The sequence below is a fragment of the Pongo abelii genome, chromosome 14 (genome assembly GCF_028885655.2).
Source record: "Pongo abelii isolate AG06213 chromosome 14, NHGRI_mPonAbe1-v2.0_pri, whole genome shotgun sequence".
In the NCBI taxonomy this organism is placed as follows: Eukaryota; Metazoa; Chordata; class Mammalia; order Primates; family Hominidae; genus Pongo; species Pongo abelii.
The window spans coordinates 93,708,831-93,853,009 of record NC_071999.2 but is presented as its reverse complement, the minus strand read 5'-3'; the positions used below and the strand labels follow the sequence as shown (position 1 = coordinate 93,853,009).

Genomic DNA, 144,179 nt, shown 5'->3' with positions numbered 1-144,179 from the left:
CACTGTAATATTTTATGTGATTTTAGATTAAAATAATTAATTATTTAAATTACTGGAGTAATTATTTAACTTTACTTTTAGCTTAGTTCTATGTAAATATGGGCAATGCCATAAGATAATCAACTCTTATACTTTATTATCACTTTGACTGTCTCAATCATCTACTATTTGAAATCAATCACCTAACTAAAGAATTTTTATATAGCTTTTTAAACTCTATTATTGTTAGTTTAATATAGAATAGTTTATCTTTTTGACTGGAACTCTGTTAAAAGTATCAAAACGTCATTTGATTTTCTTGTAATTACTGAGTTAATTTTCTTAAAACAACTGGTTCATCTTTTCTTTAAAAATGTCAACTATATTTTCTCAAAAGTAAATGTATATTAGACCATATTTAGTATAAACCTGTACAAATTTTAAACCATTTCCACTCAAGAATTGTAGTCTCTTTGATAAATCGGTGTTACTTTCAGTGCCTGCATTTAAGAACACTTAGTATGTCTATTAAACTACATTCTCAATTTTAAATGTAATGAATAAAAAATGAAGATATCTACCATATATGAAATAGCTATTTTCCTTATGCTTGCATAAAGAGTGATTTTTCAGTTTTCTTTTATCAAAACTCCTATTACTATTGATGTAGGTATACATTAAGTGACAAGCACATTATTTTAACAATAGATCAAAAATAATATGTTATTATATTAATGCAGTACAATGTTTTTATCAATACTTCAAAATTTTACCTTTTTTAATGGTAAGACACCACAGTATCTTACTTAAATTCTCTCAAATTTTAATAATTCACAGTCAAAAATTAAAAACCAGGTAAGAATGCAAATCACCATCAGCAAGAGAGCCAGAGAAAAACGAAACAAAATAACAACAACAAAAAAAAAGAACAAAAACAGGAGCAAGAAACACCAGGCAGAATCAGAAGATATTGAACTAATGAGATAATGAACAGAAAATAATTATATTTTAAATAAGAGGCAGATATTCATTAAAAATTTGTTGGAGAGACTGGCATGATTAAAATTTGAAATGGTATATTAATAAGTAGTAGTTATGTCTTTATTATTATTTAAAACATATTTTGACATTAGCGGATATGCTTTGAAATTTCAAAGACAAAAAAAGGATGAAAAGTGATTATGAATTCATTTTTTTTTCCTATGAAAGACTGTTATTTTCAAAGTCTTGTGTTTTGTTAACACTGATTGATAGTGTCTGATTAGAAGTAATGCCAGCAGATTATCAAATCACTGCCCTTTCTTGCTCTTTTGGAGTCATTTTCAACAATTCATTTTAACATCTTTATTATTTTATTGCTCTAAGTTTGATATACTACAGAGATGTTTTCATCTTAGTATTTGTTTGCCAAAAAGTTGATACCAAGAGAAGACATGATTCAATGCAGTTAATTTATTTATGAATACAAATGTTATTTTCAAGAATCCACTTTTATCAAATATAGTAGAAATGTTTGTATTTCCCTGTACTTGTATGTATTTGTCTTTGCACTTGTTATTCACATAATTAAGATGAAAATATAAATTATAATAAGGTATACAAATAAGGAGTTTAAACAATATCTGAGGAATTCATTAAAATACTAATTTTATATTATTTAAAATGTATAATCATAGATACCATGATTACTTAGCCTAATTAAAGTCTATAAAATACTGCTATATATATATGTGCATATATACATATCTGTAAATATTTTAAATGCATGACTGCAAAAGAGTAAAAACTATGCAGAGACAAAATAGTAAATGAGATTATTGAGATGTAGACTAGTACTAAAACTGCATTTTGTCTGAAAGGTACATGTCCATAATGGGTGAGCCTGAGCTTAGTTTTGAAAAATACATGATAAGCGGTAATTAACAAATAAGTTAGAAGTTTAAGAAAAGACCCCAATACAAAACTAGCACACCAAAAGTAAAGCAGTATAAAGGAGAAAAATAAATAAAACAATTTTCTTATTTTCTTAGATTTGGTGGTAAGTGGGTAGGGGAAAGAAGGTCCTTGATAAATTGTAATAACAAGTTGATTTTCTTCACAGAGTTTATAGTTGGATTTTCTCTCTCCATGTATTTGAAAAATAAAATCAAATAAGTGGAGAGTTTAAAGTGATGTCCTCTTGGTAAAACCTTGGAAAATGACAGAGAAAAAAGGCAAATTCTGACAGGAGAACTGAAATTCTACCTAGTTCAAATATCTCAAAACTTTAATAATTCACAGTCAAAAATTAAAAACCAGGTAAGAATGCAAAGCACCATGAGCAAAAGCAAGAGAAAAACAAAACAAAACAACAACAAGAAGAACAAAAATAGGAGCAAAAATCATCAGGCAAAATTAGAAGATACTGGGCTAATGAGATAATGGACAGAAATTAATTACATTTTATATGTTTAAATAATAATATGCCTAAAAATAAAAAAAATGCACACAGTTTTTGAAGTAACAATCAGTTTTCAAAATGAACCAATTAGAACTTTCAGAACTCAATAAGTTATGAGGATATGTAGACAATATAAAAAGACTTAAAAGAACAGAGACAGAAAATGAATTACATACAAATAGTTTTTAGGCTTATAATTTCCTTATAAATAAAAAGTGCATGTCAAAAGTCAATCAAATGCTGCTTTCCATGTGCTGAGTAAAAATAACTTTCAGCCTGGAAATATAAATGAGCAAATAATATTTCAGGATTAGTAGCAATACAAACACGTTTTCAAATTTTAAGAAGTAGAATGAAGAAAAGCTGTCTAATTCACATTAATGGAAATTTTAAAAGGTATTCTTAAAGAAAAATGAAAATAAAACCAAATGAAATATCTGAGTTTATAAATATGTGGGCAATTCTAAATAAAAATTAATGGAAAATACATAGTTAAGTTTAGTTTTTGAGTAAAAGTAAGAAAACAAGAACAGCGTGTAAGTTAGGAGTGGAAAAGAAGGACATAGGAAAAAAGATTCTACTGATGATTGGGAAGAAGATAATTTCTTTTTCACTATAAATGTCATTTATTTTTTCCAGCCAACTAGACTTTCTATTACTTCCAGCTCAATGTCTACTAAAATAATAATAGCGGATATCTTCCCCTTCCCTCAGTATCAACTTGTTTGTTGTTAACTAACTTGTCTTTTAAATTGTCACATAATGAGAAAAATGTACATTTTAAAAATATTTTTACTTTAATTTTTCATATGCTTAACCTTTTAAATTTGGAGGCATAATAAACCAAATATATGTTTCTTCCTTAAATTTTAAAATCAACAAATAATTTTATAAATAATTCAAAATTTGGTGAGCATATGAAAGTACACATAAAGTTTTCTTCCCCTTACTTTCTTAATATGATGTGCAAAAACCAACCAGTTAATAATTTCTATGCCTTCATGCATGAGTGCATGTTTAAATTTTCCATCCTACTGAGAATTGTTGAATTTACCTGTGTTATAAGTATAGAATCTGTATTGCTCATCATTAAGCAGTCCTGCTTACATTCCAATATTAAAGGCATTGTCAGGTAAAAATGGCCAAAGTTATATTTTTCCTAAAAATTAATTATTATTCAAAATAATATATGATCTTAATCCTGAACCCTAGGCAAGTCTCTTTTCTGTTTAGAGTAGTGGAAATATATAATGTAGGAAATATATAATGAGACTTTAATTTCGTGTTTTTTATTAGTCACAACATTAGCAGCTGCATTTCTTCTTTACTAAAAGATCCTAGAAATAAATGCAGGTGTTCCTGAAGACAAATGCAAATGATACCAACTTCCTCATTTTTTAATCCACTGAGTGTTTAATTATGGAATGCTGTCTTTAGATTTTATTTATGTTAATAGTAATGCCTTACAAAATAGATTCAGAGCAAGAGTTAAACTTCAGAGCAGTTCATGAATTATTCTTATCATCAATCTTGTCACTGTTGACAAATGCTCCATATGTTCACAAATTCCCATGCTTTGCTTGATTTTTAATGTACATTATATCAATACTTGAATAAAATCACATGCAAAATTTAAAAAGAGGATAGTAGGCCACTATGCAATTTGGAATGTTAAATGTTATTTTACCTTTATTATTACTTGTTGCAAAATATTTATTTCTACATTTTGCTACATCTACTTACATATGTGTCTATGTCATCTACTGAAATACAATCAATTCAAGGCCAAGTTTCATGTTTTATACAGTTCTATATTTTAACAACAGTTATAGGGCAATATTTTAAGAGATGTTGCAAGGTGGTGCACAAAAAAACTTATAAATAAGAGATATACATAAAATATTCTGTATGACTGCCTCTGTTCTTCACTGTGTAATAAAGATTTCAAAGGCTTGGATACTTTGCATATTTTGATACAAAGTGACTTTAGGGAATATTTAATTCATCTCTGCCGCAATTATCTTATCTACAATAGGAATGTCAAGGGTACGGTCTATATTTGAATATGTCCTCTGAAAAATTTAGGTGTTGCCAATTTGATAGTATTAAGAGGTAAGACCTTTAAGAGGAGATTAGGCCATGAGAGTTTCTTCTTCATTAATGGGATTAGGTGTCCTTATAAAAGGGTTTCACAAGGGAGTTTGTTCTCTGTTACCCTTTTGTCATGTGAGGACACGAGAAAGCCCTCTCCAGATGCCTTGATCTTGGATTTCCCAGCCTCTAGAACTGTAGAGAATACATTTCTGTCTTTTGTAGGATACTGAGATTTATATGTTCTGGTAGAGCCACACAGATGGATTAAGACAACACCTATCTCATTTTTATCACAAGGATTACAGATTTTGTAAACAGCAAAATATAGTGCCATATATAGAAATGCTATATAAGTATCAGCTATTATTATATTAATTAATAGTAACAATATTCTTATTTTAGCACTGATAAAAATCTGAATATATGCTAAGAGACTTCTTCAATATCCCCCAAAGACAGAAGGATATATTATAGAACCAGGATAAATGACCTCATGTCAGTAACACCTAAAGAAACACTTACTATGTCTCAAACCTCTCACTCATACCCGATGCTTCCTCTCACACTAAAAGTAGGAAGAGCCTACTCTGGTAATATTGCCTCAGCTTTCCGGTTGTAACTAAATCCATCTCTCTTGGGAACTAGTTAATAAAATATCTTCATGTTCTTTTGCTATTCAAATCACCTCTTCTTCTCTTTGACTCCCTCTCCATACTCTGTTCTTTCTTTTATTCTGTAGCTTTCTATAAATTCAGAAGTAAATTAGTTAGTAGTTAGCTCTATACAACATGCTATATGGTTAAATTCAGATTTGTATTGAATCTTTTTCTCTAATCTACTGTTTATTTGGAACAATTTTGTCAGATGGACTATGAGTTTTTATATTTTTTTAATTTTATTATTCTAGGTTTTATTATTTCTGATTCTCACAAAACTTTTCCAAAAGTATGTGAGAAAGCCATGTCAAATGCAAATGACTTGCCTAGTTATAAGTAGCTAACAAATGACAAATATTAATTTTAATTATTAGTTATGAGACTCAAAACACAGTATTCTAAATGATTGACAGGATATAGGTTATAGAACAGGAGTAAAAATTTTTGCCTCAGAGCTCAACAAGTGTAACAAATCTCAATGTTTGTCATTGTAAGATTTGTAATAGGAAAAATTAAAATATGATTACAGGGATTTATAGACTCCAAAGTCACCTGTGGATAAAAATCAGAGTTTGTGAGCTAAAATAGGAAGATCTACAGCATAATTTTCATTAATCACTAACAGAAATGTATTATTTCTTACCATTATGAATATGGGCAACAAGTCAATGTAGCCTTATCTTTGTTAGCAATAGAATTCAGAAGTAATTTTACATAATACTGCAGGTTTTGCAGATATCTCAAATCATTATTTCTACTCATCACTACTTCAAAAGTATAGTTGTTTTTAAATTTGTTGGTATATCTTATTTTATCATATGAATAAGGAAACATATACTACATATACTATTCATGATGTGAGTTGGTTATTCTTACAAGTACATTTTAACATAATTTATTTTATTTTTGAACTTACATCTTATATTTTATATACTACAAAATTATTCTAAAAAGTGGTCCACAGTCTTCTCCAGACTGTCAGAGGGACTCATGGAGACAGAAATTGAAAAATCTCTGTGTTAGGGAGTGTGGTACTTGAAAACATGAATTTTAACAACTAATCCCAAACATTGGATGACTTTTTCAGAAAAAAATAGCACATGAATTTCTTCCATTTCATACGGTATAAAGAAAAACAAACATATAATTACCCTATTTATAAAATGAAAGTTTCAAATATTTAATTAATGAGATTAAAACATTAATACAGGGCTAGCATTTTAAAGTGGGCTGAAAGATCTCAAGATACCAACTAAAAGAATATATTAGGGTTTTTTTGACAATGTATTCATTAAACATTTACTATCATGGATTTCAGGTCAAAGGAGAGGTGAACTTTGGAGAATATCCGGTCATTGTAGTCATCATGATTTTTCAAATGCTGGACAGGCATAACAGATTTAACGTAAAAGCAACAGATAATAATAGATAAAAGGAAAACAACAATAATGCAAGGGAATGGGAATAAGAACAAGATGTCAATTTTCCTTTATGAAAAGAATAGAAATTTCATTGTACATATAATGTTTCTTGACCAACTTGAATAATCATTTTTTTTCAGGCTATCATAGATCCTCAAGAAAGAAGACATCACTTGCTAAAGGAAAACTTGGGTGGTGATCAGAAATTCAGTTTCCATCCTGTTCAATCTTGAGAATCTCACTGTCTACAAAACTGCTTGTCAGGAAGCAGGAGCATTTCAGAATTAGATAATAGAGAAGTTCAGTGAACTGTAATGTGCATTAAGAAATAGAGAATTTCAGTGCTACCTTCAGGGAAAATGTCCTTTGATTCCACTATGATACACTGACATTGACCTGCATTAAACATAAAATGTAATATTGATTTTTAAATGCATTTTGAAATGTATTCTACACATACTACTTATATGATAAATCTTTTATATTTTAGATAAAGATTGTGGTATTTGTACATGATAACTCCAACTGATTTTAAATTAATTCTTCAGCAAGCCATGATAATTTAATAATTTATCTAACTACATGAAATTAATTAACTCTAACATTTATAATTGTTACAGATTCATGCTCTTTAAGTCAACTCAGGCTACTTGTCCCTAATTTGACTTTAACACTAGCACCCCCCAAAAAAATCTTATTCAAGGAGACATGCCATGTGTGAAATTGCAAATAAATCTGTTAGAATAATAAAAATATTTTTTAGAGAAAAAAATCTGGTTTTACTACGTTTTTTGGTTGTTTTGCATATGATTGATTATTACAACATTTTTTAACACCTGCTAGGTTATGGGATGACATTCTACTGGAGTAATCAAAAAGGCAATACAATTTTTTGCCAACTAGTTGCTCAGATCTAATAAGGAAAGGGATAACAAATAAACCATTAAACTATGCCACAATGTATCACACACAAAGGTACATTGTGTTTTAGAAAGCTGAAACCGGATCCCTTCCTTACACCTTATACAAAAATCAATTCAAGACGGATTAAAGACTTAAACGTTAGACCTAAAACCATAAAAACCCTAGAAGAAAACCTAGGCATTACCATTCAGGGCATAGGCATGGGCAAGGACTTCATGTCTAAAACACCAAAAGCAATGGCAACAAAAGCCGAAATTGACAAATGGGATCTAATTAAACTAAAGAGCTTCCGCACAGCAAAAGAAACTACCATCAGAGTGAACAGGCAACCTACAAAATGGGAGAAAATTTTCGCAACCTACTCATCTGACAAAGGGCTAATATCCAGAATCTACAATGAACTCTAACAAATTTACAAGAAAAAAACAAACAACCCCATCAAAAAGTGGGCGAAGGACATGAACAGACACTTCTCAAAAGAAGACATTTATGCAGCCAAAAAACACATGAAAAAATGCTCACCATCACTGGCCATCAGAGAAATGCAAATCAAAACCACAATGAGATACCATCTCACACCAGTTAGAATGGCAATCATTAAAAAGTCAGGAAACAACAGGTGCTGGAGAGGATGTGGAGAAATAGGAACACTTTTACACTGTTGGTGGGACTGTAAACTAGTTCAACCCTTATGGAAGTCAGTGTGGCGATTCCTCAGGGATCTAGAACTAGAAATACCATTTGACCCAGCCATCCCATTACTGGGTATATACCCAAAGGACTATAAATCATGCTGCTATAAAGACACATGCACACGTGTGTTTATTGCGGCACTATTCACAATAGCAAAGACTTGGAACCAACCCAAATGTCCAACAATGATAGACTGGATTAAGAAAATGTGGCACATATACACCATGGAATACTATGCAGCCATAAAAAATGATGAGTTCATGTCCTTTGTAGGGACATGGATGAAATTGGAAATCATCATTCTCAGTAAACTATCGCAAGAACAAAAAACCAAACACTGCATATTCTCACTCATAGGTGGGAACTGAACAATGAGAACACATGGACACAGGAAGGAGAACATCACACTCTGGGGACTGTTGTGGGGTGGGGGGAGGGGGGAGGGATAGCATTGGGAGATATGCCTAATGCTAGATGACGAGTTGGTGGGTGCAGCGCACCAGCATGGCACATGTATACATATGTAACTAACCTGCACATAGTGCACATGTACCCTAAAACTTAAAGTATAATAATAATAATAATAATAATAATAAAATCTGGTTTTGAAAACTAAATATATACAATAAAGCACTTGGCATACTATTTAGCACCAGGCAGACAAAGAAAAAAGATAGTTGTTTCACTATTATACATTTCATTTTTGTACTATTATGATGTAAATGATCAAGTGAGAGGCCCAAAATTACAGCATTCTCAGGAAAGATCAGGAGAGCTTTCTATTAAGCTCATGAAATTATTTAGTTGATTTTTAAAGAGAAAGTAGAATCATACAGAAAAAAGAAAATGACTGCAGCAATGATTGAGGAGATGAATTCTGCTGTGCAGTATAAAATCTACTGCTAAAATTGGAAGGACATAGGAGATGGTGGTATTGGTTCTGCCTTCAAGTAACTCCAAAACAAGATATACCCTGTATATAACTATAGTAGAGAAACAAACAAGACTTATGGGATAACCGAGTATGCATTGAGCCTTCCTGACTGTTAAAAATGTCAGACTAATGATTCTAAAACTATATTCCCTGTTGTAGAAATATTACAGATAATAAAGTTTTGGTTGGTGAAAGCATTAAAAAATAGCTAAAAGGGTGTTCAAACAGCCAGATACTCCTTGACATACATATTTTAAAATATGTCAGGAAACTAAAGAAGGAATGAAGGGCAGGGGAAAAGGAAAAATAATTATTGGTATGGGAAGGAAATATCTTATTTGAGAGCTACTGAAGAGGTAGATCTCAAAAACATTCATAATCAGCTGTAGAAAGCTAACAGAGAAAGGAGGCATCTAGTTTAGTTTTTCATCAACTGTCTGTGGTAAAAGGTTTCTGACCAATATCTCTGCAATACATAATAGAAATAAATTACTAGGAAACAATATCTAAAAACTCATAGATATATAATTTAATTTTTTATTACTAGGTTCAACAGACATAAAATTACATTTTAGCACAAATAGAACAAATGCATAGGGAAAAAGAAAAATCTTACATAAATGAACACATTAATTATTGGAAGTGTGCATACCAGTGAGTAGTTGAATTTTAACTAAACTATAATTGAATAATTTAATAATAAATTAATATTTTAGTTAATTTAATAACAAAATGAGCAATTGATTATATTTTGTGATCCTAAAGTTTTATCTAATAAAAACATGGGATTAAATAGTAACTCCATATTAGATGCCTCTACACCCAATTTGAACTAACAATAATGTACAAATTTTTACACATTTTATTATGACAATTGAGACTGTTTCTTCTTTTTTAATATAACTGAGACTGGATTGATGATGGTGCTATACTAAGGGAAACATGCTGAAATTACTGGTATTGTTTTTTTCTAATTTTTAATTGCAGTAAACACGTAACATAAAAATTATCATCTTAACTTTTTTAAGTATAAAGTTAAGTGATGTTAAGGAAATTCATATCGTTTGCAACCATCACTAGCATCTATCTGCAGAAAACTTTTGATCTTGAAAAACTGAAATTCTGTACTCATTAAACAATAACTCTCCTACCCCTTGTACCCTAGCCACTGGCAACCACCATTCTAATTTCTGTCTTTTTGGTTTTGACTATTAATTGGGTATAACATGATACTCTGCTTCATTTATATAATGTAAGATGATTGAGTCAAGCTAACTAACATATATGTCATCTCAAGTACTTACCGTTTATTCCTTTTAAATGAAACATTTTAACCTTTGACCAACATTTCCCCATCTTCCCTCCCTCAACCTCTGGAAGTCATCATCTGCACTCTGTTACAGACCACATTTTCTTTTATTTATTTATCAATTATTTTTTATTTTTAAATATTTTATTTTTAATTTTTATGGGTACATAGTAGATGTATATATTTATGGGTTACATGAGATATTTTGATACAGCCATACAATGCATAATAATCACATCAGGGTAAATGGGGTATCCATCATCTCAAGCATTTGTCATTTATTTGTGTTATAATTAATTCTGACTATAGTCTTTTAGAATACCACCAGTGCAGTGGCTCATGCCTGTAATCTCAGCACTTTGGGAGGCCGAAGAAGGTGGATCATTGGAGGTCAGGAGTTTGAGACCAGCCTGGCCAACATGGTGAAAGCCTGTCTTTACTAAAAATGCAAATATTAGCCAGGCATGGTGGCTTGAGCCCAGTTACCAGACAGGCTGAGACAGGAGGATTGCTTGTACCTGGGAGGCAAAAGTTTCAGTGAGCCGAGATTGTGCCACTGCACTCCAGCCTGGGTGACAGAGTGAAACTCCACCCCAATACATTTTTTAAAAATAAAATAAAATATGTAATACATTATGTTGACTGTAATCACCGTGCTGTCCTATGAAATACTAGATTGTATCCTATCTAATTATGTTTTTATGCCCATTAACCATCCCCAATTCTTTAGCCCTGTTACCCTTCCCAGCCTCTGGTAACCATCTTAATTCTCTCTATCTGCATCACGTTTTCTTTTATTTTCACTTTTTTTTAATTCCAATTTTTATTTTAAGTTCAGGGGTACATGAGTAGGATGTGGAGGTTTGTTATATAGGTAGATGTGTGCCATGGTGGTTTGCTGCACAGATTGTCCCATCACCTAGGTATTAAATCCAGCATCCATTAGCTATTCTTCCTGATGCTCTCCCTCTTCCCACTCCACACCCTCCGACAGGCCCCAGTGTGTGTTGTTCCCTCCAATGTGTCCACATGTTCTAATCCTTCAGCTTCAAGTGAGAACGTGTGGAATTCGATTTTCTGTTCCTACATTAGTTTGCTGAGGATAATGGCATGCATATGTTCATTGCAGAACTATTCACAACAGCAAAGACATGGAATCACCCATCACATTTTCTTCATCCTTTCATCCATTGCTGGACACTTAGGTTCATTCCACAACTTGGCTATTATGATTAATTCCAAAATGAACACAGAAGTGCAGATATCTCTTTGGCATATTGATTTGAAATCCTTTGAACATGTATATACTACTTTCATTGTCTCAATGTCTAGCTTCTTGAAACCCATTTCTTTATATGTTTTATGAAGGAAGGTGAGTAATCTGATCCTTTTACTATATCTTGAGAAGAATTTAAAGTCCTTTATGATATTTTCATGTATAGAAATACAGAACTCATCATACACAGTACAGTCTTGCAAAGGTAACTGGATGGGGATAGAAGACAAAACATTTTTAAAAAATCTCAGTGAAAGATGTAAAAAAAAAGACAACTATTATATTTTTAAAATTAATTTTAACCCTTTACCAAGCACATTTCATATATATTTATCGAATACATATTATTCTGTAACTCTGTTAAAATTATATATAATTATTTCTTTTTAGTTTAATGTATTCTATATCCATATATTATCTGTATGAAGATATTTATTTGATATAATTAACATTTTAAAATTCTATTGTATTTCTTTATTTTTGACGAGAACTTCAGCAGATACTATGTATCAAGATAATCCCTTATTCCATTGTTAAAGTAGTGTTAAATTACGGAACATGTCATAACTTACTACAGAAATTATCCTTTGTTTTATTGCCATGAAGAAGCGTGTTGCTTTCCTTCCTTTGATGAAATTTCCAAAAAAAGTCTCACTGTCCAATTAGCATATTTTAAAATTGAGACCAAATTGTTTTTAATCTTGTAGACATCCTGTTTATTCCATAATTCAAATATTCTTGACAATTTTCTCATGATAAAATTCTATTTTAGTCTGCATTATCAATTATTTACAATCAACCTTCATATTTTCCTAAAAATCAGAGAACTATATTTAATAATATATATGATATTATATATAAAACATTAGCCTTTTTATTATTCACAATTTTACTGTGCTTGTAAGCATACTTTATTTCAGTTGACTTTTTTTTCCATAGAAATACTTTCTCAATGAAGGAAACATTTTGGTGATTTATATTCTGGCATAGGCTCCTTTATGTGGATAGCTATTCTATTATGTTTCTGTAATTGTAGCTGTATCATCAGATTCTATTTCAAAACAAATCTTTAACTCCAAATTATGTATGTTGACAATGTACCTTCATAGTTTGGTTCAGTACTAATGTTTGTCAGCAATTAAGCTGAAAACAGAAATCTTCTCTTTATATCACCATTATATTCAAATTGCACATATGCTAGAAGAATATCTACATTAAAAATATTTGCACATTCATCACATTATAATGAAATGTACATTACTGAGTGTATTTGTCATATAACTTAGCTAAACAATGTGCTCTCATGTTATTGGAAACCAATACTTAAGCTAACTTCTTTGCCGCATATTTACTCAACTTATATGAGCACACTCTTTGAGCCATGCTGTGATTAATGTGTTAACAGTCACACATATGCATTTGTTTCAGTCTTAGTCTTAACTTAGGACAACCACAAAATATTAAGTTTGATATGTAAAATATTGTACATTTGCTTCTACTAGCTTTTAAATACGGTTACACTTTTTTCAAAGAAATTCAGTGTTTATGATTTATGTTGTTATGCTTTTTATCTTAATGCCACTTATATAAGATTGTCATGAGAGTTTCTATTTGTTTCCACTCAAGTTGGGCACTCATATCATAGATTTGTAACAGTTTATAGAACACTGCTCATTTCTGCAATAGAATTGCTATAGTGTGACTCCAACTGTTCAAGTGTTGGTGAGGTAATCAATGACGTCAATATAACCAATGAAAGAAAATATGGGAGCAGAATATGTATGTGGAGAGTCGGCGTGGACATTTTTGTTTTTATTTTGCCTGTGAACATAGAAAGTGTCATATGCTTATGAGCATCTCAGTATAAATAAATTACAGTTGAGAGAAAAATTGGCCAGTTCCAGTTTTTAATTCAGAAAAGGAACCAGAAGACAATGTCTATATGGGGATGTTTTGAATGAAAAGCACCTAGAGAACATATACACTGGAATGTCCAGTGGCATTTAGAATTATAATCCAGGGGTTCAGAGAATTCAGAGTTTAAGGGGAAATATAAATATCCACAGAGAAATGCACAAATATAGACATGCTAGTTAATATAAAATTAAATACTGTGTTATAAATGTTGCATAACTTATACACTTGCTATCATAAAAAAAAAATGTTATCATTAGGAGAATTCCTGCACTAAGAAACACAGAGAATAGTAGTCAGAAGAAAACATGAAAAGTAGATCTGGACATTAAGAGGTACACAGAGTTACAAGTCTCAAATATTGCTAAAAAATTTATAAAACTCATACCACATGATTTAAGAATTTGTAGATTCCTGGTGTGCTGAGTGTCCCCAAGGCCACACTTAGGCTCAATAACTTGTTAGGAAGATGCATGGGTTTCAGAAAAGCTGTTGTACTCATGTTTGGAGCTTATTACTTTGAAAGGATACAGACTAACGTCAACAAGGGAAAAATAGTAATAGGACAAAACCTAAAAGAAAGCAGGGGCGAACTGCCAGGTGTCCACTCCCAGTGTAGTCCCCCAGGGATGCACAGAATTCAAAGGGCAGTGACAAGTGAGAACACATGCCAAGTATCGCTGATAAGGAAGATTACCATAGCCTTTCTATTGGAGTTTTTTTGTTGGATGTCTGTCATATTAGAACACAGCTCCCATGGGACTGACCTCAGTTACCAAGACTACAGTTCTGCCTTCCCACCTTGAAGCAAAAGCAGGTATTTTCCATTAATCCCATGGTTAGGACATTTAAAAAAGAGTGAGAGAGAGATTGGTTGTATTGGAGTAAGGGAATGAATTTCAGAGACTTGAAAACGAGAGAATCCACACTGAGGAGGCAAAGTCAAAAAGAAATAATAAGTTTAAAAGAAGGTGTGTTTTATCTTCTCTTTCTATTCTCCTTTTTTCCTTTTCCCTTGCTCCCATTTTCTTCTTGCTACATTTCTGAATAAAAGGTGGATCTGAGAAAGAGGTATTTTGTATGGGAGCCAGCAATGGGAGATTAGTTACATACAATAAGAGTAATCAAATAAGTCATAATCAATTAACTGTAAACTTATTGAGCTAAATTTCTATCAACTAAATGAATAACAAATATGGAAAGGGAGGGCATACACACACACATACGTACATGCAAAGATACATATTGTATTTGTCAGGGTTCTTTAGAGGGACATAACTAATCGGATAGATGTATATATAAAGGGGAGCTTATTAAGGAGTATTGACTCACACGATCACAAGGCGAGATCCCACAATAGGCTGTCTACAAGCTGAGGAGCAAAAAGCCAGTCTGAGTTCCAAAGCTGAAGAACTTGGAGTCCGATGTTTGAGGGCAGGAAGCATCCAACACAGGAGAAAGATGTAGGCCAGAAGACTAAACCAGTCTAGTCTCTTCACACTCTTCTGCCTGCTTTTATTTTGGCCATGCTGGCAGCTGATCAGATTGTGCCCACCCAGACTGAGGGTAGGTCTGCCTTTCCTAGTCCACTGACTCAAATGTTAATTGCCTTTGGCAACACCCTCACAGACACACCCAGGAACAATACTTTGCATCCTTCAATCCAATCAAGTTCATACTCGATATTAACCATCACACACATATATCATAGCCCTGTCCACTGAGAGGTATTGGGAGAAGTTTCAAAGGAATAGCAGTGAGCAAATTAGGCACCAAGATCCTGGTTTTTAAATTCCATTTTCTATTAAAAAAACCATCATCTCTTGGAGAAATGGCAGATTCCAGGACAGAGAAGGGAAAATATAGATGAGTTGCAAGCATCTTTTTGTGCCAGAAAGTAAGAAAATTGTCATTCATTTCCAAAGGGCAGGGGGCCACCATTGAATCTGGACCCAGGTATTGTTGCTCACTACTTGAAAGCCAAACATGAGAGGCAAGGGTTGGTGGGAAGAAAAGCAGGTTTAATCAGAAAGCCAGCAAACTGAGAAGATAGTGAATTAGTGCTCTAAAGTACCTTCTTAAAATTTAAATTTTACCATAGGATTTTAAAAGGGAAGCTTGGTATGAAAAACCTACAGGAGTAGTGCAGAGTGTGGGGTCTGTGAGTTTTGTTCCACATAACTAACTTCAGCCCAATGGTGGCAACTAATTGCTCGTGACTCCCTCTAAGTGGGAGGACTCTGTGATCTAGGTCTATGCCTGATTTGTTCCAAGATTAGCCTCTGGAATTTCTGAAGCCAGAACATAATTAGATAAGCATTCAGTGACAGAAGGGAGTGCCCAGAAAGGGAAGGAAAGAACAAGTGAGAGGGGAGGGAAAGAAGAAAAATAAAGTGAGTGACTGAAATGTACTTTTTATAACTGAGATCCCTGGTAAGAGTATGAGGGGCTTCCACTGGCCAAATCTGGAATAAGTGTATCACCAAATAATTAATATTGTTAATATATTTTAATCCATAGAGCAATATAGTAATCCTTAAATACATACTGACATAAATAAAATAAAGTCTGATGAAAAATGGAAAATGTACAAAGATTCAGTCTTTCCAGAAAACACACTTATAAATTAAAAAGAGAAAATGAGTAACTACACATTGGGAATGCCTAGCAGGCGCCAGCTTAATCAAATAATCAATTTTAACAACATCAATATTGGACAATAAAATAAAGTCATGTGCCACTTGATAAAATGGAATGAGAAGAGCATGGCATTGCTGATGATATTCCTGCCAAAAATGCATAAACCGAGCCTCATCATAAGGAAATATCAGTCAAATCCAAATTGACAGGCATTCACCAAAATAACTGGTATATAATCTTTAAAATTGTCAAGGACATGAAATCAAGGAAGGACTCAGGATTTTCTCCAGATTAAGGGAAATTAAAGAGACATGAAAATTAAATATAACATGACATAATGTACCAGATGAGTTTGCTCTAAATAATATTATTGGGATAATTTTCAAACTATGAACGAAGCATGAAAATTAGATGTTAGCAATGTATTGATTACTGTTTCCTGATTTTTATGGTTTTATTGTGACTTTGTAGGAGAATGTTCTTGTTATATATATGCACACCTATATAAAGCTTAAAAGGATATCTAATAAGGGAAAGAAAAATGAAATGGCAGTAACTTGAATGATCATGAAGTTCCAAGAAAAGTGTTATTAAGATTGAGTTTGTAAGCCTAACACATCATCTGATAAGGAGAAAAAATGAAGATACAAATATATTGAATATCTAATTGAAACAGCAAGGTGACTGATGGTATCAAATGGTATCTATAATTCCATGAGAAAGAACAGAAGCCAAGATGTCCTCAGATTCACAGGGAAAAGTGAAGAACAAAAGGTCAAGGTAAAGAAGTATCTTCCCTTACAGGCAGGATAAAAGCATTCACATCTGATGACCTGTACATCTGCAATGAATAGGAGACAATGGCAGAACATAAAATACTTGGAATTCTAAATAAATGTTTATTGAAATGAATTGATTAACAGACTTCAGTCTACAGAAGAGTGATGAAAACATTTATAATAGAGTTAACTATAGTTGAAAAGGAATGAAATAAAAGTTACACTAAAGGTTTATGTGTGTTTAGAAATCATTCATTTATATAGAAATAAAATACTACTTTATATGATTCTTTCTGATTACTCTCAGCTGCTTTAACGGAGGTTTGAACAATAATACTACCTTATATTTGCACTGTGTTTCAAATTTACAATTATTTTATTTACTTTTATGGAAATTCTTTAAGTTTCCAGTATGTAGACTTGAAACTAAAGAGATACAGTTATTATGTGATTTTCTAAGGACTTGAGATTAGTAAGTGGCTGACATGTCAACTGACTCCAAAATTTTGTGACCCTTGGTCCTCATGTTTGACACTTAATGTTAATACACTAATCTAAAAAGTGAAGGGATTGATATTGGTGAGAATGCATTTGAAATATTTGCTCTATCTGGTCTGCACTGGACTATTCACACAATACAAGGCAATCCAGGTGAAGATTAACGGAAAATGAAAATCAATCAAGGGCTTGTAGGTATGGTAAACGGAAAGAGCAGGTTTGTTGAAAAGAATGAATTACAAGAATCATGAAGATTAAGACAATTGTACAAAGAAAATATTTGTGGATTTTACCCTTTCATAACCTGTATGATCTTCTAATTTAATGATCTTTATCCATTAAACAAAAGAGTTGATCATATGCTTTATATTTCAATTGTGAGGTTGTTTACTTTAGTGAAGGAGAAAGTGCCTCCACACCAATCCGAGTAAAACAACAGCCAAAATCCTCAGAGATATTAACATGCATAGGAGTTACAGCCTGCTTTTCATCTCTCTAACTTGAAGGCTTAAACTCTTCAATGGTTTTACTGCCCAGGAGTGATGGGCTCCAGCAGGGTTAGCTTATCACTGCAAGCCACACTTGGTTACCAGACCTAACTGAAAGAAAATGTAAAATGACTTCAGGCCTTTTGATATTTCAATGCAGATTATGTAATATGTATGGAAGAATAGGAAATGCTCAACATCACACTGAATTGTAGGCTTAAGTCCACAATTCATGAGTTACATTTGATAACTCATGAATGTCTCTAGTACAATGTGAGCATAGAAATAATAAGAACTAACAATTTGGCCTGTGGAATAACAAAACAGGCTTAGACAGAATTCAGAACACATAATTTCTACAAACAATAACATTGCATTACTTTAAATATTATTTCATTTTAGTTTTACAAGTATTTTCCATTCTGATATTGCTGCCTCAATGCTAGGTAAGAGTACAGGGTAAAAGCATATTGAAATCTCTGTAAAGGTAATGATGATAAATCAAAGCTCAGTTCAGAGATATGCTTCTTTTTGTCGACTAGGAAAGTATTTCAGCCACAGAGGGCTGCTGATCTACAGGTAGAATCCCTTTAGGTAGACAACAAATCCGAGGAGACTGTTTTTGGAACTTGAGAACACAGCAAAGACACTATGTGATTGGATTTGAAGTAACCTCAATTCATCCACTTCCAAATAGAACATTGTACTTTCTTCTTACACAAGATTGTTATAACGGATGCAAAACCATGTAAAAAAGTATTTAGATGATTTCAAATAAATTCTGCTTAAAGAACAAGATGCAAAGTAAATTTTAATACTAAAAGTAGCGCATCATGAAGAATGGGGTATCCATCCCCTCAATCATTTATCCTTTGATTTACAAACAACACAATTACACCCTCTAAGTTATTTTAAAATGTGAAATTAAGTTATTATTGACTATAGTCACCCTACTGTGCTATCAAATAGTAGGTCTTATTCATTCTGTGTGTGTGTGTGTGTGTGTGTCTGCCCATTCACTATCCCTACATTCATCCAGTCTCCCGCTACGCTTCCCAGCCTCTGGTAACCATCCTTCTACTCTCTATGTCCATACGTTCAATTGTTTTGATTTTTAGATCCCACAAATATAGTGAGAACACACAATGATTCTCCTGTGCCTGGCTTATTTCACTTAACATAATGATCTCCAGTTCTACCCTTGTTGTTGCAAATGACTGTATCTCACTCTTTTTCTAAAAAATATTGACATTGCACGCCAGTTTCAAAACCTCTCAGATACTCCGTAAATATGTACACATACTATGTACACACAAAAATTAACAAAAATCCATTAAAATAATAAATACAAAGAGCATAACATTTGGGATCAATAATTTATTATGAATGATATGATTATGTTGTCTCTAAAATAATTTTATTCATATAATTTGTAACAGTAGTCATATTTTTATTTTGGATAAAATGTTAAGAAAAAAACGAGTGTCATTATTTGGTCATGCTTTAGTGCAGCTAAGGAAGTAAAGTGAAATTAAAATGTGTGTCGTCTAGTGGCCAAATAACTTATTGCCCTTTAATTATATTTGGACATGGGGAGGGGGCAAATATATATTTAACATTCCTCCTTCCTTATCCAAATGAGATGAAGGAATATAGGTACTGTCAAACAAAATTTGTAGGAGAAGGTGTTAAACATACAAGTGAGGCTTTATTCAAGACTACGGCAAATAGAGGTGAAGACAATTTCAAAAGGAGATTGAGACTGAACTCAATGCTGTTGAAACAAAAAGCAGAAAAGTTTTTAAGCACTGGCATAAGAGAGTAGAAAAGTACTGGAGGGATTTAGAGGGAGGTTAGTCAATGTGATTACAAAACTTTTGGCAAATTGGCCTGTATAAAAATTAGGCTACCCTTCCAGGAGACTGGAAGAGGGGGCACTACATTCCTTGACCTGGGACAGCCCACAGTCCATGAGAAAGGCATCCTTGAGTTATAAAAGTGGCAAGAGGCTAGGAGAAGATTTATATCTCAAATGGAAAAAGGAAGAATTGATACAATACCGAATTGACAGCTAAAAGGAATAGGACAGGGAGACTTTTTGAGGTGAGGGAATATTCTTAAAGTGACTGTGGTGATGGTTGCATACATGTGAGTATACTAAAACAATTTTAATGTATATTTTAAATGAGTGAATTTTATAGTATATGAATTAAATCTCAATAAAGCCGTTAAAACAATTCATGGATGAATATACTAACTGGCCACCAAAGGATATAGACCTTGAATTTTTGTTTCATATATTTTAAGAGTCAACAAAATTTTTTGTTGTGAATTTGTTGTTGAATTTTTTGTGTGTTAAAACAAGATGATAAACATAGCAGAAAAGTCTTTTTATGTTTTCATTTATTTTATTATATGAAAGCTTGATGAGACTGCTAGTTGTAGCATGATTTTTTAATATTTTTATGGTTTCTGTGATGAAAGAATGTGATTGTGTAATTTCCTTTTGTTTTTATTATCTTACCCACAGAAGCCATTTTACATTTCCTCTGATAAAATATTTTAGGGAATAGATGAGGAAATCTGTAGCTTTGTTTGAATTTTTCAATGGAGAAAAAAAATTTTAAATTAAAAATTATTCAAAATTGAAAATATTAATTTATTCTTAGATTTAATATTTATAAATTCAATATTCAGAAAACCAAGGATTTATTTGATAACTAGTGAACATTAGTAATGTAGAATCATTGAGAAAAAATCCCAATTGCACTCCAATTTGTGCAAGATTTCATTTCCATTTACAGATTGTAAACTTTATTATGTTTCTTTATAGAAGGTTCACTGGAAACAATTTCTAAGAAGATGCTTAGTATACAAGAATATTTTTAGGGGCTGCTCTCTGGAACAAAAGTCATTAAAGGATAAGCAAAGCAAGATTGGACAGAGGAAGAAGTTAAGCTGAAATACAGTGGACACAGAGGGTCAGCCCATCCCTCTGGCAACTCTGAAGCTGACCCTCAAAGCTGTCTCACATGGAAGCAAAGAGTCTAAGATTTTTACTCTCTCAACACCCACTCAGTGGACCTGGCTGTCCCAGGGAGTGAAACATTTCCTTGAATGAAGCAGCTCCCTTTTGCCAAGGGAAACCCGGGGAGGGCACTGTGCTGCAAACACTCAGGGTGGCCCTCCCAGAAATTGAGAAAAACAGGTGCCTCCACCCTCCCAGCAACCGAGAAAGCAGATGCCCCCACCACAAAGGGTGCATTGGGGGCTGCATTCACTACAATCTTTCAAAATAAAATGGATAAACTGAGGGAAAATATTTGATACACATATACTTAATATAACTAATTACATTAAGACATGGTGGAAGAAACATGAAAAAATGTAAAGTGTAAAAACAAAGAAAATTAAAAAATATAAAATTGTATTAAATAGAATAATAAAATATATCTTTTTTTTCATGTATCTTATGTAACCATTGAAAAATTCATTCATAGGTAACGTTAGCACACATGTTGCACGTTTGGTAATTGTGATAAAATTAACTACTATCTCTAGTAATAAGCATGCAGAATATTTTATTTTCACCATCTTAGATTGTCATAGATTTATTTTGACTTTTGACCAAAATTTGAAAAACAAATAGCTGTTCATGACTTAAAGTGATGAAACTTTCTTTAATTCTATATATCTTTAATGAATGTATAAGGTCTGTATTATTCAATAAAATTTTGTGCTATATTTATTTCTCTGACAATTTATATTTTGTTAGCTGTGTCTTCTCAACTCTGCTCTAAGACTTTTGAGGGTAAGATCATATCGTCTCTCTTTATAACTCAGAATAACAAGAATGGCACTCTGGTTCTAGATGCTAAATACATGCTGGGTGCTCAATTATCCCATCATGTTTTTGAAACCGGAGATGTTCTCTTGTTCCCCTCGCAGGGCATGTGACAGGGGTGTGGTTTCTTTCTTCAGTGCCCTGCTGCTCAAACGCCTTGGGGGAGCATGCAGAGGGACAGGTCATGGGGAGTATTTTTTCTCACCCCACGGCCTTGTCTAGGGTTGAGTGTTTACAGCTTCTGAAGCTCCAGTGGGAGTGTGTTATAGTGCACTCTTTCGGCTTTGCCTTCTCCAGGCAGCAGGCAGCTTGTGTTAAGCAGCTCAATTGGACCCTCTACCTTATACACAAGACGGGGCTTTCTGTATCCCGGGTTCTTGCCCTAATGTACCAGAAAAATCGGATCACATGTGGGCTTGGAGAATGAGTGCAAGGTTGTATTGAGTGGTGGAAGTAGCTCCCAGTGAGATGGATGGGGAGCCAGGAGGGGGATGGAAGGGGATGATGATCCTCCCCCGCAGTTGGGACGCCCAGCGGCCGCACTCTCCTCCCACTGCCCCTGCTGAATTCCACTGCCGTTGATGGTCTGCTGGTGTCTATCGATTTGCTCTTCTGCTCCTCTCAATCTTCAGCTGTTTGTTTCTGTGCTCGCTAGGGTCTCGGGATTTTATGGGCACAGAATGGGGGTGTGTGGCACGCCAAAAGGCAACTTTTGGGGCATGAAAACAGAAATGCCTCTTCTCATTTAGGTTTGTGGGTCCCTCTACAGGGACCCGGCCCTTCTCTATCCAGCACTTTCCTGCCTCCCTCCCATATCATTTTTAGAAACTTGTTTTTGAGAAATTTAAAAAATGCAGTAGAGCAAGAGGGTATAAAAATAATAAATCACTTATATCCTCATACCAGAATTGATAACTCACTATTTTATAATTTTTAAGAAAATTATGACCTCTTTTTTTTCATTAAATAGCCTATACCTACCTAAGGCAGCCATTCAAAATCTTTCAGTAAAATAATTGGAGTGCATTTCATAAATTATTATTAATTTGTTTATCTTCCTTATTATTACATTTGTGGAATTTATGGAATTGAGGGTTTGGGTTTGCCCACACATTTTGGTTAAGCCAAGCATTCATATTTATTTATATTTTTCTCTTCTCCACCTTTCTTTGTGCATTCTCCTTAAATTTGTGATGTAACGAGTGCCTTCACTAAATCTTGTGTAGCCCTCATCTAGAAACAGTTCTAGGTTTATCAGTATGGTGATGATGAGAAAATAATAAATAAATAAATAAAGTGCAGTCCTGTCAGCTGACATCTTGTATCTATTCTAGTTCCCATCAGTGAGGCTATCAAGTTGCCATGCTGAAAATAAAAATGTTGACAGAATACCAACCGACACAGTCTATCTGTGATCATGATGGAAAAAGACAATAACACGAATATTCTGTCATCAAGAATCATGAAAACAAATATGCAATGCAACCAAATAACTGATCAAGCATTCCTCTCTCCCAGCTACCCTGAATGATTACTGCATCTTCACCTGTTTGCTGACAGCATTGATTCCAAAACAGACTCCCATTTCCGTGCACTCTCCTCCAATTCACTTAATGCTCCTCTAATCTTCTAACAAGTACTTCCTGACATCTCCTTCTGAGACACACCATGGCTCCAATGGTTTGCAATTCGTTGTGTCACATCAAGAACTCAGCACAGGTTTTTTTGAATACAAATGCGTCCCAAGTAATCTGACTTTTGTTTTGTTTTGTTTTGTTTTGCATCAATGGTACTAAGGAACATCTTGGCTCTATTCTTGGTCTTAAGGTTCTGTCTGTGTTGTTCTTCTCTGTGCTAAAATATTTAGCTCCAAGAGGAATTTAGCTCCAGTATTTTTTTCATCTTTTCGTAAATTGAAGAACCATATTCCTGGTCTCTGGTTTACCACAAAAAAGTTGGATCCCATCTTAAGAGAAACATTTTAAACACATTTATTATTCTACTTTGGATCAAAAACCTAGCAAGCCTACATCTTTAGTCTGTTCACCAGTCTGGTTTATATTTTTATGGCCTTCAGATATGTGTGTCTTGTATGCAACCCTTATTAAAACTTTCTGGTTTCCTCTTTATCTATTAGTGCTATGTGTTTTGGGTAGGGAAACATTTAAATATAAGCACACTGAGCCATCTTGACCAGTGAAAAAGCTTGTCTTTAGTGTCTTATTTCCTTCAATGTTTTTTATTGTTTTATTTTTAATTTGTATTTATTTATTATTTATTTTTTGAGATGGAGTCTTGCTCTGTCGCCCAGGTTGGAGTGCAGTGGCGCGATGTCAGCTCACTGCAAGCTCCGCCTCCCGGGTTCACGCCATTCTCCTGCCTCAACCTCCCGAGTAGCTGAGTTTACAGGCGCCCGCCACCATGCCCGGCTAATTTTGTTGTATTTTTAGTAGAGACGTGGTTTCACCATGTTAGCCAGGATGGTCTCGATCTCCTGACCTCGTGATCCTCCCGCCTCAGCCTTCTAAAGTGCTGGGATTACAGGCGTGAGCCACTGTGCCCGGCCTATTGTTTTATTTTTATATTTATTTATATATATACTTTTTTGAGACAGAGTCTTGCTCTGTCGCCCAGGCTGGAGTGCAGTGGTGTGATCTCGGATCATTGCAACCTCTGACTCCTGGGTTCTAGTGTTTCTTCTGCCTCAGCCTCCCTAGTAGCTGGGACTACAGGCGCCCACCACGATGTGTGGCTAATTTTTGTATTTTTAGTAGAGGCGGGGTTTCACCACGTTGGCTAGGCTGGTCTCGAACTCCTGACCTCAAGTGAACCACCCACCTCAGGCTCCCAAAGTGCTGGAATTACAGGTGTAAGCCACAGTGCCCAGCCCCCTCAATGTTTCTAAACAAAATAAATATAACATTATTCATAAAATCAGCATCTCTTTTGACAACCAGCACAAACCTATGCCTTTATTCTATCTCCAAAGCAATTTTTCTCTTGAGTATATTGTTCTTGTCTATATTTTTCTCCTTTTCCACACTACATGTTCAATTATGTATAATATATTATTATTTGTGTTTTAAAATTACATAAATGGCTTCATTGTCTTTGTATCGTTCTGCAATATTATTTTTTTCACTTGACATGATTTCAAATCTATCTATGCATCCACAGTTTTAAGCGTTTTCTTTTAACTGCTGCATGGTGCCCTTTTTCTTTAAGGACATCATCATGAGAAAATAAACATAATGTTATTCATATCTATCTATCTATCTATCTATCTATCTATCTATCTGTCTGTCTGTCTATCTATGCAGTAAAAAACCATATCCATTTGGAAATGTTCAAAACATCCCTTTAGAGCATGGTTATTCTACAGATTTATTAGAGATACAGATTATGCATGAATTTTCCACATTTATAAGGTGTCTAAAATGCCCTTATGGAATCTATATTCTATTTTGCATACCCTATAAAGCCAGTTTTCAAAATTTTGCAAAGCTGGGTTACTTAAATCTTTTCTTTCCTATCTTGCTGATTTTAATCACTTTTCTTCATCAGAGGTGGAAACAGGTAAATAAGTTGACATATCTAATAATCTAGGAACTGAACATCTGACAAAATTCTAAATTTTATAGAAAAAGTCTGCCTCTCTTTCTATATTACAGTTCTTAGCTTGATTCTAGATCTGAAATTTATACTCAAATTCTGTAGATCTACCGTTCACCTTGTGATCTAGCAATTTTATAATGTGATGGTTCTTTCCTGAGAAAACAGAAATAATAAAGTGTAGTTAATTTACATCGTGGTTGGCGCCTGTAGTCCCAGCTACTTGGGAGGCTGAGGCAGGAGAAACACTAGGACATAAAAAAAGTATACACGTGTTACGCACACATATCTGATTAGAAAGCAAGAAAGATGCAAGGGGCAAGTTTCAGAAGACACAGTGTTTGAATAATATCTTGGATTTAGAATTGAATTTCTGAATATCAACATACAGATTAAAGAAGCTGACTACTTAATATTTAGTCGTCTTTTTTTTTTCTTGAGTTTCTCTAAAATACACTAATTGTTGGCTTTTGACATGTAAAATAATTTCCTAAAATGACCATTCTTATTTAAAATAAAAATTTCATCAGTTGTAAAAATTGGGCCAGATGCGATGGCTCATGCCTGTAATCCCAGCACCTTGGGAAGCTGAGGTAAGCAGATCACCTGAGGCCAGAAGTTCAAGACCAGCCTGGCCAACATGGTGAAACCCCATCTCTACTAAAAATACAAAAATTAGCTGTGTGTGGTGGCATGGGCCTGTAATTCCAGAAACTTGGGAGGCTTGATGCAGGAGAACTGCTTGAACCAGGGAGGCGGATGTTGCAGTGAGCTGAGATCGTGCCACTGCACTCCAGCCTGGCAAAGTGAGACTCCATTTCAAAAATAATAATAAAATAAAATAAAAAATGGCACAAATTTATAATTTTTATATGAGTAATTCTAAAAGGAAACTACAGATTTAACATAGACATCTAACAAAAAGAGAGGCCATCATAGTGAACAGTCATTTGCAGTGTCTTGTTTTTTTCTACCAGAGGCAAGAAAGTAGCCATATGAACAACAACCTGACAATCATTGACTTCAAAATATGGAATAAACACAGGACCAGAAAGTAGGCCCCTGAAAGTAATGTAGGAGACCCAAGGCAAAGTTTGACAATTCCTGTCTTCTCATATAGCTCACCAGTCTAACAATATTCCAACAGCTAGTTTTCAGTGCCAACTTTCACTTTTAACCAATTTATTATATTGGCTAACTCAGTAATTAATTATAAAGAACATCTACCTGAATTTAAAAAAAAAAAAAACCTGAGAATCTCTAATTTTAAATTGCAGTGTATAGTAGTTAATTTCTATTAATTTGATAACTGAGGAATATAGATTTATTTTTATCCTTTTGGTTTTATATTTTCTTTACTTTTGTTCTTCTTTTCGGATTTTGATAGATTTATCTGGTGTTTTCATTTCTATTATTTCACAACCTTTTGGAAACTATCTATTCTAATTTTACTTTTTTAATGATTACCATTTTATTATTAATATATGTATTATCTTTAGATTTTCTAACAACTTTAACTTCCTGCTGAATCACAATTCCTCAACTTCTGTTTTGAGCTTTAGTATTTTGTTAACATAATATTTTTAAATATTTTGTTATAATCTCATAATTATTACCTAGATCATATAGCTGTTGGAATAATTACTGTGCCTATTCTTGATTTTTGCACCTGTCTTTCTTTCCCAATCTTAGTCCATCTATTGTTTATATTGGTTTCTGTACTTTAATAATAGTGGATCTATGAGCAGTAAAAGTTTTTTGCAATTTAAGACTAAAATGTTTTTATTTCAGTCTCACTTATGAAGAAAAATATAACTTATCATAGAATTATTGGTTTGACTTTTTTGGCTTAGTATATTAAAGACATTACTTCCGTGTATTTTGCTCAGATAAGAAAACTAAGCTAATCTCATTGCCATTCTGTTGTGGCTGGTCTCACTCTTCACTCTAATGTCTTTCCTCGTTGCCCTCCCTTTTTCCTGGACTCAGTGTGTACAAGCACAAAAATGCATCTTTCTCAGTCTACATCCAGTTTTCAGATATGAGGATTTATATCTTTCTCTAAATCCAAATTGTTTTCTGACACTTCACCTGCTCAGTGAGTCACTGTTCACTGTTTTGTGAGCTCCTTGATGCTGCTTTGCTTTGTAAGCTCCTGATTTCTTACATCTTGCAACTAGTTCATTCTTTTGATCTCTTTACCTTACGTGATTCATTTTGAAACATTTCTTCAATTATATTGTCTACTTTGCAAGTTCTAACTTCAACTGTGGGCAGTTTTAAGAGTTCTTATAATTTTTTCCAATGACTATAGTTTTATTTTTTTAAATGGTCATGTTTTCTATATGTCTGTACTTATTTCATCTATATTACCTTTCTGTCCTGCTTAAACTATGGATATTTAAAAGATACTTTTACATAATTTTTTTCAGGATGCACAACTAATCTAATTTAATCAAGCATAAATTTATTTGTTTGTTGAACCTGTTGTTAATCATATCAACCTTAACTCAAGCATGGCACTGGGCTGCTTCTTGCATCTTAAAATATTTTGTGAACTCATTTTGATTTTTTTTCCCGAACAGACCAGCTCTATGGGTTGCATAAGCTCTCCATTTCGTATCTATGACTTCACTCTTTTGGGTCTCTCCAGCTGCACACAGATGTAATACTGCTTATAAGGTGAAAAACATAGCTTCTTGTCAGGCAGATGTTCTGTGTCTACCCCCATTTCTACTTTCACTAATGAGTAAAATCTAAAATCTTTCCAGATGTAAGCTTGGAACAGGAACAGTGGGAGTAGCTACTTGGTCCTAATCCACAGTTTCAGAAACCAATACCCACCCAGCTTAATGTACAGATCCTGGTTTTATTCACAGGATATGTTGAGCTCTCAATCCAAAGCAGACATTAAAGCATTGGTTCTTACTTTCCATAGGTTCTTACTTTCTATTCAGCCCTCTGTAGGTCCTCAACTTAAGGTTATTGATTTCCTCTTTATGAAGTCCATCGTGATTGCTTTTGCTTATATTATCATTATTAATGTCTGTAAATTCCTAACACATACCCTTCATGTTTATCTATATTTGGATCAGAGAAAGGATGTTTTCATTGCACCAAATATCATAATGGTAATTTTTCATTTACCTTTAAGTGTTTTTTTGTCTGTAAAACTCATTTCTTATACAAAGGATCAAGTTACTATCCTACAATTCTTATTATCTCCAAATTTAGAACAGGAATCAAAATAGTAGAAGAGTATTGTAGATGAACTACTAGGTGTATTTCATGTAAATTGTGGTACTAAAGAAAATTCTGATAAATATGTGAATAAGGAAGAAGAGAGGGGTGAGGAGTAGTAAGAAGAAAAAGAAAAAAGAGAAGAAAATGTTCCGTTTAAAAAATGCAAAAGATCTTTTTTTTCCCTCTAACAAAAACCTACATATTTTCCTCTAAGGTGAAAATGATGTTACTTTTATCCACACGTTAGCAGTACCAAGAGTCTGACACATCAAAACCTGTGTATTTCATTGCTTTGCTTATCATTAAATTGCTGGAGGAATTTGTGGCACTGTAGCTAAATACTCAAAAACTGTTCAGGGTTCCAGTCACTAAAATACATATATATATATATATATATACACACACACACCATGAGGGTCTCTTGCCAATATTTCTTTTCAAGTTATATAGGGCTAGAAAACATGAGAAAATCTGGTGTTCTTTCTTCTAGACATGATTAAGAATATTTATTTCCGTGTCAACACATGTCAATTGGTGTAACTGTGTATATTGCTATTTAGAAAGATTTGGACCTTGCTTTCAGACTAAGTGAAGACAATTACTTATTAAGGAGCACACAGTTAATACCCCAGTTATAGGATACCAGTAAAAATATGTGCGCACCTATCCCTCCTTATATTCCTAATAGCACAGTTTCAGGTTGTAATAAGAAACTCTGATTGGAAAGAGCTCTTTGAATTAGCTATCCGAGATCATTTATCTTTCCATTCCTCCTAGTATTAAGAACAATGCCTTTCCCATTGTAAACACTGTAAATATTTGATATTTATCTTTCTTATAGCATTTACTCTCATTCCATCTCTCTATTCAACCCAATATTAATGAATAGCAATTTGGAATGGCAACAAACAAAAAAATCAGATCTAGTTGTCATCATCATGCCCATGGTAAAATGCTCACTACATTGTCAGTTTAAATTAGTTCTTTTATCTCAAATCCCAATAGTACTACTTTTAAGCTCTTTTCATCCTGCATTTTTATCATTATCCAGTTCTGAGTAAACTTCATGAAATCTACTGGGATATTTGAGAAACTACTGTTCCAAAAAGTGGGTCAGTGCTCTTTTGTCTATAAGATGTTCTTATCATTTTTATACAGAGAGTTTAATTCATGGAATTTAATTATAAGTGCACATAAAAATCTGTGTTGGTCATAAAAATAATAGTAAAGATTGCCTATGACTTTTTTTCTATAGAAAACAATTCTGCTTAAGATAATTCTTTATTGTACTGTATTAAAAGTTTAGTTACTGATAACGCAAAATGAACCCAATTATAAAATTATCTCACAATTCCTTGTTCCTTATGCCAGCATTAGAGTAAAACTTGAGTTTAATGTGATTCAGAAAGTATCAGATGGCCTAAATAATATTCATTAACTTATTTTTTTTTAGTAAATTTACTGTGTACACAAGCAAGAAGGGGAAAAATGTCAGGTTACTGTACTCTGTTCTGCAAATATTTTTTTGTCAAAATACAGATTATCAGCAAATGCAAATAGGAAGATATGCAAAAACTAATACATGATTATTAATAAATTAATAAATAATAAGTGCAATGTATATTGACTACATAGTGTTATGATGTAAATGTCTGTACCCCACAAATTCATATGTTAAAATTGTAACTCCACAGGTGATGGCATTGGGGGGTGGAGTCTTTGGCAGATGATTGGTTCACAAAAGCAGAGTCCTCACAAAGGGATTAGTGCCTTTATAAAAGAGAGCAAGTTAGTCCCTTTCACTATATAAGGGCACAGCTAGAAGATAGCACTTATAAATCAGAGAGTGGGCTCTCACCAGACACTGCATTTGCCAGTACCTTGATCTTAGACTTTCCAACCTCCTGAACTGTGAGAAATAAATCTCTGTGTTTATAAGCCACCCAGTGCATAGTATTTTGATATAGCAGCCGAAAAGGACTAAGACACACATTTCTAATGTTCAGTATTTTTCAATGATAAGTCTCACTCCTTTATATGAAAGTACAAAATAACTCAGAAATCTCCTAGTGCTACCAAACTGTGTTGTTGTTGTTTTTCAGTTTAATCTGCATGGGTTAATTTTTCCATTCAGTGTAGGAACTTATTGACTCGCCAGGAATCTAAAAATTGTGTTTGTTAGCAAAAAAAGAAAGCAATTGGCAGACATTCATAATCCAGTTATTGTTTGACTTAAACACTCTAGCTGCCAACTGCAAGAGAAAGTGGAAAAGAAAGAACAGGAATGGGCTTAAAATTTATTTGTTGATTTGGTGGAAAAACACAAAATAGCCTCACTACATTAATTGCTTTTCATGTTTTCTTGCATTATACATTTTTCAGTCTTGAGGATTTTGAAATGATGGCTTGGTACAAAGTTACAATTTAAATCATGTAGCCATTTGCTGTTCTCATTTAAGAGAAACAAATTCCCTATGGATATAGAAGGGAAACAGAAGTTCTTGTAGCATCTCATTTATTTACCAGTGAAAGGAAACAAGTGGGTGACTGTACCAGAAAATCCAGAGATACTTCCCAGCTAGGAAGGACGATCAAAGAATCTGAGAGTTAAAACATCTTCTAATAAACATTCTTTTGCTAGAAAACTCTGGAACAGAGGCAACAAGTATGCATTTCCAAGAAGTCTAAAAATTATGACTACACTTTAATTTTGGAATTGTACACAGAACAGAATACAGAAAGTCCAAACATCTCATACTGTCAATGCTATTTCTTCCTATTCTTGAAGTGCAGTGACTGGACTTCCCACTGATTCTATGTGGTAACTGTAAAAAAAAACCTTATAAAGTGATTTTATTTTGTAATTTTTTGGGGGAAGAAAACTACAGGACATAGTGATCCAATGTGAGTAAAACCAACCTTTCTTTTGCAAAACATCCAATTGATCCCAGTGTATTAAAAAAAAAAAAGAAAAAAACTTAAAAACTGTCTTAATGTCTCATTCTAATGTGGCCTCATTATACAAAATCTCTTCCAAGAGCCAAATTTTTAATGGTTTTTTAGACCTTTAATGTAACCCCAGGATCAGGATCTCAAAATATCTATGTTTTTATGATCAGTGCATTCCCTAATGTGTTTTGTGTAGCACTAGATTAAGAATCAAAGTGCTTGTAAAAATGGGAATATCGTCTCATACCAGTTGAATCAGAGCTGAGCTGTAAGTGTAAAATTTGGTTTTAAAATCAAAGGGGCAGGGCCCAGTGGCTCACACCTGTAATCCTCAGGCTTTGAGAGTCCAAGGTGGCAGGATCACTTGAGGTCAGGAGCTCAACACCAGGCTGGGCAGTATAGTGAGACCCCGTCTGTACCATAAAATAAAATAAAATTAGTCAGGAGTGGTGGTGTGCACTTGTAGTCCTAGCTACTCAGGAGGCTGACACAGGACGATCGCTTGAGCATGGGAATTTGAGGTTGCAGTGAGGTAGGATTGCACTCTATACTACAACAACAGAACATGACACTGTCTCTAAAAATAAATAAATAAAATCAAAGGGACTACAAATTTGATTTTGAAAGTCCACCCACGTGAATTTTATGCATAGTGAAGTTTAAACACTAATTTTTATAAACTTAATGAGATGTACTTTCTTTACATGTCTGCTCATCAGATATCTATTATCAACCAAATACTTTACCAAACTTAAAGATAAAATTTAAAATAACAATGAAATTGTTTAAGAATTTGTACTCACTCTGAGGTCACATGGACTCAGCTCTCATTTTCAAGTCCTCTCTGTAACTCCAGGCAAGTTACTTTACCTCTTTAAGTATCAGTATAAAGTGGTTGTAAAAATTTCATAGAGAACCTGTACGAAGCACTTGGCACTAGTCGAAGTCAAGTCAGACAATAAAAAGATTAATAACATTTATTGAATACTTAATATATGCCAGGCTCTCTCTTAAGTGTTTTATACATCTTAACTCATTTAAACCTTACAGCAAAATGGTAATATGGGTGAATTTCTACCTACATATTACGGATGAGCAAACAAGGGCAATATGAGATCATTTCTTTATCCAAAATTACACTTTGTAAGTGGAAGGGCCTAAAATTAATGTTTCAGCACAAGCAATTTACTTAAGAAATGCAGGTAATCTTAGTAGTAGAGTAAGAAAATGACAGAGAAAAGCAAATTCAGTTAGTAAAGCATTCACTATAAGACGTCTAACTCTGTGGGCCACTGAAGTTTAATATCATGGGAAAAATCTGAGAATTGTGAATGCCACACCTAGGAATTATCACAGCTAGGAGACAAGGACGTTGAATTAATTTTAGAGTAATGACCAAGTCAATAGTTGAGGTAATCTTTTGTGAATTTTAATTCCTGGGCCAATCACATGTGGGGAGTATTACCTTTCATACATGAAGAAGAGTGGGAAAAAAGAGCCATCAGGTATACACATGCAGATCCTGACAGCTGGATGCAAACCGAAGCAGACAGCAAGTTCCCAGGGATGTGAGGTGGGCATAAAGTGCCTCTGTTGCAGAGGCCCAGCTGGAATTGTCTTTAACTCCAAAGCATAAACTTGTATCTACTATGGTTGATTGCTTTTCTAGATTTATCCCTGCACAAACATAGCTCTAACAGTTTCAAGATATTTCTTAACTGTTTCGCTATTGTCAGACATTTTTTTTGTAGTTAATAGGGTAAAGTTGCTTTTTAATTTATTTATTTTAGGTTCTAAATTTATTTATTTTTAGGTCCTAAATGAATCAAAATGCCTAATAAATGGGTTCTCATCTCAAGGAGAAGACCTTTTTATAAAAAATATAAGACAAGTTTTCACATTGGCCTGAAGACATAATTGAGCTGTTAAAGAATTTTATATAGAATTAGAAAACTTCACATTCTTTCTATCCTTTTATGCTCTTTAGTTGTAGTTTTAAAACAGAATTTAATGCATTCAACCTACATATATATTGAATGCATTCTATGCCATAATCTGTTCTAGATACTAGGTTTAAATGAAAAGCTATATGATAAGACTCATATTGCATAGTTAGAAATAGAAATAAAAACATTCACAAACAAAGGTAATTTCATAGAAGATTAAGTGATATGACAAATATAAATAAAGACTAAGTAAAAGGATAACTGTTGTATATGAATAGCTACTTTAGCTTTGCTGATTAAGAAAAACCTCCAGAGCAATTAACTGAAGAGAAGGAAGATGACAGGGAAGCCTTGCAAAACTCGAGGGAAATCCGGAGCTCAAGGGGATGATCAAGATAGAATTATAGAGCAATGGAAATCTAAATTTAAGTCAGGAAAGAAAGGAATTTTTAAAAAGCTTCAATTTATTGAGAAACTATTATCTGTCTGAAAGCTGACATTTTATTTGTTAATTTCTTAGCAATTTTGCATATTATGTTATATGTGCTTTCTAAATTGGAAAAATGAGTGATAAATTAAAATTGGATTAAGATCACGCACACACGCTGGTGGTAAAATCCGAGTCCAGATCTAACTTGAATTTCCTTTACTTTTTAAGCAGTCTTTAACAATGAATGAACAGAGGATTCATTTGAGGATACACTAGCTTAACACTGGAAGATTCGGAATTAATTGCTGTGGGTCTGTTTTAGGCATTTAGAATTACTGCAGGAAGTATTGTCTCCCAGTAATTCTAATTTGCAGCTGGGCAGTGGCCCATTGTCCTGCATCTTATTTTGAACAAAATAAAAGAGAATGGAGATTTGTATTCTAGTAGGCATGTTGTGTATGTCATCTCATTTAATTCTCAAGTTAATTCTGCAAAATATTACTAAAGTCACTTTAAAAAGAACATACAAGTTCAGGCTTAGAAAATTTAAGCATACAGCATACTTAATAAAAGTCATACTTACAGAACTATTGATATTAATCTAATATAGTGAATACATTAGTGCCTGTGCACTAATATAACTTTATAGGAACAACAGCATGCCAGATTTGCCTTTTGCTCTAGGTAGAAAGAAACGTGGTTTGCCAACTTCCAATCTAGGTGAATGAAAGTGGATTCCATGCCCCACTAAAAGTTTGGAAGGGGGAGATTAACTCATCAATACCTTGAATTTAGGTTGAGACATTTAAAAGTATAGTATAAGAGAAAAGAAGGAAATAGTATGACTCTCACAGATCTGAAAGCCAGCTAAAAATTATTTCAGTTCTGAATAATCTTGCTAAATTGTCAGTGATATTGCTAAAGTCCAAAACCCCAGTCTTCTAGATGACATAACTATAAATATTCTTGGTAGGAAGGTTTAAATATACAAAGTTTTAAATTACATATGTATCATGTATACATATGTATGTGGTGTCTGACAAGAAATGAAAAATAACCAGGTACATTGAAGACAAATTTTCATAATCAAAAACAGGATAGTGAATTTATAGAATAGAGTTGCTGGAAGCAGACTGTTAATTACATTTAATATGTTCAAGAAAGAAAAGTCAGGTTTGATAATTTTAGGAGATAACCAGAAAATTTAAAGACAAAAAGAAAATTTCATAAATGAAAACTAGTAAAATTCCATGGCTTTGTTTAACAGCAGATTAGATCTAGCTGTATAAAGAAAAAATGAAATGGAGTACAGATCAGGAGAAAATATTGCCCAAAGACCAAAAGGATCAAGAACATGGAAAAGAATGTTAGAAACATAGAGACTAATGTGAGAAAATGTAATTAGAATCCCAAAAGAAGAACACAGAGAGAGAATGGAGTACAATATATTAAGATGTATTGGACAAAATAAGGACTAAAGATTTAACAAAATTGAAAAAATACACAAAGTTAGAATTTCAGAATCTTGGCAAACTTTCAGCAAAACTACAAAGTAAAAGCACACTTAGGCACATCATAGGCAAAATGGCAAACCAAATACAAAAGGACATCTTAAAAGTAGTCAAAGATGGTGGGGGTGGGATGGAAATGGCATATTACTCTCAAAAGGTAACATATGAGACAGGCAGCTGATATGTCCAAACAAACACTGAATTCCAGAAGACAAATGAATAGTATTTTCAAAGTGCTGAAATTAAAAAAAAAAAAAAAAAAAAAAAAAAAACTGCTAACTTTAAAGTCTACATACAGGAAAATAACCTTTCAAAAAAGTGATATAAAGTTATTTTTTAGCAAACAAAAATTACCAAGACTTTATTATCCCAGAGCTACACCTAACCATCCCACCAAATATAAAATAAATTTCTGAATGGTGTTTTTCAGGAAAAAGGCAAAGAATCTCATTATGAAAATTCACAAATGCAGAAATAATATAAATAGCACTTACCTAAGACATTAGAATACACTTTTTTCCCAAATATTCATGGAATATTTATAGCAATTGACCAAATGTTGAACTTTAAAATAGGTCTCACTAAATTTCCAAAAAGTTAAATGGTACATTATTTTTATGTGAAATTAAATTTGAGTCAAATATAAGAAGATAATTAGAAATTATCCAAATGTCTGGAAATTAAGAAATGTACTTCTAATTGAAATAACAATGAAAATACTGAATATTTAAATTTGCAATATACAGCTAAACTGTGCTTAGAAGGAAAGCATAACTTTCTCTTCTTTTAGCTTGTAAGCTCAAGGGTACACGTGCAGGTTTGTTCTATAGGTAAACTCGTGTCACGGAGGTTTGTTGTAAAGATTATGTTATCATCTGATTATTAAGCCTAGTACTTATAGGTTATTTTTCCTGATCCTCTCCCTCCTTCTACTCTCCACTTTCAGGTAGGTCCCAGTGTCTGTTGTTCCCCTCTATGTGACTATGTGTTCTCATCATTTAGCTCCCACCTGTAAGTGAGAACATGCAGTATTTGGTTTCCTGTTCCTGCGTTAGTTTGCTAAGGTTAATGGCTTCTAGCTCCATCCATATTCCTGCAAAGGACATGATCTCATTCTTTTTTATGGCTGCATAATATTCCATGGTGTATATGCACCACATTTTCTTTATTTAATCCATCATTGATGGGCATTTGGGTTGATTCCATGTCTTTGCTATTGTGAACAGTGCTGCAGCAAACATACACATGTGTGCGTCTTTTTGATAGGATGATTTATATTCTTTTGGGTATACACCCAGAAATGGGATTGCTGGGTTGAATGGTAGATCTGATTTTAGCTCCTTGAGGAATCACCGCACTGTTTTCCACAATGGTTGAACTAATTTACATTCCTACCAACAGCACAAAAGTGCTCCTTTTTCTCCACAATCTCACCAGCATCTGTTATTTTTTGACTCTTTAATAATAGCCATTCTGACTGGTGTGAGATGGTATCTCACTGTGGTTTAGATTGAAAACATAACTTTCAAGACAAATTTAGAAAATAAAAAAGGCATCAAATTAATCATCTACATATTCATTATAGAAATTTAGAATTTAGAAAAAGAGAACATTGTACAAAATATAGAATATTATTTTTTTTTAAAGTGGAAAAAATGTGAAATAGAAAACAAATAGCAAAAATTAGCAAAGCCAACAGTGGATTGTATGAAGAAATTAACACAGTGTATGAACCCTGGACAACGTCAAGCACATAAGAGAGAAGGCACTAAAATGCAGTATCAATACAAAAAGAGCATCCTTGCAACACTCACAGACAAAAATGTGACATCAGTAAAAAGATGATAAGGTATTAGTTTTAAAATCATCCTAGTAAGTTAGAAAGTCTACATGTTTTATGCTCTAATTGCCAAAAGTGAACTAGGAAGAAACAGAGAATTGAAAACATTCACAATCATTGCATAAATAAATCATATTTAAAATTTCCAGCAAAGAAAACTTCAGGCTCATATCCAAACTCACTGATAAATTCTACCAAATATTAAAGGAAGAAATAAGATCTATCTTAGCAAAAGTCTTTTAAATAATAGTAAAGTGGAAACATTTCACAACATAGTTTGCAAGGCCAGCATAATATCCGGCCAAGGCATTACACAAAATAAAAATCAAAGATCAATGTTTCTCATGAACATAGGTACAAAAATTTAATCAAAATATTACCACAGCAAATTTAGTGTTATATAAAAAGGAATGTGTTTCACAAATAATTTTCATTTATCCTACAATTACAAGGTTATTTTAGCATTTTAAAATCTATCAACATATTAAACAATATAAAAACAACAAAAAAGTGATCCAGCTTCCGGGAAAGGCAGAGGGTGGCAGTGGGAGCAGAGTCAGGATGGTCATGTTGGAGATCATTTTCTATAAAAACTTTTGAGCTAGGAGATTTCATGAGTTTTGGACTTCCCGAACACTTCGAGCTGCTGGGAGGGTAGTGTGCCCACACAGGGCATGGGGACTCTGTGACACCTTCCTCCACAACCATGCCCTTGGTATGTCCTCTTTGGATGATCATCTGTGTCCCTCATAATGCACTGGTAAACACCAAAACCTTGTGTGAATGAGATCAAGAACACTGCATCCATATTATCCTCTAAAGTGAGACTTTCTAAAGGACAAAGGACTGTTTCCTGTGCCTCTTATTTTTTTTTTCTACTCTGCAGCTATGTCTGGGTCCTGCCACACAAGGCTCCCAGATTAGTCAGGAAGAAAGATGCAAACAAAAAGAGAAACAGCAAACTACGGAAGACATCCAAGACAACAAACAAAAATGTGGCATCAGTCAAGGCTTTAAGCCCTGGAAAATTAAAGTAATTAATTCAAGAAAGAGATGCTAAGAAAAAAAACAGAACCTAAACTATCCATGCCAGTCAGAAGCTTTCTGACAAGAGCTGGAACAGCACACATGAATTTGGATAGGACTGGGGTTTCTTTTCAGAACCCAGGGTTCTTAACCTGCAATGGGCTCATAGTGGCTCTAAGAAGAACCTTTCTTAGCAGGCGACTCTCCCAACCCCCACTGGTCATAGCCAATTTCAAGAAAGTTCCACCTTCTAAGGGTTTAGAAAAGCTACATGATGGTAATTATAACATACTCACTGACTTGGGAGTAAAGAGCTTGAAAAATGATTCAGTCCCAATGCAAGACACCCACATCCTTCTTAATATAGAGGCTCTATCTGGTGTACAAAATCTCTCTTTAATTAAAAGTAAGAGCCAAGAGACAACTTAGTCCTGGTACAAAAGCGTTAAACATTCTAAAATCAATATCCCTACCCTCAGTGGCCCTGCAGCTGATATCCTTTCTTGCCCATTGAAAAGGACATGCTGTGGTAAAGGACTATTCTCTGAAGAAACATTGAATGATACTAGTGGTTCCCCAAGACTGTTTGCTAAGAGCACCATGTGTGCTCCTTTGCCACAAAGAAAAAATGCCAAAGTTATCTCTCAAGGACACCCCAGAATTCAATTAGAAGAGTTGGGTTAATGAGTAGAATCCCTTAAGTTATCTGATTCTTACATGGATCCCATTAAAAGTGAATATGATTGCTATCCCACCTCCAGTTTTAATAAGGTTATACCTGAACTGAACCTTAGAAACTGGTTGGCTCTTGCTAGGTCTACATCTTCTACATGTCTAATAAAATTCCTTTTGGCAGGCTAAGAACAAGCAACCCTTGGTGCTAAACCAGATCATCAAGAGGCTCTCAAAGCTACTACAAATCAACAGGAAGTTTCTAATACCACCTGTGTCCTAGGACAGATCTTCAGTGCTATCTCACATCAGTGGGAACTTCATGGTAAGGCCCTGGGTAAGACCCCAGATCCATCAAGGATTCCTGGTGCTATTCCAGTCCAAGAAGAGCTCTTTGGTACTATCTTAGACCAACAAGAAACCCTTGGTATGAGTGGGGGCGTTGACACGTACTTGCCTCTCTTCCTTCCTGTTCCTCCAAATCTAAGTGCTACCCTATAATGCTCCTCCCAAACAGCCTGAGCCCTACGGCACAGTCTCATATGGGTTTGCAGTCCAGAGTGCTATATAGATTTTGCCTTTGGACTCAGGACACACTCCTCAATCATCATCAACTCCAGAGAAAAATTCATTACCTCCAGCAATGGCTATAAGCAAGGTAGAAAATGAAAAGCAAGTTCATATAAGCTTTCTGCCAGGTAACACTCGGGGTTTCATAATAGCCCCTGAGAGAAGACTCTTCCATGCTGTGCTGGGTATTGCCCAACTCTTCCAGGCAGGTCCCAGCGAATCAGAAAGAGGGAGCTCCTAGGTCAGCGTAACCAGCGTGGTTCATGTTGTCAACACTACAGTGGTGACTATGCCAGTTTGACTGGTCTGTATCTCCTCTTCTCCTTCTTAAACCACTTTCTTACCCACTTCGAAAAAAAAGGAAATGAAAGCAATATGAGGTCTGTGAACCCTACCAGCAGAAGTCCAACTTTGGTAAATGCATTAGTTGCAAGAAGAGAAAGAACAGACATCAGATCTGTAAGAAGAGGAAATGTTAGGAGCTGAAAAAGACATCATCGGTCATTGTGCCTTTGGAGGTTATAAAGGAAATCAAGAGGCCCAAGAGGGAAAAGAAGCCCAAAGTTTTAAAGGCAGATTTTGACAACAAATCAGTAAATGTCCCCAAGTCAGAATCCATGGACTACAGTAGATGGGGAAGAACAAGGATTGGAATTGAATCCACGTCCCCTTGAAATTATAACTAAAACTGAAGAAAGCATGACAGCCATTGAGGTGGAGAAGATGTAAAACAAGAAATTACATTTAACTGATCGTATCAAAGGAGATTTCAGTGCTAATGTCCCAGAAGCTGAAAAATCGAAAAACTCTGAAGTTGACAAGAGACAAACCTCCAAAATTGTTTGTACAAACTGTAAGAAATGGCACTAAACATGTACACCATTTATCAATGGAAACAAATTTGTCATTTAAAAAATTTAATATTGAAGAATTTGGCAAGACATTTTAAAACAATATTATAAATTCCTAAAAGACACCTGCAAACCACAATGATGCCATGAGCTCCGTTGCTACTAATGCAAGTTGTTATCATCTCAAAGGGAGAAGTAATGTTTTAGTCTTCCAGCAGTCTGGCTTTAACTGCAATTCCATTCCACATTCTTCACACTCCAACATAAAACTGTCATGGTAGTACACACAATGAAGTTGATAAACCACAAACTCCTGAGGTTATACCAAGTAAAGAACCAAAAGATGGATCTCAACCAAGTCTTATCCTTAATGAAAGATAAGAGATTAACACTGGAGCAAGTGGCAGCCATAGAGATCTTGACTCAGCTCTCAGAAGCCCCATCAGATAATTCCTCCTCATCAAAGTCAGAGAATGATAAAGAATCAGAGCAGAGAACAGCTAGTTATCTCTTTTTAAGCCAGAATTAAATTAATCCAAGAGTGATACCAATAAAAATATTACTCAAGGTAGAATTACTCTTGACAGTTGTTGCAAGAATTTCCATCAGTTGCCCCTATGAAATAACAAGTTGGGATATTGTAACCAGTTACTCGACAGCAGCAAAAAAAAATTGGTATAGATGACCTATCAGGTCAAGATGCAGCTCATACTCAAATTGAAGAAGATATTGCAACACAGTTGACATAACTTGCTTCAATAATTAATTTCAATTATATAAAGCCAGAGGACAAAAATGTTGAAAGTACACTGACAAGCCTTGTCGCATGTAATGTACAGCAAAAATACAATCAGGAGAAGGGTGTAATACAATAGAAACCACCTTCAAGTGTCCAAAATAATCATAGTTTATCATTAACAAAGAAAAAGAACACAACCCAGAAAAAGACAAAATCCACCTCATCAGGAGATTGATGGAAAAAGAAGCCCATGCTTGCTGTTAAAGAGCAACTCATGTACCAGAGACTGACAACATTATCTTATATCTCTCATGAGATGTTCTTATTGAAGTCAGCACCAACTCTTAGGAGTGTAAATATTGCATGTTCAGGTGGAATTACAACAGTTTCTACCAAAAGTGAAGAGGAAGTATGTTCATCCAGTGTTGAAACATCAGAGTTTTCCACAGCAAAGCGTGCACAGAGAAATTTTGGTGAATATGCCATGAATTTCTTTACTATCCCTACAAAAATCCTGATGTCTGCAACTAAAGATTCTGAACTGCCCACCTGCAACTGTCTTCATCAAGTTACACGAAAAATGAAAGGCTCATATTATATACACCTGAGGCAGAACCAGGTGTTGCTGCTGTCAGGGAAATCATGGTGAATATGTATGGTGAAAAACGAAACATAATAAGGATAGAAACAGTAATGTACACTAGTAATGAAGGAAAAAGCTCTAATAGGTGTCCAATCATTAAGTGGGTTTTAACAAGAAGCAGTGATACAGAAAAAGCTCTCTGGTCTAGCAGGGTACAGGCCACCAGTGTCCAACTGCTGTGATAGTGATGCTCATCGTGGTGTGGGATGGCAATTGCTTCCCAGTGGCTGACTGGCTGTACACAGAGCTCACCAAGAATCTAAGGTCATACAGTATGCATCCCGCCAACCGAAGATGCACCCTCCATTAAAATAGTACCTGCACATGTTAAGGAATTGATCCAGAGACATGTGGCACTTCATTCTCCTTTGGCTGTTCATGGAGTATGTACTTTAATGGCTGTAAGTTTGGTAGAGGCCCAAGCTCCAGAAGATTTAGAATTGATTCAAGCTCTCTCTTACATACCTACTATGAAAGAATTACTAAAGGACGTAATACAGAAAGACAATATATAAAACTGGAACAAATTTGTATGGAACACGAGGCCATGGAAAAAAACCTTGAAGATAACTTACAGAGTTTGGCTACACACTTAGCTCCGATTTATAAGCAACATGCTCCATTAGCTTACCAAAATCAGGTGGAACATGAAAATGTTGCACGAGAATGTTAGCTTGGCAGCAAGGATAGTTTTTCCTTCTCTGGCATCATTGCTTGCTGGGACTTCTCTGCCCAACCCCACAGAGACATTCACAACATGAATAATGGAAGCACTGTGGTTTCTACTTTAATTCAAGAAGATAACTGCTCTTTGGGTGTTATTCCTCAAGATAAGCAGCTCCATGTGCTACTTCTTTATACACTTTCAGACACAGATGAGTTTGGCTTAAGGGAGGGAATGGAAGCCAAGATCAAATCTGGGACCATTGAGGTCCCGGCACCTTGACGCAAAGAAAAAAAAAAAAGAACATGTTTCATTCAGCCTGTTCCCAAGTTCTGAGAAGAAGAGGGCTGTGAGGACGATAGACGTTCTCGCATGTAAGATGAGGGCAGTGGAGAAAAAACCCATTCCCCAAATCAAGTGGAGGAATAACTCAGCAACAATAAACCTCGGTAAGGCTTCACTGCTGCCAATCTTCGCAATTAAAACAGAGACAGTGCAACTGAAAGTAAAGGAACCCTATTTTATCTTAAAAGATTTGTGAGGCCACAACACTAAAACCTATTCCCTGATGCCATCCATTCGTCACCCAGTGAAAGAGGCCATTGCATCTCCAGGCCTCTCCTGGTCCCCGAAGACTGCTTCAGCCACCCAGCTCTATTGAAGAAGGATGCAACAGTCCCCTACAGGTTTTCAGAAAGAAGTAGCATTCCCCACTGCTCACTGCACGATGCCTTCTGGAAGACTCAGTGGTGCCAATGCAGCTGCTGCGGAACTCTCTAGAATTGCACAGCCTGGCGAAGTGGCTTCTCCCCCCACTCTGTCTCCCCCTGTGACAGAGCCCTTGGTTTCTTCTCAGCCTCCCACTGGTCTAACTGAACCACTAACTTCTCATCAGCCAAGCCAGCAGCACCCCTTCCTCAACTCTTCTCAAGACCTCACCTCTTTGATGGAAGATGATGAGCAGCATTCTGAAGCAGATGAGCCTCTATCAGACGAGTTGCTATCTGATGACCCCCTGTCACCTGCTGAAAAGAAATTATCCCACCTAGGTGAGTATTGGTCAGACAGTGAGCACATCTTTTTGGCTGCATATATTGGTTGGGTGGTCATGGCACGGCTCAGTTTTGATTCAGTGTGCCCTGTGAGAGCTTCACACAACGACTCCTGTGAGCATCTAAAGCCTAGTCAATCAATTCACCTCTCCCTTGTCTTTTACCCGCACAAAAACCTGAATAAGCCCCAACATGGTCCTGAACGAAACAAGATTAAGTTTCAGACTAAAGAAGCTAAGAATAAGAAAATGAAGGCCTCAAAGCAAAAAGACCAGGAAGCTGATGAAGGTCCTAACTGTCCTCTAAGGAAATTATTTTTACCAAGTTCCTTCTCATAAAGCATTAACATTAACCCATGACAATGTTGTCACCACGTTTCCTTATGCTCTCATATACATTGCAGTGCCCTATAACCACTGAGTCTGAAGGCATTTTCCCCCCTCTTAATGCCCTTGCTAGTGCACTGTACTTTTTCAAGGTGCTATTAAAAGAAAATCATGTGTTGTTTACTCTATTTTCTTCTAACGTATTTTCAGTCTGAGGTAAAAAAAAAAAAAATGAGGTGAGTATTCTTAACTGAGATTATATTTTGACAATTGGTAGAAGCTGCACATTTTAAGCAAAAATAAAAGTTTTATTGTTTTAAATACAAAAAAAGATAAATTATGCTTAATTCAATAGATCTAGAAAAGGTAGTTGAAAAATTCAATTTGCTTACGATTTTAAAATATAATTAGTATTCTTAGTAGACTAGCACTAATATTGAACCTCCTGAATCTAGATAGACACATTTGTAAAACTATACCTACATGATAATCATGACACATTAACTGTACTATTAAGCTAATATAAGATTTTAAATGTCTACATTGTCATTTCTCTTCCCTGAGACTATTTCAACACCTAGCCAACTGTGAAAAAAAGAACTAAGATTAGCAAAAAAAAAAAAAAAAAAAAAAAAAAAAGCAAGAAAAACAATCAAAAGACAACAAGGTATCCTACCTTTCATTCAATTGCAAGCAATTTGGAGCTGTTTATATTTCACATTTTTCCAGTAGAGTAGTCGTTATTAGTATAATTTGTAGCTAACTCTTTGGTCAAATTTTGTAGAAACACTCTGATGAATAGTAAACATTCTAAGGAAAGTGAAGAGCCCTTTCAGCTGAAAGCATTCAGCTTTGAAGGGTTAGTTAGACAAAGCTTTCAGAAAGGTTTGCTATAGCTCTTATCTGTATTTGCTTCTACAATAAATGAATCTCTGTCATTGTATAGTTTTCTTGATTTGCTGTCATTACGAATCGTTTATATAAGGCAAGTGTTTGCTCGAGGAACATTATTACTTCAATTTATAGAGAACTGATTCCTAACAACTCTGCTTCATTGAATAAAATCTTCTATCACAGAGGTTCAAGTTTAGGAGCTTTAAAACATGGTCATTTCTGCTTCCTTGTCTTGAATAAGGGTTTGAAAGTAGTGTTTTAGTCCTCTTTGCTTTGTATTCTTTCCCTTTTTTTTAATTAATCAACTTTTTTCCTTTTATTTTTAGTTGACACGTGATAATTGTACATATTTATGGGATACAAAGCATAGTGATTAAATCAGGGTAGTTAGCCTGTCCATCTCCTGGAATATTTATCATTTCTTTGTGTGGGCAGTTTTTGCAGGTGGCTGCTTGTTTCAAAACCATTAACCCTTACCTGATTTTATTTTATTATTATGCCATATTTCAAAAACAAATCTAGATTTTGGTCCATTTTGTTTGATTTTTTTATTAATAGTCTTTTAGTTGCAATACACAAAATTACAAAGGAAAATGCCATTACATTTAAAAGATATTCATAATTATGTGCCTAGTTTCCTGATATAGGACACCTTGTGATGCTTAACGAGCAAGCAAATTAGGCATCAATCAATCAGTTAAATAATTTTGAAACTAGTCCTCTATAATACACAAAGGCAATGATCTACTGATACTTCTATATTGGTTTCGGTGGCAATTGATAAAAACAGAAGCATCGATAACTGGAAAGCATTTATTTTCCTAATTTTTCTTTCTTAGTTACTCATCCTCTTTGATTAATTTTCCACATTTTGCTTTACCCATCTCCACTGCAATGTTATTTTCTATTCCTTCCATTCAGCAGGTAGTGGAAACAGAGAGAAATGAAGCCTAGGGCTGGTAATTTGAGAATTTACAGCATCACCCATTAGCCACAATTCACTGAACAAATTGGACACTTTCGTAGACTAATTAAGTAAATAAATAAAAGTTTATTTGGCTTGCTTGTAGTGTCTCTACTTTTTTTCGACATTCATGATACATTACATTAAATAATCTTCCTAACAGCATATATTTTAATTTATAAAGAATATTCTAGGATTTTTCAAATGCCAGACTTCGTTAAAAATGGAGTTCTTATGATAATTTAAGAGAGAAAATAATTACAATATGATTTATAAGAAAAAATAACTACAAGCATGCTGTGTCCCCTCTAAATCTCATCTTTAAACTTCCTTCCGGGCCAGGTGAGGTAACACATGCCTGTAATCCCAGAGCTTTGGGAGGCCAGAGTGGGTGGATCGCTTGAACCCAGGAGTCTGAGAACAGCCTCAACAACATGGCGAAACTCCACCTCTACACAAAATACAAACACTTAGCTGGGTGTAGTGGTGCACACCTGTGGTCCCAGCTACCTGGGAGACTGAAGTGGAAGGATGACCTGAGCCCTGGAAGCAGAGGCTGCAGTGAGCTTTAACGGTACCACTGCACTTCAGCCTGGGTGACAAAGTGAGAACTTGTCTCAAAAAAAAAAAAAAAAAAAAAGGAAAGAAACAAAAGAAGCTTAATTTCCAATGTGTCTGTAATGAGAGGTGGAGCCTTTAAGAAGTGATTGCTTTATGAGAGCTATGCCTCCTGAATGGATTAATCCATGGATTAATGAGTACTCATGGAAGGAGAACTGGTGGCTTTATAAGCAGAGAAAGAAAGACCTGAGCCAGCATGTTACGAAGCTCAACTCCCTTGCCATGCAATTGTCTGCACTGACTCAGGGCTCTGCTGAGAGCCTCACCAACAACAAGACCCTCCCCAGATGCGACCCCTGGACTATGGTCTTCTCAAACATGCGGTCTCTGGACCTTGGACTTAGCCCCCATAACTGTAAGAAATAAAATCTTTTTCTTTATAAATTACCCAGTTTCAAGTATTCTGTTATAAGCAACAGAAAACAGACGAATACAATGCATATTTTGTGTGTGTAGCAGTAAAATGTGTAGTTCACAGAAGAATAAACATTGCATTGGTCAACCCTGGCTTCCGGAAAACTTCAGGGCTGCTACAAGTGTATTTCTGTGTGATTTCATTTCTGTCATTTTAGAAACCAGCCCCAGTGAAAGCTATGTTGTTCAAGACCCCAGCCTGGAACTGCCCTCTGGGTTTTTATAGCTTTTAAACTAATGCAATTTGTTGACCCATCAAACCAGTTCCTTTTGGAGGTATGTAGTAGATGCTGTCAGAGATGTAAATAGGTGTCCTCCAATACCTTTTAATATTTTTGAGTATTTATTCCTCAGATGTCGATGTCTTTCATTTCTTACAGGTCTGGGTACCACACATTTCAGAGGACTAATCTTGGCTATTAGACCTGCTTTGCCTAGACAACAGCGACTGGGAGTTTATGCCTATCCCACTGTTGGGCAGCATGGCAGAACATGCAAAGATTTACTTTTACACCAGTATGAAACTCAGTTATCTTGCCTCCTATATGGACAAATGCTAAGATATAATTTATATCCCAGAGCTTCACTCCATGGTCAGGCTGAAGCTGGACTTGGCCTGAACTTGCACCCTTGCCTGAGCTATCACACTCTACCAGTTTATCTGAAAACATTTCTGTAGTAAGCCACTTGCACACTAATCCTGGTCTCATGATCTGCTGCTGCAGAACTTGACTTAAGATAGATGATAAAGAAGGCCAGTAGTCATAGCCATATAAATCCCAACACATTAAGTAAATTTTCCAAAATCATGCCACCAGTGGATGGTGGGTCAGAAAGTTGAGTCCTGATCTTCTCTTCTAAATGCAGAATATTGTAAAGCAAACAAACTATAGCTTACATATCATATGATCACATCTGGAATATAATTTCATATCTTCAAAGTGTCTTCAGAATCAATGTTTTCATCGAAAATTAGTTAAGGTCAGAGGTGATGATGATTTGAGCTGATATGTGCTATTGGGGAAAAATAAAGAAGAAAAAATCTAAGGGAGATTACGAGCACAGAGTATTGTAATAAATAGGGACATAAAGCTAAGCCTTTTGCAGAAGTGAGATTTGAGCAAAGGTTTGAAGGAGGAGAGGTGTCAGGTTATATCAGGGCAAAGAGTGTCTCAAAGAGGGAAAAGCGAGTGAAAAATTTCAATGTCTGATGTGATGTAAGACTGGCAAGGTGTCTAGTGCGGCTGTAGCAGAAACAGTGATGAGGAAAGAAGGTCAGGAAGAGAAGGTCATCTCAGATCATGTAGGACATATCCAACCACTGCTAAAATAAATTTTTACTGATTCTTGACATGCATGTGCATAATACATTTTCCACTGCATGTTCCTAAGCCTGAAATGTGTGAGAGATTGTAAAATAGAATTCAGTGTGAGACACAGATGAAAGAACAAGAACAACTGCTTCACTGAAAATTGAGTAACATTAGCCTGATAGTAAACTTTTGACTTTTGCTCTCTGTGACACAACTCCACCACGGAGACTCAAAATAATGGACTTGATGGGTAATCATGGTTCCTAAGAAATCCCAAACTACACTGGAGTAGCACAGAGCTCCAAAACAAACCAATCCTGAAATGGCAAGGAAAGGATTTGTTTCAAGTAATCTATTACTTTTCCTTTTCCTCACTGTGGCTTTCTTTTTCCTTCTTTCACTGTGGCTTTTGCCATTTAAAGTTCTACTCTTAGCCTGTGCAACATAGTGAGTCGCTGTCTCTAAAAAAAGTTAAAATAAAAAAGTTTGACTTGCCTTTCGTTAAGGAGATGGTCTTCCTTATATACACCACTGTAAAGAGTAAATCTTCAATGCATTGAACTGATCGTAAGTTATGTTCACAGTCAATCTGAAAGCACTGACCCACAGAGACTAATTCCTCTGCATTGGATCAAATTTCCTCTGTCTTTCATGGTAGAAACACTGTTTAATATAAGCAAAGCCATAGTTTTTTTTTTTTTTTTTACATTTTAACCTAGTTGGAAAGATTTGTCTTCTACTAGGAGATGAAAATCACTGAAAAGATTAATTTTAACAGTAAAATGATTTTGTCTTTGGTTCAAAAATATTCTGGCTGTTATGTAAAAATAGACATAACCAGGGCAAAGACAGACACAGCGAGACGGGTTAGGTTATAGAAGTAAACACGGTGCAGTGGATGCTGTTGGCAGTGCTGAGATTCTGCTCATTCACAGAGCTTATTGGCTGCTGATGACTCATCTGAATGCCCTCTCCAGGAACTGACTTCAGCTGACAGCTACTGCTCAGTCCCAGATAATTTGCCTCTCTTAGGAGCAAGGCATTTCTACTGACTGACGGATGGTGCTGTGTGGGGAGGGGATCTCCGAAGAGCAATTCCAGCTCCAAAGCTCTGTGAAATTGGCTGAGGCCAACATTGCAAATACATTCCAGTTCATCTCCTCCCTTGCCCAATTCTGCTTCCCAAGATTTCCCTCCATAAATATTGCTCCCAGAAACATGTCTCTCAAAATCTCCTGAAGATAATCACAGTATCTGAATATGTTTCCTGTAGAATGCCACCTAAAAGGACTTGCAAATAGGGTGCAAAGTAAAGAGAAAGACACGAGTCGAAAACTCAAGTTTCAGCCAAAAGAAAATTGAACTGAAGTCATCCCAAATAAGGTTAAGTCGGAGGTAGAACAGGTTTGAGAAAAAGACCAGAGTTTAAATTTAGGACATAAAATATTTGAGATATCTATTAAACACTCAAGTGAGTATGCCAAGTAAGCAATGGGTTATATAAATCTCGATTTAAAATAGAGTGGGATAGAGAAAGAAATGAGGCAACTCTCAGCATATTGATTATTTTAAAGATGTTTTTTGCATGGGAGAGAATATAGTCTGATTTTACATCATAGAAGGATACAGTCTCTATCAGCTTTTAGATTTTGCTGACCATTTAAATCAAATATATGTGTGCATTTTGGGGTGTAGTTAAAAATTCTATTCTCTGTTAGATGTAGAGTTCTACACATAGAATGCAAATTTATCAATCGTATCATTTATGATGCATGTCTATATAAATACATGGATATTGATATAGTTTGGCCATGTCCCCACCCAAATCTAATCTTGAATTGAAGTTCCCATAATCCCCACGTGTTGTGGGAGGGACACAGTGGGAAGTAATTGAATAATGGGGCGGTTACCCCCATGCTGTTCTCATGACAGTGAGTGAATTCTCACGAGATCTGATGGTTTTATGAGGTGCTTTCCCCCTTTGCACAGTACTTCTTTCTCCTGACATCTTGTGAAGAAGGATGTGTTTGCTTCTCCTTCTGCCATGATTGTAAGTTTCCTGAGGCCTTCCCAGCCATATGGAACTGTGAGCAAATAAACCCCTTTTCTTTATAAATCACCCAATCTTGGGTATTTCTTCACAGCAATGTGAGAATGGACTAATGTAGATACATGCATATGTTCATATATTGTGTATATATGCATGCATAATTAATACAACTTTTATACACAGCATCTCTGTGCATTATTTTAATTAACATTATTTAATCATTAAGAATTTTGCTTATTTTTTAATCTTGATTTATTTATTTTTGAGAGAGATTTGTTAAATACCATTATTGCTTTCTCTGTTTCTCTCTACAGCTCTCTCAATTGTACTTATGTATATTTTGCAAATTAGTTGTTAGAATACATTTTAAGATGAGTAAAAGACAAATAAACATTTTACCAGTGCAAAGTATTTTGTTTCTTACAATGTTTGCTTTAAATTTTATTCTGTCAAAAATAGAACACAACTGAGTTTTAATTAATATTTGCCTAATCTGTTTTTCCCCTTCTGTTTCAAAATTTCCATTCTTTTTGTTAAGTGTATCTTCTGAAAATGATATTATAATTGAATCCTGTTTTTCTAAAACTTAATTTGAAAACCTGTGAATTTTGATACTGTAGTATAGGCAGTTTCCATTTGAGTATTGCTAAAATTTAGGACTGATTTCAGGTGTTTAAAAATATTTTCTCTTTATAGTATTTTTTCTTCTTTTCTGAATTTTAATATTGATTCTTTTTTATTTAAGGGTCATATATGTTATATAGTCCATTTTTATTCTTATATTTGTTCCCTGTTCATATTTCTTAATTAAAAAATAAGAGTTGCACCTTTCCCTAATAAAATTCATATACCATATCATGGATACATACTCCTTTGATTTCTCCCCTGCTTTGATCATTGGTCTATCATAATGATTATATGTCTAACATTTTAGTTCTGGGATGATTTTTTTCATTCTCTTCTTCTGAGTCTTTCTTCGCCTTATCCTCCTCCTTTATTTTCCTCACTATGAATATTTCACTAGACAACAATAAACTTTACCTTATGTATCTATTGCAATATATTCTTAGACTGATTTCTTTTCTTATTGAATATCTCTTCCTAAAAGTGTTTAACTGGCCTGGTGTGGTGGCTCACACCTGTAATCCCAGCACTTTGGGAGGCTGAAGCAAGCGGATCAGTTGATGTCAGGAGATCCAGACCATCCTAGCTAACACGGTGAAATCCCATCTCTACTAAAAATACAAAAAAAAAAAAATTAGCCGGGCATGGTGGCACACGCCAATAATCCCAGCTACTCAGGAGGCTGAGGCAGGAGAATGGTGTGAACCTGGGAGGTGGACCTTGCAGTGACCCAAGATCATGCCACTGCACTCCAGCCTGGGCAACAGAGGGAGACTTAGTCTAAAAATAATAATAATAATAATACAAAAATTAGCTGTGTGTGGTGGTAGGCACCTGTAATCCCAGCTACTAGGGAGGCTGAGGCAGGAGAATAGCTTGAACCTGGGAGGCAGATGTTGCAGTGAGCCGAGATCGCGCCCTTGCACTCAAGCCTGGGCAACAGAGTGACACTCTGTCAAAAACAAAACGAAACAAAACAAAAAGTGTCTAACTGTGTATCTTCATCTGACAGATAAACCCTTTGGTATCATTGAGTCCTGGGAATATTTTTATTATATCCATACCTTTGAACAACAATTTGGTTGGAAATAAATCTAAGTACAAAGTTATTTTTCTTTGAAACTTATAACTATTATTCCCTTTCCAATATTGAAAATGAGAAGTCTGGTATCAATCCCCTTCTTAATTCTTTATAACTCATAGGCCTTTAAATTTTGCTTTCTGTGTGCTTTTAGCATTTTCTCTTAAGTTTTAATATTTTTCATTTCATTATTATATATTTAAATGTGGATTATTTCTATATTTAATATTTAAAATTTGTTTTTTATTTTACATTAAAATTGTTTACCTTATTATTAATTTATTTTATCTCACTATATACTATTTAAATGTTTGTATATAAAATCTTTGTCCATTTGTTCTAAGAATTCTGCTTCAGTTGGTGTAAGATGAATAGTTAACATTTCTTCAGAGTGTTTTCTATTTCTTAGATGGCTGCTTTTTTGGCACATGAGTACAAGGTTCCCTGACAGTAATTGCTACTCAATCTGGCAATCTTTTCTGGAAATGGGCTAAAGGCTAGCCCTGTAGCCAGAATCTCAGGGAAGGGAACCAATAAATCATAGAAAGATTATGTATCATTCATATTTGTGGTTCCTTACCAGGCAATTACTTGCCACTTTTTCTCCCATTTAACTATTGGGAAAAATTAGCATTGCAAAAACCTGCTTCCTCAGCTTTGAATGGGAACTTTGAACGGGAGAAATTGAGGAACAAATGCTCAAGGGCAGATCAACTGGTTCACAACCACCATTTGTCATAGATTCCCTAACCCAATGGGCATTTATGCTGTATTGGGTTCATCCCTCCCCATTATTAGAACAAGAACTGTTGCAGAAAATTTCTATGTGAAACACTAAAGTGAAGGATAGGAATAAGGTGAAATTAAATGATTCCTTTCAACCTATCATCTTACTGACACCTTCACCTTTATTCCCATCCTTGTCACCAGTTCAAGTCACTACTGAGTCTACCCAAGAGCTTCACAAAGGTTTTTGTTTCTGGCTTATTCCTGAAAAATTTGTATCTCTTTTCTATATTTTCTCTTGGATTAGTTTTAGGGGAAGCTAGCATGATGCTAGTTTGCCATCAGTACAGGACAGATATTAGAAGCATTTTATTCTTTACTTGATTCGTTAATGTCTACCCATCTTTTCTTTTGAAAATTTCATCTTCCTTAGTCCAATTCCAACTTTCTCTCATGAACTCACATATAACATTGCCTTTGCATTTACAATATTTTAAATATCTCAAACAATTTAAAAATAGAAATTATAATTAAATATTCTGATAATAAAAATGTTATAATGATAATAAGCATTCCTTTTATTCAGTAACCCAAATAATATTATTTTGTCCTATTATAATGCACTTAGCATTGTGAATAATTGACACAATTTGTAAAACAGAAACATGAGACACTCTTTGCCATTGAGAAATACATAATGTATATTATAGAAGAAATGTAATATGTAAGAGAATTATAATACATGATTATATAATTAGTAATATCCCTCCTATCTTAGTTTGGGCTGCTATAACACAAATATCATAGACTGGGTAATTTAAATAACTTTTGTTTCTCACAGTTCTGGAGTCTGGGAAGTCCAAGATCAAGGAACTGGCAGTGTCTGGTGATGACGCTCTTCCTAATTTGCAGAGTTGTCTTCTCCTTGTATCCTCACATTGTAGCGGCGGGGGATAAGAGAGGGGAAGCACTGTCCTATAGTGTTTCTTCTTATAAAGGCACACATCCCAACATGAGGGATCCATCTTCATGACCTAATCACCTCCCAAATGCCCTATCTTTAAATACCATCACACTTGCTATTAGCCTTTCAATATATGAATTTTGGGGGAACACAAACATGCAGTCCATATCACTTCCTATAAGATATTGCAATTCATCTATACACATGCTGATATGGTTTGGCCATTACCCCACCCAAATCTCATCTTGAACTGTAGCTCCCATAATTCCCACGTCTTGGGAAGGACCCAGTGGGAGGTTATTGAATCATGGGGGTGGATCTTTCCCTTGCTGTTCTCATAATAGTGAATCAGTCTCATGAGATCTTATGGTTTCATACGTGGGAGTTCCTCTGCACAAGCTCTCTTGCCTGCCACCATGTATGTGACCCCTTGCTCTTCCTATGTCTTCTGCCATAATTGTGAGGCCTCCCCAGCCATGTAGAACTGTGAGTCCATTAAACCTCTGTCCTTTATAAATTACCCAGTCTTGGGTATGTCTTCATTTGCAGTGTGAGAACAGACTAATACATGTGCCTACTATTTTCTGCCAGACTAGAGCAAGACAGGCACGTGCAAGTATTATATCTTAGTTTTTAAATAAAAATTTCTTAAATAAGAGTTGTTAAATAAGTATTCACTAAAGGAATGAAATTTCAGGATTTTAATTAAAGAAAATATCAGCTTAGACTGCAGTAAAGAAGGAAGAACATGAAAATGTCAACTTGGAGTTGTTCTTGAAAAGTCTGAAGGTTTTCAGACAAGTTGAAGTCTGAAGGTTGCCAGACAAGTCTGAAGGTTGTCAGGCAAAAAGGTTGACAAAGGTAAATTAATATATAATAATGAATATTTGACATAATGGATTCGTGGCAAATAATAGGAAAAGGACAGTGGCAAGAGTAAACCAGTGCAATTTTGAAGGAGTGATGGGAAATAAGGTTTAATTAAAAAGTTCATGTCATGCTTTAGGGACTTTAGAAGATGTCTAATAATGTGTGGCACCTATTTCTCAGACAATGTGCTAAGTGATGTTCTAAAATATTCTTTGCAATTCAGTCTACCATTCATTAACTTCATGCTTCAGATGAAGAAACTGAAGCTCAGGAAAAAAGATAAAGGAAAGAATAAAAGAGATAAAGTAAACCTGAACTTCATATATCAGAGGAAGCAATTGTGAATGACAGAGAATCACAATCTTAAGATCACACAAGAACATTTTGTAGAATTGTAAGAGTGCTTTTGTTCCAAGAGTATCCTATTTCTCTGTTGGAAAGTAAGTTGGAGAACTTTGGACTAGATCCGATAAAAAATAACGATTCATGTTTTTTTGTTAATGGAAACAATGGAAGCATAATTACAATAGTGGCTGAAAAGCATTGACAAAATAATGACATTTAAGATAACGAAAGTACTTACTACCCTGCCAGGCCCTGAGCTAAGCATATTGTATGCACTGTCAAAAAATACTTTGAGCAAGCCATTATTATACCAGTCTTACAGGTAAAGGCAAGTATTTATGGAGATTGTGTAAATTGTTGAAAGCTGCATATCTAGTAGGTAGTGAAAAATGCAGGCCTATCTTAAAGTGCATGCTTTGCCACCAAAAGTTTTTAAAAATGTAACCTATTAACACTATTTAATAAGATTGCTATGGAGTGTGAGTTTCTCTGAAGAAATACTCTGAAGGACTTTGAGGCTTAATATTGGAGATTAATGAGACAGATGAGTCACTTGGAACTAAAATTATTCTGAAGCTAATCTAGTCTTTCTTTGATGATTCAGAATGCATTTTGGGAGCTTCATTATCAACACAAATTATCGTTATACTGGTGATTCAAAATGCTGGATGATAAGAATATTCAACAAGATCATGTAACATGGGAATGATTCATTTCATGAATAGCTAACTTTATTAGATTATATAGTTACATCCAATTCAAAATGTCCTTCATGGAGTAAAAAACTAACAATTTTTACCCTACTTTAAAAGAAGAATAGAATAGATTAAAAATCTTGCCCAAAGTGGTGTTAAAAAGTTACAGAACCAAAGGTAAAATCAATAAAACTGATTTCAGAGTTATTCATTAATTACCAAAATATGTTCACCAGAATAATTGTCCTCCAGGGTGATGGTGATTATCCAGTTCAAACAGGTGGGAATTTGTTGCCCAGAGTGGTGGGGGAGGAGGGGATCTTTTATGAGTAAATTAGTTTCAATTTTGCATATGAAAAAGGTGTCCAAATCATAATTGAGAATAATATTCAGGTTTACATCTAATGCAGAATTTCACTAAGACTTCTGATGGTCATTTAGTTTTGCAAAACTTCCCACATAATATGTACACACATAGATGCTTTGAATTTCCACAAATTTTGAAAATACCATCTTGTAATCAGTGCATTATTGCTATTGTCCTGTAATTATTGCAATTATTCTATTTGCAATTGCTAAGATTATTGAAAATGACTGGCAATTTATCTCCATCATCATCTTCTCAATTTCTGTTGGATTGTCTTTAAGACTCAGTGAATGAGGGTATTTATTTGCATCAGTAGAATACCGGCTCCATGGCATTCCCATGTTCTCACTGTTCAAATATGAATTATTTGTATCTCCGTTGCCAGAATAGATGTATTAATAATCTTAAAGAAAATTCTGTAGCATTCCCCTTCACTGTTTTGAAACTCTTTATGAATTTGTGCTACTTAAATTATTCACGAAAGTGTTAAATGACTGGCTTATTTTTTAATGAATAGAACATATTAATAACAAAAATCTTGAAATAAAAGTTTATCTTTTCCGGCAATACATTGCACTAGAAACTATGAGAACCCTTGCAGTAGCAACTACTGAAAAATGTTAAGAAGACTAAATCAAACAAACGTTTGTAGCTGAGCTCCCAATTAGGTACAGGATTAACCAGAGGACACAAATGAAGAGGAAACTGAAAATGAGACTATGCATGGTCCAAACAGTTTAGTGGTTGAGGCTGAGACAGAAAGGACTACTGTGCTTAGAATTCAGGGTTTAAATGTCACTCTTGCACATAAGAAAAGGCTTTCAATTTAAACAAAGCAGAGCTGAGAAACAGTAAAATTAATGTCTCAAGAATGTACTATAATCATAATGAAAGAGTATATACACAAAAAATTCTAGACAGTAAGGAAAATAACCTGAAATGCATGTTTTCTATCTTCATCTGGATTCTGAATAAAATAAAATAATAATAATTTTTTTCTTTTTTTTGAGACGGAGTCTCGCTCTGTCGCCCAGGCTGGAGTGCAGTGGCACAATCTCTGCTCACCACAAGCTCCGCCTCCTGGGTTCACGCCATTCTCCTGTCTCAGCCTCCCGAGTAGCTGGGACTACAGGCGCCCACCACCACGCCTGGCTAATTTTTGTATTTTTAGTAGAGATGGGTTTTCACCGTGTTAGCCAGGATGGTCTCGATCTCCTGACCTCGTGATCTGCCCGCCTCAGCCTCCCAAAGTGCTGGGATTACAAGCGTGAGCCACCGTGCCCCGCCAGAATAATAATAATTAAACTTTACAATCTTTTATCAAGAATTGACCTAAGATTTGTAGTTAGAATTTAGTCTTTCTTCCTGGAACACCCAATCTAATACAAAACTTTCACCCGGTAATGGCTTTCAGAAGAATAAGATTCAAATGATTTTTATTGTAAAAGCTTTTGCAAGATCAGTATGAAAAGAAAATAATTAAGATATTAAGGTAATACTAAATAAGGGGACAGAATTTAACATGCCTATGCATAAAAAGCATCTATTAATACAGTGTAAAATGTAAATCCTCTTCAAATTAAGCTAAAAGCCACATTTAATAAGTTGCAATCAAAATAGTTTTCATGGTAGTTTTTGATGGTTTTCACATAGAAATGAAAGAACACAAGATTAAATACAGCCAAAAGTTCTTGAAGAAGGAGATGAGAAGATTTTCTCTATGATATATTCATTCTTATAATCACATTCCTCATAGTGGTGCCAGTGAAGATAAATCTATTAGTAAAATACAGTTTATAGTAGAGAAGTAGACTTATGTCTGTATGGAAATTAGATGTAATGAAGAGCTGTCTTTGCAATTTTCTATTTTCTTTTTTAAGAGACAGTGTCTCATTCTGTCACCCAGGCTGGAGTGCAGCGACATTACCTTGACACACTGCAACCTCTGCCTCCCAGGCTCAATGATCCTCTCACCTCAGCCTCCCAAGTAGCTGGGACCACAGGCCATGTAGCCTGGCCAATTTTTGTATTTTTTTGTACAAACAGGGTCTCACTATATTTCCCAGGCTGGTTGTGTCCTCCCATAATGCTGGTGTTACAAGTGTGAGCTACCTTGCCTGGACCTATAAATTTTAGAGGAAAGCAATGATTCCTCGAACAATGTGGTGAAAAGAAACCTACTTATGAAGAGGAGAAAGAGAAGTAATAGATTTCTACAATATACTCAATCCAAAAATAGATTTCTTATGCATTAAAGACTAAATGTAGAAGAAAATATATGTGATTATCTATACGGCATTGATATCAGAAATAATTTTTATATAAAGCAAAAAATAGAAAAAACATATTTGTAAAATTTGCATTAATGATATTCTTCTGTGCATCCAAATATTTTATACACATATTAAAATTCAAACTACAGACTATAAGATGTTTATAATGCATATAGTTGAGAAATACTCATAGCCAAAATATATAAAGAATTTTTTTAATTTGCATTTTAAAAATTATTTATTTATATTTTAGATTCAGGGGTACTTGTGCAGATTTGTTACATGGGTATATTGCATAATGCAAGGTATTGTGTTTCTAGTGAACCCATAACACAAACAGTGAACATAGTACTCAGTAATAAGTAATTTTTCAGTCATCACCCCCCACTCCACCATCCCCACTTTTGGAGTCCCCAGCGTCTATTGTTTTCATCTATAAGTCCACGTGTACCCATTGATTAGCTCCCTTTTATAAGTGAGAACAATCTGTATTTGATTTTCTGTTTCTGAGTTATCTCACTTAGGATATTGGCCTTCAGGTGCATCCGTGTTGCTGCAAAGGACATGATTTTATCGCAATATATATAAATAAGTTTTAAAAATAAAAACTATAAGCATAATCTGCTTTTTAAAAAATGGTGAAAGATATGGGCATGCAATTTAGAGAGGAGGAGATCTGAATGGCCAATAAAGATAGGAAAAGTGCTAAGCTGAATAGAAACTGGAGAAATTAAGGCCACAATGAGGTACATTTTCAAACATATTACACTGGCAAATTTTAAATAGTCTGACAATACTAAGTGTTGGTGATGATGTAGACCAGAGAGAACTCTCATAATTCTGTTGTTAGGAGTAGAAGCTGATACAACCACTTAAAGAGCAATTCTGCAATATGTAATAGAATACATTTTCACATTTATGAGAAGCAAATCTGGAGGATGCTGGAGGCTGGATTAATTCCCCCTTTTGATAGTTCAGTGGAGGGCCCGTTCAACTGGAAATGGCTAACCCACACAGACACAGTCAGGCTTTGGATAATGCCAGCACTCCCGGCAGGTGAGGCTTTTCATCTTGGTTTTCTGAATGCTTATACTCTATAGGGTAGTTCCTGCCCCTGGATATCTCTTGACATTCCCTTGTTACTCAGAGAAAATAGATTTTTACTCCTTTGATATTCCCTTGTTACTTAGAGAAAATAGTTTCTTATTCCCTTTAGGCAAATCTAATTGCCTCACTGATGTGGCAGAAACCTGAATTTTCATAGAGATTTTCTCCTAATCACTTGCCCACACATTTCTCCACAAGACATCTTTCTGGAACGTCTGAACAATCAAGGCCTTTATGCAATATGTAAATTGTAGTAGAGAACAGGAGAATTAAGGCAATTGTACGGATGCCCTGATGGGAAATAAAAAGAATGCAGTCATCATATCGATAACCATAAATCAGGTGTCAGAGTTTGTGTTAATCTCTTTCAAAAAACATATAAAAGTTTTTCACAGCAGATATGATTGAGGTTACCACTAGGTTAAGGTTATGCTAATTTATATCATCTGCCATTATCCATCCGGAGTTCGTGGGGCACACAAAGCAGCAATCCTGAAACTATTAAGTCTTTGGATATGTTATAACTCTTTACTATTCTACTTAGGGTATGGCTATTGCTTCTGATTAACTTGGCCAGGAGAAGTGGCCAATGGTTTGAAAGTACTCCCACTTGGTCTTTGTTATGAAAGTTTTTGTTCCATACAGTGGGAAGCCAATATAAGGTTTCTGCAAGCTGATATGTACAGTCATGCATCAGTTAACAAATGGGAATACATTCTGAGAAATGCATCATTAGGTGATTTTGTTATGCGAACAACATGGAGTATACTTACACAAACCTAAGTGGTATAGCTCTGACTACACACCTAGGCTATATGGTATAGCATGTTGCTTCTAGGCTGAAAACCTGAATTTTAACACAATGGAAAATACATGTGTATCTAAGCATAGAAATGGTACAGTAAAAATATAATTTTATAGCTTTATAGGAACACCATCCATTGTTGACTGAAATGTCGTTATGACTGTATATTCATCCCGAATATTCAGCTTAAAGCATGGAGAAAGGACAACACAGTGATACCCCAAACTTGTTTGAATTGAGATGGCCTTGGACCGGGACTTCATTTATTACCTTGCCTCCACATGACCCCACTCTAAAAGTGTACTACGATGACATTTGGGATCCCTAGTATCAGTGCCAGGTAAGATCCTCTAACCAACATTTTTTCAAATATCTATTAGTTACATTTCTCCTGATACATAATTACTTTGGTAAATTGCCATAGGTTCCATTGGAAAAGGTTCAGAAATATCTGTTATAAAACCAATGTTGGCACTGCAGGATATTTCCTCAAGAAGATCTAGTCTCCTTTTTAATGGATGATCTTATTGTCTAGGAATAATCCTAGGTACAGAAACTGGGAAAGGAATCATGATTTCCTCTTATAGCTGCCATCATGATTCTTCTCCTGAACAACTCTTTATCTGTTTGACATCTATAATCCAATCCAATATCTTTACTGGCTGCCTATCTGGCCCCTAGGAATACCATAGTTTATTAGCCACTGCTACAGATCCCTATAGGTACGGTCCTTGATTGCTGTTTCAGGCTTGCTACACATGCTGGAATTAAACCTAACTTGTTTCTGACAATGTGAGATGCTACCACTTGTCCTCTGCTTTACCAGAATATTATCATTCACATTTACACCAGTAAGCATGGGTTCATAGCTATATCTGTCAGAATACATTCTGGGCTATGGTGGCTGTCACCACCAACCTTTTTGAAGTTCCAGTACTCACTAGCATATTCCTTGTTTCCTTAGTGAAAGGAGTTTTCTGGGCCTTTTCTCTGGCCTTACATACTAAATCTATTCTATCATGCCTATATCTCTGTGCCTCTGACCTCTGTCTAAATACTCTGCCAAGGCTGTTCTAGCAGGTCCACTCATTTACTGTAAGCCATTCGATCTTCAGGATCCAAATTTCCATTTCTGGCATCCTTACCAGGAAATTAAATCCTGAGTCATGAAAGAGTCTCTTTCCATATAAATTCACTCTCCCTAATGCGGCCTTTTATTTGCATACCCCTGCTCTAATGTGTTTAAGAAGCACTCACTTGCATATCCTACTGGTTTCTTCTGGTAAATATTAGCAAAGTTCTGCAGATCCTTTGGTGAGTGATCCATTTCCTTTCATTTCTTCATTTGGGCCATGTAGAGTCAATCTTAATTATTGGTCCAGAAGCAATAAGAACAGGAGACAAGTAAAACCTGAAGATGGAAAACATCAACATACATGGTATCCTCCTCAGGGGTGGTCTTTGCATCATCTCCAGACTTTTGAGGCTACTCTAGTCAAGAAAAGTGAAGGGATTGCTTCTATCAGCCTAAGCATTTACATGAACATGTGGATTCAAGGTTTATTAGTACATTCAACCAAAAGTCCCTGTATATTCTCTCAGACTCACACTATTTTCTCATCTTTCTTATCAGGGTACTGATTTTGCCAATGTTATGGTAAAATATTGAGCCTGTTTTCAGCATATGCAGGGGAAGATGGCTCTTTTAAACAATGTGATTCAAGGTCTGGTTTTCATGGCAAAGTCTGAATTAATAATTGGATGACCTAAAACTGTCTTTTTCTTTTCCAAGACTTCCATGAGAGTAACCAAAAGCTAGCCAACTTCACAGTCTTTCTAATTACCATTGCCCCATATATTTCAACTCCTAGACATGTTGCACAAGCTAGTACTTCCATTTTAGCTATGTCCAATCCAATTAACCACAGGTGAGATTCTTAGTAATTGTGAAGTTATAGTGTACCAAGAGCTATCACATTTATTTTATACAATAATGAAATCTTCATTCCCACCTGGGAGGCAAGGAATCATTCTAGAAACCCATCTTGAAGACTTTCATTCTAGAACCACTTCTGGTAACAAATTTGGACGTAAGTATTTCAATCAGGAAATAATCAGAAGTACTATGGAGGGAAATTAATATGGTTTGGCTCTGTGTCCCCACCCAAATCTCACTTGAATTGTAACTCCCATAATCCCCACGTGTTGAGGAGGGGACCTGGTGGGAGGTGACTGGATCATGGGGGCAGATTCCCCCTGCTGTTCTCATGATAGTGAGTGAGTTCTCATCAGAGCTGATGGTTTTCTAAGTATTTGACAGTTCCTCCTTCACAGGCTGTCTCTGTCCACCATGGGAAGAAGGTGCCTGCTTCCCCTTCTGTCATGATTGTAAATTTCCTGAGGCCTCTCTATTCATGAGGAACTGTGAGTTAATTAAACCTTTTCCCTTTATAAATTACCCACTCTTGGGTATGTCTTTATAGTAGTGTGAAAACAAACATACAGAAATGTTATATGAAATGGACAGAGAAGGAACCAAAGCCAATATTCCTGTGACTGGCTAATCACAGTGGGAAACTGGTTTCAATTCCTCTAGAGACCCTTTAAGAAGCTGTATAGAATATACCCCAGCATTACTAATGCTCCACTTGGCTTTGGAGGGGCAGGAAAACATGCCCCTGCTTCCAATGGATGTTCTTACACAGAAAGAACTGTCAATAGATGGCCCACTCAGGAAAGATCAAGAATATGGGCAGAATGCCAATAGTATCTCCAGTTTCTGTTCAACAATGCAGTTTCCAGAGAAGACTATTGGAGGCTCCAATAGCTGACTCAAATGAAAAATTCAAATAGAAAAATATTTATTCTGTAATTTAAAAAAATGTTGCATAGATTAAAACTTCAAAGTAGTTACTTAACTGAAAAAGCTTATACAGTAAACACAAATTAGATCACTAGGAACCTTAAAGATACAGAGAAATTATGGTGTTTTGTCAAGCAATGTATACTTTGGCAGTGTATTTCCTATTAGGTTTGCAAGATATCTAAAACAGGTTGATTCTGATAGTAATTATGAAAGTTTACCCCAATAAATATCAGATTCCCATGCTCCATCTATTTAATCAAACTGACTATGCATTCATTTGTTAAAACTTGACATTGCCACAGATATTTTGTTCTTATTCTAATAATTTAAACATAGAAAAATTAATATTTATTCTGATTGATTACACCACATATTTTATGTTCTGGTTCTATAACTTAGTTAATATAACAGTACACCAATTAATTATGTTTTGATAAAACAGTTAAAGAGTAAATAATTTAGGAATGCCTATTATGTAAAACTTTAGTATTAAATACAAAAATAATTCAGACAAGAAACATATATTCTATATTTGTGAATGATCTTGAGGAGCTAAGTTTTTAAAAAGTAACAGAATGTAAATCAAAATTTAAAAATCACATGAACAGTTTTGACATGAAGTAATCCTTTTGCCACTTATCAATATTAAAAACATAAAGTGAACTATACCATTCTGAATAACAATTTAATTAGTCAGATACACCTATATTAGAAATTTTAAATAATTTTCTTATAAATTATCTAATTTGAATACTCTAGAATTCCATTCAAAATATAAAATCATATAAAAAATTAGTAAGGTCTTTATTTAATGCTTCCTATACGGTTAGCATAACTCTACTGTAGCTTACTATTGACAACACTTTTAAATACCTTAATTTTTTGTTCTTATTTTAAATGTTCTAAATCATGTTGTACATTTTACATTTTATATACATATTACATGCAATTTTTCTTACAAAATATATTATTATGTCACATCTTCTAATAATCTGCATTAAAATTCAGAATTAGAACTAGAATTAGAATTAGAACCTATATAGAGATATATTTATATTATATTATATAAAACATATAGAGCTATGTGTTATACTATATATCTATTATATTATATATCTCTTATAATAACTAGAATTAGAACTAGAACTTTTAGCTCTTTCAAATATTTGGTAATATCCATTTTAAGTTTTAAAAATAGACAGTGCCTGAAATTAAATACAGTTATGTACCACATAATGACATTTTGGTCAATATCAGACCATATGTAAGATACTGGTCCCATAGATTTTAATGCTGTATTTTTACTGTACCTTTTCTATGTTTAGATATGCTTAGATACACACATACTTACCATTGTGCTACAATTGCCTGCATTATTCAGTACAGTTACATGTGGTACAGGTTTGAAGCTTAAGAGCAATAGGCTATACCACACAGCCTAAGTGTGTAGTAGGTTATACTATCTAGGTTTGTGTAAGTACACTCTATGATGTTCCCACGATGACAAAAATTGCCTAAAGCTGAATTCCTCAGAAAGTATCCCCACAGTTAATCAACATGTAACTGTATATATAAACTGGTGTGTGTGTGTATTTGTGTATACATGTATACCTTGCGTTTCCAGGTTTAGGAAAGATTTTGGCCTATTGTGGTTTTTATTCTACAAATTAAAATATTTTACTTAACCTTTTAACATATAATTTTATAATGTGGCACAAATATAATTCAAAATAGTGATTGAGTTGTGAGGAAGATGTATTTATCAGGTTCTTATACTTTGCAAAGAGGAAATATATCATTTATTTATGAAAGGTTTACTCCCTTCATAAAAGCTGGTAAGAAAATTTTTTCACATATGGAGAAATTTTTAACATCCAGATGTATTTGTTTCTCATTAAATTCTGATTAGCTGAATAGTTTATAAGAGACAATGCTTAATTCAACCAACAAATCTTACAGACACTATTTTTGAAAAGTTTAGTTTGGGAACGACTTATATTTCACGTCTCCAGAAAGCATAGTAATAGGTATTTTAAAATTAACTTTAATACATGTGTATACTAAATAGATATTTTCAATTTTTATCAATAAAATCTTTTTTTGAAAACAAATTGAATCCTTTGTTTCTTCTTAATGAATTACCAAAGCAAATCATACACATTATAAGCTAGCTATCCACATTTCCTCTATGGTAAACATTCTTCAAGTGTAAAGAGTAGCATATCTGTGCCCTCCTCACGCCATTAGTCTTATCCCTGCCTTGTAAAGATCTCATTCTATAGGGATTTGACTAATGAAGTTTTGGTGCTGAGACAATAATGGCTTCCTCAGAGCAGAGACTGCCAATTCAACCATATTGTGCTGAACTGTAGAGAACTGTTCCAAATTGTGTGTGTCTACTTCAGAAACAAGCTGTTCATTAAAAAGCAAAAGCAAAAAAAAAAAGGTAAGCAGCAAAACAACATCTTAAATAGCAGCTACGAAGTCCTGGCATGCCTTAAACATTTGATTTCTTTTCCCACAGTATCAAAACAGTGAATGTAACCATTTCTTTTTGAGTATGAATAAGATTAATAAGCAAACTATATTATCAATTTTATTATCAAACTACATATAGAGAAATTAAGATTTTTAAAAGCATCTTGAAATTTACAGTAGTGCCTTCAGGTTCAACTATCTTCATTTATTCAAAAATAAAATATTTATTCCAGTGCAACTTTATGCCAGGCACCATGCTAGTCTCTGTGTATACTCTTACTTTCTCATTGCGTTTAAAATATGTTTTGACGTTTTAGATGAGATTTTCCCACATCAATTCAAACATAAATCAGAGTACTGTAATGTCTTGTGTTAAGATAATGTGTAATCTTGGAGACATTTTAGCCCTTGCTCTGACAAAGATTTTCTCCTTGACCACACTCTAGCCAGGCTCCTCATCCTCTTCTGGACAAGGCCTCCACCTAGGCCAACCTCTCAACAGGAATGATTTTGTCCATCCCATCCCCCAACATTAAAAGACTCAAGCAAGCACTGATATCGCTTCTAACAGCTCAAGGCCATATTCCTAGGATGAACTTAGCCTCTCTTAAATTCGTAAGAAGGCTCTAGACTGCCAAAGGAATTTATCGTTTGTTCTGCCCAACACCAGAAGATAGGCTCCTGACAACCCTTCTTAAAGCCTTTACTAAAAAAGCTTTCGATTTTTGGTATGGTTAGGCTTTGTGTCCCCACCCAAATCTCATTCTAAATTGTAATCCCCATAATCCCCGTAATCCCCACGTGTCAAGGGAGAGACCAGGTGGAGGTAATTGAACCATGGGGGTGGATTCCCCCGTGCTGTTCTGGTGATAGCGAAGGATTTCTCATGGGATCTGATGGTTTTATAAGGGGCTCTTCCCCCTTTGCTCAGCACTTCTCCTCTTGCTGCCTTGTGTAGAAGGTGCCTTGCTTCTCTTTTTCCTTCTGCCATGATTGTAAGTTTCCTGAAGCCTCCCCAGCCATGCTGAACTGTGATTCAATTAAACCTCTTTTCTTTAAAAATTACCCAGTCTCAGGCAGTTTATTATAACAGTATGAAAATGGACTAATACAATTGTGAAATCCTTCTTTCTTTGTTGAGATGTATATACATCTTAAAACTAAGGAGTGTCTTTCTCACAGAACTGAAAGCAATTCCTTTGTGTGGGCATACAATCCTAACTTCTGTAATTGCCAGCCAGCAAACACAGCTGATCTAATCAGCATTTACACTGAGCAGCCCTTGGTAATTTTTCACTTCCCTGCCTTTCCAAGTCTCTGCTCACTCCACTCTTTACTCCCACATACTCCCTTTAAAACTCCCAGGCACCTCTGTACAAATTGAACGTGAGTTCAGTTCACACTGAGTATACTCATAAGAGTATATTCCTGATTAAAATCTGTCCTTACCATTTTACTTAGTGTCCAGCTTGGTTTATCTTCGTCAGCTCCACTATCATGCCCTTTTTTTGGTTACGATTTTGTACCTCTGTTGACAAATTAAGTAACAATGGGTTTAGGGACCATTTCTTATTTTTCTGGACCTCCTTTGCTTCTAATGCAGTTGTCAACGAATGGTATAATTTAAAGGTATAATTTTTGCATAAAAATTAAACCAATCAATTGAAAAATAAATTAAGGCAGAAAGGATTCAACAACCAAATATTCATACAACAGAATTGCTAAATTGTTATAAATAATACATATTTATATTCATTTATTTTGATTTAATAGAACACCATGGATCTTATAATATTTTTCTTCATCTTTTATATAACTTTTTGCATTATTGTTATGTTTCTTTACTCATTTAATAAATTAATCGGAGTGTAATAAACATTCTACTACCTCTATCAGAGAGATAGAAGATAAATTATGTCCTTAATTTTAAGGAGCTGGGCAAAGAAATTATACCTTCCTCCTCCAATAATCTCAAGATGAATTCAAGGCGATTTAAAATCAAGGCTTTTAGTATTCATATACATTATAAAGCTTTTATGACTACTGCCATGAAAATTAATTTCTTGAAAACTTCTGTGTTATAAATTTGGTTTTTAATTTTCCAATATAAACATAAATGTACATAAAGTCTCAGATCATGATTAGTTTCTTAAACTGATATTATTTTTAAGGCCATTTTTGTTCTCTCTTACTCTTTTAGCCTTAAAATTTATATATAACCATTATTAATTGTCATCTAAATATTTTAACTTTCATTTTCAAGCTACTTGCTCATTTGCTCACAATCTAATATTTTTCCTAAACAGGTATTCCAAATAATTCAAAAATTAAAGAGGTAGGCAAATAATTAGCTGACAATTTTTTCAAATTTATTTTATGAAAACACAATCATGCTTCCTCCTAATAGCTAGCACTAATTCATTTTATTTGTATTGATAGCGAGTAGTTTCAAATATTCTTCTTTCATATTTAAACCAGAAACAATAAAGACCGTCTCCTATTCCTTCCATTGCATTTTTAGTATTCTGCTGAATGACTTTTTGATTCTTTTTGTTTGTTTTGAGATGGATTTCTAACTCTGTCGCCCAGGCTGGAGTGCAATGGTGCCATCTCGGCTCACTGCAACCTCCGCCTACAGGGTTCAAGCAATTCTCATGCCTCAGCCACCCAGGTAGTTGGGACTACAGTTGCCCACCACCACCCTTGGCTAATTTTTCTATTTTTAGTAGAGATGAGGTTTCACCATGTTGGCCAGGCTGCTCTCAAACTCCTGAACTCAAATGATCCACCCTCCTCAGCCCCCCAAAGTTCTGCGATTACAGGAGTGAGCCACGTGCCCTGTTGACTATTCGATTCTTGCATTTTTGTTGAGATCATCTATTCATGTGCCTTTACCATCATCTTTGTTTTGTAAGAACTTTATAGAGAATATTGATGACAACCACTTCTGTTTCAAACTATTTTCCAGATCGTTCTTTATGATCTGTTAAATCACATAAATGTACAATTTTTTTTTCTATAACATGCTCAAATATATCAGTCATAGACCTTAGATTTTTTTGTGTGGTCTCTTTGTCTAGAATAGTCTCTCTGTGAAAGCAGAAAATATTCTTTCTATTTTCTTCAAATTGCACTGTATTTGTTTTAGAATGCTTAATCCATTTGGAACTTATTAAACTGTGAGGTGATAATCTATTCTTTTTTAAATTATTATCTTTATGCTTTTCTTTAAGTAATCCTTTCCTTTTATATTCCTATTATTTAGTTAGTTTTATTTTTGTGCTTCCTAAACTGAAGATTTAGTTAATTCATTTTCAGTTGTTGAGTTGTGGATTATTATTCAACCTGCCACCAGACCATACATATACTATAATTCTGGCTTAAATTCTTTTTGAAAATAGAAATAATACTTGAGATTGTGTGTGTTCAACACAAGCTTAACTTCCAAGGAATTTAATATCATCTATCATTAGTTAACTTATGTTAGTTAATGATAGTTAATAACTATCATTAGTTAACTTTTACTATTAACTAATAGTAAAAATGTTATTTTAAATCACTAAAATGATTGCTATCATTTTAATGCATTTTAATGCATATGGCAAGAAAAAAATCTGCACAATTTCTACTTTAGTAATTTATTGATATTTATTTTGTGGTCTCAATCATGAAAAATTGTACAAATACATATTGAACCAAAAATTAGTGTATTTTCTCTTTTAAAATGTAGTTAGTAAACGTGTTTCAATATCCTTACTTGGCTGTTTGTCTGTCTCCTTTTCCAAAGAACTTCTTTCAGCTGTACCCCTTAAAAACATCAAATATTTAAATTATAATTGTTGTTAACTAGAGTTTAATCATTATATACTATTTTGAAATAAATTTAAAATTTATTATTTTAATTTCAGTTTGTAATAACTGGTTTCAATGCTCAGTTAAATTTATTTTATACTGTAGCCTCTTGATTCTTCCGAATGTAACATCTATATTCCCCCACCTCAGGAAGAGTATGCAGCTAGTGTTTTAAAAATATCAAGACCCATTTTATGTATGTCAAGATGTATTTCTGCAGCTTTTAAATACAAAGGCACAATTTTACTAGCTAATTATGAGTCACATTTGCTTACTGTCTAAATTATTTTCTCTTCATGCATACAACGTTACAGAGAAATTTGAGACCATCCTGATTTTTTTTTCTTTTGGACTATCAATGTTCTTATTTTTTTTTTTTTCCTGTTTAAATAAAATGGGTATATCTGACATTGGTATCTTTGAAAATTAATTTTCCTGGTTTTTGCCATACTCTCATATTATTACTAGCTTTTGCATAGGCTGATTGCTTCTATTTCAGTTGTTATTGTATCTTTCTTAAATCTCAACTACCAAAAGCAACATTATATGTCTTTCATCAATATGTATTGCTTTTTGTCTTTTTACAAACCTTTGCCAATGTCCCCTGCATCAGAGAAAAATCATCAAATCTGTCCTACAAATCACTTGCTTGACTTTCTACAGGGACAACTCTGCTTTTGGATGGCTATAATAAATATCAATAATTTGATTTTATGTATATTGACTTTATAGCAGTTTTCCAGATCTTTCCCAATTCTTTTTACTTGGCCCCTTATAAAATATCCTATTATTTTTATTTATTATCTTGTGGTTTTATATTGTTTTATAATGTTTTTTAAAATTTATTTTAAAGCAGCCGGGTGTGGTGGTTCAACACTTGTAATCCCAGCGCTTTGGGAAGCGGAGCTGGGCAGATCACGAGGTCAGGAGTTCAAGACCAGCCTGGCCAATATGGTGAAACCCCGTCTCTACTAAAAATACAAAAATTAGCCAGGTGTGGTGGCACGCACTTTTAGTCCTTGCTACTCGAAAGGCTGAGACAGAAGAATTGCTTGAACCAGGAGGCGGAGGTTGCGATGAGCCAAGATTATGCCACTGCACTTCAGCCTGGGTGAAAGAGCGAGATTCCTTCTAAAAAAAAAAATATATATATATATGTGCAAAAGCAAATGCTTTCAATTTTTTTCTCTATCATCCATCTTCAATATTTCTTCTCCTTTGCTAAGTTTACACGAATTTTAACTGAGTCTATGTTAGAATTGTGTGTATTTGTATTCTTGTGTCATTGGTTTTGGGGGTTATTTGCATTGTTTTTGATTTTACTGTTTTCCAGATCTAGGACATAAACTATTTAATAATATTCTCTTTTTCTTGTTATCTGCCTGTGTGCTATAGCAAAGTTTTTCCTGTGTCTTACACAGAGAAGATTTGTAATTTATATAATGATTTTAATAATCCAAAGAGTGAGTATAGGTGTTAAAATCCATGAGTCTCAACAAGGGAATATTATTTGCCACACTGCAACTGTTAAATGTCTTCTTTTGTTTAAACCAACAAGCAAAGAGCATAGCATAGTGGAGAGTTCACACCGCCTGGATGTGAAGCCAAACTCCACCATCTAGTAGTGTAGGGCCTGGAGAAAGTTTCCTCTTTTCCCTCTGCTTTACATTTCCTAATATACTAAATGGGGATAAACATAGTTAGTTACTATATCATTGCACTGTGGTGAGATTTGAGTTAATATACATATGCAAAGTGCTTTGAATAGACTCTGCTTAGAAAAAGTGCTCTTATTTGCCACTATTATAATTATTTCCATTATTAGCAATATTTTTAGGAGGAAGTAAGCATTTTCCTATATCTGACATTTTGTATCATTTCCCTTAATTGGCAAGTTCAAGATCACCCTTATGTCTGGTTCCTTTTCCGGGTTAAGCTCTTATCACACCACAAGGACTTTGCTGGGCATAGCGGCGTATCACTTCAGGGACTGTTCAGTGCCTTTGCCAAATACTTCTGATTTTAGAAACAACCATTAGTGAATTCAAATGAAGTTCTTCCCCTCTTCTCCACTACCAGTGTTCACTTTCTGACCTAATCACTCCAAACTAATTTATTCCAGTGATGTTCTTCAGGGTTCTAGAACATTTATTTGTTAGCAATGCTACATATTTTTTTTCCCTGAGAAGCCACACATCAGAGCTTTCAATTCATTAATGCAGGATATAGGAAGAATTCTTCAGCTTTTGACATATAGACAAATGGCACTTTTATATAGCTTAGCACAATCCTAGAGTTTTCCGTGTTTTTTGTTTTCTGTTCATATTATACATAATGCTGTGAATCTATGGATATGGGAGAGGGAGCAATCAGTAGAGAAGTCAGTTAGATACTGTGTTCATCACGTGAACTTTCTGCCCAGAAGTCTGAACAAATGTAATTACATATTCCTTTATATTTCTAAATAGAGTATCAGGAATGTCCTGTCATTTTGTTTTCCAATGGTATATTATGTTCTCAGTAACATAATGTTACTTATCCAACTTATCGATCCATTTGGCAAATGTTTACTAGATATCTAATCTATGTAGTGAATGAAAAGTCACTAGATTAACGGAGTTCTCTCCAGTAGAGAAACTTTCATATACTGAGGGGAGGCAACCAATATAAGCAAATATTCACATGCAAGGCAAGCACAGATTGAAATAGCCCTTAAAGGAAATAAAAATAAATGCTCTAATAGAGAGTAAAAGCGGATTCAACTAGCATGGTCAAGAAGCTCTCTGTAGAGATAATATTTCAGCCTATACTTCAGGAATGATAAGAAGTTGGTATAGAACTGGGGAATCTGAGTTGGCGGGAGTAAACTCATTTGAGGATGTGTAGACTACAGTATAGAGTTTGAATTGCTCAGCATCTTAGCTATGATGTGGAAGAATTTTAAGCAAAAATGCTTACAGTTCTGGTTTGAATTTTGAACAGATCAGTCTGCTTGCAGCTAGTGTATCTATAAAGTATATTTATTATGTACTGAGGAAGGGAATAGAAGCAGTTAGACCTCTTGGGAGACTTACTGATGAAAAAAACACTGGACAGGTTACAGGTTTAAAATCAATTTTTATATAACTAAATGTATCTGACAACATGTAGATACTTAGCTTCCTACTGGTACATCAAGCAAGGATGGCCCACATAAACAACAATTTAAATACCTATTTTTGTCAGAAATTGATTAATATTGTTTATATTACTTCCTTTTTCTTGTTTTTTTTTTTTCCTAATTTGTTTTCTCTTCATTTCCTTTTAATATGCAGGCATAATCTCGGAAAGACAAACAAGCAGAACCTCATTTTTCTTTTAAGCAAAATATACTAATTATGCTTACAATAATAGAAAACAATGGATGTAAAAAATAGTCATTAGTGCACATCAAATGTCCTTTCAACCACTGTTAAGCTCTTCCAATTTTATGTAAAAATATTATTAAATAGTACTTTATAGTACTTTATAAAGGTACAGAAATTAATTACCCGAAGAAAATCAATACAACTTGATGTACCACCTGTGTTTACAGAATCTGCTAATTTCTAATATATTGAGAAACACTAATTGTTAAAAATAAGAAAACTCTTCTTACTGTATTTTTCATGTTTACACCACAAAAGTGCTCTCCTTTTCCGTTTTTTATTTTTGAAAGAGAAGCCTGAAATTCTGGTGTATACAATAAACAGTGATAGTTAAATCAGTCCTTATATCTTTATTTCTGAAAGTAAATTTCACGTCATAGAGCATTTTTTATGCCTTTGCTTGAATTTTTTCTAGAGGAATTACATCTACATTTTCAAATTTTGCTTTCGCATTCTCATACTGCATTCTCCAGGGTAATGTTTTTAAAGCATGAATCTGATAATATTCCTCCCTTGCTTAAATCCTGCCATAATTTGCCATTGCAATTAAAATAAATTGTAAATCCCATAATAATTTCCACCTCCCCAACCTCATTTATCATTATGCTTCTCAATTAACTATGATCCAGGGATATTAGTTTGCTTCTTGCCTGTTTCTTGAACACTTTCAACCCTGATCCAGGTTCTTTGTTGACTGAATTCTTTCACTCAGACTAAAAGTGTAAAAATTCTACATTGACAGCTATCAGGAGGTTGGCCCCTCAAGAAAGATAACTTAGCTTTAAGTGTCAGCCTTTGGTGTTACATTGCTCACCTAATGCCAATAGCCCTATTTACTAGCCTTTTCTTTATTCTACAGATATGTTCATTTATAACTTTATTTGAATGACATCTTCTCAGGACTTTCCCTGGCCACCCAAATAAAAAGGCACCACACTTCATGTTCTACCTACCCTAGTGCCTTGTTTTGTTTCCTTCATGTACTTATTAATATCTACTTTTATATTTTTCTATTTATATACAGATATCCTTATTTCTTGTCCTACAGCAGGGAAAACTCAGTAACCATAGAGCGTTGGTCAGCCTGATGCATTACTGTATCCACAACATCAAGGATGGGGCTGAGAGAGACTTAGGTGCTTAATAAATATTTGTAGAAAGTTGAATGGAGGAAGGGAAAAAATTCTATTTATAATCACACTGTGAAATTGGAATTGGTAATTTTTGAAAAAATATACATCTAGATCAGAAGTGTGCAAACTTTCACCTGTGGGCTAGTCATGCCTGCAGCCCAATTTTGTACAATTTTTTTGTTTGTTTGTTTGTTTTGAGACAGAGTGTTGCTGTGTCACCCAGGCTGGAGTGCAATGGCATGATCTCAGCTCACTGCAACCTCCGCCTCCCAGGTTCAAGCAATTCTCCTGCCTCAGCCTCCTGAGTAGCTGGGATTACAGGTGCATGCTACCACACCCGGCTAATTTTTGTATTTTTAGTAGAGGTAGTGTTTCACCATGTTGGCTAGGCTGGTCTTGAACTCCTGACCTCAAGTGATCCACTTGCCTCGGCCCCCCAAAGTGCTGGGATTACAGGTGTGAGCCACCTTACCCAACAGATTTTGTACATTCTAGAGAGCAAAGAATAATTTTTACAATTTCAAAGGTTCAAAAATAAACAATGAAGAATACAGGGGAGACAGTATGAAACTAAAAACGCTTAGAATATTTACTGTCTGGCCCGTACAGAATGAGTCTGTTGACACTTTTCTTGATTAAGTCCTCATTGAACCAAAGTGTTATCTGAATAGATTTGGATTACGTTCTGCTTCAATTTCCTCCTAAGAAAAAATGGAAATTGGATTGAAAAACCATCTTAATTTCCTTCCATTTTGACTACTGAAAGTTCTTCAGAATGGAAAAAAAATAAAATAAATGTAATTAATCACATCTACTTTCCTCATTTTTCTAGAGGATGGGGTCAGGAATGAGAAAGTGTAAGTGTAAATAGATATGAGAATTTATAAAAAGGGCCATACACAAAGCAAGGCCTTTCTCCAAAATAGCTGAAGAAATACAATCACTGTTTTGCACTTCGTGAAAGAAATACATCATCAAAAGACTATTCAAGGAAAACGAAAATCTCACTTCCTGAATCTTTGACATATACACCCAAGTTGTCAACATATAAGTAATGTAATTATGAAAAATGCCAGTGATCAATTATAATAACATTTTCATAAAGGTAAAAATCATAGATCTAGTGCCAGTCTACCTGACTTCCAATCCTGGCAGCACCAGTTGATATATATTTGTCTCTGAGCATGCTTATTGTCTCTGTATCTCCACTTTATTCACCTTTGAATTACTAATAATAGAGTTTCTACCATAGAGAAATGTCAGAGGGTGAAATGAGTTAATATGTTTAAACTGCTTAGGCAATGATTGGCACAGCATATGTACTATGATATATTGGTTAAATAAAAGAATTTCAGTGCAGATTTATTCCATTTTTTCATATTCATTAGGTAATAAATCGCATGGTAAGTAAAACAGTGCTACAGCCAGATTTTCTCATATTTCTGTGATGTACATGCTTAATGGAAGTTGCATAAGAATTAACCTTATATTGAATTCCACAGTTCATTCATTGTGTGAGATGATGTATTTGTTTTCAAATTATTTTATCATTGTTAAAAAGAAAAGCTCTGCCTTTTCATTCCTATAAATATCAAAGTGAAAACTTAATTTTACTTTCAAAATGATTTTATTTTAATACATCAAAATAAAAGAGAATAAGCAGGCACTTACTGGTCACAATTGCTCTTAACCATTTAAGCTACAGGAAGCATGACAAAGAACAGATCCATAAAATATGCACAAGGGAGAACATTTCTAATATTATAAATAATAATATGCTCCAAATGCTGTTTCTTCTTCTTCTTCTTTGTTGTTGTGATTGCTATGTTCTTAAATCTTTATCTGGCTTTAAACAATAAAATTGTAAAATGAAGCAACAGAACAGTCTATCTAGACGCACTCCCTTTTCATTCCTATTGCTAAACCTGTTAGCTTAACCCTGCAGTCTGATGATGCCAAATTTAATCTCTAAACTAGAGTCCCCATTTTTACCTGTATGTCCAACTTTCTTTATGACCTCTCAAATTTAACAACTCCAGAACCAAATTCTTAAATTTCTCCCTAAAGTCTTTTTTTAGTTTTGCACGTAATACTCCCTAGTGGAATATTCTTTCACTTTCTTAAAACGAACACTCTAAATGCCATTGTAGAGAAGCCCCAGAACCCTGTTATTGAGACTTAGACAGTGGAACCTGACTGCCTGGATTGGAATCCATGAGCTGTCAAGTATAAGCATCTGACTGGGGCAAGATAGCGTCCCTCTACATATCTTAATTTTGTCATCTGTAAAATGAGAAAAATAATGAGTTCTACCATTATTTTCTAATACTATATTTTCTTTATAAAATTAAATTAGATAATACAAGTAAAACAAAACAGTGATAGGTTCATCACTGTTTGTTAAATTTATATCTCTTGATTTATTTCCTTCCCTCATAGCCCACTTCATACCCATAACCGAATCCTGTTGGAGGTACCTTCAAGATACCACAGAATCTCACAATTTTTATAACATCCTGTGCCATTTTATTGTCAAGCAATAGCCTTTTACCCAGGCTTTTGCTTCCACCCTTAATCTGATTAGTCTCCTCTGCTCAAAACTTTCCAATGGTTTCCGTATTTATTTTGAATAAAATCTGCAGTCATTATAATGCTAACGGAAAACTACAGAGCTAGGTTCCAATTGCCCCTCTGATCATACCTTCTACTGTACCCTCCTCTAGCTCATTCAGCTTGAGATGCACGGACCTCCTCCTGGTTCTTAAGCCCTCCTGGCACACTGATGCCTCCTCAGGCTCTTTCCCTTGCCCTTTCCTTTACCTTTATTTACAAGACCCATTTTGTTTCCATCTCCTTAAGTGATTATTCAAAAGCCTCTTCTCAATGAGGTCTCCATGTCTCCTTTTAAAAATTACACCACACACAGACACACACACACACACACCCTATCCACCTTACTTGCCTTGTTCTCAGTGACATTCATTACTATCTGATACACTACATATTTCAATTATATATTTGATAGTGTCCATATAATCCAATTAGAATATAAGCATCATGAAGGCAGTGAGTTTTGGTCGGCGTTTTTGTTATTGTTGCATTCTTTTCCTGCTCTATTTACAATGCCTTGCAAAAATTAGGTACTTAAAATATATATGACAAATAAATGAATGAATTAATAGTCAACAGGCAACCTGTAGGTTTATTCAATCATAATATATGTATTTACTACATATAATTTACTCTCTCTCTCTCTCTCTATATATATATAAATATAATTACTACTCAATAGGCCCTAGGACTTGCTTTCACATACCTCACAATGTACCCCTGAGAGAAAATAGTAAAAAATGCTAACATATTTCCACAAAGGTCAGATAGTAGATTCTAGTATTTGATCCATATTAGTTGTGCTAAAGCACATAGAAAATAAATGAAAAAATATTTTATATTTTGCACACACACATTTACATATATTTGTATATGTGGACCTCTTTCAGAGATGCATATATATTTTTATATGATAACAAATGATCTTTGGCTTTCAAGTTTCTTTCTCCTCTCCTTATTGTTTTGTTGTTTTTTTCTTGTTTTATCCATTGACATCACTGACATTTCTCCCACTGCCACCCCCCTATCCCACCACCACATAACCCTCTGCAACAAGTTAAGTGAATATTTATTGCTGTTATAAGAAGCTTCGGGACAAAAGAAAATCAAAAATTTGCTCCTTTAGAGGTTACAGGTGGTGAAAAGCAGGTCTATTTCACTTTTATGTGTTGTTCTATGAGAATAGATAGAAAATATGAGTGATCAGAGATTGCTATAAGAAGATTGAAGTACATTGTTAGAAACTAATTGTTACCCAGGGATTCCAGGTACCAAAACCTAAAATGCTCAGAGATTATAGATTTCAGATTCATTGGGGCAACATAAGCAGCATCTGTCTCTCTGTTACAGAATGAAATTTCAACTTTGTTAAATAACTGGAGTTCATATCATTCTCAGGAGATGTCTGAGCTATTCATCAAGGAAGGTGAAATCATCAGAATAAAAAGAATAATTATGATAAGGTGAAACAGAAAAAGAAATTCAGACAGGAAATAAAATTAAATTAAAATGGTTGAACATAAAAATATAATATCAGGAAATTCACATCCCTAAATCAGGAAGATTTTATGTAGATGTAGCCAAGCTCTTCAATGGCACAACAGTGGGCCATGAAATCTGACAAGACAGGTACCAAGTTCAGAGGCATGATTCTAAAGCACATTCCTTATATTTTCCTATGTCTTGATGAAACCTTAAGGTGGTTACTGAATGACCTACGTAGTGATTCTGAAGTTATAGAAATGTACATTGCTATTGTCACTAGAAATAAGATTTTAAAATGCAGGAACTATGAAATCTCTGATTATTAAATAATATAATAAATGTTAATAAAATAAAATAATAAATATATTATTTAATAATATAAATATAATTTATATTTAATAATTTATATTATTAAATAATATAAAAATGACAACACTAAGCACACACACTATAAAAATATTAAGAAAAAATATTTTACCATTATTAAAGGCAATGCTCCCTTATTTTCCTTGTTCTTGCCCATATACATACACTTACATAGTTAATATACACGTGTCTGGGTGCACCCATTGATACGTACATATACAGTGGTGTGTATAATGTGACAGATAATACGTATTATCTATAAAGAATACATACATCCACTATCATATCAAAATTATTTAAGGAGTAAAAGTCCACATGGCTTTATTTTAGGACAATGTTCCTCTCAGTTGACAAGTTAGGGAGAAAAAGGCATAGTAGGATTCCTACTTTTATTTTCACCTCCAACCAGGGAACAAGAACCGATATTTACTGAGTACCTAGTATCTATCAAGCCTGTAGCTATTTTACCTGGTTTTATCAATCAGGGTCCAATCAAGAAAGCAAAAGAAACATCAGATATTTTAAGAGAACTATTAATGTAAAAAGGTTAAACATTTCCAGTGTTGGAAAACTGGAAAGGAAAAATGAACACAGGTTAACACAGTCATAGTAACTTTAAGAACCAAATATCACCCCTAAAGCTGGGAGAAGAAAGGTAAGAATTTAAGATTATTAGAAACTAGAAGCTGGGAGGTATCCCATGGATCTGTGGCTCTTACCTCTTCGGGGGATGGCGATGGCATCGTCCAGCTGGTGCCGAGAATACGAAAAAAGCTAGAATCGGAATTAGTACAAAGTTGAAGGGATATTGCAGAGGCAATGTTGACAAGCATAACAAACAAACAGGGCATGTCTTTTCTTTTTCATCTTTCCATCTCTTTCTATGTCTCCCTGTCGGTAGAACATCGCAAGGAACCAGTTGTCAAATGAGAAGCTGAGGTTTCCATAGTCCAAATCCCGGCAACACAAAATGGAGTTTAGAAAGCCAAGTTCAGGCCAGGCGCGGTGGCTCACGCCAGCAATCCAAGCACTTTGTTTGGGCAGACCGAGGCGGGTGGATCACTTGGGGTCAGGAGTTTGAAACCAGCCTTGCTAACCTGGTGAAACCCTATCTCTACTAAAAATATAAAAATTAGCCAGGCATGATGGCGGGCGCCTGTAGTCCCAGCTTGTCGGGAGGCTGAGGCGGGAGAATCACGTGAACCCGGGAGGCGGAGCTTGCAGTGAGCCGAGATCGCGCCACTGCACTCCAGCCTGGGTGACAGAGCGAGACTCCGTCTCAAAAAAAAAAAAAAAAAAAAAAAAAAAAAAAAAAAAAGCAAGCCAAGTTAAGAGTGAAAGTCAATAGCTTAATAACTGGCATACTGATTAAGTATGCAATTTTAACTTGCAGGTGTTTGAAGATTCACTTACGTTGTTACTTCTCCAGTAATGGCTACTAGCAATGTTCCATCAATCCTCCCAGCTTTACCAGCTTTACCACTGGGTAGCTGAGTTCCTTAATGGCATCTCAGTTTAGTTCTATACATTCCAGGTAGTTAAGATTATTGAAACAAATACTTTTAGATCTTACAGAATTGTCATTTTGTTTCATATTTCAAATTCTCATTTTTTTCAAAGCTTTCCTTTCTCAGCATCAACTCCCCACCACCCACCAGTGCAAACTAAACAGAGGGAGAGCAGCCTGGAGCATGATGGGAGTCAAAATCTGCTCCTTCACATGCTCTCCTTTCTCCCCGTGGTTCCCATTCAGATTGTGGAAGGGAAGCTCTTGAGGGAAAACAAACATCATCTCTTTCTGTGGCTCTCTGTCATCAATTTGAGGTCTGCTCCTTGTTGACTCATAATGACTGTTCTATGGCTTCATTCTGCATGGCTTCAGTGAACTGATGGTGGACTGATGATCATAAGAGAGCCCTGATGATAAAAGCTGAATCCTTACTCTTCTAACCAGGTATCACTGGCTCATTGACAGTTTGAACAAATGTCTGACCACTCCAGTGGGAAGTGCCATGTCAAATTAAGTGGCAAATTCAGAGACACTTGTTTTTTAGCTCTCTGCTTGTTTTGTCACCCATAAACCTACAGTGACTCCCCTTCATGACCTACAACCCTGAATCCTGTGGAGGAGAGATGGATCAATTATCTGTGACTTTTCGTGATTGGGGTTTGGTGGTAGGTGCTCTTGCTCTCCTTTTTCCTGGCCATCTGCCTGCCAAATCTTCTCCACATTTTTATTCATATCTGGAAGCTTATTTGGTAAATAAACAAACATTCAACCAGGGAGTAAAGATCTGACTCCTTGTGCAGTCTGTTACAGACTTCATGATATCTTCTCTTGATATTTTGACCCCTTATAGTAGGAAATGTGAGGGAATTGCTTCATTTTATCAACTGTGCCCCACCCAAAGGCTGTCCCTAGCCTTTTTTATGATTTTTTAAAATTTCTCCTAATGCTATCCCTCCTCTAGCCCCCCACCCCCCTGACAGGCCCCAATGTGTGATGTTCCCCTTCCTGTGTCCACCATGTGTTCTCATTGTTCAACTCTCACTTATGAGTGAGAAGCTGTGGTGTTTGGTTTTCTGTTCCTGTGTTAGTTTGCTGAGAATGATGGTTTCCAGCTTCATCCATGTCCCTGCAAAGGACATGAATTCATCCTTTTTTATGGCTGCATAGTATTCCATGGTGTATATGTGCCACATTTCCTTTATCCAGTCTATCATTGATGAGCATTTGGGTTGGTTCCGAGTCTTTGCTATTGTGAATAGTGCTGCAATAAATACACATGCACATGTATCTTTATAGTAGAATGAGGTATAATCCTTTGGGTATATTCCCAGTAATGGGATTGCTGGGTCAAATGGTATTTCTGGTTCTAGATCCTTGAGGAATCACCACATTGTCTTCCACAATGGTTGAACTAATTTACACTCCCACCCACAGTGTAAAAGCATTCCTATTTCTCCACATCTTCTCCAGCATCTATTGTTTCCTGACTTTTTAATGATTGCCATCCTTTGTGCACTCGTTTTCATTCAGGTGGTGACAGAGGTGGTGGCAGGGTTGTTTCTGTTGAAGTGATGCTCCAAGATTATCTTTGGGACTTTAGCTAGCTCTAATAGCTGATAGTTTCCTAAACTCATGACATTGGGTCCTTCACACATTGTGTTCTCAATTGTGGATCTCACCCAATACAACTTTGTATATATTAACTTAGTTATCACAACAATGTATGAAGTACTCTTATTGTTCCATTCTAAAAATGAGAAAATTGATGGTCAGTCTTAGTAAATGATAGATGTATATTTACAACAAAGTCATGTCTAATCAAGCTCAAGCTCTTTTTACTTAATCTGGGGGTATCTGGAAAAAGTGTCTCAGTTTTCAGAACATCTAAGGGACCTATATTTGAACAGGTTGGAAGGGGATCTAAATGAGATTATGTCTACTGTATAAAATTCATCCTAAGGGATTAACAGAAATGGTAAGTAGTAATGCATCAGTCAATAGTATCTGAAAAAAATGAGCACATTATTGAGCAGGGATTTTAATTTTGGCTCTTTTTTTTTAAAGATTTTCATTCTTGAGCTGAGTAGTTTATCTCTTTGTGCTCAAGTTCCTCACTTGTAAATTGGAAAAAGATAATAGTTTTTATTTCTTAGGACTTTATGAAAAATAAATGGGTTATATGTTAGTTTTTACAATGTTGCTGGGCTCAGAATAAGCACTCAAATAATGCTATTATTATAATCAGTCCATCTATGCACAGAAATCTTACACTATTTGGGCATACAGATGGAGGCCAGAGAATTCTTGACGCTGACTTCTTTGGTTCAGTCTCTAAAAACCTCCAACATTCTGTGAGCTGAGAAAAGAGTATCATCCCTCTATTTGGATTAAATGGAAGAATGATAGAAGCATATGTCATCTATACCACTGTCAATCATGTTCGCGTCTGTGTATATTTTCTTTTGTTCTGTTTAAGACTTTGGGCCAGTTGTAGGGACACTGCTTCAGCCTGTTTCTGTTACCTTGTTTGGTATAAATGCGGGTTGCTATGCTCTTATTTCACAGCTACTATCTCCACAATTTCAGCCCTTGCTTTCAAAGAAATTTTTGCAAGACTGCCAGTTGGAATAAGTAATTAACACTTCAGCTCAGCTCTGAAAGGGGAGAACAACTGTGGCATACAAACTCCTGCCAAAGTCAGTTCTCTCACCCAGAAACTGCCTGAAATACTCATCAGGGTACTTTCAATTTTGCTAAAAGAGAAAAGAAAAAAGGCAAAATGATCAAAATGGAAGTTCACCATCTTATCCCTATCAACTATTAGACAAAATTAAGATGGAGAAAATGAGTGCACTGAAGCAGCCTGTGTCAACATGAAAGGATTTCGCTGACGTTGTATTGATGAAACATAGAAAGTTACAGAAGCATATGAGCAATATAATAAAACTCATTTCAAGGATTAAGAACAATCAAAACCATACTCTGTGTTGTTTTGTGATAGATATGTAATAACTTTTGAAAACACCTGTGGGACTGATGCATACCAAATTTCAGATAAGTGGCAAGAGAGGGATAACATGGATAGGGAGAGAAACGCTGGGGAATTTGATTTTAACTTTATTTTTTAATCTGGGTACTGTGATTATAATCGTTATATTATTTTCTATAACTTGGACTTACTTGTCTATTTCAAAATAACTAAATAAAAGCCAAGGTCACCCTTATTAAATAACTTTCATAAACACTAACTCTGAAGGAAGGACTGCTGCAATGAGTCAACATATGTCTGAACAAACTTTCAAATTATTCTAAGGAACACTAGGGATGTTTCGGTTAACATTTATCCCTTCTGTGTGAATAACTATTTAAGTTTCTCCCTCACTTATGTTTTTTACCTCCATCATCATCGTTCTTGAGACTTGGGTAGAGAAGAGAAATAGATCCCATTCTTATCTATGAATCTGTTTTAAGGCGGGAAGTACCAGGAACAGCAGTGTTTGAATTTGCTGTTAAGAAGTAGACAGGCTTCCTCTTTCATCTCTAGTAAAGGATTTTGCTGTTTCAAAATATTACTGATGTATTACTTGGGGTTCTCCCGAGAAACAGAAACAACAGGATGCATATACGTATGTAGAAATAGATTTATTATTAGAAATCACACGATTTTGGAGGCTGAGAAGTCCCAGGATTTGCAGTCAGCAAGTTGGAGACCCAGGAGGAAGGCCTGAGTGCCAAGAGGACTCACAATGTAGTTTTAGTCTAAAGTCAGCAGCCTCAAAACACGAGAAGAGCCAGTACTTCAGTTCAAGTCTGAAGGTCAGGTGTCGCAGCTCAAAGCAGTCAGAGTGAAGGAGTTCCTTCTTTTTTATGGGAAGACCAACATTTTTGTTCTTGTCAAGGTTTCAGCTGATTGGACAAGGGCTACTCACGCTGGGAAGTCAATGTTCTACTCTGTCTACAGATTTAAATGTTAATATCATCCAAAAACTTCCTCACAGACACACCTAAAGTAATGTTTGACCATATCCAGATACCCTGTGGTCCAGTCAAGTTGACAAGTAAAATTTACCATCACCACTACTGATAAATCCTTTTATCTTTCTGTTATCTCTCAATTAGAAACAACATTTGCAGAGGAAATACAAGTCAAACCCAGCTCTGGTTCTTTATTTTACTGACACTTCAATTACATCCTGAAAATGTGTCCTAAATATCTTCTTTATCTTGTGTAATTGGAGTCTGCCTACCAGTGCTAATATTGCCCTCTCAAAGTCCTTGACTTCTAGATATAATGATATTTAACAAATAGATAATTATTCTTGGCATGCATTATTACAGTACTGTATAGTTACAAAAAGAAAAACAGGTTAGAAGAATGTATATTGTTCACAAAGATCGAGCCAATCAAGATTAACACAACGCCTCACCTCAAAGCAATAATGGTAATGCCATGATAAAGCTATTTATTGTTTGTTTATGGAGAAAATAAATTATATGAATGTTAACTATACTTTTTTACTTCCTTGACATCTACCACAAAATATTCATCAGAATATTCAAGTTTCTTTTAATAAACTATTTAAAAAATTTTAAGTTCTTCCATCTTCTATGTCATGTTTTGAATTTGAAATCCAGATTTCTCTTTGAAAAGAAAGTATGATTATAAGGACAGCAACCAATATTCTAATGACATTTTGAAAACACGTTGATATATAGCGTATTTACCAACTTTGGCTTTTTTTTATTTTTTATTTTTTTCAGACAAGGTTTTGTTCTATCACCCAGACTGGAGTGCAGTGGCACGATCTCTGCTCAGTGCAGCCTCAACCTCCCAGGCTCAAGCAATCCTCCCAGCTCCGCCTCCCAGGTAGCTGGGACTGCAGTTGCGCACCAACACACCTGGCTACTTTGTGCATGTTTTTGTAAAGATGAGATTTTGCCATGTTGCCCGGGCTGGTCTCAAACTCCTGGGCTCAGGTGATCTGCCTCCCTCAGCCTCCCAAAATGCTGGGGTTACACATATAAGTCACCACACCCAGACCGTTTTTTTAGTATTAATACAGATGTAAGGGAATATTTTAGAGCTGATCAGACTCATTTTGTTTCTTTCTTTGATTAATTATATTTGACTTGTTATGTCAAACAATAATACCAAGCACATACATAAGTAATGACTGTTAGGCACTGAATATATCCTGAGTTCCTATATCATATTTTTTCATAGTAAAAATCTATTGCTTTGCAATGAGAGTATTATTTCTTTCTACAGAGTGGTAAGCCAGCCACAAGATACAAGAAGCATTTTTTTAGCTTTTTATTGTTTAGTGCAAAAAATGCCAAATAAACTATGATATGTTCATTTAATTTTATATTTGAAATGTAGTTTTCATACAATGTGATGGATAAATATTTAGTGTACAGTTAGATAAACTTGGCAAATGTGTACATTTTTATAACTCATACCTGTATCAAAATAATTTTTATCACCTCAGAAAGTTTCTTTGTGTTGCCTTCTAGCCAATTCAATCTACCCACTCTGGGCAACCACTGATATGATTCCAATTGAATGTCATATAAAAAGAATCTTAAAAAGTATTGCATTTTTTGTCTGACTTCTTTCACTCAAGTGACTATGAGCTACATCTTTGTTGTTGCAGAGTGTTGGTAGTTTGGTATTTGAATTGTAGAATATTATTCCACGAATGGGTCTACACTGCAATAGGTGCTTACCCATTCTCCTGTCAATAGATATCTGAATTCTTTCCAGGTTAGGACAATTATGAATAAAATTACCATAAATATTGTAGCACAATGCTTTTTATAAGCACATGTTTTCACTTATTTTACATAGGAATGAAATTGCTTGTCATAGAATGAAACTTTGTTTAACTTTGTACAAAATGGACACTTTATTTTTTCAAAATAGTTGTACCATTTTACGTTCTACCACAGTGTGTCTGAGATTTCTAGTGGCTCCACATCATTGACCATATTGAATGGTTCTTTTTTTCTTTAGTATTCTAAAGGATGCTATTTCATTGCACTTTTAAGTAGTGCTTCCTTAAAGACTAATGATAGAAAATGTTTTCATGTGTTTATTGGCCATTTACATTTTATTTCCTTTTGTAAAATATCAGTTTAAGTTTAAATGATGATGTAGAAATAACTATTTCTTTATGGAAAAAGACAAACTGCCTGCCTAAGTCACAAATATATTCTATGTTTTCTTCCAGAAGGTTGACAGGTTTTTTTTGTTGTTGTTTTTTGTTTGGCATTTAGCTTTAATGTTTACATATTGAATGTTAAGCCTTGAATTCAAAATCATCCATCTAGAATCAATTTGTGTATTGTGTAAGTTAGGGATCAAAGTTTTGATTTGTTTTGTTTTACATACAGATATTCATTTATTCGAACAACACTTGTTGAAGATAGTTTTCTTTACACATTGGATTATTTTAATATCCTTGAAACAAATCATCACATGTGTGCAAACCTATTTTTGAACTATCTATTCTTTTCCATTGATCTGTCTATCTTTATGCTCACAACATACTGTCCTGTTTACTGTAACTTAATGGTAAAACTTGAAGTCAGAAAGAGGAAGTTTCTGTTTTGTTTTACTTTTTCAAGATTGTTTTGGTTATAATAGAGCTTTTGTGTTTCTAAATAAATGTTAGAATTACTTCACTTTTAACTATAAGAAAAAATTTGAGATTTTGTTTGGAATTATACTGAATTTATAGAGCATTTGGGGGAACATGTAACACTTTTGAGTCTTTTAATTCGTAAATGTTGTATATCTCTCAGTTATTTGGGGACTTTTAAAAATTTTATCTCAGTCATATTTTTAAAAATTTTACTTAAAATCTTGAAAAAACTTTCATTAAATATAATCTCAAATACCTTATGTATTTAAATGCTATCGTAAGTGGTATCCTTTACATCTTATTTTCCAAATTTTTATTGCTAGCATATAGATATATAATTGATTTTGATTCTATAACATTTCTAAATTTACTTATAAAATTACTTGGATTTGTTAGAGTTTTATTTTTCCTCTAGCAATTTTAGAATTCTCTGCTTTAGACATTCTAAAGCAGAAATTTTTCAGTTGTGAATAATAAAATTTTATATTTCTGTCTTTTAAATAACTAGATCTTTTATTTCTTTTTCTTATATCTAGTATATTTGGAAATGTGAATGTTACAAGTATGACCCCTTTTCTTTGCAATAGATCTCCCTGGGCAATCTTATTCATTTTTATAGTTTCAATTTCAATTTATATCCTAGTTCAAATCCCGATTTTGAGCTTTAGAAACATATTTCTGACTACTTATCACTAATCACCATCTGTACATGTCACAGCCATCTCAAATTCAACATCCCAACTAAATTAACTTTCAACTCCCCAAGAACCCCTTATTTCCTTGTATTTAAGTCAATGTCATGAGAATAACTCCAAGCTAAATTCTTGAAATCAGTTCCAATTTCATACTTTGCTAACACTGTGATCCTTCACACAGACACTCTCATTCAGATATGGACACAAACTGTTTTTGTTTGTTTGTTTCTCTGTTTTGTTTTGTTTTGTTTTTTGAAACAGGGTCTCACTCTTTTGCCCAGTCTGGAGTACAGTGGTGTGATCCCAGCTCACTGCAACCTCGGCCTTCCAAGTTCAAGTGAGTCTTGTGCCTCAGTCACCCAAGTAGCTGAGCCTACAGGCGCCCACCACCACGCTTGGCTAATTTTTGTATTTTTAGTAGAGATGGTGTTTCACCATGTTGGCCAGGCTGGTCTCAAACTCTTGAGCTGAAATGATCTGCCCAGCACAGCCTCCCAAATTGTTGAGATTACAGGCATGAGCCACCGCGCCTGGCCAGACAACTGTTTAGCAAACTCTCTTTCACCTAGTTCTTGATAATCTTCTATATGCTTTTTACTGCCTATTTTCAATGCTCTTGACATGATTTACTTCATTTCCTTGGACTACTGACTGCAAGTAGATTTGCCTCTCAAACCACTCTCTACATTATAGAGATTATAAATGCCGATTTAAAAATACAAATCAGATGATGTGGTTTTCTTTGTAGAAGACCTTTAGTGAACTCCTTTTGTATAGAATAAAATTCAAATAACTATGCGCATGCATGTTTGCAAAGATAACAGATACATTTATGGGACAAATTTGAAAGTTCTTGTGGGTTTGGATGTTTTGTAGGACAAGGCATTGCATATCTTCTGCTTGCCCCTCTGTATCAGTCTTGACCATCTTCCAGCAGGTTCTATGCACTGGAAGTGAACGATTATGGTCATTAGACTCTTTGTCCGTTGGTTTCCTGTTGAGCTTGTGTCCCAGTTCATTGAGGCTGCTATAACAAACTACCATAAATTGGGCAGCTTATAAACAACAGTAACTTATTACTCTCAATTCTCAAGGGTGGGAACACCAAGACAAGGCACTGGCAGGTTCGATGTCTGATGAAGGCCCACTTCCTAGACATCAGTCTTCACTGTCGCCTCACAAGGCAGAGGGGGCTAGCTAGTTCTCTGCCATCTCTTTGACAGAGGCACTCATCCCATTCACAAAGCCTTTACTCTCATAACTTATTTTTCTCTCAGTGGTCCAGGGTCCTAATACCAACACCTTGGGTTTTAGCTTTCAACTTTTAACTTTTGGTAGGACACAGACATTCAGACCACAACAATTTAGCTAATGAGTAGAAGGGTAGCCTGTTAATAGGTATGTGGTAGGATGTAGGGTGAGTTGGGTTATGCATTCCCCATCTTCATTCTTCGGCCTGACTCTTCCCCTCACCTTAAGGCCCCTGCCATGCTTACCTCTACATCTCATTTGTCTTGGAGTGCAACACTTTTTATATGGGCTGCCTCTATCCATCGCTTGCACTTTTACATACATTATTTCTCTATTGGGTGCTTTTCAAATTATTCAGTTTGGGTGGGCTATTTGTTTCCATCTATGACTATGACATGTGTGAAAGTAAAGGAAGGATATGGAAAGGAGTTGAAGATGATTTCAAGGGTTTGCTTCTTTGTTTGTTTTTAACATAAAATAGAATATTGGTTGCTGTCTGTATAAAGACATGAAAAAATTCAGTATCAGGTCTGGTCCAGAACTGATGGTGTTTCACTTCTTAACATCTATCTACATACCTAGATTTATTTCGTCTCACTTTCTCACCTCTACCTCAGGTTCCAACCATAGCAGGCTAAATGTAGCCATATTTTTTGCAAGCACAACATTTTATCCATAAGGTTCCCTCTGTCTTACACCTTCTCCAAATAGTCTACTTAAAGTCTGTTTAAATGACACCCTGGCCTTCTGACACTGGCCATATTTACCTTTTCTTTCTATTTCATAGCAAATTAAACATAATACTTCTACCACTGTTTTTCTATAATTCAGCCTCTACAACAATTATCCAAACTAGATGGGACTTTGTATTCAAGAAAAAGACAAACATAATTTTGTGTATGTATAAAACCAGTACTTAACTAAATTGTATAACCAGTACTTAACAAAATTCTTAACATGTAACAGTCTTTAAGTAAAGATTGATTGAATATTTCTATGGGTAAGTAAATATATACATGGGTGCATGCAATACAGTTTAGAAATATTTTGTGGGCTGTGAATTACTAAGTTGGTCATTGATTTGGAAAAACTTGACAAGCAATGTCAAACATCTCTACCTGCTTAGTTTAGTACAGATGCCTTAGTTGAAATAGACACACACACAGGAAAGTACTAATTTTTTTAATTTAAAAATAAAAAAGAAAATAGATTTAAAGAACACTTAAGGGAAGTACACCATAGTACTGGTGAATTATAAGATGGTGCATTTTCATAAAGGTCAGAAATGCGCCAATACCCAGGGATGATACAATGATTAAAATGGCATAAGTGGCAAGGATGAAAAGTGAAATCAGATTCCCAACTGATTGTGTTCAATGAAGCTCTCATGTCACTCCAGTTGCTGGGACAGATGCCAAGTTAGTTCATTTTATTCAGTACCCTTAAATTACTTCTAAAATTTAGAGTCAAACACTATTTTGCTTGAATTGTTAGCTTATACTTTAGGCAGTAGGTTACATGTCTCATGAGATCTATCAGTGCACATTTTCCCGAAGATGATAACAGAAAAATGTAAAGAAAAATAATTTTATATGAGATAACACAAAGACTGTAATATTCAGAAAAAGAAGCTTTGTCATTGTACTATAACATCCTATTATATAAATCCTAAATGAGCCTTTTGTTCTGATTTTGTTGTTGTTACTATTGAAAGTCTATTTATTTCAAGTAAAGTAACTTCAGTTACAAAACTACATTTGAATAAATGCTCTTTTCACTGACCTGCATAACCTAAAGTGATCAGAAGAAATATATAAATGTCAACCAAAATTGCAAATTATATACAAACTCAAAGATACAGCTAAAGTCTTTCACAAACCGCAAATTACATGATATAATTATCAATCACATTATGACAAGAGATGTATAGGTTCATGATTTTTATAGTTGAAAATTATAATGTTATATATTTTATAATATAAATTGTGCTTCAATAATATCTAAGAGGAGCAAGAACCTTGAGTTAAACATTCCTAGCGACAGAGAAAGTATTACTTCATTTTAATCCAGCTAATTATTAGAAGTTCTTCCTTATTATTATGGCAACAATTGTCTTTCTATAAGTACTACCCACTGCTCCCTTTGTGGAATTCTACAGCAAATCTTGTTTTTCAGACATATAGTAAAGCTTCAAATATTTGAAGATAGATACCTCTTTCTAAGTTTTCCGGAGAAACATCCTGAATTGTCCAACTATATATTTTGGTTTGGAGATGGTCACCATTCTGACCACCATCAACAGGGCTTATTAAGTCAACAATATTGGTTTTTTTTTATTTTTTTTTAATTTTTTTTCTTTTATTATTATTATTATTATTATTATACTTTAGGTTTTATGGTACATGTGCGCAATGTGCAGGTAAGTTACATATGTCTACATGTGCCATGCTGGTGCGCTGCACCACTAACTCGTCATCTAGCATTAGGTATATCTCCCAATGCTATCCCTCCCCCCTCCCCCCACCTCACAACAGTCCCCGAAGTGTGATGTTCCCCTTCCTGTGTCCATGTGTTCTCATTGTTCAATTCCCACCTATGAGTGAGAATATGCGGTGTTTGGTTTTTTGTTCTTGGCGATAGTTTACTGAGAATGATGATTTCCGATTTCATCCATGTCCCTACAAAGGACATGAACTCATCATTTTTTATGGCTGCATAGTATTCCATGGTGTATATGTGCCACATTTTCTTAATCCAGTCTATCATTGTTGGACATTTGGGTTGGTTCCAAGTCTTTGCTATTGTGAATAATGCGGCAATAAACATACATGTGCATGTGTCTTTATAGCAGCATGATTTATAGTCCTTTGGGTATATACCCAGTAATGGGATGGCTGGGTCGAATGGAATTTCTAGTTCTAGATCCCTGAGGAATCGCCACACTGACTTCCACAAGGGTTGAACTAGTTTACAGTTGACAAACCTGACAAAAACAAGAAATGGGGAAAGGATTCCCTATTTAATAAATGGTGCTGGGAAAACTGGCTAGCCATATGTAGAAAGCTGAAACTGGATCCCTTCCTTACACCGTATACAAAAATCAATTCAAGATGGATTAAAGACTTAAATGTTAGACCTAAAACCATAAAAACCCTAGAAGAAAACCTAGGCATTACCATTCAGGACATAGGCATGGGCAAGGACTTCATGTCTAAAACACCAAAAGCAATGGCAACAAAAGCCAAAATTGACAAATGGGATCTAATTAAACTCAAGAGCTTCTGCACAGCAAAAGAAACTACCATCAGAGTGAACAGGCAACCTACAAACAATATTGTTTTTAAAAAATATATGTAGGTGCTGAAGTGATTGTAACTTTCTCAGCTTCCATGTTTTATGACTTTTCTAGTATAAGGTTGTAAAATAACATCAGTAAACAGAACCACATCATCATTTTTAGTCTGGTTATTATATTCTATCTAATTATTCAATAATATATCTATTATATGTGAGAAACCACATAATAATTTGAACAAGGAAAGTTTAATATAAAGAATGATTAACTGTAACAGGTGGTTGGAATAAGAGGATATTGCTTAGTAAGGCGTAGAGAGTAGTAAAGAGAACTGCAAAGAACATGAGAGCACAGATAGAAAGTACGGCCACTACTTTCTGGACTGGGCTGGAACATGCAAGGCAAACTTGCTCCTTCTCCAGGACTTAGATCCAGCCTTTGTAGAAGAGGACATGGCCATGGCTACTGAATATCACAAAGGTGTCTGTAGTTCTCTGATGGCAGAACTGGCAGGAAATCTGCTCTCCAGGGTGCCAGAAAAAGCTACTCATGGGAGCATATCTCACTGGTGGCACTTTACTCCAAACCACTTTACTCCAAAACCACCCAAGAAAGAGTGCCAGAGGAATCTGTTGGCCTCTGAGTTCTGTAAACTGTGTACTGAAGAATTTGGATGATGACACAGTTGCTTGCATTGTGGGATCCCAGACCTAGAGAAAGGATACAGGTTCTGGAGAAATTGCCTGTTCTGCAAGAACACAAGAAAGCCACACATGCTGCCGGTGTGGAGCACTGGACAAGGCATGCATTTCACTGAAGGCACCAGAAAACCCCCCTGGTGCCAAGGGGAGCACACTAGAACCTGAAGAGAAGGTCTAGCAGTGTCACTACATCATCGTTTTTTGACAAAGGTTAACATCTAGTCTTATGGCAAATACATATGTGTGTGCATATATGTATGTATATTTAGAGGCCTACCTCCACTTTTGCAGAGCTGCCAGTCTAACTTGGATTTGTAGGCAACAAATGATGAATTGATAACTAGTGCTACTCAGCATATCATGCTGTAATCTATTCAATTGTTTACAGAGAGAATTTCTGCCTTGGGTTAGCTTTCTAATAGTTCTAACATTAACTTTAACAAACTAAAGTGAGAATTAATCTCCACACTTGGCCACAAATATATACTGGAGTCCTAATTGCAGATACATTTAAGAAAAATGTGATAATCTGAGTTTACAAAATAGAAAAAAAGTTATGGTAAATTTCAGATCCATTTCCACATACATGTGTATATGATACATTATGTAAGTAAATAATACTTAAAATATGACCTATTTTGTTTATTTGGAAAATTTAAGCATCAGTGAGTTTTTGACATTTAATTTGCACATTGATTTTCCAAACTATAACTCATGTATTGATCATAGAAATAAAATTTTATTCATCATTATATTCCAAAAGTCTAAATCATCACATACCATAAAATTAATAATAAGCTAACAATGAATGAATAAGTAAATGCATGAATATAATTATATAAAGAAGAGGATCCTTTCTTCATAGGGAAAATCCATCCATACAGAGAAACATCCTTTTCGGGGTTTTTCTGTATCTTTGTCTCTCAATCTCTATCTTCTAACTTACTGCCTTTCTCTCTCATTTTCTGTGTGTCTGTGTGTATGTATGAATGTATGTGGATATGATAGCAGCAGGAGGCAGACAAATTCTGGGCAGACAAGGGCTGTTCCTTGGTGAAACCTGACCGTCAAGCCAAAGACAGTGTTAAGCCTGAAAACCAAGCTACAAATCTCAGATAAATCCATCGACTGGATTGAGAAGCTCTCTTCCAGTTTGGAGCACTTTCCTCTGATTGATTCCCACCCTTCACCTATTCTACACATACCTACCTGTCCCTAATTGGTTTTTTGCACTGTCGTGTCCATCTTTGAGTGGTGTATTTTTTTTAGCTTTTTTTTGCATACTCACAAACCAATCAGCATGTACTCCCCCGTTCTCAGCCCATAAAAAACCCCCAGACTCAGTCACACATTGAGCTATTTGCTTTCAGGTCTCCTCTCATTGTCAAGAGCTCTTCTGTTGCTCAATAAACATCTTCTCTACCTTGATCACTCTTTGGTTTTCTGCATAACTTCATTTTCCTTGGATGTGGGACAAGAACCTGGGACCCTCCAAATGAGGGTATGAAAAAAACTGTAACACTGTAGCCCTTTGTCATCCACCAGTGCCAGGCAGCCATGCCAGCCCAGGGCAACAGAAACAAATGAAAAGAGGCTCCACCAGCCACAGAAGTTTGCAGCTGTCGAAGTGGCACTAAAAAATCTTATGTCAGATATGTTATATATATAGAAATACAAATGTATATATGTTATATATACATGTATGTACTATATATAATCAGAATGAAAATACATATAGAAAACTAGGCACCTACATTTACATTTATGTTAAATATAAGTTTATTAATTTTAATATTATTTTATCATTTTATATTTGTGTATGTATTTAAATACATCTATATTTTAAATGTCAGTCTAAGAAAAAATGTCCTTTTTTAGGGATTTATATTTCCTAATTAAAACATTTTCCAGGAGCAAGAGAATATATGTATATATCATAGATCAAAATGATCTTACACGATTTTTGCATTTTCAAATTGAATTATCTTTCCCACTGGAGATTTTGATTCAACTTCCTCTGCAGTCTCCAACGTTGGCAATGTTACTAAATAATTGGCTGTAGAGGGTTATATCCCTCAATTGTCTTACACACACAGAAACATATATACACACCTTTAAAAAAATCACTTGTATTTAGTAACCAACTCTATGTTGATGAATTTTCATCCTGCACTATCTGTTTTTACCTAATTAAAAACAATTATGAGCACAAATGTTCACTTTATACTACTGCATATAAGGAAAGCATGGTTATTATCAACTACAGCCAGTATGTTTTTCTGATAATAAAAATTTAAAAGTATGTAGATGTTATTCAGAATAATACAATAATTATTATCCATGTTATACAGAATTATACATTATTCAGAATAATCCAATATTATGATCCAGAATAAAACAATATTATTAAGAATAATACAGCCCAGAACAATACATGCTATTCAGAACAATATTGTTATTCAGAATAATACAATTATACTTCAGAATGTGTGTGTACACACACATATATATGTGTATTTTATCACATGCTTTCTGCTTCTCAGTCTCTACCTTGAAGTGATTATAATAGATTTCATACTGCTATGTGAGACATTGAAAAATGTCATTCCAGGAATGAATCCAAACTAATAAAGCTGGTTTCCTATGTGATCAAATTTCTTATGTCTCAAAAATGTGTCAGTTTCTTCCTCACTTTTGGCTCCAATTTTGGATTTAATGTTCCTAACTCAAACTAATTTTTATACCCTCCATACCCTCTCTCTATAAAAACATGACCAAATCATAATTCTTCTGGTATCGTGCTGGGCCATTCTTAGAATCTGTGTTGCCTAAACTGCATGTTTACATGTGAAATGGAATCAGAATCAATCAAATATTTATTTTGGGATGTTACAGGCGGACCAAGATCCATTCACATGTAATAGTGTTTGTATCCTGAACCGAACTGCTTGCCTCACTGAAAGAACAATGCATGAAAAGTATGTAATTTAACAAATTAATAGTGTCATCTGTTTAAGATTTGTGTTCAGCAGAAAGTAAAATAAAAGGAATTTAACAAGGTTTTATGATCATCTTAAAAACGTTGAAAAAACAAGATGTAACCAAACTATCATGTTTTTACTTATAAAAGACAAACTCTTAAGAATATTAATCAGAGTTTATCCTTTCTAAATACTTACTCTGAAGTTGATGGTCTTTGATATTTCCAGTTACTTGCTACTTGAAGTCAATCTTACAAGTATTATACCTACTTCATGATGTTTTTATGTAGAAGTGTTCTAAGGGTCACTGCATCTTCTCTAGTCCTAACAGTAATAGAGGCCATTATGGAAATTTGGAAAATATGGGAAATGTAAAAAAAATTGAACTAACTCTTAACCTACTCTTCGGAAATATACACTAGTGCTTACTTATATGTATAAGTATGTACATATTGGAAATATTAATTTTTAAAATGTCACTGTAAAATATATTTTCCCAACTGTTATCTTTTCTTCTGTTACTAAATATTCTTTAAAGATGGTATATTTGCCTGATAGTCATTTTATATAATTAGATATTATTTATTTAAACATTTCTCTACTTTCAAACATTTACATTAGCTATACTTTTCTCTTATTATGCATAAATCTGGGAAGAGCATTATCATCATCCATTAAAATCTGAATATAATTCTACTTATTTTCTGAGGGTATATTCTTAGAATTTAAATGATCTGGTAAAAAAGAATGAATATTTTATCAATTATTTTTATAAAATGCCAGTTTGCTTTTCAGAAAGATTGTATCAATATATGTTTCCATGTATAGTATTTGAGAAAGCTTCCTGAACACTCAAAGCATTCTGTAATTTCAGACATTACTTGGCTTTGTATGCAAAAGAAATGCAACCGAAAAATAGAGCATTAGTTTACACACAAGGATTTTTATAATGCCTTGGCTTGATGACAAATTAGTATTTGTGGCTCACTCCGAGTATTCTTGCGATGTACTTGAAGAACTAAGAGCTGTTAATGCTGTTATTTACCGATGATGACAGTGGGAGCTATACTGCTGTATACAAAATGTCTCATAATCTGTTTAAAGATGTCCACCATTATCCCACTATTTGTTTTGTCGTCTTTTATTATGGGCCACTTTTGAAGTAAATCTATGTACTGAACTGGCATCACTCTCTTTTATATTGATGGGACGAAGTCCTAATGTCTTCCAGCTAATGCAGGAAACTTTTTGTCCTTGATTCATGTTAAGGTAGTTTCTAACCTCTTCCTTACAGCAGGTTGAACTCCTGCTCTATTGCATCTCACAGCATCTCTCCTGCTGAGCCTAGCATCTGCATCCCTGTAGGACAATGTATACATACTGTAGCAAAATTAAATTTTTATGTGCTGTTGCATATTGGGTAGCATGAGTATGACAAATCTGCTCTACTGCCTGTGCAAAGAGACAGGACAATACACAATGCATGAGAAGAGGCTGGCTCAGATAAAAGGTCTTTGCAAGAAAACATCCCACGGACAGAAAAATCTCCCCTACTGGCCTGATCAAACTGCATTTAAGCCTTCATGCCTCTCAAAAGTCTTTGAAAATGACAATTGAAAGGAAGTTGTTATACAGGAAGAGTACATCTGAGTGTATTTTTTTACATAAATAGGGTGGCTACTGGAGAGACAAAACAACCTAACTTAAATCTCACTTATCCTGCCTTATTTCCTTTCACTCTGCATTGAGAGAGGCAGAACAAAGATACAGAAAGTCCAAATCTGCAGAAAGAAGAGACTGTTGGAGGTTTTCTAAAGCAGAGATTTGGGGATTTGGGACACATGTCATGGCTGGTGATTAATCCCTGGTTTTTGAAGAAAACTTTTATGAGTACTAGTCTCAGCTTTTGAATCAATTTCAGACTCTCTAATATAGACATCAAGGCTATGGAAATGAAACATTGTCTCTGCATTCAAGCAATTCGTACTTGAGTGAAAAAAAGAAAAAAAAAGTAAATCCCAGAAGTGCAATCTACTTGAGTTATTATTACTGTGAGGAAATGTATCTACTTGGAAACATAGACAACTCAGATTTCACCCTGAGTTGTCAGAGAATAATTCTGAGAAGAGGTAGTATTTTAATGAAATCTTCAGGATGAAGACTTCAGCTAAAAGGAAGTTGAGTGGAGAGAGAATTTCTGAGTAAAGAGCATGTCCAAGTCTGAGGAATGAAGATATGTTTACGGAATTGCAGTTTATGTGACAAGGGTGCAATACACTTTGTATGTTACGTAATACATTATATTGAATACTGATGTAAAAGTGATATGAGACTAGAGGTATGATTTTGGAATTTGATAATGAAGACGATTTCATACTAAACAACATCTGTAGCATCTATAAAATGAGGTAATTCAGAAAAAATTCAGAAGGATATTTACAAACCAGATAACGTAAGGGGAATAATAAGAGAGAGAGAGAGAGAGAGAGAAAGCCTAACCAGGTAGACTGAAAGTTTGTATTTAAGCTGTGTTTGTCCATAGTTAATTCACTATTATTCTACAATTTCTTATTGTTCTTCTTTCCTGGAACCAGTAACAGTAGCATATTTCTGTTGATGGCCTAGATTTATCTCTAACTAAATTTGCCCTACACAGACCATCAGCATTTCTCCTAAGACTCAAACATGTCTTTCAATGCTGTGTTCATGATATGTCCCATACCATGTATAGCTCTACAACCTCACATCACTCCTACCAACTTTTCTTCTTCATATTCAATGATCTTGGTCAAAAACTTTCTTATTGTCCAAAAGTGTTGGTTACACTGTATAATTTTGAATTGAGTTCTTATAAAGGCCTCTTAAAAATTTTTATCTCATATTTTATCTTGATGTTTCCTAATAGTGACAGTCTAAAAAATATTGGCCTTGAGACTTTTATTATTCATTAAGTTATGGAAATTTTTCTTTGTCTCCTAAGGGAAAGATTACTTGCCCATAATTGTTGAATTGTTCATTAGACTTTAGATGACTGGATGATTGTAGAAGGAGTGTAGCTTTTTTACCTCTAGTCGAGTAAAATATCTACAATGGTCTTTCTGTTGATGCTTTTCTACATGCCTTAACTCACTTTTTGCTGTAGCTGTTATAACATGTTACTCATCAAAAATCATAACATGATTCCAAATGAGAAAATGAGTTATTGCTAAAGCAATGCTGATTTTTATTTTCTATGAGCAACTTTGCTTTCATAAATATCCACCAACTAGTTCCCTTTGGCAAATTTTCCTGACATTGTCCTACTCCAGGCTCAGGCCACCAAATCAGATAAGAGTTTCTGGGAACTGTCATGGTGATCTCCTTATCCAAATTAATTAAGATAACCTTAAATGCCTGGGTGGTCACACTAAGGCACCCACATTGCTCTTTTAACTCATAATTGAGGTTATGGAAATAATTATCTGTAAATGGCATATTTCACTTTTTTCCAGTGTGCATCAGCACTGTAATTATTTTATTTGTCTAGTTCAAAATATAGTTATATTTTATAAGAAAATAACAAAAATTTTTATCACCCTTCTTAATCATTTAAAAATATTAAATCTGAAATTATTTGGAGATATGTTTTACTATCAGTATGTATATATAGCTTAATAACATGTAGGCACAAAACCTGATAGATTTACTGTATGGAAAATATATTTAAAGCACTTCATCCTCAGATTAGTATTATATTTTCCATTTACAACAAGAGGAACTTTACAGGCCAAATACTAACAGATTCAGCAATAATTTTCTTCTCCGAAATTCAGCTGGAGCTGCAGAATATAAGAACAAGACTTTGAAAATAAATTGACTGTAAATGTACAGACATTGAAATAATATGGATAGATACTTTGTTCATAGTTCTCAGCAACATGAGATCTACAAATCAAAGAGCTAGTTTCACCCTTTCTGGATAAATTCATGAGCAGAAGCTCATGAACCTTCTGCTATTTCAGTGGCTGCCACTTGCAAAACGTTCACAGTATATTAGATGTTATTGTCCTTGATTATTCCAAAGCATTTATTGAACGTTTCAAGATTTTATGGAAGGATAGAAAAAAAAAATCTAATGAGTTAACTCTGGGGAGCCATGCCATAATTTCTAAAGTGGATATAAACTTTATTATAAAGAATCTTTAAAAAACAAAAATACAAAATCAAGCCAGAATCCTGCTGGAAGAGACCACGCTATGCCCTGAATGAACTGCAGTAAAGTGTCAAGCTCCACAGACCTAGTGCCCAATATGAAATTTTGTTAGTCTAACTACTTAAACAGTAATATTAATTACAGTTTTCTCCCTTGTTTCAGGCTGTTCCTACCTGTCTACAGTGTAAGGTATGAAATGCTTTCTGTCATAAATTTGTTTAATATATATAATTGCTGCTGTAGCATTCATTTTTCGGCCTGACATATGTTGTTTGAGACCCAGTGGCATCCCTTTGGCCTAATTAAAACTGCCTCTCCCTATATGGTTATGATATAAGTCACTCTTTACTTATTCCACTGACACAAAACCCAACTGTGAGACAAAGCGGCAAATGTAAGAAGCCATGTTTGCTCATTTCAGCTTGTATCCCTGACTCTGTGATGAAATGAAGCTCTCTGGAGGAATGCCTTGAAGACAAAATAGGATACAGCTCATGGCACCCCACATCCCTTCCTTGAATCACTATATTCCTTTGAAAGCTAACCCTAGTGCTTGCCTTTTCCTTCACTAAGATGATGTCTGATGGCGTTAATGATTATGTTTCTCTAATCTATAACCAAAATGTCTTACAGTATGTTGCAAGAATCTATAATGTACTCTTCCAAACCTTGATGTGATTCTGCTTCAGCGAAACTTCTGAGCAGATATGGTGTGATTTTGAACTCCTACTACCTATATATAAGCAGCGAGCAGAAATACCTATGCCCTGTGCCAGAGCAGTCTGACAGAACAGCTCCCAGGCTACAGGCGTTGGTCCATAGTCATCAGAAGACTTCTGAATAAAAAACTAACTGTAATTCTTTGACTGCTTGGTTTTCTTTTCTTTAGTTAACAGAACACACCCCACAGCTGCTGCCGTGATAAAATTTAATAATCAACACCACAGTCATGTAAATAACTTGATCTCTTCCCATGTGTGTTTTCTTTAAATAGTGAATCCACAACCCCCCAATGGGAAACCTAAGGGATATTTTCCATGGACCTGTATTAAAGCATAGTCCCAACGGTTTTTCCTCTTGTTTTCTCTCTCCCTCCTCACCCACTAATTGAGCTCTCCACCACCCTCTGTTTCAGGCATTTTTATTTCACCTACTCATTGTGTCTGACCTGCCTGATACACACACCAAACCTAACTTTCCCCTCTGGTCAGGTCTCTCCTAGAGAGCGGTTATCTTGGCTTGTGGCCACTCTCAACAGAGAGATCACAAAACCAACTCCAAAAGAAATTAAAACAGAAATCGTAACACCTTACATACATGAATCTGCTGGGATGAAACAATGAAACCTTGTACTTTATGAACATTGACATGTTGAACCCACAACTTAAATGTTGAGTGTTACTGCTAAATGCCATTTCAAGTGATTTCTAGTTTATTTCACCAAATGGTGAATAAAAAATACCTCCTGGCGAGTAATACTCAGCTTGCCTCTGTTTAGTTAGAAGATATAGCTTTGGACCATGCTTGTTTCCTCCATACTCATATCCTCCCTTCCAAATATTGTTTGATAGCATTTTATGAATGAGATTTAGCATTAAATCTTTCCATGCCTTTCCATGCTTTTCCTCCATGTCCAAAATTCTAAGCAAACTTAGGCGCAAAGAGAAAAAAAAAAACTAAACTTTTAAGGCACAGTAATTATAAAAGTAATTACATTTTCCTTGTGGAAGACCTAATGACATTTTCTTAGAAGTTAAACACAAACTTAATTACACATATTATACAGGTTGAGCATTCCTAATCTGAAAATTCAAAATCAGAGATGCTCCAAAATCTGAAACTATTTGAGCACCGACACGATGACACAAGTGGAAAATTCCACACATATGTACTTAACACAAACTTTGTTTCTGGTATAAAATTATTTTAAAATATTGCATAAAATTACGTGTATAAGGTGAATATAAAACATAAATAGTTTTCATCTAGACTTGGCTCCTATCTCCAAGCTCCAAGATACTGCAGTATAGATCTCTCTCTCTCTCTCTCTCTCTCTCCCAAAATCTGAAAAAATTATGAAATGCAAAACATATCTGGTCCCAAGCATTTCAGATTAAGGAAACTCAATCTGTATAGCATGAAGCCTGAGTAATTTTACTAATCATCTCTGCTACATCAAAAAAGGAGACCTGTCTAATAATCGTAGCTGAAATCACATATAAATAGCAAAAAGCGATTGTCTAGAATATGATACTTACCATACTGTTCCTCCTTGATTTTTCTTTTTAGGGTAACTAGATTATGACTGTAAAGAGAAAGCAACTAACTCTCCAAAGTGAATAAAATTTTCCAATCCAGAGTAAAGGTTTTGTTTATAATAGAGAGAATAAGGTGGACCCTTGATAGAAAAAGAAAATATATGTTGAGCCTTTCCATGCTTTTCCTCTATGTCTGAGGTTCTGAATTTTTTCTTAAATTCCAAAGTCATAAAAACGATTTTATTCCCACAATTATTAAAACAGTATATAAAGTAACCATTTATTTTATAAATGTCTCCCCTGCCATGGCTTACAGCATGAGAAGCGAGGAGAAGGGCTTCATGATAGATCAGTACTTTTCAGCCTTCCTGCCGCAATATGTATACAAATGGCAGAGCTGAGGACTGTTTTCCTGAATGTTCTGAGTATTATCTAATCTTACAACAACAGAACCTCTGTTCGTCACCATTGAGTGATATATGAATATCTAGACTCCTATTCCAGACAACTGCTCCTAGATTATTGGGTTATTTAATAATGGCATAATATTTTTAAGGACAAGTGTTTATAGTTATTATGGTACTGGGGATGTGATACCATCATTATATACATATTGAAGGCCAAGGAAATCCACAAAATTTTAAGAAGACAGCAGGGACTGGTCTCCCTCTTCCATTATGGATGCAGCCTTCTCACCCTGCATCCAACTCTATTAAATAGCTGAAAAATTAAAATATTTGGACAAAACCATTTTAACATCATGTGATGATTTATTTTATGCGTCAACTTGACTGGGCCAAAAGGTACTCAGATATTTGGTCAAATATTTTTCTAAGTATGACTGGGAGGATGTTTTGTGGGGAGATTAATATCTGAGTCAGTAGACTGGTAAAGCAGACTGCCCGTTTGAGTGTGGGTGAGCCTAACCCAATCAGTTGAAAGGCTGAGTAGAACATAAAACCTGACACTTTTGTGAATAAGAAGGGATTCCTCCAGCCTCACTGCTTTCGTTTGTGACATCAGTTTTTTCTTACCTTTGGATTTGAGCTGAAGGTCACCTCTTCTTGAGTCTCAAATCTGCCAGCTTTCAGACTGAAACTCACACCATTAGGTCTCTTGGTTCTCAGATCTTTTCCCTGGATCTCCAGCTTGCTGACTTCAGATCCTGGGATTTCTCAGTCCTTATAATTGTGTGAGCCAATTGCTTTTGATAAATATATTTTATTAAAGGAAAAGGAAAAGGAGTCATTGTATAAAAAAGGATACTTGCACACTAATGTTTAAAGCAGCACAATTTGCAATTGCAAAAATGTGGAACCAGTTCAAATACTCATCAATCAACAAGTGGATAAAAAACTGTGATATATATATATATATCACACATATATATGTTATATGTGTGAACACACACACATATATATGATAGAACACTACTCAGCCATAATAAGGAATGAATTAATACTATTCACAGCAACCTGGATGGGATTGCATACTACTATTGTAAGTGAAGTAACTCAGAAATGGAATACCAAATATTGCATGTTCTCACTCATAAATGTGAGCTAAGCAATGAGGATGTAAAGGCATAAGAATGATACAATGAACTTCGGGGACTCAGGGGGAAAGGATGGGAAGGGGGTGAGGGATAAAAGAGTACAAATTGGGTTCAGTCTATACTGCTTGGATGATGGGTGCACCAAAATCTCACAAATCACCACTAAAGAAATTACTCATGTGAATAAAGAAATTACTCATGTAACCAATTGCCACCTGTTCCCTAAAAACCTATGGAAATAATTTGTTTAAGTTGTATATAATAGTCCTTCAAAGAAACACAACCAACGAGATACATATATATACACGCACACACACATATGGGTATACATAGACATATATGTATACATGTATATATTTCTTTGAATAACCCTGACTCTTACTAACATACACATGGCCACATCTACACATCTAATTAATTGAAGAAGTTTAACATTTGCTCAACATTTTGAGCACGTGGAAAAATTATCATCAGTTTTGAAACAACCATTTACATTTTAAAATGTTTCCGTTTTGCTTTCATTTCTATATTCTCATCTAGTTCTCTTTCTCATTGACAGTCCACTAAAAAAAGGTTGTGGACATATAGTATAATTTAAGAATTTTAGATTGGGCATCAGAATATCTGTACCTGAACATAGAATTTATCTATTAGTAATATGTAAACTTGAGCAATTCATTTCTCCTTCCAGATACTACATTTGTCATCTTTAAATTGAAGACAATTGTATGTTTTTTATGGTAGTATTATAAGAATTGAGAATTAAAATATAGTTTTTTATTAAATTATAAAATATCATCTGATTTAAGTTTACTGTGTTCATAATAGTAACAGTAATGTTATTATTAGTACTTTCCCTAAAACATGTAAAATCCATATATATAAAATAATTTTACTTTTTCAACTATAATGGAGAAATATGCCATGCTATTCTGTAGTCTGATACCATTTTCTTTTCCCTCTGGAATTATACTTGATATAGCTTTTAATTCAGTCCATCCTAAGCTCAGTTTAAATGATAAATTCATAGTAGTTTATCATAGTTAATTCTTCAGCTATATATCATGATTTATTGAAAGCAAAATTGCAGAAAGAAAAGAAAAATTCTTATAACTTAATTTTATCATTCATCATTATGTCTCCTACAGAAATAAAGCTAAAAAATATTTATGAATATTTATTCAAAGATGCAAAAGAGAAAATTTAAATAAAATATGTGCCTTCCATGGCTCAAATAAGAAAAATACAATGGAAATTCGTTTATAGAATTCATAGTAGACACAAGTATGCAATGTTAAGTTTTACCTGATATAAAAATCTATACAGATCAAGGTTCTGCTCTGAAAACACTGTTAGGTCTTTATAATACATTAGATTTAACTTTCCTCTCTTTTTCCCTGCTACTACTTATGATAATATTGATGAGGAAAAAAAACATTATTATTAGGCACTAACAATGTGCTCAACTCTAATGCAATCTCCATAATACATTATTATTTTTATCTTTAAAAGAACACTACAAGTAGGTAATGTTGCACTCTTTAACAGAAGGAAAATGAGGATAAAGAGGTTAGACACTTACCGTGTTAGTAAGAGGATTGCTTGAATCTGCTCTGTTGTGCAGATCACAGGCTTAATTAAAATCTGCACGGTGAGCAGTTGCTAAACTCCTATCTATTTCCTCTCAGTGGCCTGAGGTCCTTCCCTCGTTTGCCATATTCAGACATTTCACAAATTCAGATCTCCATTGCCTTACTCTGGGATTACTACACGAGTTTCCCAGTTGACCTCCACACTAGCAGTTTTTCAGCAGTTACTCTTACTCTCTGTGCAGAAGCTATCATAAACAACAGAACAGAAATAATGAGCCCCAAAAACCAGAGAGGCAAAGGACAGTAGACAGCCTGGGGAGACCAACTTATGTACTAACAAGAGCAGTTTTCTCACTTGGAGTCACATTCTCCTGGGCTGTTCTCCCCCTGTGCTCTTCCGTTCCAGCTCTGTAGCTGACAGGGACCTTTTCTTAAAACACCTGTCCCTCCTTTCTTCACTTTGCTTCCCTCACTGCTTTTAATGACTACACCCTGTGGATTTAGACTGCTTTTAAAATAAATTTTTATTTTTTTTTAATAAAGCCATACACCACTTGTGCAATCAGAATAAAATATCAGAGGACAAGCAACGAATTGATTGAGAACGTAAGCCTTGGCTGCAGTAAAATTTAGGTACACAATACAGATTTGATCAATATCACAGACAAGTTAACAAACTTGTTTGGCCTCAGATCTCTCATATATAAAAATAGGGAAATAGCTATATTTTGCATGTTAAGATACTATGAGAAAATGTGGAAGTTTTCTCAGCATGCAGAAGAAATTTAACATATAGAAGCATTTCCCCTGCCTTCCACCGTCTATCAATTGGTCAATTTAATAACATGAATCTTACTATCGATTTTTGATATATGGAAAGATAGATGATATAGATAGATGATAGATAGATAGATAGATAGATAGATAATTATAGGTAGACAGATAATTTTAATGAAACAGGTTTAAGTTGCTAAGCCACAGGGTTATGGGTTTAGGCAAAAAATACCAAGCTCAATAAACGATTTTGAATAGTGTTTTCATACTAATTGTAAAGAAGGTAAGAGTGATCAGAAAAAATACCAAGAAGATGTAAGAGAGAGCAAAGTATTAACAGGATAATAGGATCCCACCTTTAAGTGTATAATTTCTGGTGTTCCTGAGGAAAGAAATTTGTCTTATGTTACATTGTATCAACATATATCCAATAGACCATGAAATTGCTTCTCTGCATTTTCACTTTTTTACCCTTCCCCAAAGCCCTCATCATGTCCAGATATATTTTATAGTGAAAACCCTCTGTCAAGAAGAGGGACTATTACAGAAAACCCTAGACCCATCTCCCTGTTGCCACCTTTCCAGTGGCTAGAAAAAAGTGAATTATTATTCCTGTGCATTAGGCTAACGAAAACTGTTATCTGATATTTATAATTTTATATACTAGTAAAATTGTAGTTTTATTATGAGGTACTTTGTATGATAAATAAATGGTTTCTTTATCATGAATAGATTAAATAGCTTACTAATGTTATAAAAATTTAATATTCTTAACTGAACATTCCAAATGAGAAGTTATCTCTTTTAAAACTATGAAATATTTCCCACCTATGTGGTAATGAACAAAATATATTACTTTAATAATATTCAAATTGGCAATAAAACAGTTATCATATATATTAATAAAAGTATATTGATATATCATGAGAAAGAAATCAGAGTGAGTTTGGAAAATGTCTTTCCCACTATGAATTTATTCAAGATTAAAATATACAAGTTTGAATTAGTGATAAAACATTTCCTTTTACAATTGCATAAAGAATTGTATAATTTTTTAATAAATCCATGACCATAAACTATTTTATATTTTTTAGGATACTTGCAAGTATATTTAAAGAGTAGCAGTTGATGCCAACAAACATTAGGCAATTTGGGAAAATCTATGTTATTCATTCATTTATTCTCTTCTCTTGGCTTTTGGCATGTGTAGTTGCAGGTGCTGGGCTGGAACTACACATGTACCTGAGAAACAGGTACATGTTTCTCAGTTTGAAGATAAGTGTTAGAAGTCTATGATTCCTTCAGTTCTGTGGATCTTTGACTTTGTTGCCACTTTTACGATACAAGCTGACTTTGCGGATCTGAATCGCTGAAGCAGATTTTATATAACCATCTTCACTGGTGACTAATTCATGACTAAACTGTAAATGGTTTGGTAATGTTCTCTGTAGAAATGTAGCAACTGCCAGCTCATTCTCTCATTAGTATGCTATTCCAGCAAGAGAAAGACACCTCCATTAAATCTTTAAGTGGAATATATATGCCTTGAAGATTGAAATCACTAATTTTGTTTGGTCAAAACATCTACCATAGATCATTGGCCTTAGTAGGTGCTTAATAACTGTTTTTGGATTACAGTTCCACAATATCACTTTTAATGTGGTTTGGTATTAATAGAGGTGATCTTCAGACAGATTTGTATTATTGCACACATTCTCTGAGTGGGCCAATGTGCACAGCAAAGCCACTTAGAACATTATTTTGACTTTAGGATATCCAAAATGCAAAGGCAACAGAATTTTTAAAATTCAAAGAAATAAATAGGATCTGACATAATTCAAAATATAGCTAGAATTTGAAAAAGACAGGTCAATGCGTTTAAAAAAAAAATTGAGTAAGGCCAGCAGTGGCAAACCTGGGAGAATTTTCATGCTCTTGTGGAATGGTTAATCCTTTAAATATTCCATCTAGTATCTAAGCCCACCTGCTCATAAAAAGGAAAATTTTAAGTTTTAGTCACTTGTCTTTTGGGAAAGATTATATAATTGTACCATGATATCTTTCATATATCACAAAAGGGAGGCAGCGAACACGTGGGAAATGAATTTGGAAAGCCCTATAAAACTTAATTTAAATTTTTGTTAAGTATCTTAAGTTCCTGAATCTGAGTTGTTATCTGTACAGTGAAAATTATTATATATCTGAGCCATGATTATGGCAACGATTATTCAGAATGTCTCTGGAAAATTTTTATAAGCTATAAAGAATTTGTAACCTTATATATTATAAATGTAAAATACAAATATATGCAAGACGCAGTGCTGATAATGATCATGAAACAATGAGATGAGACTAGAGAAGAACTTTATATGCATATATGTGTCAATACATACTCAAAAATTAGGTCTGCATAGTATTCCATGGTGTATATGTGCCATATTTTCTTTATCCAGTCTATCATTGATGGGTATTTGGGTTGATTCCAAGTCTTTGCTATTGTGAACAGTGCTGCTATAAACATATGTGTGAATGTGTCTTTATAGTAGAATGATTTATAATCCTTTGGGTATATACCCAGTAATGGGATTGCTGAGTCAAAAGGATGAGTTCATGTCCTTTGCAGGGACACGGATGAAGCTAGAAACCATCATTCTCCGCAAACTAACACAGGAACAGAAAAGCAAACACCGCATGTTCTCACCCATAAGTGGGAGTTGGACAATGAGAACACATGCATACAGGGAGGGGAACATCACACACCGGGGACTGTCAGGGGACGGAGGGCTAGGGGAGGGATAGCATTAGGAGAAATGCCTAATGTAGACGACAGGGTGATGGGTGCAGCAAGCCACCATGGTACGTATATAACTATGTAACAAACCTGCATGTACTGCACATGTATCCAAGAACTTAAAGTATAATAAAATAATAAAAAAGACCTGCCACAATAAAAAAAAATATGTGAAAGGATTGACCTTGGATATGGCTTAACTTTACCTTCTTTCCATCAATCTCCAACTGCTGAAGAATTGAATTTAGCAAAGTATATATTACAGTTTGAATGGCACATAAATGCTTTATCAATTACCATTCTCTAGTAGCGGCTTTATTTAAAAGAATATTGAAATAAATGTTTTGGAAGGAAAAGTATTAAAGGAAGTAATTTTGGAAGATGAACGTTGGGAAAAGAAGGCAGGCTTTGGATCCAGCTCAGCTGAGTGGAAACTTCACCCAGCCATGGCATAATTGATTTGCCTGGGGCTGGGTACTTAAACTGCCTTGTCCTAAAACTCAGCTTCTTCACTGATGGTAAAGTCATATTTTTACAGGGGGAATTTTAATATCTCATGGAGTTAGTGTGAGGATTTTATAGAAAAATATGTTTTTTTCTCATTCAGCAATATTTATTGAGTCTCTACTATGTCCTAGATGCTGGTTCCCAAATAATATTGATAAGAACCTCAAGATGGGAATTTCATGTCTGTCTGGTGCTGTCATTCATTTTTAACAAACATGTATTATCTGTATCTCTCTCTCTCTCGCTCTCTCTTTTTTTTTTCAGATGGGGTCTCACTCTGTTGCCCAGGCTAGAGTGTAGTGGTGCAATCTCGGCTCACTGCAACCTCCACCTTCCAGGTTCAAGCGGTTCTCTTACCTCAGCCTCCTGAGTATAGGCATGCACCATCACTCTTGTATTTTTCATAGAGACGGGGTTTCACCATTTTGCCAGGCTGGTCTTGAACTCCTTACCTCAGGTGATCTGCCTGCCTTGACCTCCCAAAGTGCTAGGATTACAGGCGTGAGCCATTGCACTCGGCGTATAATTGTCTTTACTACAAGAAACATAATAATAATTTTAATTGTGACATGACTGATGCTATATATTTCAGGATATGTTCTCATGCAGGAGCTACATAGATCCATCAGGTTCATGGTAATTTGGATGTCATTATTACCCTTGTTTAGCAAAGAATAATGCATAATCTCAACTTTATCCCAAAGGAGTACATTTTGAACTTTCATTTAATTTGTACACATAGCCCTCAGAAACCTCAAGTTACCTAGTAGAAGAAGTTTTGATGTTTGTCTTCCAGAGAAGTAGCTCTTCACTGACTTACACTCCAATTGTAGCATAGAGTCGAGTGGCATTTCCACCTTTCAGGACTCTCATAATTTAGATGTACTTCCGTTATTGTTATTGAAGGGAGGTATAGGAATGTCTAACTTAAAGTAACTACCTGGATAAAACAAGAAATCAAAAGTAATCTTTCAAAGCAAATATCTGGTCATTCAAGGCTACTCTGTCATATGGTAAATGCCAATCTTTATGTGGGTGAGGTGACGCAGGAGAGAGATTTCAAAGGCTTTCTTGAATTTGTCAGCAGAATTTTACTTTAATTCTATTTGCATTTTAAGTTTCTGCAATACGTGTCCCTTCACTAACTGAAATGCTTTAGAAGCATTACCATCATCTTCCCTCCTTTAAGGCAGATCTGTGTGAGAAGTCAACTGCATGGTGAAAATGAAATAACAAAGGAATGAAAAATTGTTCATATATTAATGTATGAGCCCTTGGGATCAAATGGGTTTAATACACAGGCTTGTTCTTAAAAGTACTAACTAATGTGTCAGGATTTCACTCTTTGTGTTTACATTTTCTAAGCACCTACTTGCTACACTGTGAGACATTTTGTACAGTCTATTAGGTTTCTACTTTAATTACTGGCCCCTTCCAGTACTGCCTCCTGAGATGATTATACACTACTTTGAAGGGGAATTTAGGAATTCCAAAACTTTTTAGTAATACATTTGGAGACAATTTGAGTTACTCCCAACAGATGGCTAATTACATCTATTGTGGGGTGATTTAGCTCTTGGAGGCAATCTTATTATCCGGTTCTTGTTTGAAGACAGGACAGCTTACTGTTTGCCTGTTGTTACACTATATTTGGAAGAAGCATTAGGGATCGTCTCCAACTCCCTCGTTATGAAGATGGAAGAACTTACTTTGATAGAGTAACTGGGTAAATCACTTGCGAAAATAACAAATTCTAATTTGGGGACGAAGTAGGCAAAACTGTGCTTTTTTGCATTGAAGGGGGTTGTTTTTTTAAGTTGCTTAGAATGAGGTTAAGAAACAACGTATCCAATACTCTATTTGAAAAGGCAAAATGTGATACATATACTAACAGAAAAAGAGAAAGGGCAATGGGAAAATATGGTGTTGTTTGGTAAAGGCAGTGACATTTAATCCAAATCTTGAAGAGTAGGTAAGATTTTGATACAAAAAGATTAGGAGGACGTGATAATATTTTAGAAGGAAGGAGGAAATCACATTAGCCAAGGCATACAGGGCTTTTAGGAGGGAAGCAAAAAGCATGTTGAGTTCAGTTCAGTGAGAGATCTGCCACTAAAAGCAGCTTGAGCTATAGGAAAAGTTCCAGACAAAATAAATTGGATTTTATTTTATAAGGAATTGGAAGTCATTGAAAATATTATCAAAGTAAAGGAATAACATGTTGAGAGCTTTATTTTAGAAAGATAACTCATCTGCAAAAATATCGCCATCACATTCACACGAAATAGATGTGGATTGTACAGGTAAAAGTCTGAGGCTGCTTATGACAAAATGAGAGATATCTTTGAAAATTTATGTTTGCTATAAAATGTCTCCCAATATGTTGCAATATGTATCAAATATGCCTTTCATTTCTTAATATTTAATTTTTCAAGTGCCTTATTTATTGCTCAATATCATCTTCTTTTCATATGTCAAGTAGAAGAACATATTTATCCTGTGCCTTCATTTAAATTTTGATTAAAACCTTTCAGATTTCCTAGCTTAGTTTTAGAATAAGAAATTAAAGTTATATTAAAAATTCTATAAGGATATTAGTAGTAATAACAATTACACACAGCAGAAATAGTTACCATTTTGTGTGCTTGTAAGTCAGCATAGAAATACGCTTTATATGCAGCATGTAAATTATACCCATATTGATTGTATTATATAAATATTACAGTTGTCTTCATTTTACTCAATGAGTACTCTAGGGCTTAGAGACTACTAAAATAGTCCAAGCTCACAAGGATGGTAAGAATGTATCTGTAATTTAAGACTAAATGGTTAAAATCTGATTTTAACCATTTAAACTGATTAAAATGGAAAAACCCATTTTAAGATTTCTCAAAATAAGGAAAAAAAATACTATAACAATCTTTCAAAATTCCTTTACTAGGAGATGATTATTTATATTTTGGGGGCAAATTTTATTTACACCCCCATTCACATGCATGAAGAGCTTTGAATTTGCATTCTATATACAAATGTATCTTCTGTGTAATATAAAGTTTTCTCGGGTTTTCCTGAAACAAAGTTATAATTAAAGTTTCTATTTACTTTTTGAGGAAGAAACATGTGAAAAGTAACTTCATCTATGAAAAAAAAGATGATTTTCTTTCCTCTAGACCCAGGGAAGGTCTTAAGAGCATGAGAACCTTATGAGCAAGTTTTACTCTTACATTTCAAGGCCACAAGTTCCAAAACATGATGATAGCCTATTAGGAAAGAGAAAAGTGATATGCAAAGTCACCTGCCTCCTGAAAGAGTTATCTTTGAGGCATCTTCTAAAGAAAGAGCACGCAATTTGGAGGGACATGCAGTACAAGCAACCTCCTTAATTGTGCCCAAACCATTGGTCCTTGTTTTATATGCTCAATACGATGCTGCCTACGCAAAAGAAAAATCCTAGTTATGCAGGAACAATAAGATCTGGTAGTTGATAGTATAACATTGTGTACCTGATAGCCAAAATGATATTTTTTGTAAGGCAAATATTATCATATAAATTCTCTTATTAAAACTCTACCAGTGTTTTGTTTTGCTGTAATGCATAACAATTATTTCTACCAACACTAGACTAATAGCAAGAGAAGGGGGAGAGATATTTCACATAAAAGATTGCTGCTGCTCTTAGAATAAAAGAAATAGCTTGTAAACAGAATACCGAGCCTTATGCGGTCTGCCAGGTCTCTCTAGACTCAGGCTACCCTGTTGTCCACACTGGCTAAATGCAGTCCTTCCCAACATTGACAGGAAAATCTATAGTTCAGGTTTGGATAACTGAATTTTATATATCTATTTAGCATCCAAGTAAAGACACCAATAAAACCTGTTTGAATATGTAAGTCAGAGTTTCGAAAGAGAGGTCACTATATGGAGCTAGAATTTGGCAGTAATTGACAGAAAGATAATATTTAAAGCCATGAAACCAAATGAGATCACCAAGGAAGAGAATATTTAAAAAGAGAAGAGGTCCAAGGATCAAGCTCTGTGGTTTTATTATGAAGAGGAGTCGGCAGAGGAAACTGAAAGTGAGTCAGTAGTTGAACCAAGAGAGTGGTACTCTGTGTATTGAGGGAACAAACTGTATCTAGGAGGAGAGACTCAGAGTGGTAGCCCAGTTCTGCTAAAAAGTCATAAGTAAAATGAGATCTGAGAACAGGTTACAGGATTTAACAATGGATGACGAGGATTCATGAGTGGCATTGATAAAAAGTGGGATGCTGGAGCAAAAACTGGACCAGAATGTTTTAATATATTTAAGAAACAATGAGATAGTGAAGAGAAACCCCTAATTTAAACATTAAACTATCATCAAAAATTAGATTTTGTTGCAATTTATTACTAAGAGCAATAAACAGATAAAACAAAGGGCAATAAATGGATTTGTTTTTGTAATTGTCTGATTATTTTCTGAAAATGATAATTTCCAGAGGCGAAATTAGTGGGTGAAAAAGTCAAAATATTATTAAAAAAATTATTCTTCTTGCACTTTCTTATGGTGCTGAAAAAAAATTGTTGCCTCGCCTTTTTGACTGTTAGATTATTCCTATTTTCTGTATTATTTGGATAGAACTTACACAATATTTTATTAATAATAGTAAAAAAAGTCATATTTGATACATTAAAAAAATGTGTCTTCTGTTTTACTATTAGATGTGGAACTAGCTACTAGATTGCCCATATTTTTTATTATGAAATCAATAACATGTTCATCATAAGCAATGTGATAATTGTAAAAAAAATGGCAAAAAATAAAAGCCCCCATTTACTGAGATGCTTTTATATATCTTGATAAGTTGTTGCAGTTTTCATCATAACAATTGTAGATTACACATAGTTCTTTTGAAGAATATGTTCTCTAAATGTGCGGTGTTTTGTTGCGTAGTGTTTTGTTAGTACCTATTTTGTCCATGGCCTATCTAGTGAGAGAGTCATTATTTGATTTTCATTTTATAATTGGCATTTTTCCATATGCTGCCTCACAAAAATGTGTGGGTCAGACACAGGACAAGATTTCAAGCAGTTCTTCACACATATCTGTTGAAAACTAACTAAATCAGAAGGAAACACCCCTGTCTTTTGTCATTTGTCAGGATTTCTTCAACCTAATTTTATCAGTAAGTCTTTCTTATTGTTCAATAGAGCATAATAACTTTCTGGGTTTTTTAAAAGAATAGTTTTAGTTATCCCTATATTTATTATGAAGTCCTATTATCCAGAGCAAGAATTGGCAAACCATGGCCTGTTGGTCAATTCTGCAGTCACTTGTTTACAAAAAGTTTGCAGAAAGAGTTTTATTGGAATTCAGCCATGCTTGTGCAATTACATATTGTCTGTGGCTGCTTTTGCCCAGCAGTAGAACTTCAAAGTTGCAACAGTTTTTATGGCCAGAGAAGCTTAAAATATGTACTATCTGCCACTTTACAGGAAAATAAAATAGTTACAATCCCATCTATAGCAGTAGTTCTCAAAAATTTTCCCTTTGCTGTCTTAAAAATAATTGAAGATGCCCAAGATCTTTTTTTATGAGTTATGCCTACCTATATTTGCTGTATTAGAAATTAAATTTGAGAAATTTAAAATAACGTATTAATTAATTTAAAATAACACGTTTACCCATGACATGTTAACATAAATTATACTTTCTGTGAATAATAATTATATCTTCCAAAATGAATTGATGTAGTGTCGTGAGTGTTTTACATTCTTTGCAAATCTCCTTAATGACTGGCAAAATAAAATACAATATTCTCATATCTGCTTCTGCATTTAATTTGCTGTTATTTGATGTTTTGTTTGAAGCAGATAAAGAGAATACAGCATCACATGGATATGTATTTGGAAAATGAAGAGTATCATAATGGCTTTTCAGCTAACTGAGGATACTAAACAAGTTGTAGTTTCATAAACGTTAGTTGCACTGAAGGCTCTGAGACACTATCAATCAACTTTTCTCAAACTCTGTTACATTCTACTTGCACTTTGAATAGATACTCTACTTACGTACAATTTTGTAATATCTTTACAGCATATAATGCCAAAAATACACAGTTTTTAAAACCACCAATCTCATCAGAAAGACTTTTTGCATTGAAACACTAGTTAACTCAAAAGAGAGAATATAAGATTTCCCTGATTCTAATACTTAAAAGCTCACATTGCATTATTGCCAGAAATGCTGTGAGGTGTTTTTTATTGTTGTTGCTGTTTTTTGTTTTTTTTTTTGTTTGTTTTTTCTTTTTTGTGACAACTGACTTCACTGATTTTGGGGAAAAAAAATGTCTACTTATTGCCCAAGTCAAAATAACCATGGTTTAGCTATCAATTGTTCTTTCAAGTAAAAATGTTGCTCCATTTATAAATGCAGTTAGTTCAGCCAACAACAGAAACAAGTACACAACTGTTTTTTCCTAGAGTCAACCATGTACTTTCATATGCAAGAGAAGTCCTTGCATTTTGTTACACAGGACATTAAAAAGACACTCAGGAGTTTGTAAACCACCCCATGTGAATTGATAATTGAATTTCTTATTTATTTTGTTCCTTGTCACTTTCACCATTTACCAGTCCTAAGGATGACTTTGGTACCTTCTAAATTCAGGTAGAAAAATCTCATCACATATGCTAGATATCACAGAAAAATTTCTCGCATTCTTGGTGCACAGGTACCTTGTCTGTCTTGGCCCTACAAGTTCTGACTCCCAGCAATCTGGAAACCTCGCTATAAAATCTATATTTCTTCCAGATATTTTGGTAGATTTCTCTAGCCAATTGTTTGGAAGTAAGAAGAACGGTTAGCTAGTACATAACATTGGAGCAACCCAGACAAACTGCTTGAAGCTTCATTGTCTCCTCAGTAAACTAGAGGTATGATTGTGCTGTGCTTGTCTCACAGAATACTGAGATAACAGTTTAGATTATCTATCTCCACCTCCCCAGCTTTATTTATGTTTAATTGACAAATAAACTATTTATTACTGTTGTTCCTTTTTGTAGAGACAGGGTCTTTCTATGTTGCCTCAGCCTCCCAAAGCACTAGGATTACAAGCATGAGCCACCTCACTCAGCCAATACTGTATTTTTGATCCATGGTTTGTTGAAGCCACAGATATGGAACCTGAGGACATGAAGGGCCAACTGTACTGACTGATCTCACATATAAGTTCCTGATGTCAGTGGGAAAACTTCGCTTTTCTCATCATTAAGTGTGATGTTTGTTGTAGGTTTTGGTAAATATCATTGATCACATTGTGGACCCTCTCTTCCTAGGTAACTGAGAGTTTTTATACTGAATGGATCTTAGATGTTGTCAAATGCTTTTTCTACATTTAATAACACAATCATATGACTACATATGACTACATTTAATAACACAATCATATGACTATTCTTATGACTATTCTAGCTTATTGATATAACTTAATTAGTTAATTAATATTTGTAGTATTTTAATTGACAAATCATAATCGTATGAATTGATGGGGGACAGTGTTTTTTTGTTTTTTTACAATTTGGCTTTTCATTATTAGAAATAAACATCACCCATTTTAATATATATATGTATATCTATATATATCCTTACAGTCTTCTTGATAAGCTGACAACAGAGTCAAATGAGGCACAAATGTATATTAACTTCAGAGAAATCCTTACAAACCATAGCCTAAAACTTTCTGTCTTGTCTCATTATTTTATAGTTAAATATAAAATTTATTGCAGGTTGATTATTTTTGTCCAAAATGCATGATACTCAAACGTTAGTTAATACAAATAACTTTTATCTATTTTGATATCATGACTTATTAATTGTAGCTTGCAACTTCTATAAGTCGTCTCCAAACCAAGTCTATACCAATTTGCTTTTTCGCAAATTTGTTCAAAAGCCATACATTTAATTACATAATAAATTTAAAGTAAATAAAACAGCACATTATTAACTAAATAGGAAAAGAAGTCAAAATAGAATTATTCAAGTTTGTATTTAAATGAAATCAATAATTGTTCATAATGATTTACCTAAAATCAAGTAATTTAACTTTTCATTTCTTATATACTGTAACATTTTTAAATAACTAAAATATCTCCCATGATGGTTTGCAAAAATTTTTCGATGCAAGTCAAAACAAGTGAAACCTTTAAAGAAGCCAGGAAAAACAATGTGTCAATAATTATTTGTATCCATTTTAAAGAGAATGTTGCCATTCTTGAACGGATGACTAGTAACTGGATAATATGAGGCCTCTTCAGTAGCAGAAGGGAGATTAAAGGCCAATGGGATAGTCCGTTGATTAGAATAAAATGTTATGAAACCATTCTTGCCGTGCCTTGCCCTGTCTGCATCATAGAAGCATCTTTTATAATTTCCTGTTCTAGCTCTCAGTGAAAATCAGTGATCTCTTCAAATAAATGCTAACCTTAAATATGTTACACAAATCCCTATATTACTTATGTTCTCTTTGCTCTTCGAAAATATATATAGGTATTTATATTATTTTGAAATACTAATCATAAATCAGCAGCAGTTGCCCAATAATATATGGGCATTATTTGAATCATCTTGTTTGGTGTGTTTATTCATGTACAAGTTCTCACTTTATTATTAATTTATTTTTATTAGAGTAAATACATTTTACATCTACTATTACATCCAAATGCAGCTAACAAAATTCAAAGTGATTTAGATCAGCATCATTATTTTCCAACAATATTGATGTTGCTTGACTACTCCAACTGTTAATTACTTGATTAATTTAATTATTATTGTAGATTTAGGAGTATATCATGTTTGTTACACAGATACTTAGTGTAATGAAGTTTAGGCTTCTAGTGTACCCATCACCTAAATAGTGAGCATTGTACCCAGTAGATAATTTATAGATATCTATTAATAGATAATAGATAATTTTTCAACCCTCACCCTCTTTCCCAAGGTCTCCTCTTTGTAGTCCTCAGTATCTATTATTTCCATCTTTCCATCATGATGTCCATATGTACCCATTGTTTAGCTCCCAACTCTAAGTGAGAACATGCAGTATTTTATTTTTGGTTTCTGAGTTATTTCACATAGGATAATAGCCTCTAGCTCCAACCGTGTTACTGCAAAGGATAGGATTTCATTATTTTTATGGCTGCATCGCATTCTATAGTGTATATATATCACATTTTCTTTATCCAGTCAACCATTGATGGGTGGTTAGGTTGATTCCATGACTTTGCTATTGTGAATAGTGCTGTGATAAACACTGCAATGGAGGTCTCTCTTTTATATAATAATTCCCTTTCCATTGGGTAGATATTCAGTAGTGGGCTTGCTGGATTGACTGGTACCTCTCTTTTTAGTTCTTTAAGAAATCTCCATACTGTTTTCCATAGATATTATATTAATTTACAATCCCAACAACAGTGTATAAATGTTTCCTTTTCTCTGCATCCAGAGTGATGTTTTGATACACGTGTACAGTCTGGGATGATTAAATCAAACTAAATATCAACCAATTATCATTAGTAGGTTTTTCAAGCCAGTTAAATTTAGCATTTGGGGGTTGTTCTTAATTAATTTTTTAATGTTGAATCAGCTTCACCTACTGCAGTTTATAATTCTTTTTATATGTTGTTGGATTCAATTTGCTAAGATTTCATTAACAATTTTTGCACCTATATTCATGGATGATATTGGTCTTTAGTTTTATTTTCTTGTGTCTTTGTCTGGTTTTGATTTTAGGGTTATTGTGGTCCTATAAAATGGGTTAGCAAGTATTCCCTCTGCCTCAATTTTCTGCAAGAGGTTATAAAGAATTGGCATAATTTCTTCCCTGATTGTTTGGTAGAATCCATCAGTGAATGCATCTGGGCCTGGTGCTTTCTATTGTGTAACACTATTAATTATTGATTTAATTTCTGTAATAGATATAGGGCTATTCAGATTATCTATTTATTTTGTGTGAGTTTTGGAAGGTTGTGCTTTTCCAGGAGTTGGTCAATCCAGGTTATCAAACTTGTGGGCATGAAGTTGTTCATAATAGTCTTTTATTACACTTCTAATGTCTCTGAGGTTTGAAGTGATATCTATCTTTTATGTCTGACATGAGGAATTTATGTCCTCTCTCTTTTTTTCATAATTAGCCTGGACAGAGGCTAACTTTAGTGAGCTCAAAAATCCAGCTTTGGGGTTTGTTTTCTCTATTGATTTCCTGGTTTCAGTTTCAGTGATTTCTTCTAAGGCAGATCTACTGGCAATGCGTTTTCTCAATATTTGTTTGTCTGAGAAAATCTTTATTTTTCCTTCTCTTTGCAAGGATAACTTTGCAGTGTTAAATTCTAGGTTGGTGAGGTTTTTTCCCTTGATGTCTTAAATATATCAGTCCACCCTTTTCTTAATGCAAAGTTTTTGGGAGAAGTTGAATAGTATTCTTACTTTTGCTCCTCTTTAGGGAAGGTGTTTCTTTCCTCTGGCTTTTTTCAGAATTTTTTAAAAAAATCTTTTTTTTTTTTTTGAAAATGATATGTGTAGGTGTGGTTTTATTGACATTTATCCTGTTTTGTGTTCTCTGAGCTTCCTGGGTCTGTGGTTTGGCATTTGACATTAATTTGGAAAAATTCTCAGTCATTATTGTTTTAAGTATTTCTTCTGTTAATTATTTTCTTCTTCTTCTGCTATTTCCTTTAGAGTTAGGTTATACCTTATGTGGTTATCCCACAGTTCTTAGATATTGTGGTCTGTTTTATTCTGTTGTATTTTTCCTGCATTTTTTTCCTGTTTACTTTCAAACTTTTGGATGTTTCTACTGAGGTATCCTCAAGCTCAGAGATTCCTCGTCCATGTGCCATCTACTTAAAAGCCAGTCAAAGGCATCTCTATTTCTGTTACAACATTTTTGATCTCCAGCCTTTTTGTTGTTGTTCTTTCTTAAAATGTTCATCTCTTTACTTTTTTCCTGTTTCTGCAAGCTGTCTACATTATCCATTAGAGCTCTTTTCTTATAAATTAGTGTGATATACTTGCTGCCTCAGCATCCATTTTTAAGCCTGACATTAGTTTTTCTGAAACCCAGTCATAGTCTGTCACCTTTGGATTAGTTAAAACTTCCCATCACTTAGTGGTTGTAGATAATATAGTCCACTTGTTTCTAACAGATCCAAAACTCAACACACTTCATAGCTGCTGACCATGATCAAACATAATGGTTAACACCAGAGTCTTGTAAATAAGCCCGTTCCTTGACATGTGTTTCTTTAAACTAAGCAATCTACAAATCCCATGGCAAAGCCTGAGGGATGTCTGTAAACCCACATGCCTATAAATAAAGGCATAGACTCACAGGTTCTATTTCTTTCTCACTTCCCACCTGCTGGTTGAACTTGTCACCTCCAGGATTCCTTTGCCCTTTGGATGGCACTTCTAACCTCTCAGGAATCTGTAAGTAATATATATATATTTTTTTTTTCTGTTGCAAGCATTTGTTTCACTTCCTCATTGTGTCTCACCTCACCAACACATCCAAACCTTACTTTCCTCCGGAAAGTGAATGTTTTGCCTTACGAGCACTTTCAAGAGTGAGACTTTAAGATCAAATTAGAAAGAAACCATAACAATAACCTCAGCATATTAATCATAATTGTTTTACATTGCCAGTCTGATAATTCCAACATCCCTGCCATATATGAGTCTGGTTCTCATGCTTGGTCTATCTCTTCAAACTGTATTTTTTTGTCTTTTAGTATGCCTTGTAATTTTTTTCCATGATGGCCAGAAAAGATGTACTGGGTAAAAATAAGTTTATTAGTAGGTCTTTAGTAATGTGGTGGTAAGGTGTAGGTGGAAGGAATGGGTTCTATAGTCTTTGATTAGGTCTCAGTTTTACAGTGAGCCTGTGCGTCTCAACCGTGAAATTCACGTGTGCTTCTTTGTTCCCCTATTCTCCCCTTCTTGGGACAGGAGAGTTTGATTGGGCTGAAGTTGGGCTTTCCCTTCCTCCACATGGAAGACTAGAGCTTGATGAAGTTGGGTCTCCCCATTTCTCTAGGTAAGTTAGGCTCTGAGAAAACTCCAGCAGGTTAAGCTCTTGTTAAACAGTCCCTCCTTGTGTCGGCTTTATTACAGAAAACAGAATGCTCTGGAGTATTGCAAAATGGTTCATTTTTCCCTCTTCCTGCTGGGAAGCATTAGGTGATTTTTTTTTTAATATTTACTATGAGGACCTGGTAGAATTCTTGGAGGTAAAATTTATGAGTGTGTGAACTCAACCCCCATGACTGTTTTACTATGGAAATTTTAGCTTTCAAACTTGTTCTTACTGGACCTCTAGCAATTCATCAATTATAGTTCAGGTTTCTCTACCCTTGCACTGGTTTCCACAAAGGTTTCAGCTGGTGGGTGTCTGTTCAGGTAAATTTTATATCTCCATATTTATCTGTCAATCTCTCCAATTTGGGGGGGGCAGTGGTTTGCCTCCAAACCACTTGTGTCCCCTCTCTTTTGAAAATAAGAAGAGTTGATTTTTCAGTTTCCTCAGCTTTTTACTTGAGATAGAGTGACAATTTGCAAGCTTCTTACATCACAGACCAGAAATCCGAACAAATTACTATTACCATATTCTTCTAAAATTTTAAGATGACCCTCCAAAATATCTCATTATTACTTTAATTTTCTCAAAGATATTTAAGACTTATTCCCACAAACAGAAATCATGAATCTTGTGACTATAGTCTTAGGTAAGTTGAAATCCTATTTGCTGATACAACCTACTTATCTAAGCCTGTATTAGTGATTAAAAATTGTAAGTTAATAAAGACTTCCTGAGGTTCTATAAAGATAAGTTAGGCAGGTTATTTTTCCAAAGAGAAATGACACTCTTCTCCCCATAGGCAATCTGTACATTCCAACATATCACATGATCACACTAATAATAAGAAACTGACAAAACTACTGATTTGCTTTCCCTGGTCCATCTTTTTGAGGACTCATGGGAAATAATAGCTCAATAATCACAGACCATTTCCTTTTGCAAAAACGATCACGATGTTACTGTGTAAAGAGCCTGCCTAATACCACAGGGTATTAGTTATTCCTTGGGAGAAAGTAAGAATCTGTGTTAAGCATCTGAGATCAACAGGGAATAATTTAAAGCAACTTTTCTCCCCTCAAATAACCTACTTTAAGTTCCTATAAAAAGTTTGGGCTTTGGAAAGACAATAGGAGGAACGGAAAAATCTAGGAGATTTCCAGATATGTAAAGTAAACCTTTGAGCTCAGAGGTATCCATATTCTTTCTTCCAAAAATAAAATAAATAAGAATTTCCTTATTTTTATCTCCACACCATAAAGCAAAGGTGAAAACAGTCTTCATTGTTCATCTTAAAATGTGTCAGGAAAAGATCTACATCATTATCTATTTCTAAAGACTTGGAGCAATAATATTTTAGAGTTTGTTACTAATACATATGTGATATTCAGGAAAAAATTATTTAACAATGATAGAAATTCAATGCTGATTACCCATACAGAATCAAAGAAAAAAGAAAAACAAACAAACAATTGGCTTATGTATGTGAAAATCTGAGTTTAGTTTGACTTCTGGTACAACTCTATCTAGGGACACAATTAGTATTACCAGGACTCTATTTTCCATCTCTTGGTAAGGACCTCTCTATGACATAGTTATATGAGTGGCCAGAAGCCAAGGATTCCAAAGTTCCTGCTTTTGAAACTCTATCAAAGAGAGACCACAGTTTCCCAAAACCGTGGCAAAAATCTAAAATAAAAAGAAATATTGCAAGAAGTTCTCTGATATGTTCATCTTAGGCTCTCAGTTCACATCTCATCCATAAACAAATTATTGCAGTAAGATATATAGAACACTTTGCTTGGATAAACATAAGTCTGATGCAGAGGGGTGCTAGTAAAGTTTGACGGCCTGCTTTCTGGGGTTGGGAGTGGGAGGTAGACTTTGATTTGTGACATTTTAAAATTTCTGTGATGTAAATACTCCTACCATGACCAATTCCAAACTGCTGATATGAAGTAATGAGTGCGTAATCAGGAAGAACTGCGCAGTGGCTTAACATTCCCACCAATTATAGACAAATGTATAGAAAACTCTGGCTAAACCTAAGTCTGATGCAATATTGTGATGGTTAAGTTTAGAAATCAGCTATATTGTATCCTTATACAAAATTATCTTATCTACCCAAAAAAGTGTTAATTTGCATTCAATGATTTCATATTTTCACCACTAATTTATTTAGCTTGGCTAATTCCATTATCTTGAATAATCTAAATTAATATTAGACTGAAGTAATGAGAGTTGTAATACTGGTAATGTTTCTTACATTAATAAGAATTTTTCTAATGCTTCATCCTTAAGAGTTATGGTGGACTTTAATTATAAAATTCATAAGGGAGTGCTGGGAAGGGAAGAGCGTGGTCCCTTTAAATGATACAGAAGAGGGAAAGGGAAGTGCTGGGGAGAGGAGGGCGTGGTCTCTGGCTAGGGCTCCAACCTTCAGGAGCCTAGGTGAGGACAGGCACACGTGCTTTCCCGCCCAAACGTCGCATTTTCCAAGACCACCCTGGCTCTCCAAGCCCCCATTCTGGGCCTATAAAAACCCAAGACCCTTGCAGGCAGATACACAAGTGGCTGGACGTCCAAATTAACAACACATCGGAGAAGAAGACACAAGTGCTGGTCATCCATAGGAGCACGCCAGCTGAAGAACACGCTGACAGGCACCCGGAAGCCAGCAGGCCGTGGACCAGCGGGAGGAGGCGGGGATTGGCCTGGGCAGTCAGAGGACAGCCGGGGCTGCCGAGCACCCCAACTCCAGGGGAAAACATCTCCCTTCTGGCTGCCCCATGGGCGGAGAGCTACTTCCACTCAATAAAACTTTGCACTCATTCTCCAAGCCCATGTGTGATCCGATTCTTTAGGTACACCAAGGCGAGAAGCCGGAATACAGAAAGCCGTCTGTCCTTGCCACAACCTAGAGGGCCTAAATGAGCTGGTTAACACGAGCCGCCTATAGATGGGAAACTAAGAGAGTATCCTGTAACACATGCCCACTGGGGCTTCAGGAGCTGTAAATGTTCACTCCTAGACCCTGCCCTGGGGTAGGAGTCCCACAGCCTGCCCGTCTGTATGCTCCCCTAGAGGTCTGAGCAGCGGGGCAGTGAAGAAGCCAGCTACGCCCCCATCGCGAGCCCCGCGAGGGGGACAAGGGAGCCTTTCCCTTTTCAACTGGGTACCTCGACCGGGATCCTGGAAGGTGAGCGTATATGAATTGCGAAACTGTCCGGTCTTTCTCTCTTCTGAAACTCTGCCACCTCTCTCTCTTTCCTTTGAGTAAGAGGCTCTGTTTCCTTTCAGGGAGTTTTAAACTGCCCTAACCGGCCGTCAAAACCCCCAGACTTTAATTATAAAATAAGTAATGAACAATTCTTATCAGTTATGATAACAATTATAAATTATGTTATTTATATATTAAGTTACAAATATAGGCTACAAACAATGAGTGCATATTTCTGTAAGGAAATATGCTATAAGATTTTAAAATAAATTACCTAATTTAATTATTGGATACATTTTATTAACTATTATTATAACTATTCCTTAGATGAAGGCATAGAGGCTCTGAAAGTTTAAATTATTTGCTCTACTAACCAATATACATTTTCAATTATGAATTGGAAAATCTATGTCTAAGGAACTCAGTACTGAATTTTTTTTCATGTATCAAGTGAATTTTTAGTATATAAGGAGAATATGCTTATATGTTGGCAAGAAGATGCTGGGATAAATCAGGAATTATTTTTTATCGATCCTCATCTAGATATACTTTATATGTATTGCTACTTTTTTTATCCTGACAATAAAGCCTGTGAATAAGAAAACCATTAACCATCAGAGAAAAATGCCATTCACGGGTATATAGTCATCTATTTTAATTAAGCATATTATATTTAATTAAATACAGCCAATAGAATTTTCTGAATTTTACCTTTTGTTTTCAGTTTAGAGACCACCAAGAAAACAATGAAATAAAATTTACAGATTTATGCCAATTATTTGTTAGAAATGCCACATTGGAAATGAAAGCCACGAATATCAGTAATAACGTTTATGCATGTCAATGTCTAAGAAGCATCTGAACTCTCTTTTTTATATTTTACTTGAAGTGTCAGCGAGAATACCTTCAACAAAGTTGATGGAAAAAGTTCTCTCTCGTATTGATTAGATGTACATAAATAGGAATCTCATGATTGGAGAATAGAGGATACTAATGTGTAAGCTATTTCCCATCTTCCCGCTCAAGTTAATCACAACATTTTTCTTTATTTAACTCCTCCGTTGTATTCAGAACTCAGTTCAGTCGTCTCCTAAATATTTTCTCTTGACTCCTTGACTTGTTCAAATACTTTTATGCCGTCATAGGAATATTCACTTGTTCTTCAAAGCTTTTTCTTTGCATAATATTACATGCATTTTTGTAAGTCTTAATGTTTGTCTCATCTGCTACATGGTGAATTTGAGGAGAACAAAGATCATGCATCTTTTTTGTGGTTGATATTTTAACATACTGTAGCTCCAGGACAGTGCCTGGCACATAGTACATATGTAATAAGTATCTAGGAAATGAATGACAAGATCTATTTTCTTAAACAGAAAAGTATTTGTGAAATATTACTCTTTACTTGGCAAATAAAAACCATGAAAACACAACATTTTCTATCAATTGGGCAAGGATCTGTGATGGATTGACTGGGTATATACCCAAAGGACTATAAATCATGCTGCTATAAAGACACATGCACACGTATGTTTATTGCGGTATTATTCACAATAGCAAAGACTTGGAACCAACCCAAATGTCCAACAATGATAGACTGGATTAAGAAAATGTGGCACATATACACCATGGAATACTATGCAGCCATAAAAATTGATGAGTTCATGTCCTTTGTAGGGACATGGATGAAATTGGAAATCATCATTCTCAGTAAACTATCGCAAGAATAAAAAACCAAACACCGCATATTCTCACTCATAGGTGGGAATTGAACAATGAGAACACATGGACACAGGAAGGGGAACATCACACTTCGGGGACTGTTGTGAGGTGGGGGGAGAGGGGAGGGATAACGTTGGGAGATATACCTAATGCTAGATGATGAGTTAGTGGGTGTAGCACACCAGCATGGCACATGTATACATATGTAACTAACCTGCACATTGTGCACATGTACCATAAAACCTAAAGTATAATAATAATAATAATAATAATAATAATAATAATAAAAGAAAGGAATAAAAATAATTGAGGCCAAAAATCTATTTACCATAAATTACAAATTCTATACTTTGAACTTCTCTCTTACTTTTTTTTTTCCAAATATGTATAAGTAGCTATGGGATGAATAAACTTTTTCACTTTTGAATTATCTAGTGATTCTAAACACAAAGGACCCTGGTAGGATTCAGAAAGTGTAAGTTGCATTCAGAATTACTCATTGAACATATGTTATTGTGGTAAGTAGTGAGCAGCAGAATTAGAGTTTTGATTGAAAGTATTTTTTCAAACCTCCTGTAAGACTGTTAAAGCCTTTTTGTTTCTGTGTGGGTCTTAAACTGTAAAATCTACCAGAAAGTTTTACTTTTTTAGTTTGCTATGCCAGGAAAAGGTTTAAATAATTTAAAATTTTGGAATACAACATGTATTTTCAACACATCGATAAGTCACACACACATAAATATGATTTATGATTAGCACTAGCAGATTATAAAGTTGAATTGTTAATAATCTATTCAGTAAGAGATTTTCACAAAATATACTGAAAAAGAGAAATAATAAATAAAAATTATATACCGATTTGACGGTTAATTTATGCTGAGGTATATAAATGATGCTACAACTTTCACATCTGGGTCACTTGTTGAGAAATGCATAAAGGAGGAAACAAAGCATATAGAATACGTGCTAGAAGAAAATGCTTTTTCAACAGAAAAGAGGTTTGCTTGTTAAAAGACAATTTAAAAAAAATTGGATCAGCAGTTGTCACCTTACACAAGTCAGAAGGATATTTATAGCTAAATATTCAGCCTGTAGCTTTCCATAAAAGTTTTAAATACACATTGAAAATCTGAAGGATCATCTTCAAAATGAACCCTATCCATTAGTAATTTACAATCTATTTTACTCTTATTCAATTCTAAGTATGTCTGTGGCATTTTAAAATACATTCAGTGTTTCCCATTATACTTGGAGCTTTAGAGTATTTTTTCACTCTCTATTTGTGTATGTGAGTGGCTGTAGGAGTGTTTCCTTGGAAGTTGTAGGTGGGTTTTTAGGACTATTATCTATGAGCATGCGTGGCTGTAAACGCATTAAGTAAAAGGTATTCATGATAACAGGACAGCTCTGACATTGTTTTTGTCTTGTAGGATTTGCTCTTTATTTGGTGATGTAAAATTTATCGTGCTTGCATTTTGTTAATGTTAAAATATTCTTCAGGAATTCACTTAACTAAGATTGATCAGAATAACTATAACTACTAAAGAAATGATATCATGAGGAAAAAATCTTTATTGAAATACCAAATTATCATTAGTATTAAATAAATAAACCTTCAAATGCTACAGCATGTTATGGCTTCCAAACTTTTTTATATTCTACCTTAGTGCAACTATAAAACAGAGCATATTATACAGTTCAACATGCCTAGATCAAGGGACTGGGGTTATTCAAGCACTATAACTACAAATACTGCCACATTTTGTTTAGTCCAATTTAGCCTTCTATGTCATGGTTACTTCATTTTAAAAATGAAGATGATTTTTAGAAGAAGATGATTTATGTGATTATAAGTTTTTAATTAATTTTGAAATTATACAAGTCTCTGAGGAGCAGAGCAAAGCTCAGAGAATAAATGATTCACTGAATGAGCTAGTTAAGTAGTGGAATCTGGAGTATCCCTAAGTCATCTGACTAGTTTTTTGTAAAAATCAGTAGAACTCTGTATGACAATTGAAGGACTAAAGTGTATATATATATATATATATATATATATATATATATGTATTTCTTCGTGATCCTTTGATATAAATAATAATAAAGTTATTTCCTAAGTACAAATCATACTAAATCTAATTCACATCTAGGTGCCAGATAAAATAACCAAAATAATAATGTCTAACATTTTTATGGTACATTTATAGTTTATAAAATATTTTCTCAAATATATGCTCATATGTAGAAGGTGATTTGAATCATGACTATACATGCAATAAAAGAGTAAATTTTGTTCACATAAATGCTCTGATTAGACCAATGCATTATTGTACTCTGAATTGGCTTTGAAAGCATTAAAATGTGTAATTTATGTAATTTTATGAACTTTTTAACTTATAACATTTCATTAGAGTATTGATTATACCATGTTCAGTAGTGATCTGTGACGGGGGGATACAGAAAATAGTACATATAGATAACGATACTTATAACACAAAAACTTAATTTCAGACAAGAGATTCTCAGTCACAAAATTCCCTAAAAAGAAAATGTAATCAATAACAATGTTGGATGATTATAATTCTCATATTCACTAATTAGAGGTTTTATCTAGAGAACTCATCCTCAAATGTTACTAGTTTTGCATGTCCTCACTCATAGTATTGTGATAAAAATTTTCTTTGTTTTCTACCCCTAAATACAGTTAAATTTGGTAGAGAAATTAATAGACAAATACATGCCCCAGGTCCTAACAGAAGCTGTGTAAAAAGATAGAAAAAGAGGTTAGTAAGATTCCAAATTTTTGGTGAGTTTTATATCCACATTAAAAACAGAAGAGAACAGAATTTAGGTTTTGTTCTATTACCTAGTAATACTGTAATATTATTTTTTTAAATGCTGTCTTGATTCAGTTATGAGGTTAGAGGTTAGAAATTATTTGGTTAGAGGTTGATCAGCTCCCCTTCTTGCACAGCTAATTACATTCACACCCCAACCACTTCCCTTACTGGGCTCTCATACACCCGCCACTATGCACCCACCCCTACAGCCCTACTGTTATCCAATAGCATCAATCTGAAGTAACTAGTTTTATTTTTAGAGTATGATCCCCAATAGAGGGAAGTTAAAGTGTGATAACTTTATTTAAATTAAGAAGGCATCAACAATTCTACTTATTTTCTGATTTTCCAAGTACCAGAGAATAGGGACAGGCTCTACGCCCCAGAACCTGGACAATTTTTCAGAGGAGACATACAAAGGGATCCATCGAAACATAGCTAACCTTATTTCACTTGCTGTATACAGGCTGCTCCTGAGGATTCCAGCTTGCTATTACGCTGTCCCTGGTATAACTCCCTGTGTGACCCCGCCTGGCAGCCTTTTCTCATTTGGAGGCAAAAGTAACAAAGAAAAATTGCCTTTCATCTATCTAACTGTCATTGTGTTGTGTCCACCATCAAAAGAATCTGTAACTCTTATAAAACATAGCCTTCTAAGGAAGCCTCAACTTCCTTAGAATGCAAATGTGAAAAATACAATTTACAGCTATGAGAGCCATGTATTGGGTATGTGCCAGAGAAAATGAATTTCCCACCTAGAAATAATCTATGTTTTTAAAAAAGAAGTGAAAGAAAATTTGAAAATTAAATTATCAGAAATCTAGAAAGAATGATTTCTGAGGAAAGAAACTAGACCTATCGTAGCGAATATTTCCACCTGCAAAATTAAAGAAATACATAACCCCATAAATATAGAGTAAAACAAAATTTTACTGAAAAGAATACATTCAACTTGAATTTACATATTAAATAATATTTCTATAGAGTTGAGTAACAATATGGTGCGACATTTTCATATTCAGTGAAAGGTTACTTTCTTATGTATTAAAAATGGAAAATTCTCAAAGAAGTGGCAGAAATTGTACAACTTATATAAACTTTTTAGTGTATGTGCTGCCGAAGCGAGTACAACTTATTTAAACTTTTTAAACGTTTCATATATATCTGTTTGATGTAGTATTCAGTGTGGCCTTGAAAATTCACCAAAAATAAAATAAAAATAAGAAATAGAAAGTTTTTAGCATAAATATAGAATTAATAAAACAAAAGAATTACCTTAAGAAGTATATACAAAAATTGAAAAGATTCTTTTTAGATGAAAGTTTAAGAACTATTAAATACGTATCTAAAAATATAAATTTAAAGTCACTATTTTTATTTGAAAAGTATGATCACCTACAGAGAGAAGTCAAAGAGTGATAACCTTAGCTAAATTTAGAGGGCATCAGCAATACTTCTTAATTTCTGATTTTAAAATTTGAGATGTAAATAATAGTGTATTTTTAAAATATAAAAAACAATCTATAACTATGATAAAATCAAGCTGTGTAATTAGTAAATCTTGCTGAAAACAAATGGTAATAAGAGGTATAAGCTGAAGGCATAATATTTAGTAAAGATCAAAACAAATGTAGAAAAATAGATGCAAGAAAAAAAGACAGAAATTATAGCAGATATGAAAAAAACTCTAAAAGAAGGGAAATTATTTAAACATTAAAAGATTATTTTTTAAAAAGAAAATTTTTAGTTGTTAAAAACTTACAAATCATATGTAATTATTTTATGTTAGGGAAAATGAGTAAGATCTTCGAAAAATAAAGCTCACAAGGCTTAATTTGCTGCTGCTTTTTATATCCTTTCTGTTTACCAAAGTGTCTTCGATATATGAGTGTTTCTGATGAAAATAGACATATAGATTTAAAATCATTTTTAAAGATGCTAAAATATAGGTTATATAACTTCTAAAATACTGTTTGGGCTTCCTGAAAAAAATTAGATTAATGTACCTTTAATTCTGAGAATACAAATATTAACAGAGCATTTCAGCATACTATATCTGGTCTGCATAAGGAGCAAAATGATTTTCACTGACATCCAACTGGTTATTCAACACATACAAATCTGCTGCCTCTAGACTCTGGTAAAGTTTCAGTTCTATAACTGGTCATTAGGGTGTTATGTGAATACAGGCTTTTTTAAAAATGATGGCTTGAGATTGTTTTTGTAAATAAAGATTACTTCTCAACAGAGAAACCCACTATAGTTGAAATAGGTACTCTCTCTCTTATTGGTGAAATTTGATCAGGTATTTTAATGTGAAAAGAACAATAAAATGATAGAATACTAATTTTATTTGTTCGTGTAATAGTACCTGCTTTTGGAATCTGGTCAACAAGATAAGAATGCCCTAATCATAAACAATTGTACAGAGAAGCTGATATGCATTTGTAAGACTGCTGCTTCTATTCACTGGCTTTTTAAAAATTGTGAGAAAATATTGGTGGTAATATGTTGTAATCAAGACTTTGAGCAATTATGTATGTAACTTGACTATGCAAGACAATGTCCCCATAATTTTGTAATAAGTGTGCATGCAAAATATCAAACATATAGTTATGCATGTATATGAATATGCATACACTTTTAAGTTTTAACTTTGTAAGTTTAACATTAGTACTAAACCTATCATTTATATGGCTTTTCTACCTGTTGGAAAATGAGCTTCTCAAAGACAGATTGTGTTTTATTTACCTTTATGTTTACTGGACCTACCTTCTCTTTCATATAGCAGTTACTCAATGAGTGATTTTTAGAAAACAGCATGTTCACAGAACGGTAATATTTATTTTTTTAAATATTGTAGGACACAGATTTACATGGTTTGGCACCTCAGAGAGGTTAGATAATATCTGAATGAAAGTATGACACATTTCAAATAAAACTAGAGAAGTGTCTTATGATTTCCTCCTCCCTACTTTGCCATGTTCTTCCTTCTTTCCCTGAAACATTCTTACCAAATAATCTGCCATATCCTGGTCTCTAAGATACTTTAGCAAATGGGAAAAAAGTTTGCAGCACACTACCCTGCTCTTGTTCTTGTTTTGTTTAGTAATTACTATACCATTGTATCATGTCTGCATGTTTGTCTCCAAAAATAAAAAAGGCAATTTCTTGGAGTGTTTCATTAAATTTTGCTCCCCAAAATACTGTACTTACTCTAATATTAGATACATATTAACTGTTCCTCAACTTATTGAATCAATGCATATGCAAGTGAAACCTTGAAAATAATGATAAGCTATTTAAAACTTACAAAGCTAGTATGCATTTACAAAAGTACTGCTCCCATTCAATGATAATATATGTATTTGTTGAGAAAATACTGTGCAGGTGTGTTATAATCAAGGCTCACAGCCAAATAGTTATGTCATGAGAGAGTCTGAGGCAATGCCTTCCTTCTCAATGAGACTCTGAGGCAACAAAACTGTGTCCCGTCAAACACAGAGATGGTCCCAGAACTTTCAAGGCTGAGAGGAATCTAAACGGGCATCTGTCATCTCTTCAAAAGAATTGACAGGGAGCTCAATTTAATATCACAGCGCTGCATAAATGTTTTTTAAAATGTGTATGCAACAGGATTGGGTGTTTATTTAAAAATATACTCATTATTAATATTAAATTAAAAATAAAACCTTAATCATTTCAATTAAGAAATACCATGATTTGGAGTGTGTTTTCATCATGTTGTCAAAATTTAAAACCTAATTTTCTGTAATAATTTATAATTACTTCATCCTTCATTCCATCTGGAAGGTAATCAATATAGAAGCGTATGAACCAGCTGCTGCCCCAGTCATGGGGCAGCTGCCAAGAGTGACCTGGGCTTCTGTCCAAGAGCAGAATCCCCAGAAAACCCCCTAGCTAAAGGAAATCGGTGCAAGTGCAAATACAGCTTCCTTTTACCTAGCATTTTCGTTTCCTGGGATCTAACAATCTTTGGCTTTCTTGCCTCACTTTTCGTACCCATGATTTTACAAACAAACAACTGTTTATTAAGTTTTAAATGTATATGGCACTAATACATATAATTACTTCGAGGTTGTAGATATAATGATTTATGCAAACCCCTTTTCTTGTCTGTCAAAGGCATGCCTAAGAATATAAAAACTCTAATATAAATACAAAATAGAAAGGAAAACAAAACTGCATCTGTCAGGGAAAATCCAGTCATACAAGGCATATTGATCATAGGTGGAAATAATGAAGTGAAGTCTAATAATTTAATTAAAATAAAAGATTGTGGCCTTTTATCTACTCTTATAAATAATCATCCCCAAAAGGAAATTATATATATGATTCTATAACCTTGTTGTATTTGTTGTAAAAATGGCAAGCAGAGACTATTTTTTAGTAAAAGTTTAAAAATCTAACAAATATTGACTTTATAATAACAAGCACTTTATACCCATCATGTCAGATACTCTTTGTAACAATAGTGTAAGCAGATTTCTAGTATTTTCTTTTTATAAAGCAATCAATTAACGTACACTAAATTAGGCAACTCAGTATTTCTGCAGCCTGTTACTCTCATATTTTCCCACTAAATTACTTTTCATTTGTATTTTTTAATAATACTAGCACCTTTACCCTTTTTAATTCCTTAATTCCATATTTTCAGTGCCAAAATTCCAAATAGATTTGCTTGGAAATAAAACAAAACCCACACACTTATTAACATCTTTAAGGAATGCTTTGGAAGATGAGTTGTAAAAGCTAATTACATCCAAAGATGGGCATTTGAGCAACTGTCATTTGTTTCTTACTTTGATTTCTTTTTAATTAGTTCATTATTTTTTAATGTATTTCCAAGATTTAATTTTTTTTTATAGTTTGGCTTCAAATCCCTTGTTCTTATTTCCCTTGAGTAATCTGCTTCCCAGTGATAGAACAGTAATGAAAATGGTGTTTGAAAGATTCAGAAAAGTGTTACCTCCTTTCAACATTTTTTCTTTTCCTTAAAACTATGATAAAATATGTTTCTTTTTATCTTTAATCTTCAACTCCAGTTCCAATGGATACTTTACTAAAACTAGGCAGTTCAAGGGAGTATTTACTAACTTTCAAAATCGGCCATATGTTCTATAAACTAGAATTCTATAATCAGAGTAAGTTAGCTTGGCTTTCCTTAGCCCTGGTCCTTCATGATTCTTTCTAGAAAAGCTGATAAATTTTATTTATAAAAATTTTAATTGAAAACTCTGTTCAAATTATATTAAATACTGTTGTACTTATTAATGAAATATTCCTTAGTTTGGAAGTAATAATGATTGAGATTTTTTAAATTTTAGATTCCTTTATAAATTTAGTAATAAATATTAAGATTATACTAGGCTTAAGTATTACAAAGTCCATCCTGAACAATTATAATGTTTAGTATGTTTCAGGTACCGTACTTGGTTCTTGACTAAGTAAAACACTTTCTTCTTAATTTTATGGTTGTACATATTTTTGTACCTCTTCCTGCCTCTCTCTCTTCTCCAAAATTCCTCTTGAGTTGTATGCCTACTCTTTTCTCTTGGTCTTTAGATTTACCCAGTCTACCATTGGGTCTTTAGATTTACCCAATCTACCATTAAAAAGGTTTGTCTTTGCATATGTTTCATAGTTTTCTCTGTAATCCCACCTGTGTCTCTAAACTAATCTTACATTTCTAAATGTTTTCTGGGTTTCCAAAACTATGGATATTATTCTGAATACTTAAATTCAGACTTCTTTGACTCAACTTCTTCTTTTCCTCGTACCTTCCCCAATTCTTTGTTTTTCTTATCCACAACTTCTTTCCATTAATGATCCTGTTGTTATACATTGAATTATACATTTAAGTCTTAACATCCAGTACTTTAGAATGTACCTTATTTGAGGGAAATAAAAGGAGCTGTGGCAGATATAATTAGTCAGGATTAGACTGTACTGGAGTAAGGTGGGCCCTTAATTAAATATAACTGGTGTCCTCATGGTAAGAGGGAATTCTGGGCCAGACACAGAGGAAACCCCATCTAAAGAGAGAAAGATACACAGTGAAATAACAGCCCTATAACAACAGGGACAGAACTTGTAGTAATGCGCCTACAAGCCAAGGAATGCCAAGGACTATCGGCAGATGCCAAAAGCTGGAAAAGGCAAGGAAGAATTTTCTTCTACAGGTGTCAGAGGGGCATGACCCTGCTAACACTGATTTTGGATTTCCAGCCTCCATGACTTGGAGAGAACAATTTTTTTCTTGTTTGTGGACTTTGTTATGGAAGCCCTAGGTAACTAATACAACTATCATATCCTGTAACTGAAATCCCAGTCACATTTTACTTAATAGTCATCCTGACCCTTCACTGTCAATAAAATTCTGAAATCTTTCAATTCTCTTTTGATAATAATGGTAACAGACTTCATCTATATACATAGTTTGCCCCATCTAATTGAGATAGTAATAAGTCCTAACGTCCTATAATAGGTCCTAAAGTCCTATAATAGGCTTTTGTTATATCTTAGTTAAAAGCTTAGAAGACTGTGGTATATTGATAGTCTCAGTACTCTCCATTTTTCAGTGGCCCCTGGTCCACACTCTTTGCTGTGTAACTTTGTAGTTCCCTTCCACCATGACTTTGGGCTCCACCATCAGGTGTATTTATAGCTAATAGAATGCTGGCCACTGTAATTCAAACAGAGTCTCAAATGAACTTGAATATTGGGACATTACTTTTTAACCTCTCCCTCCACTATCTCTGTGAAAATATACCTGGTAGCCCATTGGAGAATAAAAGACATGTGACTCAGTCACCTCCCATTCTGATTTCCACAGCTAACTCTCAGCATGTGAATGAGTTTAGTAGAAAACAGATAAACTACTCAGCTAAACCAGCCTAATGTGCTGATCTACATAGTCATATGTTAAATAAATGCCTATTGTTTTAAGTCACTAAATTTTTGGCTTGTTTACACACACACACACTTTGTTACATTATTACTGTGACAAATAATATCAAGATCTGCACATTATGCTAAGGGCACTATATATATAGCCTCCTCTTTCCTTCTGAAACATATTATCCATTGCATCAGTTCACTCTTCATATCCTACAGCAACCTCAATTATTACTAGGGATCTGGGTTATGGGCATGTGTATGATTAATAACAGAGCATTTATAATAATAAAATTAGATGATATGTGATTTTCCTACTTGATGCTTGAATAACCTCTAATTTTATGAAATCCTTAAGAAAAAAACAAACATGAATTATAAATTACTAATATATAAATATGTACTGCTTTAGAAATCTGTTCTTTAGGATAGACATGCATTTTTGGGACAATAATTTATCAACAAAACTATTATCTCATAAATAAGCCAAGAATATTATAGAAATATATCCTTTTCTGGGAACCAAATTAGAAAACTTGACATCAAGAATAGTGCCAAAAAATACATTTACGTTCCATAGTGTGCAAACAACTCTAACTATAAGACTAAAAAACTAAATTATTTATGAAAGTGTCAATCTCTGTATATAGAAATACCAATTTAGATTACAAATTTATGAGCATATGATATCTTATTGCAGAGTAAGCAGACACTCTAGGGATTAAGAATTCTCAAAGTAACCGATATACATATATATATATCTCGATATGTGTGTGTGTGTGTATATATATATATATAATGCTATCAGTTTTTTCCTTGTTTTTCCAATTTATAAATAAATGATACCTTCCAATTAAAAATTTCCATTTTTATGATATACTATTAATAAAACTTATGTATGTAATTTAAAAATGAATCTTTATACATGTATATAAAATTCTCAGCTAAACTTTGGATTTTAGCATTTGCACAAAAGACATTTATGTGAAATTTTTGGCTTAGAAACTTATTTTACATGGAATTTATATTTAATTTCTATGCTTAGAAATTTTATTTTGAAACATTTGATCACTGATTTGATTGTCTTAATAAGGTATATTTTTGAAGTAGGTTAGCCTTGGGGACTGCCTTTCATAAAAAATACTGTATGAAAATTGACTTTGACAAAGCAATAGAAAATCACACACACATACATTTTCTTTTAAACATATGTTTAGCATTTGTAGTTATGCTGACTTTCTACAATTATATATGCATTCATTCATTCTTTAAACAAATATTTTATGAAAATTTACTACAACTTAGATCCATTGTTTTGTATGGATCAAGAATACCGTTGATATATCAAAGTTGATTTATTCAACTTTAATTTTAATAAATCATTGGAGTAATTTGCAAGTAAATTTCACTAATTTAGTTAATGATGTCACTGTAACTACGTAAACCTTGCTCAGGTACATTTCAATAATGCAAGGAAGAAATGTCCTGATCTGTTTATTTTAATTTGTTTCATTTTATTTTCAAGAGTTAATAAAACATTTATATAGCATTCTTCTTTGAAAAAGAGTCCATAGAAGATAAAAAGATTAAGAAACAAAAAATAGATGTATAATTGTATACTAGTTACTTACAAATGGTTGTAACTTACAATTTCTTTTTAACTATAAGTTTTAGTTATAAATTGTAACAAATTAGTTACAAATGAGTTTGTACTGATTTATATTATTTTTGAAGAGTTCTTAATTGATCCAACACATGTAATTTTTCTTTAGTTATTAAAACAACAAAAAGCCCAGATATGCATAAAATATATTGTTGAATTTATTGCAAATTTATGTATCAAAATATGCACTATCTAAAACTAGTAACAGGGTGACTTGTTGATATGGGAGGGGAACAGGGAAGTTCTGGGTAGAGAAGGGGTGGGTACCTGGCAAGGGCTCCACCCTCGGGCCTGTGCCCATAGACCTAAGTGAGAACAGGCACTCCTATTTTCACACCCAAATGTTGCATTTTCTGAGACCACTCTGGCCTGCCATATCCCCCATCCTACACCCATATAAACCCAAGATCTTGGCAGGCACAGACCCAAGTGGCTGGATGTTGGAAACAGCAGCACAGTGATGATGGAACAATGGAGTAGAGAAAGTGAGAAGAGGATGGACATCTGGATGCTGAGGGGAGTTCATCCAAGGGCAGTCAGAGAAGAGTCTAGCCACTGGGCAGCCTGACTCCAGGAGAGACCACCTTTCCACTCCATCCCCTCTCTTCTGGCTCCCCATTCATCTCACTGAGAGCCACCTCCACCACTCAATAAAACCTTGCACTCATTCTTCCAGCCCAAGTGTGATCCGATTCTTCTGGGACACTGGGCAAAAACTCAGGATACAGAAAAGGCTGTTACACTGGCCCCCTGCCCTTGTGATAAGGCAGAGGGTCTATTGAGCTGATTAACACAAGCTGTCTGCAGATGGCAAAGCTGAAAGAGCACACTGTAACACACACCCGCTTGGGCTTCAGGAGTTGTAGACACCCATCCCTAAACACTGCGAGAGGCAGGAACCCAAGAGTGGTTCCCAGAGCCTCTGCACCTGCCTGTCTGCATGCTCCCCCTAGGGGTCTGAGCAGCGGGGCCAAGGAAGGAGCTAGCCACACCCCCACGGCACATTCTTACAGGTGGATAAGGGAACTCTCCCATTTCATTATGAATGTTTTTCTGTGGAAAAGCTGGATACAGTTATTTTATTCTCATTTTATTTATGTTCAACACAGTGCAATGTTTGTTAAAAATATGATATCTTGGCAGTTTCAACAAATAGCAATTACTATATTCAGTCATTTAAATTATATTATTTATTTACTCTCAGTTACTTTTTTAAAAATATATTTTCTTGTGTATATTTGAGGTTAAAGACACGATATTATGAGATACATACGGTTAGCAAAATGGTTACTTTAGTGAAACAAATTAACTTATCTATCATCTCATATAATATAGTTACTTTTTTGTGTGTGACAGCAGCAACTAAGATCTAGTTATTTAACAAAAATTCCCAATATAATACAATTAATTAATTCATCCTCATTCTGCATTACAAATCTAGACTAAGTTCATTTTAGATATCTGCTATTTTTTATCTTTTTGCCTATGTCTAGTCTCCCATTTTCTCCACACCCTTCTTCCCCTTGCTCATGGTTACAACCGTTTTATTCTCTATCTGTATACTTGACTTTTTGTGGACTCCACATGTAAGTGAGATCATGCAATATTTTTATTTCTATACTGGCTTATTTCATTTAGCCTACTGTCCCCCAGTTCTACGCATGTTGTGGCAAATGGCAGCATCTGAATTTTTATGGCTGAATAGCATTCCATTAAGTATAGATACACCACACTTTATCCATTGATTTGTCAATAGATTCTTAGGTTGTTTCTATAAAATGGCTCATGTGAATAATTCTGTAATAAACATTTGAGCACCAACACCTTTACAGGATGGTGGTTTCATCTCTTTTCATTATATATACAGAAGAGGGATTGCTGAGTTCATGGTAGTTCTATTTTTAATTTTAGGAACCTTCATATTGTTTTCCGTCATGATTGTACAATCTGCATTCCCACCAACAGTTACTAGAGTTCCTTTTTTTCTCCACACCTTTGCCAACATTTGTTAGCTCTTCTGTTTTTGTTAATAGCCATCCTAAGAGGTGTGAGGTGGTATATCATAGAACTTTCAATTTGCATTTCCCTGATGATTAGTGATGTTGTGCACCTGTTCATATTTCTGTTGGCCATGTTTATGAATTATTTGAAAAAATGTCTGTTCAGGTCATTTGTCCATATTTTTAAACAAATTATTTGTTTTTATGCTATCGAGTAGTGTGATGTACTTTTGATGGCACACTTTCATATTTCAAGTAAGTGTGCAGGTATAAATTTTGTACTGAATTCTTTAATTTTTATTTATCATTTAACAAAAATTTAACATTTTGCCTCATAGAATATCATTTTACCTAGGCAATACCATTCAGGACATAGGCATGGGCAAAGGCTTCATGTCTAACACACCAAAAACAATTGCAACAAAAGCCAAAATTGACAAATGGGATCTAACTAAACTAAAGAGCTTCTGCACAGCAAAAGAAACTAGCATCAGAGTGAATAGGCAACCTACAGGATGGGAGAAAATTTTTGCAATCTATCCATCTGACAAAGGGCTAATATCCAGAATCTACAAAGAACTTAAACAAATTTACAAGAAAAAAACAAACAACCCCATCAGGGCAAAGGATATGAACAGACATTTCTCAAAAGAAGACATTTATGTGGCCAAGAAACATAGGAAAAAAAGCTCATCATCACTGGTCATTAGAGAAATGCAAATCGAAACCACAATGAGATACCATCTCACACCAGTTAGAATGGCAATCATTAAAAAGTCAGGAAACAACAGATGCTGGCAAGGATGTGGAGAAATAGGATCACTTTTACACCATTGGTGGGAGTGTAAATTAGTTCAACCATTGTGGAAGACAGTGTGGCAATTCCTCAAGGATCTAGAACCAGAAATACCATTTGACCCCGCAATCCCATTACCGGGTATATACCCAAAGGATTATAAATTATTCTGCTATAAAGACACATGCACACTTATGTTTACTGCAATACTAGTTCCAATGGCAAAGACTTGGAACCAACCCAAATGCCCATCAATGATAGACTGAATAAAGAAAATGTGGCACATATACACCACGGAATACTATGCAGCCATAAAAAAGGGTGAGATCATGTCGTTTGCAGGGACATGGATGAAGCTGGAAGCCATCATTCTCAGCAAACTAGCACAGAAACAGAAAACCAAACAGCACATGTTCTCACTCATAAGTGGGAATTGAACAATGAGAACACATGGACACAGGGAGGGGAACATCACCCACTGGGGCCTGTCAGGTGGTGGGGGGCAAGGGGAGGGAGAGCATTACAACAAATACTTAATGCATGCAGGGCTTAAAACCTAGATAATGGGTTGATAGGTGAAGCAAACCACCATGGCACGTTACGTATCCCTATGTAATAAACCTGCACATTCTACACATGTATCCCTGAACTTATAGTAAAATAAAAAAATTTGAAAAAATATATATCATTTTATTTATTTATTTATTTTTAATTTTTGAGACAGAGTCTCACTCTGTCGCCCAGGCTGGAGTGCAGTGGCACTGTCTCGGCTCACTACAACCTCCACCTCCTGGGTTCAAGCAATTCTCCTGCCTCAGCCTCTCAAGTAGCTGGGACTACAGGTGCACACCACTATGCCTGGATAATTTTAGTAGAGACAGGGTTTCACCATGTTGGCCAGGCTGGTCTCGAACTCCTGACCTCAAGTGATCCGCCTACCTTGGCCTCCCAGAGTGCTGAGATTACAGGTGTGAGCCACCACACTTAGCCTATTTTGAATCATCTCAAAGCTTAATTCCTTTGCAATGTAGTATTTTGTTTATAAGTCTTCGTTAAGCCAGGCAGTATACATATTTAATGGGGCTTATCATATATTTGACTCTATGATGATACTGCTTTTGTCAAATGAGGCAAGTCAGTAGAATGCAAAGACTCCTTGGATTTCAGATTCAGAAATCTTACTGGAATTTGAATTTTACCTGTGATGACACACATCAAACAAGAGAGCCTCTATTTCCTCATATTTTAAAAAGGGATAAATAATGCCTACCTTTATGAATTCATTATGGAGTTTGAGATAATACATATGAAAATATGTTTAATATTTGCTCTGTAATCCATATTTTAGTCATTTCCCACACTTTTCATGGCAAAAGAAGCATGTACAGTCTATTCTAATGAAAACCTAAAAAGTGTTCCTGAAATCTCCTAAGGGAGTGGTACAAGCTACCTGGACTCCATAGAACTATGTGGAAATTTAGCTTTCAGACAGTCAGGACCCTGCATCAGTGACATAGACCTCCTTCCTCTTTTTCTTCATATACACTTCTTGAACTCTCACAACTCGATACATCTTTTCACCTTAGGTATTTCAGTTATTTAGAGTTATTTTGAGTGGTTTTATGTACTACTTTACTGAAATAAAATCTCAACAACTCTCTGCAAAAGGAATTTGACATATGATTTGGGAGCTACCTATCAGCAATCTGAACCACCTGATTAAGTAGCATTTACATTTAACTTAGGAGAGTTCCTGAGTTTTTTTATATATATAATATATATAATATATATTTTTTAATTATTGGGATGAATGAATGATATTGTTAATGTAATTATTTAAATTTGATGATTTAAACCATGCTCCATTTTTATTGCTGGTCTTTTATTTGCCTGGACATTCTCTCATTAATTCTGGAATAAAGTTGTATTAGGTCGCACAGTATCTATATTTTTCAGACACAGTATTCTTAGCAATGTAGACAAATAGTTAATTATATTTTTGGGCCTTTTAAATCCAAAAGATTCTAATCAAGCAACAGAAAAATCCAACTTACCAATTTGTATTAGAATGGGGCTAGCAAGCAATCTGATAATTTTAATCACATACAATTATTCTACCTTTATCTGAATATTAATCATTATAACATTTAGTTTCTTGAGATATATTATTAATGATACCAAACAGTAGCTATGCTCTCAGTATATGCTCAAAATGCAATCACCATTTATGTACTGAAATTGATGAAGGAAGGAATTTATCTCTCCCCATTTAGTTCTTCACACTGAAGAAAAATGCTTATTTGTTAACCTAAAAATGACATATGTATTAACCTTAAATTGATACATGTGCTAAGGTAAAATTTTCCCCATACAGGCCATTTTACCCGTATGCCATCAGTGATCAATATTCCTCATATAAAATATATTTAACTATTATATATGCATATGTGTATACAGTATATCATAGGTATTTTGTCATTATATTCATAAAGGAAACTACTTAGTTATATTCAAAACATACAGAGTACGATGATGTAAAATTTGTGTATTATTTATGATGAGTACACAGTTGTTCTACATAAGTAAAGATAATGTTAGCAGAATGTGCACTCTAAGTATTTTTTCCAAAATTAGGAATTTTTTTGCTGATCCATTCATATTTTATGGTCTCTCCCAGTGTCATTAAAGGATACGTTATTGGTAACTTCTGGAATGGAGCAAACACCACTATGGCTGGTGCAAGATCACAATGTGGTTTCATTCATTCATATCACAATTGTATTAACCAAGCTAACCAAATTGAAGACAACGTTAATAGGTGAGAAGTTGGAAATAGTAGAGAAGAGGAAAATAGAAAGCCACTGATGTTGAGATGTATTTAATGATAATACAAAATTTAGAAGTGTAGTAAGCCTTCAAGATCACCTATTTAACCTGTATAATTATTTTAATATATTAGAAAACAGATTTCTCCCACTCAATAAAATATGTAACTTTCTCAAATGTATACATCTCATAAGGATTAAAGGCAGAGGCAGGGGAAACTAGAGCTCAATTGTCTTTATTCATATATTTTTTTAATTTGCTCTTCTAATATTGTTTACTCCTACAGAACATAGAACAACACAAACAGTATTTATTCTACAATAGACTCATTGAAGCCACTCAGATTTTCTAGTTTTAATATCCTTTCTTGGTGATTAAAGAATAAATGAAATGAAGCAGAGGGGAAGGAATTCTTGATTATGAACCAAAAACAGGCAAAAAGGGGAAGGAACAAGAATATGACACAGGAAGAGAACATGCTTTTGGGGCTAGATACGTTTACATATGTTAACTTTACATAATCCTCATGGCATCAAATAAGGCTGTGTCAATTTCCAACTTTTCAGACTGAGAAGCTGGCAGCTTTTCTCAGGTCACACAATCACAAAGCAATGGATTTAGGATTACAACAAATCAGCAGCTGGCTTTATAGAAGATCTGAGAAGTCATATCTGCATATGTTATATTTAAATTTCATGTCAGCTCCAAAAGAGAATTTCAATAACTTGCCTAAGGTATCAGAAGAAGTAAGCAAACAATCTTGAATTTAAACTTAGAAGAGCCTAACTACAACTTGTGTCAATGTTCTTCTTCCTGGACCACATCAGTTTTTCTGTTATTTGATAATTTGCTGCTGTCAACATAAATGTCTTTGGATGGTGGCATAGTTATTGCTATTATGAGAGGTGTTTTATGAATAATTTTGAAAATGCACATAAAAATGTATTTAAAAAAATACATTAATGCATTTCCTTTGGATTTATATAAAAACAAAATAAATGAAAAGAAGTTTCATTGAGGTGGCAGTATGTCTTTTAGTCCCCAGTGTACTGTTGCTCTCAGGAC

The 144,179-nt window shown here is 34.4% G+C and overlaps 1 long non-coding RNA gene and 1 pseudogene across 1 annotated transcript; one reads left to right on the top strand and one right to left on the bottom strand.

The window, feature by feature from the left end:
- The first annotated feature begins 33,142 nt into the window (after positions 1 to 33,142).
- On the top strand, positions 33,143 to 44,057 carry LOC100432936 (methylcytosine dioxygenase TET1-like; annotated as a pseudogene).
- A 17,276-nt stretch (positions 44,058 to 61,333) lies between these two features.
- LOC129049696 (uncharacterized) lies at positions 61,334 to 80,031 on the bottom strand. Its single transcript, XR_008512950.2, has 5 exons — positions 79,687 to 80,031; positions 78,993 to 79,047; positions 69,178 to 69,227; positions 66,870 to 66,948; positions 61,334 to 61,487 (listed from the first exon to the last, which is right to left on the bottom strand). It is a non-coding gene; the product is annotated as an uncharacterized LOC129049696 (long non-coding RNA).
- Between the last annotated feature and the right edge of the window lie 64,148 nt (positions 80,032 to 144,179).